Source organism: Bos javanicus, chromosome 26 (assembly GCF_032452875.1).
Source record: "Bos javanicus breed banteng chromosome 26, ARS-OSU_banteng_1.0, whole genome shotgun sequence".
Classification (NCBI taxonomy): domain Eukaryota; kingdom Metazoa; phylum Chordata; class Mammalia; order Artiodactyla; family Bovidae; genus Bos; species Bos javanicus.
The window spans coordinates 9,536,318-9,680,496 of NC_083893.1; the positions used below are offsets into that span (position 1 = coordinate 9,536,318).

At 36.5% G+C, this 144,179-nt stretch overlaps 1 protein-coding gene across 3 annotated transcripts; it reads left to right on the forward strand.

Annotated features, from left to right (window-relative positions):
* The first annotated feature begins 369 nt into the window (after nt 1-369).
* On the forward strand, nt 370-105,286 carry PTEN (phosphatase and tensin homolog). Of its 3 annotated transcripts, XM_061402715.1 has the most exons (8): nt 370-453; nt 29,137-29,221; nt 70,972-71,015; nt 72,799-73,037; nt 87,874-88,015; nt 93,392-93,558; nt 95,917-96,141; nt 98,601-105,286. In XM_061402715.1, exons 1-8 carry the CDS (start codon nt 375-377, stop codon nt 98,784-98,786), a joined length of 1,167 nt encoding a protein of 388 aa, XP_061258699.1. In that variant the 5' UTR covers nt 370-374; the 3' UTR covers nt 98,787-105,286. The 3 variants fall into 3 exon arrangements, 2 of the variants coding, with proteins under 2 accessions (XP_061258699.1, XP_061258700.1); XM_061402716.1 differs by lacking the exons at nt 370-453; nt 29,137-29,221; nt 70,972-71,015; nt 72,799-73,037 and adding an exon at nt 83,660-84,358; XR_009733731.1 differs by lacking the exons at nt 370-453; nt 29,137-29,221; nt 72,799-73,037; ... (2 more) ...; nt 95,917-96,141; nt 98,601-105,286 and adding exons at nt 46,208-50,791; nt 64,441-64,485 and having other exon boundaries at nt 70,972-70,999.
* The last annotated feature ends 38,893 nt before the right edge of the window (nt 105,287-144,179 follow it).

The following is a 144,179-nucleotide window of genomic DNA, read 5'->3' on the forward strand; positions in this document are numbered from 1 at the left end:
GGCGGCGGCACATCCAGGGACCCGGGCCGGTTTTAAACCTCCCGTCCGCCGCCGCCGCACCCCCCCTGGCCCGGGCTCCGGAGGCCGCCGGAGGAGGCAACCGTTCCGAGGATTATTCTTCTCCCCATTCCGCTGCCGCCGCTGCCGCTGCCAGACCCCTGGCTGCTGAGGAGAAGCAGGCCCAGTCGCTGCAACCATCCAGCAGCCGCCGCAGCAGCCATTACCCGGCTGCGGTCCAGAGCCAAGCGGCAGCAGAGCGAGGGGCATCAGCCACCGCCAAGTCCAGAGCCATTTCCATCCTGCAGAAGAAGCCCCGCCACCAGCAGCTTCTGCCATCTCTCTCCTCCTTTTTCTTCAGCCACAGGCTCCCAGACATGACAGCCATCATCAAAGAGATCGTTAGCAGAAACAAAAGGAGATATCAAGAGGATGGATTCGACTTAGACTTGACCTGTATCCATTTCTGTGGCTGCTGTTCCTCTTTGCCTTTCTGTCACTCTCTCTGATAACATGGGAATAGACGGATACGAAAAAATGTCCATAGTGTGGGTGACATTTAACCCCGGTCGGATTTCTAGATGTATATTTTGTGTCTCTTTTGAATGCATTCAGCCTAGGGTGTGTTCGGCTAGACGGAACTCTTGCCTGGTTGCAAGTGTCAAGGCACCGATGGGTCTCTTTCTAAGGGCTATTGTCCGCAGAATCCAGTACACTGTTAGTGGATTAGTGAGCTCGGTAATCCGGTCTACTAAATGAACAGAAAAGTAGATGCTTTGAGCTTGAGCATATTTCGATTAAATCTTGGCTTTAGGCCCTAGATCAAGGGTATAGATCAGATTAAAAGGAAAATTAGTGTTGCACGTACGGCTTATTGCATCAGAATCTTGCAGTGATTGTTTTTAGTTTCCTGGGTTGCATTGATAGATTCTTTTAAAATGTGAGTTGTGAACTGATTTGCATAACTTTAGAGAGAATCATTTTAGCATGTATGGTGCTCATTTGAAGGCAAAAGTAGGTTTATGTGTTAAAACTAAGTTAATTACAACTTTGAATCGTGTTTAGAAGTTTTTGCAGTTTGAAATCAATAGTACCATGACACTTCTCAAAGACGCTCTTACTAGATTTTGTTAAATTTGCTTTTTTTTTTTTTTTTTTGTCTCTTTGAGATGATGAAGGATAGGACATGAAATTTACAGTTCAGTAGCACTGTAGATTCAGTGCTCTTCTGACACGTAATAGAATGGAGATTGAGTGGTTTTTGATCTCAGATGATAATGTTATGTAGGTTCAAGGGTATTGTGTGTAGCAAATGGTGATTGCAGAGATTAAACTTCAGTTTCACTTGAAATTTAAGTATTGATTGTGATACTTGAATTGATGCTCAACTTTAGTTAGGTTTCAGGTCTGTGACACCTTTGGGTATCCGTTAATTTTACTCTGACTTGTGTAGAACATCAAATACAATTTACCAGCTGATAACCAGAAATGCTGGCAAGAGTGGATTACTCCATTTTTGGATTGTAGGTGTGTTCGTTTTTTTCATATGGTGTATTAAATTTACTGAGTCAGCTTGTTGAATAAGACAGAAACCCAAGAATTTCACTGGGGTACAGTTGGCTGTCTGAAAGTTAGGCTTTTGTATTTCAGAAGATAGTGGTTATTGAAAGGCATGAATCTTCACAGTTTCAGGTATAATGAACAAATTTTGATCAAGGATGGGGGATAGAGCCCTCCTTTTTTGCAGAATGGGAAATACGTTAGGAATTGAGAGTCACTGGTAGGCCAGTGTATAATGCATGAAAAATAGGATTAAGTTATTGGTCTGAGGTGACTGAATCATTTTATTAAGGTATCTATTAAGATAAAAAAATTTGGTGATGTGAATTGTAGCAGTGGATAATACTTAGTTAAAACTAAGCAGTTGTGTAGGTGTTAATAGAGTATACTAAAAAAAAAAAAATGGTTTCTTAACAAGTATCATTAAACATTTTGCCTAATAGTAGAGTGACACTGAAGTGCCTGTATCTCTAGCTAAAAACTGTGAGGAAGATATTTTTGAAGAAAAATGTTACGTACATGAAGAAGGTTTTATTCCTTTGGATTATGTATCTGCACATACATAGTATTTGCAGCTGATGTTGCCCAAGTTTTTGATACGAAGTGAAGGTAAAAGTTACTGAAGAAGTAGCTTTACCACGCACATAACTTTTCTGTTAAGTTTAAAAATAGTATTTTAAAAGAATATTTGGACATTTTGGAGTTGCATTAATTGAAAAAGTACTAAAGCTGAACTTGACCTGTTTGCCCAGAAGATAATCATGAAAAATACTTAATTGGTTCTTCTCATTTGTAACCTATTTCAGAAGTAGTCTTTTGGTGTGACTTGACAGTCATCTAGATGTATAGGACCAAATTAATTAAATGTTTAACTTTTTAAAGTAAACCCCCATTCAAAAACTTTTCTAGAATGCTGTTTGTTAGGCAGATTGCTTTTAGTATTCAGAGTATGTTTGTGCTATTTTGGCATAAAAATGGTATTTTTGCTATTTTTGATTTAAAATTATCACAGTTATAAGAATATCATTATTCTACCAGATTTTTATATGTGAGCAGTGCGGTGATTAGCCATTTCTCCTTTAATTTCAGGGTGCGTGCCTCTGTGTGAAATTTATGTGACTTACAACTTTCTCTCAAACTGTCCTTTTAGTTATGGTATGCATAGAAAGCATTATCATATATTGCATCAAATGACTAATAACACTTAATTTCTAGAGTTGTGGTTTTATTGAGCCAAATGTTGATATGAAAAAAAATCATGTTAGGAAAGTTAGTAAAGGGTTTGCCTTTTTGATAGTTGCACTTCCAATAATTTTGATACACCAAGGCACTTTGGTTTGCTTGGTTTCACTTCAGTGTTTTGTGTTTATTGTGGTGGGGGAAAAATTAAAATGGCCATTGAAAGCTTTTTCTCTGACAAGTTGTTGTATCTATTTCAGCAGTTAGCCTTCTCAAAGTTAAATTCTTTAATGAAAGTAGTGATTGGAGTATTCTTATAAAAGTCAGTAATGAAGTGACTTCCTTAAAGGAAAATTGAGGACTATGGGTTTTTTTTTTTGTTTTTTGCAAAATTGAATTATTCTAAAAATAATTTGTTGGTGGGGGTTTATCCTTAATATTAGTCTGGAAAGTAGTACTGAACATGAGACTATAAAAAATTCATTGTTTTTAGATTTCATGGACACTTTAGGCTTCTATTGAATTTTAATTGTTTGATAAGTTTGCATATTTTCAAATAATTAACGTTCATGGGGAAACTTTTTAATTCATAGAGAGTATAGTGACTGTTGAAGTTAGCTGTTATCTTTTAAGATGAGTGATTACTGAAATGACTGCATAGTGAAGATTTTTTTTTAGAAAAGATTCTACTCAAAAGTTTTTATTTTACACTTTTTATATCAGTTAAGTTGTATTTCTTTCCTGTGCAAAATGACTGGGCCACCTAATTGTTACAGGGTAATCTACAAACTTCATTTTCATAAAGCGTATTAAAGAATAAAGCACATCTGAGAAATTTATGGTTTATGCAATTCTTAATATAAGGAAAAAGGAATTTATTGCTGTTCATTGTAAAAGTTTTCACTGTAGTATAGTAGTCATCAGTGCAGATTTAACATTGCTTGTTATACACTAAAGAAATAGTAAATATAAAATATGGTGAGACATAACCACGTTAATTTTAAATATAGTTTTAGAGAGATAGAGAAAGATGCATTTGTATGTATTACCTTTTAGAATTTTAACAACATTGAAGGTAACTGGTGATATTTTAATTCTTGTGTGGTACAGTATAATATCTGCTTTATTCCATAAACCACGAAAAAAAACAATACAGACCTCTTAACATCACAAAATACTTTTTGGAAGTCTGATTTTCAGAGGTCCTCATTTTGAGATTTGCCCCATTTGCTATTTGTTCATGTGGTGATAGCTTAATACTTTGTAATAATTTTTAAGCCACTTAAGTAATCACTTCAGTGACTTTTAATGTAAGAGTATTTATTATGGGAAAATCAGTTCACAAAATTTTGACATTAAATCACTCTCAGACATTCTATTTTAAAATTTTTACCTCAACCTTTCTAGTGAGACAGCAGCGTAGGAAATGTTTTTATATTGTATGTGAAATTGGAGTTTGTAAAAAGAAATTTAGAAGTTTGCACGTTTATGACAGTTTTTCACTTAACTTGAAATGTTAGGCCTTGGCTGTACTATAAGAAGTTAGCTTTCAGAAAAATGTTATTAATGAAAGAAATTTATTTGGTATACTTTTTTTTTCTGTAGACACTCTTTGTTCCGAAGTTCTATTTGTATTTCATAGAACTATCACTCTTTTTTCTCTTTTTCTGTTAGATAAACATGATTTTAAGTAAAGTCAATAGTCTTTTGTGGTTCGATTTCTGTTAGGATTTATTCTAAGGATAGTGACTTAAGATGTATCAGACTGTGAGATTCGGGTCAGAAATTATTTCAGTAAATATTCAGTTTTACTTAAAATACTTTCATTTGTCAGGAAAGGTGAAGTTAGTATATTGGATTTGACTATTCACCTACTATTCCCTACTTTTTGGAATTTTTTCATTGGCTACAAAAAAGCTATTTGCAGTTTGGTACTTTTAAAATAATTTGCATTGGAATTAAAAAGACTGTTGGAAAAATACTGATTTAAAAAGAATAAACATAACTTAGGGGTGAATTAATTTCGTATGGAAAGTTTCAATTTAGTTCAGTATAGTTAAGGCAGATTCACTTCATTTGCAACAGTTTGCATTCAGAGATGAGTAGACATCTTCAGGGTATTAGGTGTGTACTTACTGGTCCTTTTGGCAGATTTGGATACTATGGCAATACCTTCCAGCAGAAAATTATTCTTAGCCTGTATGTAGTGTGGGAAGGAACACTATTTATGTATCATATTTTAAGTTGTTACACAGTTGTTATAGTAGTCATCACTTCAGCTATGGACAGTGAATCTAACTTACTTTTATGTATGTAAATACAAAGTTAGGCAATCATAGTAATATTTCTAAAAGTTGAATTTCTCATTAAAGAAGAGTTCACCTGGTGGGTATGGTTTTATAGGTTTTAAATAAGGTTAAATCTGTTTTAAATTACATTAAAATATTGAGTATGAGTCTTTTCCACACATTGTACATTGTTTCATTTTAGATTTTAAGGTGGCAGTGTAGCCTCTGGAACCAACACTGCCTGTGTTGGAATCCTGACTCTTGACACTTATTAGCTGGATGACTTTGTGTAGGTTGCTTAACTTTTCTCAATCTGTATTATCTGTGAAATGGGGATAATGGTACCCATCCATATAATGTTTATTTTGAAAAATAAATGAGATAAGTAATGGCATAGCACTTGCCACCTTGTAAATATTTAAATGGGCACTGCTGCTGTTAAAAATTATAATTCCAGGTTACCCATGTATGAGAAATTATTTGTCTTTTCATGTATGGGAGGAGCAGTGATTTTAACTGAATTTCCTCAGTTTGGCTATGTTGCCATATTAATTGGTTCATGCTATGAGTGTTTTTTAAAATAGGGATATTCCTTTAGGAGCTCTGAGTATAAAATGTCTGTGATTTTGCTGTTTCATCACAAGTAATTTGACGCTCTGCTCCCTCATACTGTAGAAGCGTTAATCATACTAATCAAAGACTATTTGCTCTAAATACTAAGGTATGATGAAAACTTCCTCAATATGAAGTAGAAAAATAAAATTTTGTTATAACATTAAAAATTTGTTAAAATATTAAATTTTCTTTAGAGTTAAAGACAGGTCAACAAAAATATCATATATTTTATTCACAGAGTAATCTCTGTCCCAAAACATTTATTATGTGATACAGCAGTAACATAAACTATCAGTAAAGGTACTGTAGCATTTCTTTTTAAGTTCAGATTTTTGGAGGAGTCATGCAGCTTTGAATGCCAAGTTACATTTATTACATTATCATTTGCACTTAAAATAATCTGGCAGTGCATTAATATGGGAGTTTTATTTAGGTTAAACCTTTGTAGTATTTCCCATTTTCACTTTTGATCCAGTTTTAGGCCCTAGAAATGGGAAGAAGAACTAAAAGATTTTTTCTTAATTTATTCTTACCAGGTATGGGGAAAGATGGAATAAGCTTGAGATCTGCCTATTAGAGGCCATTTCTTGTGTATGGGGATCAGTCTTTTTTTTTCTTTCCCTGTTCTGGTCTCCTTGCTGTGTCACAGTGCCCTCAGTAGTGAAGCACTTGATTTCCAGGGAGGTTTTTGTTTTTTTCTTATTTGTTTTGTATTACAGAATGAATTGTGCTGTCTAATTATGTATGCAACTATCTGATTACATGATTTCTACATGTTTTGTTATGTGTTGGATAAACTAGCTGTATTTTTGGTGCAAGTCTGGGTTGCAGAATTGAACTGTGCATTTTGACAACTTCTAGGAAAACTTCATTGTCTAAAATTCCCTCACTTTCTCTATTTTATATTACATGCACCTAAATTTTGTTTTATATCACTACCCCAAACTTATAGTTGATTTAGTGTTATTAAAGCCCTTCAGAATAGCTTTCAATTTTATTTCTTTTGCTTTTTGTAGGTTTTTAGGCTGAATATAATAAGGTTCTCTCTTCTTTAGTATTAATTACTAATTAATCGACTAGATTATTAAATCATTAATACTTTAATAACAAAACTAAATATTAACTAGTGTTAATTGCATTCTGCTAATTTTATGTATTTAGTATTTTTGATCTTTTAAGGAAGATGTAATTAAGGTGTTATGAAACGGGTTGTGATTTGAAGCAGGTAGTCCTTACAGCAGATATATATAGTTTTTTTCCTAAATTAAAAAAAAAAATCTTGGCTGTTCTGGGTGTTTGTTGCAGTGATTGGGCTTTCTCTAGTTGTGGTCCATGGGCTTCCCTTGTTGTGGAGCCAAGGCTCTAAAGCACATGGCTTAGTAATTGTGGTGCGTGGGTTCTCTAGTTGTGGCGCACATGCGCTCTCTCGTTGTGGCACGCAGGCTTAGTTGCCCTGTGGCTCGTATGACCTTAATTTCCTGGCCAGGAATTGAGCCTTTGTCTCCTGCATTGGAAGATGAATTCTTAAGTATTGGATCACCAGGGAAGTCCGGAATCAGATATATTCTTAAAGTGATTTATTAGTACAGCATACATGTTGAATTGCAAACAAGTCCTTTTTTTAAATATATAGTTTTTTTTTTTTTTCATTTAAAATTCTTTTGCTGTCATGAATTTAGTGAGATACTTCTGTTTGAGTATTCTATTTATTTGGAACTTACTGGAGATTAAATAAATAGAATGGAAATCTGTATTCTACTTTTAAAATGAAGTTTGGGGAATGTTACCAAGCTTGATATTTTTTAGGTGTTATTTTTTAAAATTGTATTTATCAGTGACTTTGAATCTATCAGAGTTAAAGTGAAATGGGTAGACTTTTTTCTTTTATTATGTGAAAATAGTACTTTGTCAGGCTTAACTGAGCTTTGTTGTAAAATTTACTTAACATTTTCACTTATTCATTTATGAAATATGAAAGATGAAGAAATGATATAAGCCAGAAGGGATTTTTTTTTTTGAAAAATGAAATAGAATTAGGTAGCATATACCCTGTGTCTTATATTTGTTTACCATTTTTCATTAACAAAGCCTTTAATAATTGTTAATGCACTTGATTTTGCAAGAAAAAAGGAGCAGCCTGAAAGATGGCACAAGCATTACTTTCCTCATTTTTTTATACAGGAATTGTAGCTCCAAAAAAAAAAATGAGTAACTTGTAAAGGCTACTAGAAGATTGAGTCCACAGAGGGTGCTGGGTTTTTAGGCACCTGGTGCGGTATTTTTCCCGTTATATACATCAGTGGTTCTCAAACTTTAGATGGGCATGTAAAAACTTGCAAGACTTAAGTCATAGATTACTTGCCCCACCTCCAGAGTTTCAGATTCGTTAACATCTGAGTTGGGGCCTGAGAATTTGTATTTCATTAAGTTCCCAGACGGTACTGATGATGGTAGTCTGGGGATCACACTTTGTGAACCACCATATTACATTATCTCCTGTCAGTTCAGTTCAGTTCAGTTGCTCAGTCGTGTCCGACTCTGCGACCCCATGGACTGCAGCACGCCAGGCCTCCCTGTGCTCCCGGAGTTTACTCAAACTTATGTCCATTGAGGCGGTGATGCCATCCAATCATCTCATCCTCTGTTCCCTTCTCCTCCCGCCTTCAGTCTCTCCCAGCATCAGGGGAATCTCCTGTCAAGCAAATCCTTAATATGTTATCTCCTTTAGTTTAAACTAGTTATCTCCTCTAGTTTAATAGAATTTACACATACATATCATTTTATTTGTAAATACGAAATAGCTCAGATGGCAATTGTTATCCTAATTTTTGCAGACGAAGACAATGTGTTTTACAAAAGCATAGTGGAATGGAAGGAGTATAGATTTGGGAGTTAGCTAGGTTTAAAGTCTAGCTGAAGTCCTTGCTTGGCTGTTTATCAGTTATGTAATAAAAGACAAAATACTTAACCTTGGTGAACCTTTTCACATCTCTAACATGGTGGTAAAAACACTTGTGTGTACTTTTTTAGGTTTGTTGGAAGAATATATTTTCAGAATATTGGTTGCCAACTGGGGGTGATCCCCTCCTGCCTTGTCTGGGTATTTGGCAATGTCAGAGACATTTTTGGTGGTCACAGCTTGGGGAGGAGGGGCAAAGGGCAGAAGCTATTGTCATCTGTCTCGGTGTAGAGGCAAGGAATGCTGCTAAACATCCTACAATGCGCAGAGCAGTCTCATCCACAACAAATAATTGTCTAGCTCAAATTGCCAGCACTGCTGAGGTTAAGAAACTCTTGATTTAGAGGTTTAAGTGTTTGGTATATAGTAAGTATGATACTTTATACAAGTCAGTACCTTTGCCCTTAGGTTGTAGTATTTAAGAAGGTCAAATTGCTAATAAATGATAGAGCTAGGCTTTTAACATCTGTATTTTTTGACTGCTGCTAGGCTAGTATTCTTTATAAGAACTTCTTCCACAAAAGTTCCCTGGTAACAAAAAAAGGTTTATTTGAAGAAGGCTCATGTGTTACTTGGCTGATTGTGAAAGTGTTGCTTTGAACTTCTGTCAGAAAAGGCTGAAGATATTTTCAAGTTAAGTATATTGCACTATATGAGGTATTCAGAAGGATGTTACATAAAACTTCTCTAACAGGATGGATATGCTTTATTAAAGCTTTTTTTTTTTTTTTTCATTTTTATATTGCCAGTAGTTTTAAAAGTAGTCAGTTACGTAATTAGGAGATACTTTACTTACAGGATACTTGCTTTGTGGTGTTTAATGCATTCTTTACTCTTACACTTTTTTAATTCTAAAGCTGCTTTTGTTATAATCAGATGTGGTGAAGTTAAATATACTGATGTAAAATGGCAAATTTCTGACAAGTTATAAAAATGTCTTGTTTCTTTCCAGATGAAGAAAGTAGGGCCAGTTAAGGTTCTCTGATGCATGTGTTACATTCTTTCCGAGACCCTAAATTTGCTGTCAGCCCATTGAATAAGTGCTTTACTTATCTACATTTAAAAACTTGCATTAATGTGTGAAGTTTTTAGAAAAAATTGGGACAGAGTTTTAGTTTAGTCCGGAGACGAGAAGATGCCAAGGGAGTAGCTTAGTGGATTCTGAGTTTTGTTTTGTTTTTAGGACAAACATAATTACGAAAGTGTTCTAGGAATAGATTGTTTGCTATGATATTTTTCTGTTCGCTTGATAATACAATTTGCTTTGCTTCTCAACTTTGCACAGGCAGATGTCAAGGCCTGTTTTAAAAATCCTTATGAAATTTAAGTTTTGACTATTTTGATTCTTTATGATTATAGGAGCTAGTCAGAGATACTGATAAATATTTTAAAACGAGGGCTGCTAATCATGTGATAACTTCACATTTTAAGAAAAATAAATAGCACTTGTTGCTATAATTTAATTGAATAAGTACGGTGTTTATTTCAGTATATGAATAAAAAACCCCATTTTCTTTACTTAAGAAAATTTTATAAAAACTACTTAAAGAATTTTGAAAAAAGTACTTATTTTTCTACTTCTCTGGAACTTCATGTTTCCATGTTAGCTTTTAGTTTTTGTTGATATCAATCTATTTTAAAATATTATTCATCATAGTGAACTTAAAGGTGTGTGTGTGTTTGAACTGCAAGGTGTGTGTGTGTTTGAACTGAAAGGTGTGTGTGTATGTTTGAACTTAAAGGTGTGTGTGCATTTTAGCAATTTCCAAAGCACCTCATAATTTTGTTAATTATTTGAAATGGCAGAGTCATCAGAAATATTTGTTTCTCTAGTTACACGTTAAACATTTTTCTAATATTTGGCAAATTTTTTTTCCTGTTCTTTTCTGATTTTCCTTACTGTGAATTTAAGATGACCTAAATATTCGAAAAGGCTGTCATTATTTTGATTCACAAGATCATAACCTGTTACACAAAAGTAGCTGAAGTTTGACATTTAGCAGCTTTTTTTCCCCTTACTATATGATAGCTATTGCATATTTAAAATTTAAGAATATTTTAATAATATTGAAGTGAGGCAAAATAGAATTTAGCTACTTTTGATCTGTCAAATATTCTTTTGCTATGGTAGGAGTAGTACTTCTGTTGTGTTGAAAGTGGATACAGAAGTCATTTGATTAAACTATCACATCATTTTGTGTTAAAGTTATTATAACCCTGTTGCTTTCCTCTCTCTAATTAGAAAGGGTTTGACTTGTCGAGATGTTACTGTGCTCTAGAGTGGTGGTCCCCAACCTTTTTGGCACCAGGGACTGATTCCATGGAAGACAACTTTTGTATGGACCAGATAGGGGAGATGGTTTTGGGATGATCAAAGCACATTACATGTATTGTGCAGTTTATTTCTGTTATTTATTACATCAGTTCCACCTCAGATCATCAGCCATTGTATCCCTGAACTTAGGGACCCCTGCCCTAGAGCATATTTTGAATGATAGCAATTTATATTTACTTGGTTGCCTTGGTCACAGTAATTGGTGATAGTAATTGATGCAGGTTGTTGTGTATTTGCATTAATAATCTATTAATTTTTGTGATAGTCTATATCAAATTTTATTTGTAAGTATCAGTTACAAAACCATGGAAATGAGTTTAACCTTATTAGGTAAATGATAATTCTCAGTGAATTTATTAATTCCTGTAGTTAGAACAAAAATATTGCAAAAGAAACAGACTTTCTCTTTTTTAAACAAAATTACTTGTTAGTGTAACATTTTCCAAATGAGATATAATTGTTTCAGTTCCTTTTTGGGGGGTGTGTATAGTTGCTGTACAGTGTTGTGTTTCTGCTCTACAGCAAAGTGAATCAGCTACACATATCCGTATGTCCGTTTCCTTGGATTTCCTTCCTGTGTAGGTCACCATGGTGCACTGAGTAGAGTTCTCTGTGCTATGCTCTACAGTCAGTTCTCATTAGTCATCGATGTTATGCATAGTAGTGTATATATGCCAATCCCAGTGTCCCAATCCACCCCACCTCCACTTCCCCTTTGGTATTCTTACGTTTGTCCTCTTTCTCTACCTCTGTGTCTATTTGTGCTTTGCAAATAAGTTCATCTATACCATTTTTCTAAATTCCACATATCTGCATTAATGTATAGTATGTGTTTTTCTGACTTACTTCACTCTGTATGACAGTCTCTGGGTCCATTCACTTATCTGCAAATAGCACAATTTCATTCCTTTTTATGACTGAGTAATATTCCCTTTGGAGAAGGCAATGGCACCCCACTCCAGTACTCTTGCCTGGAGAATCCCATGGATGGAGGAGCCTGGTAGGCTACAGTCCATGTGGTTGAGAAGAGTCGGACATGACTGAAGGACTTCACTTTCACTTTTCACTTTCATGCATTGGAGAAGGAAATGGCAACCCACTCCAGTGTTCTTGCCTGGAGAATCCCAGGGACAGAGGAGCCTGTTGGGCTGCCATCTGTGGGGTCGCACAGAGTCAGACATGACTGATGCGACTTAGCAGCAGCAGCAGCAATATTCCCTTGTTTATATGTATCATGTCTTCTTTATCCATTCATCTGTTGATGGACATATAGGTTGCTTCCATGTCCTGGTTACTGTGAATAGTGCTGCAGTGAACATTGGGGCATGTGTGTCTTTTTGAATTACTATTTTCTCAGGTTATGTGCCCAGTAGTGGGATTGCTGTGTAATATGGTGGTTTTAAGTTTTTGGAGGAACTTCCATACTGTTCTCCATAGTGGCTATACCAATTTACACTCCCACCAACAGTGTAGGAGGATTCCCTTTTCTCCACACCCTCTCCAGCATTTATTGTTTGTAGAATTTTTGATCATGGCTGTTCTGACCAGTGTGAGGTGATACCTCACTGTAGTTTTGATTTGCATTAGCAGTGTTGAGCATCTTTTCATGTGTTTATTGGCCGTCTGTATGTCTTTGGAGAAATTCCTGTTTAGGTCTTCTTCCATTTTTTCTATTGGGTTGTTCATCTTTTTGATACTGAGTTGGCATGAGCTGTTTGTATATTTTGGAGACTAATCTGTTGTCAGTTGCTTTGCTGCAAATATTTTCTCCCATTCTGAGGACTGTCCTTTCATCTTATTTATGATTTCCTGTGCTCTGCAAAAGCTTTTAAGTTTCATTAGGTCCCATTTGTTTATTTTTGTTTTTATTTTCATTATTCTAGGGGTTGGTCAAAAAAGATCTTGCTGTGATTTATGTTAAAGAGTGTTCTGCCTGTTTTCCTTTAAGAGCTCTGTAGTGTCATGCCTTACATTTTGATCTTTAATCCATTTTGAGTTTACTTTTGTATATTATGTTTGAGAGTATTCTAATTTTATTGTTTTGCATGTAGCCATCCAGTTTTCCCAGCATCACCTATTGAGACTGTCTTTTCTTAGTTGTATATTCTTGTCGTTTTTAGTCATAGATTAATTAACCATAGGTGTATGGGTTTATTTCTGGGCTTTCTGTCATGTTCCATTAATCTATATTTCTGTTTTTGTGCCAGTGCCATACTGTCTTGATTTCTGTAGCTTTGTGGTATAGTCTGAAATTAGGGAGCCTGATTTCTCCAGCTCTGTTTTTCTTTCTCAAGATTGCTTTGTCTGTTTGGAGTCTTTTGTGTTTCCATACAAACTGTAAGATTTTCTATTCTAGTTCTGTGGAAAATGCCATTGGTAATTTGATAGGGATTGCATTGAATATGTAGACTGCTTTGAGTTGTATAGTCATCTTCACAATATTGATTCTTCCAGTCCAAGAACATGGTATATCTCTTCATGTGTTTGTGTTGTCTTTGATTTCTTCAATCAGTATCTTACAGTTTTCTACATACAGTCTTTTGTCTCCTTAGGATTGGATTTTATTTCTTTTTTTGTTGCAGTGGTAAATGGAATTGTTTCCTTAATTTCTCTTTCTGATCTTTCATTGTTACTGTATAGGAATGCAAGAGATTTCTCTTTGTTTTGTATCCTGCAACTTTACTAAATTTATTGATTAGCTCTAATAGTTTTCTGATAGAATCTTTAGGATTTTGTAAGTATAGTATCGTGTCATCTGTAAACAGTGACAGTTTTACTTCTTTTCCAATTTGAATTCCTTTAATTTCTTCTTCTCTGATTGCTGTGGCTTGTATACTTCCAAGACTATGTTGAGTAATAGTGATGAGAGTGGGCATCTTTGTCTTGTTCCTGATCTTAAAGGAAACGCTTTCAGTTTTTCACCATTGAAAATGTTTGCTGTGGGTTTGCCATATGTGACCTTTAATATGTTAAGATAGGTTTCATCTATGCCCACTTTCTAGAGAACCTTTTTTTTCTTTTTAAATCATAAATGGGTGTTGAATTTTGTCAAAAGTTTTTCTGCATCACTAGGATGACCATTTTTAAAAAATATTAAAAAAAAATTTTTGCTGTGATGGGTCTTCATTGCTGCACATAAGCTTACTCTAGTTGTAGCAAGTGGGGGCTACTCTTCATTGCTGTGTGTGGGCTTCTCATTGCAGTGCCTTCTCTGGTTGTGGAGCACAGGGTCTAGGTGTGTAGTCTTCAGAATTGCTGTGCATGGGCTTAGTAATTGTAGCTCATGGAGCATGGGCTCAGTAGATGGGTGCACAGGCCTGGATGCTCCACGGCATATGGTATTAAACCGGTGTCCCTTGCATTGCAAGGTGGATTCTTAACCACTGGACTGCCAGCAACTGCCCCGTGTGGTTTTTATTATTTGTTAATGTGGAATGTCACATTGATTGATTTGCATATATTGAAGAATCCTTGCATCCTTGAGATAAATTCCACTTGATCATGGTATATGATCCTTTTAAAGTGGATCTGAATTCAGTTTGCTAGTTTTGGGTTGGCCAAAGTGTTCAGATTATTCTGTATCCTTTTATGGAGAAACACAAAGGAACCCTTTGGCCAATCCAATGTTTTGTTGAGGATTTTTGCATCTATGTTCGTCAGTGATGTTGGGCTGTAATTTTCTTTTCATTATCTTTGTCTGGTTTTAGTATCAGGGTGATGGTGGTCTCATAGAAAGAGTTCCAACAGTGTTTTTCCTCTTCAGTTTTTTGGAAGAGTTTGAGAAGGATAGGTATTATCTCTTCTCTAAATGTTTGATAGAATTCTTTGTGTAGCCATATGGTCCTGGACTTTGGCAGATTTTTAATCACAGTTTCAATTTCATTACTTCTGATTGGTCTGTTAATATTTTCTGTTTTTTCCTGGTTCTTGGAAAGTTGTGCGTTTCTAAGAATTTGTTCATTTCTTCCAGGTTGTTCATTTTATTGGCATATGGGCTTGAAGTAATCTCTTCACATCCATTGTATTTCTGCAGTGTCAGTTGTTACTTCTCCTTTTTTATTTCTAGCTTTATTGATTTGAGTCCTCACCCTCTTTTTTTCTTTTAAATTTTTAAAAGTTGTTATTTTATATTGGAATGTAGCTAGTTAACAATATTGTGATAGTTTCAGGTGGCAGCAGAGGGACTCAATACATATATATGTATCCATTTCCCCCCAAACACCCCTCCCCTTCAGGCTCCACATAACATTGAACAGAGTTCCCTGTGCTATAGAATATGTTCATGTTGATTATCCATTTTAAACATAGCGATGTGTACATGGTGATCTGAAACTCCCTAACTACTATCGCTTTTCCTTGCTTTCCCGCCCCACCTGAGCCATAAGTTTGTTCTCTTTAGTCTGTGAGGCAGATTCTGGCTTGTAAATAGGTTCATCTGTATCATTTCTTTTTAGACTCTGAATATAAGGGATGGCATATGAGATTTCTCTTTCTCTGGCTTTCTTCAGTGTGACAGTTTCTCAGTACGTTCATGTTGCTGCAGATGGCAGTATTTCATTCTTTTTAATGGCTGAGTAATATTCCATTGTGTATATGTGCCACATCTTCTTTATCCAGTCCTGTGTTGATGGACATTTAGGTTCCTCCCATGTCTCAGCTACTGTAAACAGTGCTGCAGTGAACTTTGAGGTGCATGTATCCTTTTCGATCCTGTTTTTCTCCAGATACGTGACCAGGAATGGGATTGAATGATCATATGCTGCTGCTGCTGCTAAGTGGCTTCAGTCATGTCCGACTCTGTGCGACCCCATAGACGGCAGCCCACCAGGCTCCCCCGTCCCTGGGATTCTCCAGGCAAGAACACTGGAGTGGGTTGCCATTCCCTTCTCCAATGCAGGAAAGTGAGAAGTCAAAGTGAAGTCACTCAGTCGTGTCCGACTCTTAGCGACCCCATGGACTGCAGCCTACCAGGCTCCTCCGTCCATGGGATTTTCCAGGCAAGAGTACTGGAGTGGGGTGCCATTGCCTTATCATATGGTAACTCTGTTTTTAGTTTTTAAGGAACCTCCATACTGTTAGTGGTTATTAGGCTATTTGGGTTCCTTTTGGTGCTGAAAAGGTCACGCAGATTGTGATTATTGTATAATGTCCAAGAAGTAAGGCTTGCCATCTGTTACACAAATATAGGAAAAAGTTAAGATAATCTAGTGATGTAAGTGGTTTTGAGACTTCTCCTTTTGGAATCATCTATTAATTATAAATTTTTAAACGAAATATCAAATTTTAAGCTTTTGCAAAAATAAAACAATGGTTATGCCAGTGTTGATACTTTTCTACTAAAATTTGAAAATAGTGGTTGGGAACTAAATATTATGTAATGAAAGTCTGACTTTTATCATTTATTAAGGTTGTTTGGATATATAAGTGGAAAAATAATGTTTTAACTTGAGATATTATGTTAGACAAGATTTTAGTACTGTAGTTGTATAAGGTTTTTAAGCTTTAGGTTTCCTAAGAGTTGATTTATAGAAATTCATTATTCTAGAACTCAACCAGGAATTGGATAGAATAACTCTTCCTTAAAAATTTGCTTAAATATTTTTTAAGTGCTTTGCTTTCTTCTGTAAGCTCAGTTCTTGTCTGTATGCTAGTAAATGAGTTTCCTCTAAAATCTTGGTGTTACATTTTCAACCACAGCAATAGTTGTTAATTTCTTATCATCCCTAAGAATTTAGTTGTTGTTTCTTAGACGTCTTTAAAATTGCATATTGGGCTTAATAGGATCTGATTAATTTTAATCTACTTTGTGGACATTGTTTTTTACTGAGAAGTTTGTTACCATGCCAAGTGTGATTAATATGATCAGATGTAATATTTAGATATGATTTTGAATTTATGTTCTCAAATGCAGCTTTGTGTCTGGGGTTTCTAGTTTGTGTAAGAAATGTCTTGCTAATTTAAAATTAATGTCTGATTAAATTGTTTTACTAGTATCAGTTTATAGAGTTTACATTCTTGAATTGTAGGCCGTGAAAAGAATGATGCCCTTTTTGGGGGGGGGTGGTAGATAGATAGTACATACCTAAATTATAGCTCTTACATGGAGTGTGGTGCATGTGTGGTGAGAGTTTCTGTCTAAATACTCGAGGTTTACAAGTCTTCACCTGTGCTGTTTATAGTATTTAAAGGGTGTGAGGTATTGATAAGAGCTTGTCTTCCTCTTCATTTCTCTCATTTCCATCTAACTGTTGGTATTTTTGTCTTCCTCTGTGTTAAATGTTGTGTTTTTAAAAGTTTATTTACTGGATGCAAAAGTTACTAAGTTTTTTTTTAATGTTTCAGCTTAATTTCCAAGGTTTTTTACTGTGTTCTCCTTTGGATATGAAGATTCCATAACTAATCATGGTCAGTAATTGTGTCTCTTCCCCTAGTTGCAATAATTGGGTTCATACTAAAATGGGACATGTCGTCTAGAGTTAAGAGTGATAACAGTTCAAAGCCAGCTATGTAGACTCATTCTTATAGCTGTTGTTGCTGCTGCTGCTAAGTCGCGTCAGTCGTGTCCGACTCTTAGCGAGCCCATGGACTGTAGCCTACCAGGCTCCTCCGTCCATGGGATTCTCCAGGCAAGAGTACTGGAGTGGGGTGCCATTGCACCCGCTTATAGCTGTTAGTATATTCTAAAACTGTATCTTATTAAATCTTAAGATGAATTTTTTTTAGTATTTTAGCAAATATGTAATTTAAGATCTTTTGGATAATACACTTATTCAATCAGTTTTAAATTGGTATGGTTAAAATACCATCAGTGGGAATATGAATCATACAGTATTAGAACAAGGCACTTATCATAAGATCAGTAACATGATTCTTGGCAGTAGAGGAATGAATGCCAATATATTTGCCTTCATATTTTGAAATCTGTCCGAATTTCTAGTTCATATTGTTCTTACCCAGATTAAAATACTGCACTGAGGCAACACTATTTTTGCTGTTTGAGGGAAAAAGTAAGTACTTTCTAAATGATTTTCTGACTCAAGCTATGAAATAAAGAGATTAGATTTTATAATATTAAAGCCAAATATAAAATGAAGCAGTAAGTACATACTTGTTTGGAGCTTTTTTTCCTTTAATATGGATCAAATTAATGACTTTCTTTAAAAGGTAGATTTGATTGTTAGAAGTTAGTTTAAAAATTTTGCAGTTTTGGCTGAATTAATAGGAGAAGGAAAATGCACTTGTGAAAGACACATTTGTATTAGAACTTTTTTTTTCTTAGCTTGTGTGTGGTAGTTTTGAATGTTAGAAAATTTGTTCATGATTGTATCTGAAAGGTCAATTCAGTTACAACTGTTGTAATCTTTTTTTCTTCCAGAATGCAGTTTGCTAATATTGAGTGAATTGGCGCTGAATGTTACTAGGCTTTTGTTGTCATACTACTGACAAATCCCTTGCCATCTTCTGTACCTTAACTCTTTGGATATCTTGTTTTCTGTAAAAGTTAATGACCTTTTATCTTTTTGCATAGCTATAAAGTAGCCAAAACTAATGTTTTCGGTAGTTACTTCTATTAAATGATAAAAGAATGACTTTTATCATAGAATGATATTACAGAAGTAATGCATAAATCTTAACATTGAGTGTGAATATTAGAGCATAAAAGACACCCTCTTATGTTCTTTAGTGTAATAATGGATTGAAGTAATTTCAATTTTTACAGTCTTTAATATGTTTTATTAAGATTTTGTGGTAGAAAATTAGTATTTGGATTAGTTCAAGTTTATAATGTTGATAAGTGTCTAATGCATGTTGTTGAACTGATAATCTTTTTGAACATTATTTGTCATTAGTAGTCAATCTTAGATGTTTTTTAGTGGGAGCAACACTGAAGGGAGGGGTATGTGTGCGTGTGCGTGTGTGTGTGTGTGTGTGTGTGTGTATTTTAACAGCAGCAGAGTTCTGAAACAGGAAATCAGTCTTATCGTATTCATCCAGAGACCTAGGAAGAAGGTAATTGTTCGATGTACTCGTTAAAACCAGTTAGTTGAGCAACTTAAATTTTTAGAGGTTCACAGACGCAGGCTTGAACAGTTGTTAGATATATTATTTCATAGTTAACAACTACTCTGGAGAAAAACTGATTCAGTTAGTTGAGGGTACTAATACACTAAACACCTCAGCTCAATGCACTAATAAATTATGCTTTGGATTTTAAGAGTATTGCTCATACTATCAGTGACTTGATAAGATATTTTTTTGTGTTATTAGTTCATGGGGTTGCAAAGACTTGGACACGACTGAGTGACTAAGCATACACACATCAGTGACTTGATAACATATTTTTCTGTGGTTCTAATTTGCTTAAATTTAAATAGTTAAAAGTTCACAGTGCCTTGATTATTCCTTTAAAAAGATTTTTTTTTTTAAAGCTCAGTGGAATCTTAATGTATCTGGCTTGAAATATTTTCAGAATTATTCTTAAATTTGAATGGTTTAATAGAAAAAAGTTAACTTCTGTTTTATATCAACTGGAATTTATCTTTCCCTGTTAATGTACATATGAACATAATTAGATCTTATGAATCAGTGTTTCCATACTGTTCTGTGATCTCTTTTATAAACATTTTTTATGTCATTGGGTACTTACTTTAAAAGCTATAATATTTCATCAGGCTAAATATTGTGATTTGCTGAACAGCACTACTGTGCGTATCTTTGCATAGCTTACCTTCCCCTTTGGTTTGTGTTTTAGAGTGTAGTGTTAGAGCAGGATTGCCGGAGTGAAAAGGCACAGCGGCTCCACAGCTCTGTGTTACAGCTTGCGAATTTCTTGCCAAGGGAACCAACTTATAGGGTTGCTTCTAAGTGGAAGAATTACTAGCAGTTCTTAATATTACCTTTGAAGAATGTGGTGTTTTCATTTACAAAGTGAGATATAAATTTATGTAGACTTTTCTGTCAAGAAGAGTTGGTATAGTATAAAAACATCAAAGAAAGTTGAGAGGTTTAAATTGCTTGGAGAAATAGAAAACTTTAGTAGTTCCTCAGTTATTTGGCTTTCTGGTTTGGCAGTACTAGCAGAAAATTTAAAAGTGTTCAATGAAACTTAAAATTTATGCTAAAGTGAATTTAAGTGAATATATTGAACTTCCTTTTATAATTTGTTTTTGAAGACACTATATTGAGTTGCCTTGTAATGAGACATTTAAACTAAAAAAAACAGGATGTTTCTAACTTATGCAACTTCAAATAGTTACAGCCCCTTATTTACAACTGTCGACCCCTTTGCAGTTTTATAATTTAAAGATAATTCTGCATTTCTCATTTGATATTTGAAACAACCAGTGAAGAATTTGCAGCAAGTCTTATTATTTTATAGAAAAACAAAAGTATTTGAGGTTTAGAGATTCAGTAACTTAATTGAAGTCTAGGCTTTTAAGTTGCAAAGCTAAGGATAGAATTCTGGTATTCTATATTAAAAAACAGTATATACATTAAGTGCTTAGAACAAGGCCTTTCACCTAGAAAATATTTCCAGTGTTCCTGTTCATATCTCCTTTATTCTTAAAATTCCCATCTTTTTGAGCAATTCTTTCTCATTATTTCTGTAGTTCATGCTTTTGTACCTTTGTGCCCTTTTCACTTTAGAAAATGAAATTTTAGGCTGCATTAATTTGGTTTGTAGAGGGATGATTATATGACATGTATTAGGGCAGATGTTCTTAAGTAATAAATAATTAACACTTTATCAACTGGGAAATTCAAGCACTTTCTATTTCTGCTTTCCTCCCAATGTGAATCATCAGTTTAGAAACGAGATCCAAACATTTAACACACTTTTTAAGGAAAAAAAAAATCTAGTAAGAAATATAAAATCTTTTATTAAATGAGAAAGTCATAGAAGTCTATGAGCATGGCTGGTATTTAAAGCATAATTGATTATAAAAGTTGATAATGTGGATATAACTGTGACATATTTGGAAAGTATTTGTTAAATTTAAACCTGTTAAAATTTGTTGAAAGGAATGTAAAGCTGATGTAATAACTAATGAATCAGTGGCTGAATTTTTCTTCTCACCTGAGCCTTAAGTGCCTGTGAGTTGAAAGACTCCCAGGTAGTCGAGAAAAGCTCCAGATATTCCTAGAAAATGAAATTAAATGGTGAAGTTCTGGTATTTGCTAACTTGTTTTTGATTGTTGTCTTCTCTTGTCAGTCTGACTTGATTCCTTTACTCCTGCTGCCAGTTTAGCTCAGTGTTCCTTTTGTGATCTGGGCAACTTCAGATTTGCTCTGGATACTTTTTGAGACTCGCTGAATCTTTGTGTCACTTTTATTTGACCTGTCCATGTCCCATATTCTAGCTTCATATGGCACACCTTTCAGTTAACTAGAATTCTAAAAATAACTCTTATGTGACTTATGGAAATAATTTTCCTAGAAATAATTATAGCAGGAAAAATAAGTAGTTAGTGATTTGTAATTTAAGATTGCATTTCAGTTTGTAAGTTGTAAAGGGATAAGCATATCTGTATATATACTATATGGAGTACTACAGAGAAACTTTTCAGAACTGCTTTACTGTTAGTAATTATGCTTCAAATAAGATTCAGCTTTTGTGTCAGGAACACATTGTTAGAAAATAAGGCTCAGGGGGCCTGTTTTTCCCTCCCTTACCATTTTAATAAAATATGCAATAGAATGGAAAGTAGTAAAACAAAGTATCTTAGGGAGCTATATTTGATTGTTATCCTCTGTTTGAAAATTCAAGGTAAATTTATCATTTGAACCGCATTAATTTAGGCTCAAACTTCTGAGGTAAGGTAGACTCATGAGATCTCAACCCACATTTTTTTAAGCCTTTTATAATTTCTCATTTATTTCTTATTTATTTTCGGCAGTGCTGGGTCTCCATTGCCGTGGGAGCCTCTCATGGCGGTGGCTTCCCTTGTTGTGGAGCACGGTCTCCAGGGCGCGCAGACTCAGTAGTGGTGGCACACGGGCTTAGATGCTCTACACCATGTGGGATCTTCCCCGACCCGGGATCGAACCTGTGTCTCCTGCATTGGCAAGTGGATTCTTTACCACTGAGCCACCAGGGAAGCCCCCACAAGTTTTTTCTTTGAAAGAGGTTTTGTTAATTGGGGGTAACCTGGAACATAGTTTTTTCAGTTATGCTTAGATGCTTAGAACAGCCAATAAAAAATTGTTTAGCTTTTATCATAGCCACATTGTAAGAATAATAGGTCAGTTATGGGTTGGATCAACTTCTGTGGACGTATTTTTAAAATTATTATATTTTAAAACTTAATTATTATTAAGTTTTTCTCTTTAGGACAGTATTCTGTGATGTGAGAAGGATTGTGGGAGCACTTGACTCAAATATGATATACTGTGTATAATTATCAGAACTCATAAACCAGCCACTTAAGATCTGTGTATTTAATTGTATTAAGTTATACCTCTATTAAAGCGAAACAAAACAAATTTAGCATGTTTGTTTCAGGGAGGGGGAGTGGAAGTGTATATACACTGGTATATACGCTGATATACCAGTGTATATCAGATCGCCTGTAGCTGTGGTGGTGTTCATCCTGGGCAAGAGAGGACCATGTATGCATTTCTTACCTGTCTCCACTGATGTGGGGAATAAAGGCTTTCTCCACGCCCTCCCCTTTTTGGAGTTACATTTTGCATATGTTCTTAAGTTAAATAAAAAAGCAATATACTAAATATTTTAAAGAGTTAAAGTTTCTGTTAGGCTTTGATGTTCTTTAGAAGGGTTAGGTTATTCAGCAAGTCGGTGTCATTGAAAAACGACTGAACAGTTACAGTGGGCTCTTAAGATCTAGTATTATACCATTTGTTCAATTGATAGACAAACATTATGTTCTAGGCATTGTTCATATGTTAAATCATTTAATCCTTAAAACAACCCTATATGATGGGTACTTTTATTAGCCCCTTCTACTTATTATTCAAAATAATATCCAGTAAGTGTTATTCAAAGTAATATCCAGTTAAGTCTATTCTAATATTTCCTCCCTTGGTTATTCCTGTTTGGTTGAAATTATCTAAAAAAAGTATGTCATAAAAATTTTAACGAGAAGCAAAAATGTTGTATGTAAGAAACATTTTATTTTATACAGTTCTTGGCTTGAGAAATGTTTGCCTCAAAATTGAGTACTCATTAGTTGCTGACATCAGTTTTGGAAATACCAGTAGATTTTTCTGTTGTCTTTTAGAAGTTTTTTAATGTTTGATTAGTAAATTACTTCCATTTGAAGTTACATACATAGAGTATTTGAATTGTAACTTAACTACTGATGGCTTTGGGGCCATTCTTTTTGATCCACAGTTTCATCATCTTTGGACTTTCCTTGTGGCTCAGCTGGTAAAGAATTCTGCAATGTGGTAGATCGGGGTTCGATTCCTGGGTTGGGAAGATCCCCTGGAGAAGGGAAAGTTCTGGCCTGGAGAATTCCATGGACTGTATAGTCCTTGGGCTTGCAAAGAGCAAGACACTTTGATCATCTGTGAAGTGGTAATATTACTTCAAAGGATTGTTAGGATTAAATGAGAATGTATTTGGCATACTGTCTGAAACATGGTCTCTGTTTTTCTAATTTATGATGGATGCCAGAGTATTGGGTAGAATTTCATACTGTATGAATAAAGAAGGTGTAAGTCTGAGGAAAATGAAACTTTAAGAAGGCTAGATTGCTCAATTCTGTTTAAAGGAAGAATTGGATTGTTGCTCAGTAAGACATTGCAGAACCATGGGTTGTTGCTGTGCTAGAAACTCCCTTGTTGATCCTGGCCTTTGACTCCTTATCTGTCTGACTGACTTGAACTTCCTGTCACAGCATCCTTAAACCTAGACCTAATCTTCATCAGTCCTGCCACCTTCTGCATAAAGCTTTGTGTGTGAGCTGTACTGGACTGCTTGCTTCTTCTGAATATTTTATGTGTTGGGTTGGCCAAAAAGTTCTTTGGAGTTTTTCCATGGATGGTATGGAAAAACCTGAATGAACTTTTTGACCAACTCAGTATTTCCATGTATTTGTTCTACCCTCTGTTTAGAATGTTGTAATTGCTTTTGTTTCTTCTTTTTTCTGATGTATGACTTATTTCTTAAGGATTTCTAACATATTACCTATCTACTTTGTGATTTCTAACATATTACCTACTTTATCTCTACCTCTGCAGAATTAATCCTTCTTTCTACCTATCTACTTTGTGATTTCTAACATATTACCTACTTTATCTCTACCTCTGCAGAATTAATCCTTCTTTCTCTTGCTCTTAAAACATCTTGATCTTCTGTATATGTAGTGGGGCCTTTGGCGTAGTTGTGGGTTTGTGTGTCTGTCTTCCTTGATAGAATAGGAACTCCTAGAGTGTGGTAGTCTTTGCTTACTTAGACTTATGTTCTCAGTGTCCTGTGCACAATGTTCAGTATGCGAATGTTCAGTGTGTGTTTGGATAATTGAGTAAAGGAGGGAGCCGATGAGTATCCCCATTCATGTGTAGTTACTGACAAGTATTTTTCTTAAGTTAACCAAGCCCTTTGCAACCTTATTTACTTTATTTGTTAATATTCATAGTACAAGGATAAATCTAAATTTAGTCTTTGTTAAAATGACTGCATTTCAAGGGGCTTTATGTTTCTGTGCTTTTTAAAAAATTTATTGATGTGCAGTTGGTTTACAGTGTTTCAGGAGTACAGCAGAGTAATTCAATTATGTATGTATGTGTGTGTGTGTGTGTGTGTGTATATATATATATATATATATATATATATTCTTTTTCAGGTTCTTTTCCATTATAGGATATTCAAGATGAATATGATTCCCTGTGTTGTACAGTAGGTCCTTGTTGATTTTGTATATAGTAGTGTGTATGTATAAACCCCAAATCCCTAACTTATCCCTTCCCTCACTTATATGCTTTCCTGTAAGGCTGGAAGCTTACTAGCATTCCCACTGAAATTAATGGTTAAGTCAGATAAGTTTGTTAGTAGTAATAAAATTTTTTTACATGAAAAATTTCTGTTGCATTGCTCAGAAAACCTTGGCATAATTTCAGTTTATATTTTTTAGTAAAATGTGTTTATAATTATTTAGTTAGAAATTCCAGATTTGTGTTAGTTGCCACTGCTTGGGGTTCCCTACTGCTGCCTCATTTTTTTTTTTCTGTTAGTTTCCATTTTCTTATGTTTGTATTCTATAAGACAGTTAAAAAGTAAAGATTATTCATATTCAGGAATTGTAGTGCTTCAGGCTTGATTTGAGTCTCTTGTCTCTTTTTTTTTTTTTTTTTTTGGTGAGTGGATACCTAAAGCATTTTGGTAATTAGGAATTACATTTTTTAAGTGGGGCTGCTTTCTTATGTGAGAATAATAGATGATGGCTAATATTTGTGATGTTAAAAATGATGATCCTAATGGAACCTTTTGAAGTTGAGGGTGAATTTATGTATTCTTAAAGTGACAAAAATTATTCCTGGCCTATATACTTTTATTATTATTATTATTTTTTTAAGAAATTCAGCTTTTTAAAAAATTACATACAAAGCTGATTGTAAGTCATACAGGGCAAGACAATATTTTGTTAAGACAAATATCTTAGGAAATAGATTTGGAGATAATTATAAAACAACATTTTAAACCTGTTATAGAAACAGTATAGGTGATCATATTAAAACAAGCAAAAATGAGAAAAAATATATATTCCTACTACCTAGATATTATTACTTTTAGTACTTTAGTTTGTAATCTTTCTGTCTACATATTTTAATTATACTGGTATGCTGTATATGTTTTCTTTTATTAAAATAGTATCACATTGTACCTTCTCTTTTGAAATCTTTTTTTTTTTTTCCCAGTCAGTAATATCTACTTTTCCATTTCTGTAAATTTTCATCTAGCCAATACTTAGATCATATTTAAAATTTCTCTAGTTGGTTCAAAAATATCCTTAATGGCTGGTTGGTCTGAAGCAGTAACCAGAACAGGATTGTACCAGTGAATTTGACTTTTAGAACCCTAAGTCTTTCTAAATCAAGGACAGCTACCCATTTCTCCCTTCTTCAGCTTTGAAATGATACTTGATTTTTTTTTTAAAGATAATTTGAAAGATACTGGGTCATGACCTACAGACGTTTTGAATTGTCCAGTTTATACACATAATGTCATTTAGCTTGTTCTATCTCATACCTGTTAAGTTAAAATTTATATGTAAGTGCTTCATGGATTCTCAGATTGAAGATAATTTGGCTCTCATAGATGATGCTGTGTCCTTCATATTGTATCACATCAAAAGTTATGTGATCTCTACTTAACTTGCTTGGTAATGCTGAGATTGGCCACTGAAATTGGGTGATAACAGTCTTTTCTGTGCATTATTCAATTATGTTTGTCTTCTTACATTAGAAGATCTATTATGTGGTGTTTTCTTACATTAGAAGATACATTGTGTGGTATTACTTTGGCTCTGTTAGAAAGTTCAGTTTGTTATTATCCACTCACCTATTGATTTAGTACCATTTGTTGATCCTTGCCTAAGTCAGTAATTTTATTAGGGCTTTCAAAGTTTGATTTTTCTGATTCTAATTGATTTTTCTAAAATTTTTATTTTTATTAACTGGTGTTTTCTGTTGTGTTTGCTTTATGAAATGGAGCTATTGAGTTGCCCTGAAATAGAGTTCCTACAGGAAAAGTAGGATAAATCCTTTATCTTCCCCTTTACCAATTTCAGAGTAAAGAAAATAACTATTTCAGTAGATACTTATCAAAGCTTAAAAGTGAAAATAATTTTTTGTTGTAACTTTTTCTGTATTGAGTATCTTTATAGACTTGGGGATTTATTTCTATTTTATTCAGGATTCTTTGATTTACTACCATTTACATTTTTTCTCTGATGTTCAGTTTGTCACAAATTTAGCCATGCTTCATGCTAGCTCCTGTGTTTGATATAGGCCACTAATGTATGTATGCTTTCCTTGCTTTCTGGCACAGAAAGACATTACCTGTATCTTCCCTGCCCCAGATCTGACATCAACTGTTTTTTCAAGGAGTTGATACCTTTGGCAACCCACTCCAGTATTCTTGCCTGGCAAATCCCATGGACGGAGGAGCCTGGTAGGCTGCAGTCCATCGGGTCGCTAGGAGTCAGACACGACTTAGCGACTTCTCTTTCACTTTTCACTTTTATGCACTGGAGAAGGAAATGGCAACCCACTCCAGTGTTCTTGCCTGGAGAATCCCAGGGACGGCAGAGCCTGGTGGGCTGCCGTCGATGGGGTCGCACAGAGTTGGACACGACTGAAGCGACTTAGCAGCAGCAGCAGCAGCAGCAGCAGCAGCAGCAATATAGTATGATATTAAGGGTGAAATCAGGGTTCTAGAAGTGTTTACTACTGCTCAGGTGACATACTTTTAGGCTGTTTCTTTGGAAAGACCTAAACAATATAAATGTCTGCAAGGATGAGTTCATGTGAATGTTTTCAGTTATTACTTGATTTCTTGATTTTATAATGTTATCTCTTTTCTCTTACAGTAATCACAAACCTTCAAGTCATTAACATAACTTCATTGATTTTTCCTATAATGTAAAGAAAAAGTTTGAAGATACTAATACTGATGTCATTAGAAATTACTGGAAAAGTTTAAAATTTCTTTGTAGCTCTTTTTTCTTAGAAAACTTCCTGCCCAGAAGTACAGTAAAATTACAGTGCCTAGATAACCCTTGAAATAAATCCTTTCTCCTGGTTACCAATTTGATATTTAATCAGATTTGTTTCAGTGTGTGCTTGCCTCCTCCCCTCTACTTCTCTATGAAGCAACCATTTTTATTAGTCTCTCAGTTATCTGTATGTGTTGGAGCATTCCAATTCAGGCAAATATACATGTAAAAAATTAGTTTATAAAGTATTTCTTTTATACGAAGGTAGCATACTATATACTCTGTTATGCACATTTTTTTCCTTAAAATATTTTGTAGATCTGTCCAAGCAGTACTAATAATTATATAGAACATATAGTCAATAGGTAATCTTTTCTTAAATTACAATGTCAAAATGAAAGGTTTTAGTAATTTAAGTAGTTATTTTGGATTGAAAATAATACTGGAATAAGCTCACTAATGTTAATGCAGCAGAAATTAAAAAGATCTCTAAAAAGGCACTGGATTTGATGAATTTTGTATTGTATTTGGAAGATAAATGGGTCCAATAGATGAGCATAGAGCTTTGGAGATAGTCTTGAGTGGTTTAAAGCAGTTAAGATTGGCTGGTTTGAAACATCTGTGTCAGAAAATCATGAGATTAGAGAGAATTGATGGAGCTCAAGAATGAGAGCCAGTCTGATGGACAAAATCCACAGATATGTGGATTATCTGTGCTGCTTTATAGTTTTATATAAATTTTTCTTGAGTATAGAAGTTTGTTTTATGCAGCTGTTGTATATAAGTTAATAGAATGGGCACGCTAAGTTTTGATACCTCAGTTCAGTATTATCATCATAAATACCAAGGGTTAAGATAGATCATTGTGGTTTTCTCAACCTCCTCACCATGTAGAATAGGAAATTGAAGTCTAAAAAGGTTGAGTTGTCCAATTTATGCATCTGATTAGAGCAATAACCTGTTCTTAAATCTAATTTTCTAACTCTTAACTGTTTCTACTTTTCTCTGAAAAAGGAGAAATTATGCAGCTGTTTCTTGTTTCATTTTTATTTTGATTTTTGGATTTTGTCTGAATATTTTAGTATGTAAATATGAAAGTTACCTTTTACCTTAGATGCATTCTAAACATACTGGGTAGGATTTAATAATCACTGTCGTATGATTGTTTGTGTGTTAGTTGTTCAGTCATTTCAGACTCTTTGGGACCCCATAGACCGTAGCCCACCAGCCTCCTCCATCCATGGGATTTTCCAGGCCAGAATACTGGAGTGGGTTGCCATTGATATTTTTTGGAATCAGTGTATTTACCTGTATTTCTTAATTACACATGATGGCTTATAAATAAATACATTTGACAGCCTTATTATTAACATGGTTTGTAGTGGGGAAAGCTTTTTATAATCAGCTAATGTTTTAAAACATTTACATGTAGTTTGCATTGTATATTTCAGTAAGCTAATGTTTTAAAGTGTGTACATGTGGTTTGCATTGTTGCATATTTCCTTAACTTAAGCACTCAGATATTTATCCAAACATTATTGCTATGGGCTTTCCTGCAGAAAGACTTGAAGGTGTATACAGGAACAATATAGATGATGTAGTAAGGTAAGAACTTTTTAATTTTCTGTTTCAAATATTGATGTATATTCATGTTGTATTTTCATTTAGGAAAATTTCTAAACCACAGAAAAAGATGTACTTTTTGATGTTGTTTATTTTTATTATGTTGATGATCTATAACTGCTTTCTTTATTTTGCTCCATGTACCTACTGAGCATCAGTGGGATAAAACTCATTAGATAAGAACTGACTTTTTACATAATCAGGTATATGTGTTATGATTTCATGGACTCCATAAAATGCCCCTCACCAGTTTAATATCTGGGTTCCATTGCACTATGGTTTTTGTCTTTTATTTCACAATTGGGTATTAGCCTTAAAATCCTTGAGTGGATTTATTCATAAATTTATTTATGCTAAGGTATACATAAATGATGTAATTTTACATAGAACAGTTTATAATGGGGCATAAATGCACAAAGGACCTGGAGAAGTGTTTAGCACAGGGGATCTGGAAAGGAATTTGTTAGACACCAAAGCCTAGGTGTCTGCTTTTCAATTTTGCATCATTTTTAAGAGGAATTATCATTCATATCTTAATAATAGTTCTGAAGGCTCATTTAAATAACCTTAAATACATTATGACCTAAGCTTACATAGTATATTTTATGAGAGAAGGAATTTGTGTCTGCTTTGTAAATAGTCAACATGTTTTCTAATTTCAGAACACAAAATTTGTGTATAAATAAACTGTAAAATGTCAGTAGGAAGTATAATTGGCTTTAAAAGTTTAAATTTTCTATCATTCCTTGTACTCTCTTTCAGAAGTATCCTTTTTGGAGACTTCCAGTTTAAATATGTGGTGGTTATGAGAACTAAATGTTATAATGGGCAGGAAAGCACTTTGTAAAGCATTATGCAGATATAGGATTCTTTTTAAATAGTTATCTTAGTATTTAAAACTATCTATATACTCTTATACGAGCCAACCATAGTTGTTTTTTTCAGTGGTTAATTTTTAGCAATTTGCTTTGAACCAAAGTCTGTTTACATTTTTGCAGTATAGAGTTGTACCCAGTTGGGTTTTTGTAGTACTTATATTGTGTTCAGAATTAAACTTCAGTATTGACAGAAAAACTCCCAGACTGCTTTGTGGTTGGTACATGAGCTGTCAGAGGAATGAGTTAAGAGCTTGCGATTCAGAAATGAGTTTGCCTTCTAGTAGTTGGGCAGGACACAGTGGAAGAATGGAAGCAGCAGCTTGATATGGCTTAGTCAGTGTTAATACCAATCTACAGAAATACAGTGAGTGATAGAAAAAAGATTAAGAGAAGTAAATTTTGATTCTAGAGATGGAGAATCTTGGAAACAAGCAGTGCTGTCATGAAACATGTTTGCTGCTACGGTGAAGGAGTGTTTATCAGGCCTCTTTGTGGCCTAGAAGAAACATTTCTAAAGTCGATCTACTTAACATTACTGTAATTCTGCATTCAACCAACTACTAATTCAAACAAGTCAGATTGATACTCATACATAAAAAGAGTATGAATGCTCTTGAGTAGAGGATACATTTTCCAGTCACTGTAAGAATATCCTTTTGGTAAATTAATTTGATGTGCTAATTTCTACATTTTTCTCTTCTGAATGTGAATTTGTTTCTTCTGACTGTGGATTAATACTGAGGCTGATTGATCATCTTTCCGGTTACTGATAAATCCAGTTGCTGGTTCTGTATATATGATTTACATATGATCCTCAGATCTTTGATGGTGGTGTTGTGTTGTTTTGTCACTACGACATGTTTGACCCATGGACTGCAGCATACCAGGCTTCCCTGTCCACCATCTCGCAGAGTTTGTTCAAATTCATGCCCAGTGAGTCAGTGATACTACTTAACCATATCTCATCCTCTGCCCACTTCTCCTCCTGGCTTCAGTCTTTTGCAGTAACAGGGTCTTTCCCAGTGAGCCAATTCTTCACATCAGGTAGCCAAGTACTGGAGCTTCAGCTTCAGCATCAGTACTTCCAGTGAATATTCAGGGTTGATTTCCTTTAGGATTGACTGGTTTGATCTCCTTGAAGTCCAAGGGAGTCTCAAGAGTCTTCTCCGACACCACAGTTCAAAAGCATCAGTTCTTTGGCACTCAACCTTCTTTATGGTCCAACTCTCACATCCATACATGACTACTGGAAAACCACAGCTTTGACTACACAGACCTTTCTCAGCAAAATGGTGTCTTTGCTTTTGAATATACTGTTTAGGTTTCTCATAGCTTTCCTTCCAAAGAGCAAGCATCTTTTAATTTCATGGCTGCAGACACCATCCGTAGTGATTTTGGAGCCCAAGACAGTAAAATCTGTCACTGCTTCCACATTTTCCCTTTCTATTTGCCATGAAGTGATGGGACTAGATGCCATGATCTTAGTTGTTTTTTTTTCCCCCTCGTTTCTTTATTATTTCTAAAACAAAAAGTTAATAGAGAAGTTACAAATCTTCAAATAATCTTTTAGTTTTTTGAATGTTGAGTTTTAAGCCAGCTCTTTTACTCTCATCAAGAGTCTCTTTAGTTCCTCTTTGTTTTCAGCCATTAGGGTGGTACCATCTGCATATCTGAGGTTGTTAATATTTCTCCCTGCAAACTTGATTTTAGTTTGTGATTGATCCAGTCCAGCGTTTTGCATGATATATACTCTGCATATAAGTTAAATTAACAATATACAGCCTTGTCATACTCCTTTCCCAATTTTGAACCAGCCTGTTGTTCCATATAAGATTCTAATGGTTGTTTCTTGACAACAGATTTACCTTCTTTACAACAGGTAAACCTGTCAGGAGACAGGTAAGGTGTTTTGGTATTCCCATCTTTTTAAGAACTTTCTGCAGTTTGTTGTGATCCACACAAAGGCTTTAATGTAGTCAATGAATCAGAAGTATATGTTTTTCTGGAATTCTCTTGCTTTTTCTATGATCCAGCGAATGTTGGCAATTTGATGTCTGGTTCCTCTGCCTTTTCTAAACCCAGCTTATACATCTGGAACTTCTTGGCTCACATACTACTGAAGCCTAGCTTGAATGATTTTGAGCATAACCTCACTAGCATGTGAAATGAGCAAAATTGTATGATGGTTTGAACATTCTTTGGTATTGCCTTTGATTGCAGTTGGAATGAAAACTGTTCTTTTCCAGTCCTGTGGCCATGCTGAGTTTTCCAAATTTGCTGTCATATTTAGTGCAGCACTTTAACAGCATCATCTTTTAGGATTTGAAATAGTTCTGCTGGAATTTGTTTGTAGTAATGCTTCTTAGGCCCACTTAACTTCACATTCCAGGATATCTGGCTCTGGGTGAGTGTCCATACCATCATGGGTATCCAGATCAGTAAGACATTTTTGGTATAGTTCTGTGTATTCTTTCCACCTCTTCTTAATCTCTTCTGCTTCTGTTGTCCTTGCCATTTCTGTCCTTTATTGTACTCATCTTTGTTTGAAATGTTCCCTTGATCTCTCCATTTTCTTTAAGAAATCTCTAGTCTTTCCTATTCTATTGTTTTTCTCTACTTCTTTGCAGTGTTCATTTAGGAAACCCTCCTTATCTTTCTTTGCTATTCTGTGAAACTCTGTGTTCAGTTGGATATAACTTTCCCTTTGTACCTTGCTTTACACTTCTCCTCTTTCCTTAGCTATTTGTAAGACCTTCTCAGACAACCTTCTTGCATTTCTTTTCATTTGGGATGGTTTTAGTCACTGCCTCCTATACAATGTTAAGTTATAATAACTTCATCAAGAAAATACTGTGCTGGGAAGTATTTTGATCTGTCATCTTCTGACTTCAGAAACCTCTGCCTTTATGCCTCTGAATTAAGATTCATATATTCATATATTCATGCTTGTAATCAGGAACAGCGGTTGAGGTTTATTCTGTCTCCTTTAATGTATCTAGTTTATTTTATCTAGCTTTAAAATTTTTCAGATGTCACTCTTAGAAAAAGGTTAGCCAACTGATAGTTGTTAGTTACTTTAGCCAACTGATCTTGTCACCAACTGGTCTTGTCACCCTAGTGAATAATGGTTATAGCACATGAAAATGAAGAATCATCAACTGAAGATAATAACTATGCTGTACTTTTTTTTTTTTTTCCTTTTTTTTTGTTTGATGGATAAATGGCCAGTAATGCTTTGCTGTTATCAGTTTACCCCTCCCCCTTAGTTTATGAGAAAGGGTGAACAGTGATCATGAAGGAAGATGTATCTTTTCCTATGAGCTAAAATGAAAATGAATAATTCTTAAGTAGTTTGTGTGTTGTGATTAACCTCTCCATGAAAATGACCTTCTCTAGTACCTAGATAATTGATTTCCTTGAATGGCTTGCACGATATTGGAGTTCAGTTCAGTCGCTCGGTCGTGTCCGACTCTTTGCGACCCCATGAACTGCAGCACGCCAGGCCTCCCTGTCCATCACCAACTCCTGGAGTTTGCTCAAGCACATGTCCATTGAGTTGGTGATACCATCCAACCATCTCATCCTCTGTCATCCCCTTCTCCTGCCCTCAATCTTTCCCAGCATCAGGGTCTTTTCCAAGGAGTCAGCTCTTCATATCAGGTGGCCAAAGTATTGGAGTTTCAGCTTCAACATCAGTCCTTCCAATGAACACCCAGGACGGATCTCCTTTAGGATGGACTGGTTAGATCTTCTTGCAGTCCAAGGGACTCTCAAGAGTCTTCTCCAACACCACAGTTTAAAAGCATCAATTCTTTGGTGCTCAGCTTTCTTTATAGTCCAACTCTCACATCCATACATGACTACTGGAAAAACCACAGCTTTGACTGTGTGGAACTTTGTTGGCAAAGTAATGTCTCTACTTTTTAATATGCTGTCTAGGTTGGTCATAACTTTTCTTCCAAGAAGCAAGCATCTTTTAATTTCATGGCTGCAGTCACCATCTGCAGTGATTTTGGAACCCCCCAAAATAGTATGTCACTGTTTCCATTGTTTTCCCATCTGTTTGCCACGAAGTGATGGGACCAGATGCCATGATCTTAGTTTTCTGAAAGTTGAGTTTTAAGCCAACTTTTTCACTCTCCTCTTTCATTTTCATCAAGAGGCTCTTTAGTTCTTCTTTGCTTTCTGCCATAAGGGTGGTGTCATCTGCATATCTGAGGTTATTGATATTTCTCCCAGCAGTCTTGACTCCAGCTTGTGCTTCATCCAGTCCAGCATTTCTCATGATGTTGGAGACACTAGTACTAATTGGTAGTGATTTTTTTTTTTTTTTTGGTTCAAAGATGGTAACACCTCAGTGAAAAAATGTCTTTATTTTCTTATATCTTTTCTTTTAACAGTAAACTTTGGGATTTAGAAACTGGGATATCTAAAGAGTATTTAAAATTACCTTTTCCTCTTTAAGCCCATGTGTTTCCTATGATTCCTATGATTTTTCCCCCCTAAACAAGAAATATTGTGCAGAATTCAGACTTTGTTGTTGTACATTACTGCTTTGAGTAAAACTCATATTCCAGATACCTTCATGCTTAAAGTATTAACTGTTTATGGATATAATTCATTACAGCAATGTAAGATTTTTTACTTGAGGTATTCAAATATTTAACTTCTCCTTTTGAGGTTACCTCCTGGGATCAGGAATTAATGTAAAGAATAAGAGCAGAGGAAAAGTGAACTAAGTTGAATTTTTTTTTTTTACTATCTTTACTGCAGGTGTTTTCTTTAATAAGCAGTTAGAATTGACAGGGCAAGACAGGGTCATTTCATAGAATGGAAATGGAAAAACTAGCTCTTCGCAGATCGTTTTTTCTTCATCTTAATACTGCCTTCTCTCTCCTTTCTTTCTTGCCTCTAAAATTCTTGCTCTAACCAGCTGATAATATGAAGCAGTGTTTTATTTGGGTGATTTATTGTTCTTTGATATGTATATTAATCTTATTTCTCAGGTTAATATTGAAGTTATCTGTTAATAATTTATATGTTACCTGTATAAATCTAGGCAATCTTTAACAAATTGATGATGCTTCATAGGTTTAGCAGACATAGTTTGAGAATTGTTCTGTATGTAATAAATCATAGAAGTGTAAGTTTAATAGAGGTGAACTGGCTTTCTTACTGAAGAACCTTTAATGTGCTATTATGCATTGTAATTCTCCTAGGAATGAAATTCTAATATGTTCCTTTCCTTATTTTTTTTTTCATTTCTTTCCCTTTCTCTTCCCCTCCTTCCTTTCCCCTTTATCTCTTTCTTTTCTTTTGTAGTATAGTAAATAAGATTTCTCTCAACAGTGTTCCATGGAGCACAATTTTGGAAATTTTGAAATGAAAAAGTTGTATATAACAATATTTTCCTCTTGTCTGTCATTAGGAAATACAGTACTTCCTCCTCTTTTATTGGAAAGATCAGCTTTTTCACCCGTGTATAAGCAGCCATATTGCAGATTCAAAAGTCCGTCTTCCCTTTTCGTGTTTTATGCATTTTCTTCCTGAAGAAACTTTTCAAATATTTTTCTCTTAATCATATAATGATCTCTCAATCAACCTTATGTTGATTTTCAATTAAAAAAAAAGGACATGTTTGTTTTCTCAACATTACCATTATTGGTTATTCAGTTTAAAAAGGTTGAAAAGAGATTATTTATAGGAAAGCTTCAAAAATAATTTAGGAGGATATCAATTCCCTTCTCCCTTTCCAACAACTTTTGACTTCTTCCCTTATTGCCTCTGTTTCTTGCTTCCTTTTTTTCTTTATTCAGATGTAAATCATATAACATGAAATTGCCCACTTCAGAGTGTACAGTTCAGGGACATTTAGTGTTTTCCAATATTTTATAACCACCACCTCTGTCAAGTTCCAAAACATTTTTTCACCCCAGAAGAAAACCCTGTCCCCAGAGACTCCTCCTGCTTCTTTCATTAGTCTTTATTCTTTACAAATTGCAGAGCCATGATGGATTTGACAATGATTAAATTATCTGTACCAATCCAATTTTTGATATTTTAGTATGATGTTTACTTGCATTTATATATATGTGTTACTGTTGTATAAGCAGTTTGCATGTGTTCTCTTACTAAATTGCTACAGTAAACCTATCTCCATTTCATAGATGGTTTCAAAGAAGCTAACTTCCCCAAGTGCCACAGCTGGTAAGAACAGGCTGAGGACTGAGTCCAGGTCTGTCAGATTCCAAAGCTGATTTGCTTAATAACCGTAAAATCTCATATATCAGAGGACAAAAACTAGAAACTCCTGCTCATTTAGCCTGTTGATACACAGTGTTGTTCCCCACTCAGTGTGGGAAATCATCTAGGAAAGTCTTTTCTAGTATCATACTAGAACATTTCTCAAGGATTTGAGTATCTAGATTGAAAAGACCTACATAGTGCCAAGCACAGTAAGTGAAAACAGGTCAATACCAGGCAAATTATTAAGAAGTTAAAAAAAATATATTAAGAAGAATGAGAATTTCTCAAAAGCTTTCAGGGTCATTTAGAAAGGATTAGGAATGTGGCTTTTCCAGTGGTCATGTATGGATGTGAGAGTTGGACTATAAAGAAAGCTGAGCACAGAAGAATTGATGCTTTTGAACTGTGGTGTTGGAGAAGAGTCTTGAGAGTCCCTTGGACTGCAAGGAGATCCAACCAGTCCCTCCTAAAGGAGATCAGTCCTGGGTGTTCATTGGAAGGACTGATGTTGAAGCTGAAACTGCAATATTTTGGCCACCTGATATGAAGAGCTGACTCCTTGGAAAAGACCCTGCTGCTGAGAAAGATAGAGGGCAGGAGGAGAAGGGGACGACAGAGGACAAGATGGTTGGATGGCATCACCAACTCAGTGGACATGGGTTTGGGTGGACTCGGGGAGTTGGTGATGGACAGGGAGGCCTGGCGTGCTACAGTTCGTGGGGTCACAAAGAGTCGGACATGACTGAGCGATTGAACTGAACTGAACTGAGGAATGTCAGTAGCATCTAACTTCTCAGTAGTAGAATTAAAGATGGAAGATTGAGGAACAGCACTTCAGATGTTCTGCAGTCAACCTGGAATTCTATATCCAGCCAAACCATCAATGAGGTGCAAGAGTAGGAAAAAAAGACAGTCAATGGACTGAACAAAAAAAAAATTTGTCCTTGTAACATTTCTTGGGCGATTACTAGAAGATGTACCCTAGGAAAACAGGGAGAGAAACTGTGAAAGAAAAGAAAAAGGCTTTGACAAACTGAGAATCCAACTCAGAAACCACAGTCAAGTCCCAGGGTGACAACAGTGCCACAAAGCTAAAGAGCAGCCAGTTCTGATTAGAGCAGTAGGACGGAAGGCTTTCGGGAAGAACGCTATAGCTGGATAATGAAATAAGATTATCTGTGAGAAAATATAAGAAGATTCTTAGGAAATTTGGTGAATTAGAATCAAGAAGCAATTTTAACATCTGTTGATTTAACCCAAAGTTGTGATGTTTAAGGGAAATTAAGTGAAGCGTGTGTTGGGGATACTACTGGTTTTGTTAGTCTTCTCTACCAAGGCATAAAATATGTAGGTAATTGATAAATCTACAAGAAGCATTGTTATTTGTCTTATATAGAAATGCTGACTTAAATACCAGGAAAAAGAATTCTAATACTTGAGGGTAGTTACTTTTGGGGAAAAAACATGAGTTTGAAGATGAAGAGTGATGGGAGATGAGTATTTTTTTTTTTAATGGTATATATATAGGGTAATATCATTTAAACTTTTTTTAACTGTCCAGTTGAGTAGCATGAAGTATATTCACATTCTTGTATACTTATCACCACTGTCCATCTCTAAAACTGTTTTATCCATACTGAAACGTTGTACTGTTTAAATAGTAACTTCCCATCCCCCCCGAATTCCAGCCCCTGAACCACTGTGTTTGACCATTCTGGGTACCTTATATAAGTGGAAACATAATATTTATCTTTTTGTGACTTATTTTACTTCGTTTCACCTATGTTGTGGCATGTGTCCTTCTATTATATGTATATACCACATTCTGTTTATCTATTCCTCTGTCGGTTGACACCTGGGTTACTTCCACATATTGACTATTGTAGATAACGTTAATATGAACATGGGTGTCCCAGTATCTATTTGAGTCTCTACTTCTAACTAACTCAGAAGTGGGATTGCTGGGTCAGATGATCATTCTATGCTTGCTTTTTCTGAGGCGCTATCATAGTGTTTTCTACAGTGTCTGTCTCATTTTACATTCCTACCAGCAATGCACAAGTGTTGCAACTTCTCCAAACCCTCACTGCCAACACTTGATATTTTCCGGGGTTTTTTATTTTGTTTGTTTGGGGTTTTTTGGATAACAGCTGTCCTAATGGTTATAAAGTGATATCCCATTGTGGTTTTGATTTGCATTTCTCTAATGATAAATGATGCTGAGCATCTTTTCATGTGCTTAGTCACCATTTGTTTATCTTCTTTGGCGATATGTCTGTTTGAGCCCTTTGCTAGTTTATGAATTGGATTTTTTGTTTTTGAGTTCTATATATGATGGATGTTAATCATTTACTAGATAATGTGATTTGCAAATATTTTTTTCCATCCTATTGATTGCCTTCTTACTATGTTGATATTGTTCTTTGATACATAAAAGTTTCAAATTTTGATGCAGTTCAGTATTATCTTTTTTTGTTGCCTGTATCTTTGGTGTTGAATCCAAGAAATCATTGCTAAATTCAATGTCATGAATTTTTCCTATCTTTCCGTTTAAGAATTTTATAGTTTTAGGTCTTTGGTGTAGTCTTTGATCCATTTTGAGTTAATTTTTGTATATGATAAAAGATAAAGCTCCAACTTAGTGCTTTGGCAAGTGGATATCCAGCTTTCCTTTCCCATCACCATTTGTTGAAAAGCCTCTCCTTTCCCTATTGAGTGGTTTTAGCACACTAGTCAAAATCATTTGACCATATATGCACAGTTTTATTTTTGTGCTCTCTAGTCTATTCCATTGGTATATGTCTGTCTTTATGCCAGTACCATACATTGTTGCGTGTGTGCTCAGTTGTGTCCGACTCTTTTGCAGCCCCATGGACTGTAGCTCACCAGGCTCCTCTGTCCATGGACTTCTCCAGCCGAGAATACTGGAGTGGATTGCCGATTGTAGCATTGTACAAAGCACATTTTGAAATCAGGAATTGAGTCCTACAACATTGCTCTTCTATTTCAAGGTTAATTTGGCTACTTAGAGTCCTGTGAGAGTCCCTGAGTTTTAGGATGGAAGTTTTTATTCATGTAAAAAGTTGTTGCAATTTTGATAGGAATTGCATAATGTGGTATTGAAACCTTAATAATATAAAGTCTTCTAATCCAGGAATATGGGATATCTTTCTGTTTATTTAGGTCTTTGATTTTCTTCAGCAGTATTTTTTAGCTTTCTATGTATAAGTATTTCACCTCCTTGGTTAAGATAATTCCTAGGTATTTTATCCTTTTTGGTGCTATCATAAATAGCATTGTTTTCTTAATTTCCCTTTTTGGATTGTTTATTATTATATAAAAATGCATCTGATTTTTGCATGTTAATTTTGTATGCTGCTACTTTGCTGAATTTATTCTAACAGGTTTTTTTTGTATGTGTGTGTGTGGCATCTTAAGAATTTTCTTTGTATAAGATCATGTCATCTGGAAACAGGTAATTGTACTTCTTTCCGATTTGAATGCGTTTTTCCTTCTTGCTTAATTACTCTGGGAACATTCAATACTTTGTTTGAATAGAAGTGGCAAAAGTAGGCCTCCTGCTTTGTCATTTACTTCAGAAGAAAAAACTTTGTCTTTTATCTTAGCATATCATTAGCTGTGGAGTGGATTTTTTTTTTTTTAAGAGCCATGTTATGTTCACAGCTGTATTGAGCAGAAAGTACAGAGATTTCTTGTATACCCCCTACTCTATATGCATAGCTTCCTCATTATCAGTGTCCTCAACCAGAGTGGTGCATTTGTTAAGTTGATGAACCAACACTGACTCATCATTATGCAGAGAATATAGTTTATGTTACGGCTCACTCTTGGTATTGTGCAGTCTGTGGATTTGTGCAGATTGTGTAAGTATACATCCACTACTGTAGTAACATACAGAGCAGTTTCCCTGCCCTAAAAGTAGTCTGTGTTTTGCCTGTTCATCCGTCTCTGTCCCCAGCCTCTGGCAACCACTGATGTTTTTATGGTCTCCACAATTTCAGCTTTTCCAGAATGTTACATAGGTAGAATTATCCAGCATGTAGCACACAGAAACTCTGTTCCTATTCAGTATGGCAGTATATGAAAAGGCCACAGCACACGGTATAAGATAGCTACTGTGGGAAGATTGTGGTTTCTTACAAAGCTACACATAATTTCTGTAATCAAGCAGTACACCTCTTTGGCTATTTACCCAAGGAGTTGAAGACTAATGTTCACATTGAAAGACTTAATTCATCCTATGCATGGATGTCATACTTCTTAAATGCCTGGCTCCTGGACAAAGAAAAGGGAAAAGAAAATAGGCTGTGGATCTTTAAATCCCCTGGAAGCCATTTCTGTTGTTGGGGATTGCAGCAATGGCAGCCTGCTTGTGTGTGCACATCCATAATCATAATCAGAAGCAGCCGTCAAGGATCAAGACACAGATCTCTAATATTTGGAGGATGGAGTCCCACAAGCTGCATCAGACTGCTCTAGGAATACATGTGTGGCTGCCTGCTGGGAGGGGACAATGGGTGGCTAACTACTGCCACACCAGGAGTTGAAATTGAAATTAATTGTGATTTACTGTCTAGGCCGTCTCCTGAAAACTGCAAACTTTTGAATAGACTCCAGAGTTCTAAAATAGTTACACCAGACAGATTATGCCAGTAAAATGAAAAATTTTTGCATGTTAGAAGCTTATTTAGGACTATTCCATGGAATGAGGAAAGTAAAGACTTACTTAATAAGACTGTTTATTCTCACAACTAATTCATATTTATGTATATATATATCTGAAATTATTTGAAATAAGGTAAAAAATTAGAAGATTTGAATTCTAGTATTTTTTTTTTCCTTTGGACAAAGCTGCAAGGCTTTATTGAATTTTTTGTTTCAAACTTTTTAAATGTTATACTATTTTTAAGTTTTGAGAGTATTACTCTCTGCTCTCGTTCAAGTTCTCAGTCTCAACTTTCCAAGTATCCACAGTTAAATTTTCCCATTTCCCTTTGGAAAGTGCTGTTTTCTTGCTTTTTTCCGCCTTTCCATTGTATCAAACTTAGAAGGCAGTGAGCCAATTGTGGGCATGAAATCCTTGGGAGGAGAGAGGAGGAAGTGGGAGGGGCAGTCATGCTGAATGTTTCCCTAAGTAATATTCAAGTTCTTTGAGAGAACTTACCCCTGCTCCTTGAAAAAAATGCTGTGATATTTTCTTTTAAATAGATTGTTTATTCTCCTGCCTGTCTCAATGTTGCCCACAGTGCTAGATAAGAAATTACAGTAAAGTTCACATATTAAAGGGAACACACACAAAAAGTATGATTTCACCAACCCTCACTTATAAAAAAAACTATAGGAAAATAAAAGAAGTCAAGGTTCTTGATTGCACATGACAAAAAGTAACTCTTATTAACTTAATTAGAAGAGACTTCTAAAAAAAAAAAAAAATTAGCTCACAGAGAACCAGGCTTTGAAGACTGTCAGAAGCTAAGAGAAGCAGATCATAGTCAAGAGGTTGTAAAGAAGAGCACCCCCAGCTGAGGACATTGCTGCTTAGATATTTGCTGTCCCAGGTACTACCACCATGACTAAATATTGTTGACTGGATTCATAAACTTTAAGCTCCGCTGGAGATCTCTCTGAATAATTCCTTGACTCATCTGTACCTTGTTCTTACTACCTGGGATTCAGTGTCCAGAACATGAGGACCTAATTGATCTTAGACCTTGCACATGTAATATGAGAAAGATGGGGAAGGGAGTATTTGTTTATTTCTTGAAATTCTCTCCAGATTGGAATAGTTTTGGATGCTAAACAGCCTAGAGATGGCAGATATCCCTTATAAATTTCTCCTGTTTTTCACATCACACACATCCTCAGACTCTCTTACCTACAATTAAAAATTTCATATATTCTTTAAAAAATGGTTTTCATGTTATACTCACCCTTTAAAAAATACAAATGAGAACATACTTCATATTATTCTTTTTTCATTTAACATACTTTGGAATTTTCCATATTGGTGTGGAGATGAAATTGATTCTCTTATTGGTTGTCTTTCATTTTATGATCATACCATAATAAACAGCTCACTCAGATACATGTTTTAAGGTGCTTCCAGTTATTGCTACTGAAAACAGTGCTCTAAACAAATATCACACATTTGTCTTGGTGTCCTTTTGCAAGTACTTATATCCTTAAGGTAAATTTCTTTGCAGTGAGTCCATGGTTTAAACTCAAAAATGGTATCATTTTATATTCTCACCAACATGTATGCATCTTCCCCCCAAGATGTCTTCACAATCTTGGTGAAATAAATATTACCAAGCTTAAAACTTTTTGCAGTTTGTTGTAATGTGATTTTTGATTGTATTTCTTTGTGAGTTTAAGCAATTTGGTGATCTTTATTGGTTTACATGTTTTTCCTTGGTTTGTTTGTGTGTGCTGACCTTGCTGTGATTATTAATGATTTTTACAAACTCTTTGGAAATTGGTACTATTTTTTCAGACAATTTTTATAATGCTATGCCACTCGTCCCATTTGAATTTTATAAGATTCAGATAAAGCAGTGATAAGAAGCTTGGTGGTTTATCTCTGTTTTGAATCATTGATTGCTCTCTGCTTTACTAATATGTATAGTCATGGAATATGAAAAGATTTTTGTTTGTAGCCGTTTGTTAAGAAATGTTCTTTAAGAAGTAGCCTTGTTTAAATTGCAAATAAAACTTTTAATCCGGAAAATATCATGCATCTATCACTCTTGAGTTATTCATTCAGAGCAATATTTTCTTGGACAGAGAAAATAGAAGTGAAAAGGAAATTTAGGAGTCCTGCTTTTTTTCTGCCTCTAGCATTATATAGCTAGCTAACTTGTGGGATTCTGTCTTATTTATTGTTCTTTTTGGTTTAAACATTGCTTTGCACTCCAAGCCTTTTCTTTTGTCTTTACCATTTTTATTTTCCTTTATATATGCTACTGTTTTATATTCATCTGTAAATATTTACCCCCTTTTTTCTGGAGAGGTATATATATATATGTATATTTTTTTTTTAAAATCTAATCTGAGTAAATTCTCTGTAGCTGTATTTATTGGTCTTAAATAATTTTTGTTTTTCCTCTTTTGTCTTTTTTAAACTACGGTCATTTGTAATTGTTTATACAGAAGTTTAGTTTTTAAAACCTCTCTGTGGTCTTTCCTTTTAGATATTGAGTTATGAATTCATAGCCTGTTATTTAAATGAAGCTTTTGAAATCCGTTTTACTGATCTGTATCATATCTAACTATGCCAGTATTTCCTTCCTTGTCTGACGTGAATTCTAAAATTATATGAATACTTTCTCCCTGTTTCCTGGCATTTCCACTCAAACTTGTTCCTCATTCTTGGTTAGAAATACATCCAAAATTATAGTTCGTTTCTTTATTAGTTTACTGATAAAAGAAAATCAAGCATATCAAAAATTTGTTAGAAAATTGCATGTACTTGAAAATATTTTTCAGTAGGTATTTTAACAGTTGTGAAGTCCTTAGTTATTAATGTGTCGTTCTTCTGTTTCAATTTTATGCTCTCTCCCAAGAATATACTTTCTAAGAAGCACGTATAGTATGTTCCATTGGATTTTTTTCACCGATACATCTTTTAGACTTGTGCTAACCAACATGGTAGCCACTAGCTACATGTAGCTATTTATTAAGTTTGCAGTAATTAAAAATAAATTTACTTATTCATTTTCATTTGCAACAGTCACATTTCAAGTGTTCGGTAGCCACATGTGGCTAGTGTCTACTGTGTTGGATAGCCCAGATATAGAACATTTCCATCATTGTGGAAAGTTCTGTTGTAGATGGTGCCATTTTGCATTTCATTCTAAAAAGTTCTAATTCCTGAATATGATGTGCTCCTTCTGTTGCTGTTTCTGCTGTTAATCAAAGTAAATTTGAGACTTTTTTGAGGTGAGTTGCATTTTACAAGTTGATAATTATAATCATATACTCTTAAAAACCAACTTTTTAAAGGTATAATTTGCATGCAATAACATTTACCTATTTTAAGTATACAGTTGACTGAGTTTTGACGTATATACATCCATGTAAAAACATTACCACAATCAAGATTTAGAACATTTCTATCATAAAAAGTTTCTTAATGCCCCTTTGCAGTCAGTCCCCAGCCCTGCTTCTGGGGCTGCCCTGCAGGCAGTCTGTAAATTTATCACTCTGTAGATAAGTTTTGCTTGTTCTAGAATTTTACATAAATGCAGTCATGTAATATGTACTCTTTTGGGTCTGGCTTCTTTGTTTTAGCATAGTATTTTTGAAATTCATCCCTGTTGCTTTTATTAGTAATTTGGTTCTTTTTATTGCTGAGTGATATTCCATTTTATAGATATGATATAATTTATCCATTTACCTGTGGTGGATATTTGTTTTCAGTTTGGGTCTATTATGAACAAAGCTGCTGTGAGTATTCACGTACAAGATTTTTGTGGATGTATGTTTTCGTTTCTCTTGGCTATCTGTGAGTGGAATGGCTGGCTCGTGTATTTATAGATCAGTAGAGCAGACTAGAGATTGCAGAAAAACACACATATCGTTTACTGACAAAGGTACAGAGATAATTCACTGGGGAAAGAATACTCTTGTTAACAGAATGATACAGAAGCAACTGTAAGTCAGTATAAAAGTAAAATAAACAAATGGGACCTAATTAACCTTAAAAGCTTCTGCACATCAAAGGAAACTATTAGCAAGGTGAAAAGACAGCCTTCAGAATGGGAGAAAATAATAGCAAATGAAGCAACCGACAAACAACTAATCTCAAAAATATACAAGCAACTCCTACAGCTCAACTCCATAAAAATAAACGACCCAATCAAAAAATGGGCCAAAGAACTAAATAGACATTTCTCCAAAGAAGACATACAGATGGCTAACAAACACATGAAAAGATGCTCAACATCACTCATTATCAGAGAAATGCAAATCAAAACCACTATGAGGTACCATTTCACACCAGTCAGAATGGCTGCGATCCAAAAGTCTACAAATAATAAATGCTGGAGAGGGTGTGGAGAAAAGGGAACCCTCTTACACTGTTGGTGGGAATGCAACCTAGTACAGCCACTATGGAGAACAGTGTGGAGATTCCTTAAAAAACTGGAAATAGAACTGCCTTATGATCCAGCAATCCCACTGCTAGGCATACACACTGAGGAAACCAGAAGGGAAAGAGACACGTGTACCCCAATGTTCATTGCAGCACTGTTTATAATAGCCAGGACATGGAAGCAACCTAGATGCCCATCAGCAGATGAATGGATAAGAAAGCTGTGGTACATATACACAATGGAGTATTACTCAGCCATTAAAAAGAATACATTTGAATCAGTTCTAATGAGGTGGATGAAACTGGAGCCTATTATACAGAGTGAAGTAAGCCAGAAGGAAAAACATAAATACAGTATACTAACGCATATATATGGAATTTAGAAAGATGGTAACAATAACTCTGTATATGAGACAGCAAAAGAGACACTGATGTATAGAACAGTCTTATGGACTCTGTGGGAGAGGGAGAGGGTGGGAAGATTTGGGAGAATGGCATTGAAACATGTAAAATATCATGTAGGAAACGAGTTGCCAGTCCAGGTTCGATGCACGATGCTGGATGCTTGGGGCTGGTGCACTGGACGGCCCAGAGGGATGGTATGGGGAGGGAGGAGGGTTCGGGATGGGGAACACATGTATACCTGTGGCGGATTCATTTTGATATTTGGCAAAACTAATACAATTATGTAAAGTTTAAAAATAAAATAAAATTAGAAAAAAAAAAAAAAGTAAAATGAACCTTTCTTATACCACAACATACCTCATTTTATGGTGCTTCACTTTATTGCACTTCACAGATACTGCTTTTTTTTTTTTTTAACAAATTGAAGGTTTATGGAAGCTACTCATTGTCAAGTGATGGTTAGCATTTTTTGGCAATAAGGTATTTTTAAGTTAAGATGTACATTATTTCTTTAGACATATAATGCCTTTGCACACTTAATAGACTATAGTATAGTGTAAACATAACTTTTATATTCACTGGGAAGCCAGAATGCTATAGCCATTTTATTGCCATATTCTAGTGTGTGTGATAGTTGCTCAGTTGTGTCCAACTCCTTGCGACCCTGTGGACTGTAGCCCACCACCTCCTCTGTACATGGAATTCTCCAGGCAAGAACACTGGAGTGGGTTGCCATTCCCTTCTTCAGGGAATCTTCTTGAGCCAGGGGTCGAACCCAGGTCTCCTGCATTCCAGGCAGATTCTTTACCATCTAAGCCACCAGGGAGCCAAACTCAAAACACCTCTGAGATATGCCTGTGGACAAAAATTAACTTCAAATGGATTATAGATAGAACCCTAAAGTGTTGTCATGTAGTCGTGTACAACTCTTTGTGGTCTGTAGCCTGTCAGGCTTTTCTGTCCATGGAATTCTCTAGACAAGAATACTGGAGTGGGTTGCCATTCCCTTCTCCAGGGGATCTTCCCAACCCAGGGATTGAACCTGGATCTCCTGCATCGCAGGCAGATTCGTTACTGTCTGAACTACCCGGTAAGCCCTAAAAACCTCTTTTCCTTTGAATCTTATACCTCTTTAGATAAAATAGATTTCCTTTAGTTCTGGAGATCACTATTTTTCACCTGAATTTAATATAAAGCTCTTATTTTTGCCTTTCTGTTTAACTTGAGATAATGTACTACTGTTCAGGCAAGAGTTAAAAAGTACATTTTCAACAAGATACTTTTCTTTTATCAGATATATAACTAATTTTGATTGTGACAATCTGAAGATGACTAGGAGAAAATAGTTAAGGACTATTAGATTGGTGTAAAAGCATTTGTGGTTTTACATTGTTGAACTTGGCCATTGATATTAGAAATACATTCTTAAATAAATGTAGTTACATTATACATCATTTTAATGCACATTTCTTGCTTTGTGTTTTTTTGCTAAAGACATATATTGTAGTTTAGTCATTAAGTCTGAAGAAACTGAACAGTTCTATGAAGACCTACAAGATCTTCTAAAACTAACACCCAAAAAAGATGTCCTTTTCATTATAGGGGACTGGAATGCAAAAGTAGGAATTCAAGAAACACCTGGGGTAATAGGCAAATTTGGCCTTGGAGTACAGAATGAAACAGTACAAAGGCTAATAGAGTTCTGCAAAGAGAACGCACTGGTCACAGCAAACACCCTCTTCCAACAGCACAAGAGAGGACTCTACACATGGACATCACTAGGTGGTCAACACCGAAATCAGATTGATTATATTGTTTGCAGCCAAATATGGAGAAGCTCTATACAGTAGCAAAAACAAGACTGGGAGCTGACTGTGGCTCAGATCATAAACTCCTTATTGCCAAATTCAGACTGAAATTGAGGAAAGTGGAGAAAACCACTAAAACATTCAGGTATGACCTTAATCAAATCCCTTATGACTATACAGTGGAAGTGAGAAATAGATTTAAGGGACTAGATCTGATAGATAGAGTGCCTGATGAACTATGGATGGAGGTCTGTGACATTGTACAGGAGATAGGAATCAAGACCATTCCCCAAGAAAAAGAAATGCAAAAAAAACAAAATGGCTGGCTGAGGAGGCCTTACACATAGCTGGGAAAAGAAGGGAAGCAAAAGGCAAAGGAGCAAAGGAAAGATATAAACATCTGAATGCAGAGTTCCAAAGAATAGATAAGAAAGCCTTCCTGAGCGGTCAATGCAAAGAAATAGAGGAAAACAATAGAATGGGAAAGACTAGAGATCTCTTCAAGAAAATTAGAGACACCAAGGGAACATTTCATGCAAAGATGGGCTCGATAAAGGACAGAAATGGTAGGAATCTAATAGAGGAGAATATATTAAAAAAAGGTGGCAAAAATACACAGAAGAACTGTACAAAAAAGATCTTCATGACCCAGATAATCACGATGGTGTGATCACTCACCTAGAGGCAGACATCCTGGAATGTGAATTCAAAGGGGCCTTATGAAGCATCACTACAAACAAAGCTAGTGGAGGTGATAGAATTCCAGTGGAGCTATTTCAAATCCTAAAAGACAATGCTGTGAAAGTGCTGCACTCAATGTGCCAGCAAATTTGGAAAACTTAGCAGTTGCCACAGGACTGGAAAAGGTCAGTTTTCATTCCATTCCCAAGGAAAGGCAATGCCAAAGAATGCTCAAACTACTGCACAATTGCACTCATCTCACACGCTAGTAAAGTAATGCTCAAAATTCTCCAAGCCAGGCTTCAGCAATACCTGAACTGTGAACTTCCTGATGTTCAAGCTGGTTTTAGAAAAGGCAGAGGAACCAGAGATCAAATTGCCAACATCCACTGGATCATCGAAAAAGAGTTCCAGAAAAACATCTATTTCTGCTTTATTGACTATGCCAAAGCCTTTGACTGTGTAGATCACAATAAACTGTGGAAAATTCTGAAAGAGATGGGAATACCAGACCACCTGACCTGCCTCTTGAGAAATCTGTATGCAGGTCAGGGAGCAACAGTTAGAACTGGACATGGAACAACAGACTGGTTCCAAATAGGAAAAGGAGTACGTCAAGGCTGTATATTGTCACCCTACTTATTTAACTTATATGCAGAGTACATCATGAGAAATGCTAGGTTGGAGGAAGCAGAAGCTGGAATCAAGATTGCCAGGAGAAATATTAATAACCTCAGATATGCAGATGACACCACCCTTATGGCAGAAAGTGGAGAAGAACTGAAGAGCCTCTTGATGAAAGTGAAAGAGGAGAGTGAAAAAGTTGGCTTAAAGCTTAACATTCAGAAAACGAAGATCATGGCATCCGGTCCCATCATTTCATGGCAAATAGATGGGGAAACGGTGGCTGACTTTATTTTTCTGGGCTCCAAAATCACTGCAGATGGTGACTGCAGCCATGAAATTACAGGACGCTTACTCCTTGGAAGGAAAGTTATGACCAACCTAGATAGCATATTCAAAAGCAGAGACATTACTTTGCCAACAAAGGTCCGTCTAGTCAAGGCTATGGTTTTTCCAGTGGTCATGTATGGATGTGAGAGTTGGACTATAGAGAAAGCTGAGCTCCGAAGAACTGATGCTTTTGAACTGTGGTTGGAGAAGACTCTTGCAAGTCCCTTGGACTGCAAGGAGATCCAACCAGTCCATCCTAAAGGATATCAGTTCTGGGTGTTCATTGGTGGAACTGATGCTGAAGCTGAAACTCCAGTACTTTGGCCACCTGATATGAAGAGCTGACTCCTTGGAAAAGACCCTGATGCAGGGAAAGATTGAGGGCAGGAGAAAGGGACAACAGAGGACGAGATGGTTGGATGGCGTCACCAACTCAATGGATATGGGTTTGGGTGGACTCCAGGAGTTGGTGATAGGGAGGCCTGGCGTGCTGCAGTTCATGGGGTTGCATGGAGTCGGACATGACTGAGCTATTGAACTGAACTGAGTCATTAAGTCATGTCTGACTCTCTGCAAGCCCATGTACTACAGCATGCCAGCCTTCCCTATTTTTCACTATCTCCGAGAGTTTGCTCAAACTCATGTCCATTGAATCAGTGATACAATCCAAATAGCTCATCCTCTGTTGCCCCCTTCTCCTCCTGCCTTCCATCTTTCCAAGCAATTGGGTCTTTTCCAGTGAATTGGCTCTTTGCACCGGGTGGCCAAAGTATTGGAGCTTCATCTTCAGCATCAGGCCTTCCAATGAATATTCAGGGTTTTCCTTTAGATTTGACTGGTTTGGTGTCCTTGCTGTCTGAGGGACTCTCGAGTCTTCTCCAGCACCACAATTCGAAAGCATCAGTTCTTTGCTGCTCAGCCTTTTCCATGATCCAGCTCGCACATCTGTAAATGACTGCTTGAAAAACCATAGCTTTGACCAGATAGACCTTTGTTAGTAAAGTGATGTCTCTGCTTTTTAATTTGCTGTCTAGGTTTGTTATAGCTTTTCTATAACAAGTGGATTTTATATGACAGGCAACAACAGCTAGCTCAGTGGCTGAACTGAAAAGAAGCTCCAAAGCACTTCCCCAAAGACTGATTTCCACCAAATAAAGGTCATGGTCACTGCTGGTGGTCTGTTGCCAGTCTGATCCACTATCGCTTTCTGAAGCCTGGCAAAACCATTTCATCTAACAAGTATGCTCAGCAAATCAATGAGATGCAGTGAATACTGCATTGCCTGCAGCTGATCTTGGTCAACAGAAAGGGCCCGGTTTTCCTCCACAACAGCACCCAACCACACATCATACAGCCAGCACTTCAAAAGTTGAATGACCTGTACCACAAAGTTTTGCCTCATCTACCATATTCACCTGCCCTCTCACCAGCCAACTACCGTTTCTTCAAGCATCTGAGCTTTTTGCAGGTAAAACACTTCTACAACCAGCAGGAGGCAGAAAATATTCTCCAAGGGTTCATGGAATCCTGAAGCTCGGTTTTTATGCTACAGGAATAAACAAACTTACTTCTTATTGACACAAATGTATTTATTATAATGGTTCCTATTTTGATTAATAAAGATGTGTTTGAGCCTAGTTCTAATGATTTAAAATTCACAGTCTGAAACAGCAATTACATTTCCACCAACCTAATGACGTATTTGAAGTTTACCTTTGTTTAATGGGATTAAGCATGGTATGATTTATGTGTTAAAAAGAAAAACAGCAATCCAATTTCACGTTTCAGTAAAAGCAGTAGCAGCTGTAGGTATGTTAGGGTTGTAAGGGCAAATATTGATTCAACGTGGATACAGCAGATGACTTAAATATGGTTACCAAATAGCTGTAGAAAAATGTAGCATATAAAGTAATTATTTTTCTTTTTAGCCTACGCTGGATTGGTAAGAATTGTCTAGTGTCTGTTTTCTGAATGGGACACCTTTTTAAAAAACGGGTATGCTGGGTTTCTGTCACGCTGCTGGGAGCAGTTGTTATTAATGATTGTGGTTGTTCATACTTGGAGTTTTGTTACCAGTGTATCTACAGTAGTGTTTGTCACTTTGCAAGTTTTCAAGAAATATTTTTTGGATTATATTTATTTTATCAGTTGTCCAGGCACTTGCAAATGATAGAATACTGTAATCTATAAATACTGGCACAGAGCAGAAATATACTAGTTCACCTTTAAGAAACAGAAGGACTCTTAGAACTTTAAGACTTCAGATTAATCCAATGGAATATGTTTACTTCATCTACATAAAGCCTTTCAGTGTAAAGAAAGACCAGTTGGCTATTGAAATATAGGAAAAACACTGCCAAGAGAAAGGAAGCCTTAGCCAATGAACTTCAGATATTTTTGGCAGAACTGTTCCTTTTGTGGAGATGGAAACATCAGAATATTTTAGGCTATTAAAAATTGCTTCATTTAACTAACTTCTCGTGTTTGAGTTCACACTTATTCAGCAACATTCTGATTATACTTCTCAGATCTCCTTACGGTGAGATATGATCTTAAATGAATAATTTAGTTCTTATGGCAGTTGGATTTTTCAATAAATTAACATACTGCCGTTATGGTCGCTATAATAATTATACATCAGTCATACAATACAGGTTCTAATTTCCTGGGGGGAAAAACACTGCTCAATATGTTGACATGATCAAGTTTAATTCTGAAAGATAGAAGATCAGACTCTGGGCCACCAGTAACTTCACCAAAATAATAACTAACTGAATTTCTGATACCTTCTAAGAGTCAGTAAAAGCTTATCTTGCTACCTAGATTCTTTCTCCTCCCTTGGAATGAATTCAGTAGCAAGGTGTTAATGTATAGAGCCTCTAGAGTTAGTTGCATCTAGATTTAGTTTTGCATTTGATTTATGTAATCTGGCTTCTTTCAGTTTTTAACATTGCATAGTGTATTCATTGCTTGTAGAGTGTGCCAACTTATATAGCAAGTATTTGTAATTTTGAACTTGCCTTATAATCACTGGCTTTCTTAATTGGAGTGTTTAGTCCATTTATATTTAATATGATGATTAATATGTTTTCTTTTAGTCTAACACCTTCCTATTTGTGTTTAATTGTTCATTCATTCCTATTTCAGTCTCATTCTCCCTCATTCCTTTTTTTCTGTCCTCTTTGGGGTTAATAGAATATTTTGAAGTATTCCATTTAAATTCTTCTATTTTTTAGCTGTGTGTGTGTGTGTGTGTGTGTGTATCTGTATATATTTAGAGTTTGTTACAGGAATTATAGAACACAGCTTGTTATAGTTCTCCTAGAGTTGTTATTGTAAGCATGAAAATATAAGAGCCCTACAACAGTAAAATTCTGTTTTCCTCCATTTCTTTTGTATTATTTTGTCGTGTATTTTATGTCTACGTATGTAGTAAACCCCAGAATACAATGTTATTTTATTTGCTTTAAGCAGTTATCTTTCAGTGAAATCAAGAAAAAAGATGTCCTTTTATACTCCTGTATTTACTATTTTTGATGCTTTTTGTTTCTTTCTTTAGAGTCAAAGTTTTCATCTGGAATTAGTTCCTTCAGCCTAGGAACAAGTTTGCTGGTGACAGATCCTCTGTATTTGTTGACTGTTTTTGAAAGGCATTTTGCTGGATATAGACTTCTGTGATGGCTTTGTTTTTGTTTTTGAATGCTACATTAGATCTGATGAGAAGTCTGCCATTATTCATGCTTGTATTCTCCTAGATATATAATGTATCTTTTTCCTGACTCCTTTTGTTTTTTCCCTTTGGTTTTCAGTGGTTTTGATTATGATAGGCATAGTTTGGTTCTTTTTATGTTTGTCTTATTTGAAGTTTATTGAGCTTTTAGAGTCTCTAAGTTGTTTTATATACCGTGGGTGGGAAATTTTTAGCCATGATGTCTAAATTTTTGTTTTTCAATTTCTTTCTTCTGTTCTCTAGGTTAAATAATTAACTACTATGTGTTATCAAATTCATATCTTTATTTTCCAGCTGAGTTCTATGCATAACAAACCTCCCTCCAAACATAAATTGCATAGAACATTTATTTATTTTGTACTCACAGATTAAGTGAGTCAGAAATCTGGACAAGGTATGATGGAAATGACTTGTTTCTGCTCCAGAATATTTGGGGCCTTAGTTGGGAAAACTCAGTGACAGGAGATGAGTTTTGGCAGATTGAGGGCTGAATCATCTATTTGTATTTTCACTCATGTGTCTGGTATAGGCTGTTTGTTATCTGGGTCTTTAGTTGGGCTGTTGGCCAGAGCCCCTACACTTGGCCTTTCTGTGTATGCTGTTTTGAGCTTCCTCATAGCATGGCATCTTCTTGAAAGTGAAGATCCAGAGTCCAGGGTAGAAGTATATGGCATTTTTTATGACCTAGTGTTAGAAATCGGAGAAGGCAATTGGCACCCCACTCCAGTACTCTTGCCTGGAAAATCTCATGGACAGAGGAGCCTGGTGGGCTGCAGTCCATGGGGTCACTGAGGGTCGGACACGACTGAGTGACTTCACTTTCACTTTTCACTTTCATGCATTGGAGAAGGAAATGGCAACCCACTCCAGTGTTCTTGCCTGGAGAATCCCAGGGACTGGGGAGCCTGGTGGGCTTCTGTCTATGGGGTCGCACAGAGTCAGACACGACTGAAGTGACTTAGCAGCAGCAGTGTTAGAAATAGCTTTATCTCACTTCTGCCAGTACTCAGTTGGTGGAGGTAATCATAGAAGTGTGCCCAGATTCAAGGGGGATGGACCATAGACTCCACCACTTAAAAGAGACCATTGTTAAGGTTATGTTTATGAGGAGCATGTGGAATGAGGAATATGTCATTCTTAGAAAACTCAATCTCCCACATCTTCTGAAATCCTGAGTATTGCAAGTAGATTTGTCTTTTCAGATACTGTACTTTTGAGACCTAGAATTTCTGTCTCTTATAATCTCTATGCCTTTGCTAAGATTTTTCATCTTGTCACTTAAGCTGTAATCATTTTCTTGTACATTCTTGTATATTTTTATAATAGCTGCTTCAAAGTCCATGTCTGCTAATTCCAACATCTGGTTCATCTTGGAATTGGTTTCTGTTGGCTGCTTTTTTTTCCCTTCTTGGTCATAGATCATATTTCCCTGCTTTGCATGTCTAATAAGTTTTAATTGCATGATGAATGTTTTGGATGATATGTTGTAGGAAGTCTGAATTGTTACTTTAAGTGTGCTGAGTTTCATTTTGGCAGGCATTTAAATTAATGGCTAATCTCCTTATATTATCAGACTTGATTTTCTTTGTTAAGGTAGGCCTGTTTCAGTTTTGTCTTTTGCTTCATGTCATGGTCCTTATTCCTCAGGTGTGGCTTTCTAGGGTCTCAGCTGAATACCTGAGGTCTCTCCATTCTGGCTGGACAGAACTCTTTCTCCCAGTACTGTGCTTTCTCTGATGTTATCTCCATGATGCTTCCAGAACCTGCAGATATGCAGCCTAACCCATGCCAAGGCCCTGAGGTTACTTTCCGCACAAACTTAGAAGTCCCTCCATCTCTTCATCCTCCTTTTTCTGCTATTGTGTTCCACAAACTCTAGCTGCTTTACCATCCAGAACTCCAATTTCTGTCTGTTTACCTCAGTGAAACCTTTGTTCCATTTCCTTCTGCTCTGTCAAAAAAGAGTCTTCAAGCTGAAAACAAGGCAGGCTTGGGGTTGTTATTCAGTCGCTTAGTTGGTCTGACTATTTGCGACCCCATGGACTGCAAGACACCAGGCTTCCCTGTCCTTCACCATCTCCTGGTGCTTGCTCAAACTCATGTCCATTGAGTCGGTGATGCGATCCCGACCATCTCATCCTCTGTCGTCCCCTTTTCCTCCCGCCTTCCATCTTTCCCAGCATCTAGGTCTTTTCCAATGAGTTGGCTCTTTGCATCAGGTAGCCAAAGTATTGGAGCTTCAGTTTCAGCATCAGTCCTTCCAATGAATATTCAGGGTTGATTTCCTTTAGGATTGACTGATATGATCTCCTTGCTCTCCAAGGGACTCTGAAGAGCCTTCTCCAACACTGTAGTTCAAAAGCATCAATTCTTTGGCACTCAACCTTCTTTATGGTCCAACTCTCACATCCATACATGACTGCTGGAAAAACCGTGGCTTTGACTATTCGGACCTTTGTCGGCAAAGTAATGTCTCTGATTTTTAGTATGCTGTCTTGGTTTGTAATAGTTTTTCTTCTAAGGAGCAAGCATCTTTTAATTTCATGGCTGCAGTCACCATCCTCAGTGATTTTGGAGCCCAAGAAAATAGTCTATCAGTGTTTCCATTTTTTCCCCATCTATTTGCTATGAAGTGATGGGACCAGATGCCATGATCTTAGTTTTTTGAATGTTGAGTTTTAAGCCAGCTTTTTCACTCTTCTCTTTGAACTTCATCAAGAGCTCTTTAGTTCCTCTTCACTTTCTGCCATTGGTGGTGTCATCTGCATATCTGAAGTTATTGGTATCTCTCCCGGCAATCTTGATTCCAGCTTGTGCCTGCATCTACCCTGGCGTTTCGCATGATGTACTCTGCATAGAAGTTAAATAAGCAGTGTGACAAAATACAGCTTTGATGTACTCCTTTCCCAGTTTTGAACCAGTCCATTGTTCCAAGTCTGAGTCTAACTGTTGCTTCTTGACTACTTTGTTTATAATGTATATTCAAAGATAATTGTTATCCTTTTTTAATGTTCAAGGATTATTTATTATGGGCACAACCGCTACAAATTTCTGCTTCCTGTTCTTCTATTTTTCTACATTCCATTCAGGAATGACAAAAGCTTACTACATAAATAATCTCATTTGATTCCTTATAACACACACTTAAAAATAAAATCACTTCAGTTCTAAAAAAGAAAAGTATCTATAAGGGTAAACTTATAGAAAAACCTGCGTACAGGTTTTGCACGAGGCAGGTAAGGTTTCTTTTTCCTTGAAGATCATAGGCCTCTGCTGCCTTTTGTTTAGTTCCTTATATGTTTTTCCCCAATTTTGCAGTTATTTACAAAGGAAAAATGCCTATACCAGTACTCTATAATGGTCAAAGTATATACATGCTCCTGTAAGAGAAATTTTAAGAGATGGCCCCTTTATATTGAATGCCAGTGTGAAAAAACATTTTTAGAACAAAGCTTTTAAAGGCTTATTCATAATAGACTTTTATCTGGTTACAGTAACTTTGCCTACTCTATAATAATTTATAATGTTCAAATTTTCTTTTTTTAAATTGATAGTGAAAGACAGGGAAGCCTGGCATGCTGCATTCTGTGAGGTTGCAAAGTTGGACACAACTTAGTGACTGAATAACAACAACCCATAAGTTTGTATTGATGTCCTCTAGAGATGGCAGAGTGAACATTTTTATTTTATTCTCTCTCCCTCACTAATGGCAGACATTGGTAATCAATCATCATATTCTTTCTCAGTCTCCAACCTGGGTATTGTTCTAATAGCCTTAACATTGCACCTCATTAAGCCACCACCAGTTTGGCACCTATTTTCCATCTCAAATCTATTTTCATTTTACTAGCTTAATCATTATTTGTGGAATATATAATTTAATGAAAGTTTCAGAGCAGTTCAGTTCAGTGCTCAGTCGTGTCCGACTCTTTGCGACCCCATGAATCGCAGCACGCCAGGCCTTCCTGTCCATCACCAACTCCTGGAGTTCACTCAGACTCACATCCATCGAGTCGGTGATGCCATCCAGCCATCTCATCCTCTGTCGTCCCCTTTTCCTCTTGCCCCCAATCCCTCCCAGCATCAGAGTCTTTTCCAATGAGTCAACTCTTCACGTGAGGTGGCCAGAGTACTGGAGTTTCGGCTTTAGCATCATTCCTTCCAAAGAACACCCAGGGCTGATCTCTTTCAGAATGGACTGGTTGGATCTCTTTGCAGTCCAAGGGACTCTCAAGAGTCTTCTCCAACACCACAGTTCAAAAAGCATCAATTCTTCGGTGCTCAGCTTTCTTCACAGTCCAACTCTCACATCCATAAATGACCGCTGGAAAAACCATAGCCTTGACTAGACGGACCTTTGTTGGCAAAGTAATGTCTCTGCTTTTCAGTATGCTACCTAGGTTGGTCATAACTTTTCTTCCAAGGAGTAAGCGTTTTTTAATTTCATGGCTGCAGTCACCATCTACCCTTATAGATACTTTTCTTTTTTAGAACTAAAGTGATTTTATTTTTAAGTATGTGTTATGAGGAATCAAATGAGACTATTTAGTAAGACTTTGTCCTTCCTGAAAGGAATGTAGAAAAAAGAATGGAAAGCAGAAATTCTTAGCAATTGTGCCCATAATAAATAATCCTTGAACATTAAAAAAAGATAACAGTTATCTTTGAATATACACTATAAACAAAGTAGTTACTAGCTAAAGTAACATAAAAAGTATGTTGATGAAATTGAAGAAAAAGCTTTTCATGTCTGGAACGTCTAGGAGGGGTTTAAAGGAATAACACATTACCAGCATTTTAATGAATCGTTCATTCTGTTTTGCTGACATCATTTCTCACTGATGTCAGATTTGTGATTTGGCACCAAGTGTGTGCTAGTAAATTTTTTTTTTAATATCCTCAGGACAGGCTCAGTATGAATGAAAATACAATTAAGAAAAACCTCCCGAGTCTTTATAAATAAGGATTGCATGAATCTTATTAAAACTAATTATTTCTCAAAGAGGACTGTTGTCACATAAAAAACCTTTCTTGTCTTTTGTACTTCAAAACAGTATATAAAAATAATAATTTTATGTAAACTCTAAAAAATACTGTTTAAAAAAAGAACCTAGACTTTCATGAAGCCCACTCTTTGGAGGTTAAAACAGTGTGATATAACTTCATCAGTTCTTACTTATTTGGGGAAATACATTAGAACAGAAAACTTTTTTCTTTTGAAAGTAGTATGTGCTTATATTTTAACAACAAAATTGTAGAAGTGTTGAAAGTAAATCATGAAAGGCCCATCTTTCCCTGTAAACCCAGGATAACCACTGTGACCATTTTGGTATGTGTTCTGGCACTCCTTTGGGCTCCAGTTGAAGTGTACAGGACTATCGCATTTGAATAGTATTCCCTGGAGCTGGGCAATGGGATGTGTACATTCCTATTAATATAGTGTAGGTTTATGTATTTGGATTCAAATCATAAAGTTACCAAACTCAGAATGAACTAAAAATGCAATGTTAATCCTCCATAATACCTGCTCTCCCCTCCTCTGCTCACATTTACATTGTAGGCTTTCTGAGAGAATATTGTATTTTGTAGAGTATTTTTTGCTTATTCATTTTCTCTCATAAGCAACCCATGGTGGAAGATACTGCAGGTAGCAATGAGTTGTTGTTTATTAAATTTTATGATCACTGTCCTTGAAATCATTTGTCCGTGTTTTAGATATTCTAATTATCCTTGCTGCTGCTGCTGCTAAGTCGCTTCAGTCGTGTCTGATTCTGTGTGACCCCATAGACGGCAGCCCACCAGGCTCTGCCGTCCCTGGGATTCTCCAGGCAAGAACACTGGAGTGGGTTGCCATTTCCTTCTCCAATGCTAATTATCCTTAGCATTATCTATATTTACAACCAAATTAAAATAGAAACTGAGAAAAGTCTAAAAGTATGTATACAGCTTCTAGAACAAAAGAAAGAGAATATCTTTATGAACTGTTTTTGTGTATGGAAAGATTTCTCAGAGAAACTACAAGGTTCTAAACTAAAGAAAAATATGATATATTGGATTTTATAAAAATTTAAAGTTGTTGATTATCAAAGCACGTTATTAAGGAAATGGAAAGGCAAGTTGTACACAGGGAGGACTTATACCCAGAATATATAGAAGACTCCTTTAGAGTCTTTTATTACTCCTTTAGAGTAATAAAAAAGACAATCCAGTTGGGGGATAAAATGAGCCAGTAACTTAGATATTTCACAAAAGGAAGTAGAAAACTGACTAATAAACAAATGAAGGATTAGAATTTTTTAAAAAAACCAACAGTGCCAAATGTTGATAAGACTGTGGAGCAACTGAAACTCTTGAAATGTGGTAGATCTGTGGAAGAGAACAGCCACTCTGGAAAGGTGTTCAGTAGTTTCTCACAGAGATAAGTATGCACCCACCCCTATCTACTCTGTGACCCAGCAGTTCTGCTCCTAGCTATTATTTACTCAAGGGAGTGAAAGCATATGTCCCCATAAAAGACTTGCTCAAGAATGTTTATGCACTTTGTTCATAATAACCCCAAAACTGTAAAATCCAAGATTTCCATCAAAGAAGAATGGATCAGTGCTGGTATGTTCATACAACAGAATAATAATTGGAATAAAAAGAATGAACTAGTGATACATGTTACACCATGGATAAATTTAAAAAGTAAGTGAAGGAAGTCAGTTAAAAAAGAATGCATACTTCATGAAATAGTAGTAGCTACCTGAGAGCTTGGTGGGGCTTCGCTGCAAATGGGCATGAGGGAATTTTCTGGGATGGAAGAAGTGTCCTATATTTTGATTGGAGTGGTTGTTACAGAATTCATAGAATTGTATACCTGAGATCTATGTATTTCACTATATGTAAATTTTACCTAATTTTAAAGAAAAATCCAAGAGTACAAATTGAGAAATATCCAAGAATATAGAAGATAAAGAGGAAGAGGGTACAGGAGATAGGAGTGGAAGAGTCTGTAACATACCACTTTTTCCTGTAATATTATTTATAGTTCAATAGAAGTCTTCATAGCAAAATCAATGCTTCCTGGGTTGGTTGAAGTAGTGGGTTAAAAAAAAGAAATAGGAAGTTACACATACCTTAAATATTTACATATGAATTACTAGAATCAGATAGATTTATAGGGTTTATTAACAACCACTGCCCCATGGCAAGAGTTCATAATCTTATGCCGTGTATCTTGTAGACAGTCTGTTGAAGCTTATGAACTGTTTCTTAGAATGATTTAAATTGATAAAATTCATAGGATTACAAATACGCCTATTATATTAGTTTTGATTATAGTGGTTATAAAATATTTTAAAATATCTATATAATAATAGTTATAAACACATTTAAATCTATTGGCAGGTCTAATGTTAATTCTGCAGTGTTGATTGTAAATAATATTTTGGTATCTTCAAAAACCGTAATGTGACATCAGTTAGTGATAAAGTTTTAAGTACTGCTTGACTGACTGCGTAACATACTTTTTCACATTCAAGTTTATGGACTTTTTTTTTCCCCCCTTAATCCAGCCACATGTTTTCATTCTCCCATACTTCCAGAAGTTATATTGTAATTTTGATTTTATCAATATTGTTTTTATGTCATAACTAGATAAATGTCGTTTACAGTTAAACCCATTTGCCTGCAGTGTTCCAAAGAATAGGAAGGAGAGATAAGAAAGCCTTCCTCAGTAATCAGTGCAAAGAAATAGAGGAAAACAATAAATTGGAAAGACTAGAGATCTCAAGAAAATTAGAGATACCGAGGGAACATTTCATGCAAAGATGGGCTCAATAAAGGACAGAAATGGTAAGGACCCAACAGAAGCAGAAGATATTAAGAAGAGGTGGCAAGAATACACAGAAGAACTATACAAAAAAGATCTTCATGACCCAGACAACCACGATGGTGTGATCACTGGCCTAGAGCCAGACATCCTGGAATGTGAAGTCAAGTGGGCCTTAGAAAGCATCACTACGAACAAAGCTAGTGGAGGTGATCGAATTCCAGTTGAGCTATTTCAAATCCTAAAAGACGACACTTTGAAAGTGCTGCACTCAATATGCCGGCAGATTTGGGAAACAGTGGCCACAGGACTGGAAAAGGTCAGTTTTCATTCCAATCCCAAAGAAAGGCAATTGCAAAGAATGCTCAGACTACCACACAATTGCTCTCATCTCACACAGTAACAAAGTAATGCTCAAAATTCTCCAAGCCAGGCTCCAACAATATGTGAACTGTAAGCTTCAGATGTTCAAACTGGTTTTAGAAAAGGCAGAGGAACCAGAGACCAAATTACCAACATTCGTTGCATCATCAAAAAAGCAAGAGAGTTTCAGAAAGCATCTACTTCTGCTTTACTGACTATGCCAAAGCCTTTGACTATGTGGATCACAATAAACTGTTGAAAATTCTGAAAGAGATGTAAATATCAGACTACCTGACCTGTCTCTTGAGAAACCTATATGCAGGTCAGGAAGCAACAGTTAGAACTGGACATGGAACAACAGACTGGTTCCAAATAGGAAAAGGAGTACGTCAAGGCTGTATATTGTCACCCTGTTTATTTAACTTATATGCAGAGTACATCATGAGAAACGCTGGGCTGGATGAAGCACAGACTGGAATCAAGATTGCTGGGAGAAGTATCAGTAACCTCAGATATGCAGATGACACCACCCTAATGGCAGAAAGTGAAGAAGAACTAAAGAGCCTCTTGATGAAAGTCAAAGAGGAGAGTGAAAAATTTGGCTTAAAACTCAACATTCAGAAAACTAAGATCATGGCATCCAGTCCCATCATATCATGGCAAATAGATGGGGAAACAGTGCCTGACTTTATTTTTTGGAGCTCCAAAATCACTGCAGATGGTGATTGCAGCCATGAAATTAAAAGATGCTTAACTCCTTGGAAGAAAAGCTGTGACCAACGTAGATAGCATATTAAAAAGCAGAGACATTACGTTGCCGACAAAGGTCCATCTAGTCAAGCCTATGGTTTTTCCAGTGGTCATGTATGGATGTGAGAGTTGGACTATAAAGAAAGCTGAGCATTGAAGAATTGATGCTTTTGAACTGTGGTGTTGGAGAACACTCTTGAGAGTCCCTTGGACTGCAAGGAGATCCAACCAGTCCATCCTAAAGGAGACCAGTCCTGGGTGTTCATTGGAAGGACTGATGTTGAAGCTGAAACTCCAATACTTTGGCCACCTGATGCAAAGAACTGACTCATTGGAAAAGACCTTGATGCTGGGAAAAGTTGAAGGCAGGAGGAGAAGGGATCGACAGAGGATGAGATGGTCCATTGCAATGGACATGAGTTTGGACATGAGTTTGGAGTTTGTTGCCCATCAGCAACTCTGGGAGTTGTTGATGGACAGGGAAGCCCGCCATGCTGCAGTCCATGGGTTCACAAAGAGTCAGAGATGACTGAGCGACTGAACTCAATATAAACTGAGCAACTGAACTCCATATAAACAATATAGTATATTATAGCTGGTTTTTCCTACACATTTTGTTTTCCCTTCTTTCTCCCTTTCTCCTCCTTTCTCGCTCTCTTATTTAGTCTCTGCCTTCTTAACTTTAATTTGTCTCTAAACTTGCCTCTAAGTTTGAGTCTCTGGAAATGTTTAAGCACATTTGGCATTGTATCAATTTCATCTTCTTCAGGAACCTTTTGTTCGTCCCTAAACTGGCTTAGTTTTTCTCTGAGCTTGCTGTATGACTTTCTTCTTGAGGTGTTCCTTCACTATTCATTCAGGGGTTCTCTGTTTTCTGTTTTCTTCTCATGAGTTGAGTTCTTCGGTTTCTGAAACTTGTCATCTTTTTCCATAGGTTTCCCACGCTTGTCTTGGTGGAACACATTTTCTTATAATTTTCTCATAATTTCCTGAGCGAGAGAATATGTGGAAATCAAAATTATTTGGGACTTTGCTTATTTTAAAATGTCTTTATTATAAATTCGCACTTGTTTTATAGTGTATCTTGCTGTGGAATTCTGGAGAAGGAAATGGCAACCCACTCCAGTGTTCTTGCCTGGAGAATCCCAGGGACTGGGGAGCCTGGTGGGCTGCTGTCTGTGTGGTTACACAGAGTCGGACGCAACTGAAGCGACTTAGCAGCAGCAGCAGCAGCTGTGGAATTCTAGACTAGGAATAATGTAAAGTCAGAAGGTTTTGTCTAATTATTTTCTAGCTGCTGGTGTTGCCATTAAAAAGGATGAAGTTATTCTGATTCCAGATTTCTTTTATGAAACCTGATTCAGGCAGTTTCTAAGATCTTAACGTTTATCTCTTCAATATTCTGAAACTTCGCTAAAATATGTATGCCTTTGTTTGGATCTCTCTTTTTTTTTTTTTTTTAATATTCATTATACCCTTTTAGTTTGGAAATTCATGATCTTCAGTTTGGGGTCTTTTTCTTGAATTATATCATGGATTTCTTCTCCTGTATTTTCCATCCTTTTCTCTGGGATACCTATTCATATGTTGCATCTCCTAGATTTTAGGTCTTTTAAACTCGTCTCTTCTGTTTTCCATTTGTTCTTCTATTTATTCTGTTTCCTCAGCCTTACACATTTCTAATCCCTCTGTTACTTACCTCACAGGATTTGGTAAGTTTACATGCATAAACTTACAGTCGTGCCCGGCATAGCCTGGCATGTAAAGTGTTGGCTGTGAGTGTTGTTTAGCTTCTTCACTAGTTGTTGAGAGCGAGGTCTTTGGTGTGGATTTTTGGCATAGCAGCTGTGTGACCTCAGGCAAGCCCTGTAATTTCTTTTACCTACTTCCCTCATCTGTAAAATGCGAATAAGCTCTACCTCTTAGATGTTGGTGAGCATCAAATAAGAATATGTATGTGAAAACGTTTTATACACTGTACAAAACTAGTAGTTATTACTTGCAGCTTTCAAATATCAAATGTTTTTAGTTTGAAAGAAATGATGACTGAGTTACTAGGATTATTTTTAAGATTATTTGATTGCATGTGACTCAGAAAAATGTATAAGCTAGGTAACTTGAGCTAAATGCTAATAATGCTTTTTAAAGAAGTTATTTCTTAATGCTCAACTTCATTATGTTAGGCTGAAGAGAGATTATGAAAATATTCATTTTATGAAAAGCTATGGCTTTACTTCAGATTGTATAAATCTGTGTAATATAATAATTATATAAGAAGGAACTGCTTACTAGTTTAAACCAATGGAGGGAATATTTATTGAAGTTTATTTTTCTTAAATTACATTTGAGATTAGGAAAAATAGAATCTGTCTTTTGGTTTTTCTCAATAGTATTAATGTAATTTCAAATGTTAGCTCATTTTTGTTAATGGTGGCTTTTTGTTTGTTTGTTTTGTTTTAAGGTTTTTGGATTCAAAGCATAAAAACCATTACAAGATATACAATCTGTAAGTATGTTTTCTTGTTTGTATGCTTGCAAATATCTTCTAAAACAACTATTGAGTGAAAGTTGTTTCCTTGTTAGAGTGAAGTAGAGTTAAAGTTAAAATTTAACAGAATTGTATTCCTAAAACAATTAGTTCAAGAATTCTGATTGAGAGCATTGTTAGGTCATTTAGAAAGTGTAGTGATGAGGTAAAACAGTGTCAGCACAGATTCATGTTGCTTGATCTGCTTCAAATGACTTGGCATCTAGCCCATCTTTGCGCCCATAACCATGTGGAAACTGGAAGTGTAATTCACACAGAGCTTCTATTAAAGCATCAATGCCATCTTCTATGGAGGGAAGCTTCTAATATAATTTTATTCTGTGTCTCTAGGTCAATTGATTGAAAAAGTTATTAGTATATTCTCTAACTGTATATAAGATAAATAAATTACCTAAATTGTTAAAATGGGTGGTTCTTCTTGTTTGAGGCAGGGGTGTAAGGATTGCCTCTTGATTCAGCTAGCTGACCTTATCTTTAACTTTTCCTTTTTTCTTTTGACTTTGTGAGTAGAGATGTGGAAAAAAAAGAAAGGCAAGAAAAATGTGAGGAAAATATTAATATCTTACCATTTTGCCCTTGACCATTTTTTCTTCCCCAAATATTGACCATTTTCTAATTCTAAAAAATGATACATAAAATGTGTTATGTTTCTACATGGCTTTTATTTTTTCCTGTGTGATATGTATAAATTGTGCGTTGAAAAAATTTTTAATCCCAAGTTATGTTTACTATCTACTATTTAATTTCTGTAGAGTTTATCAGATATAAGAAGAAGATTCTTTTCTAGAGTGGGCTTTCAAATATTCACCAAAAAATTAAAGCGTCTCTGTGCCTTATTGGGAGAAGGCAGTGGCACCCCACTCCAGTACTCTTGTCTGGAAAATCCCATGGATGGAGGAGCCTGGTAGGCTGCAGCATGGGGTCACAAAGAGTCGGACACGACTGAGCGACTTCACTTTCACTTTTCACTTTCACGCATTGGAGAAGGAAATGCAACCCACTCCAGTGTTCTTGCCTGGAGAATCCCAGGGACTGGGGAGCCTGGTGGGCTGCCGTCTATGGGGTCGCACAGAGTCGGACACGACTGAAGCGACTTAGCAGCAGCAGCAGTGCCTTATTGGTTTATGGGATGTTGCTTTTTTATCTTTAATTTAGTGATCTTTGTGCTCTGTTAAGACTTCAGAAGATCTGAGAGTGACATAGGCGCAGGTGTTGTTTCTTAGTTGTAAAATGATTTCCTCAGATCCACAAAGAAGCAGACATTTACTGAGTGCCTGTTACATGTTGGACATTCTAAAATGTTAGCTAGTGCAGAGGTGAGTAAGATGTCATTCCAGCCCTCAAGTAATTAGTCTAATGTAAAAAGTAGACAAAGTATTATAGAAGAGGTAACTCTTGTATAGAAGAGAGCTACATGGACAACAGTCAAAATAATGATTGCCTGTTATAGGGAAGATTTCATAAAGAACAGAATGCTTGAGCTGAGGTGAAAAGAATCATGAAGGTTGACTTACAGGCTTAGGAGGAGGGAAAATGGTGTTGTAGACCTAGAAAATGGCATGTGAGAAGCTTGGTGGCCAGATTTGGTCCATTATGGTCAGATTATGGTGTGTGGAGGGAGCAGTGGTATAATCAAATGAAGGAGAGTAATAAACAGGTGCTGCAGAAACTTAGTTTAGGTGGCACCTGACTCCAGTACTCTTGCCTGGAAAATCCCATGGACAGAGGAGCCTGGTGGGCTGCAGTCCACGGGGTCACCAAGAGTCGGACATGACTGAGCGACTTCACTTTCACTTTTCACTTTCATGCATTGGAGAAGGAAATGGCAACCTACTCCAGTGTTCTTGCCTGGAGAATCCCAGGGATGGGGGAGCCTGGTGGGCTGCCATCTATGGGGTCGCACAGAGTCGGACACGACTGAAGTGTCTTAGGAGCAGCAGCAGCAGCTGTTTACAAATGATCTGTGCATGTATCTTTCTCTTTTCTGGATTAACCTCTTCTGCAACAACTTTTGTTGCAGGTGCCACAGGTTTATGTGGAGGAAAATAAGTCACAGAGTTTTGTAGTTTTTGAACAAATGGATTCAGAATTTAAGTTTAAAAAAAAAAAAGAGGTCATGAACTAACTGCAAAAGCTGGAGTCCACTAAATGAGTCACTTTAGACTTAGACTCTGAGGATTGAGCATGTAGAGCCCCAGAAGAAAGGCTTTAACATTATATCCAAAGAAAAGAAAGGAAATACTTTTCATTCCTGTATGCAGTGGCTTCCTGCTTCCAGAATTTAAAACTTAGGTTTGTACTGTCAGTATTGTGGGTCACTTGTGTTATTTGGTTAAAATCAGCATTGGGATCTAGCCTGGAAACTTGATTGCCTGTTTGTATATCCAAACATTGGACTCTCAAGTTAATGAATTGTCTCATTATTAGTTGAGAGTAGCTTTTGGTGCACATATTTTAACTCGCTTATTCCCCCATCCATTTAATGGAATCATAGAACTGAAAGTATCTGAAAGAGATCATTTAGTCCAACCTTCTCATTTTACAGATGGGGAATCTGAGGCCTAGAGAAGTTAAGTGAGTTGAACAAGGTCACACAGGTACATATGTTAGCAGACCGTCCACTGTTGATACCAGTATTCCCTTTCTGGTTTTTTTGTTTGTTTTAATCTCCCCAAATTTTACTTACTTCAGAAATTCCTAGAACTACCAAGTTGTAGAATGTTTTGATTTCTGACATCATTTTTCAATCTTCTTTACCTATCCCTGTTTATATTTTTGGCTCTGGGTAAGTGAGTCTGATAACTAGCAGATGTTTCTGTTTTGTTTCTTTTATTTTTAGGATATTAATAACATGTGATATATGTCTTTGAAGCCATATGTAAGTGGAAAGACCTTAAAATACTTGCACTTAACATACCTATATTCAATAGTATATTAAAATTTTTATGGCAACTATGACATATGTGGATGAAGAGTTCTTAACATAGACTTTCTAATTGACTATCTGTTTATATCTCTATATTATTGGGCATTCAGTAAGGTTATTTTAAGAAAGGACAGAATTAGCTTCAAATCATTAACCAAATTCAGATATACTTGGTGAATTAGTACATTAATCAATTTGTTTTGTGCAAGTGTGTGTATTTCATCTTTGTATGTTCCTCTATAATCTTATCTTCTGAGGAGGGTAAGGTGAGGAGGGGGAAGATAGGGTATAAAGATATAATATAGTTCTTGCCTTTGAGGAAGCTAAATGTTCCTTAGATACTAATTTTTAAAAGATTGACTATTTCATCATATATTCTCCTTAACATACAACTCTCCATCCTTTTGTGGTAAACCTTTAGCTGTTATTAATTTTTATCTATTAAGTTTTCTTTTGTAAGATAGGGATAGTTCCATTGAAGAAAGTAAAGAAGAGACCTACATGCCTAGCTGAATCTATGGCAAGTCTCACTTCTCTGGAAGCTTTTTCTATTAATCTTATCCCTTTCTTCATTTTCTGCTGCTTCATAAAAACTCTTTCAGTGTATCTTCATTTTTCTTATCTCTTGAAAGCCAAAGGAGATGATGATTTTTAAAAGATGTCTTTTGAGTTCTCTGTATAAGGAAGCAAAAATGGTTAAATCTTCCTAACACTTGTCTTGGTCAAATCCCATTTCCCATTCATGTCAATTTTGGTTTGTTTTTAAAAACTTGTCCTATCACTAATATACCACAAAAAATTTATAAGGAATAGTGTGTGTGTGTATTTGTGCAGTTATCAGAGAAGGTTTTAATTGAGGATCTTCTTTTTTACCCTAACCTCTCCCCAGATCACTTTTATCCCTTCCAGACCCAGTATATGTTTTCACATACTCCCTATCCATACTTGTAGAGATTTTTGCTATTTTTTGGTCATGTTTTCATTATCACTGTTTGTTGGTTCTGTTATGCCAAATAATGCTCTTGTAGGAATGCTGACTTTGACTAAAATTTGTTATTGTTTTCTAAACCGTTTTATATTCTTTATGTGAAAAGTGTGAAACAGTACTGAAAAAAGTTCAGCTTTTGTAATCGGAAGTGCTGGGCTCTTCCATTTATATATTGTGGTTTGGGGCAAGTTTTGTAATGCTCTTGTAAATCTTAGCATTCTCATATATAATATGGAGATAATATTAACTGATTGTGAGGATGAATTTGAAAACAAGGAATCTTGGTTGTAAGGTATGCACATCTAGTAGACATTTAGTAGCTCATTGTTTTCACTTTCCCTCTGTTTTTTTCCTGTTAACAATATTTCTTGAGAGTCAAAGTATGAAGGTAGTCATAGTGTTTGAGCTGCTAAAAAAGTATGGGAATTTTATAGATAACTGAAGCTGTATAAAATTCAAAATGTTTATTTTTGTTTTGCTGTGATGAGACCAGTTTCTTAGAATTGTTTTCTGGCATATAGTGCTCCCCTTGTCTCCTAAGCTCTATCTTTACATGATTCCTTATAAAATATTCCATTATGGACTCTTTGGCTTTGCTGGTAGCTCAGATGGTAAAGGACTGCCTACAATGTAGGAGACCTGGATTTGATCCCTGGGTCAGGAAGATCCCCTGGAAAAGGAAATGGCAACCCACTCTAGTATTCTTGCCTGGAGGAGTCCATGGACAGAGGAGCCTGGCAGGCTGCAGTCCATGGGTTCACAGAGTCAGACAGAACTGAGCGACTAACACTAACTTTCATTTTTCACGGATTCTTCACTATTGACCATACTCCTCTTTAATCTGTACCAAAGACAGTGTAAAATGATAGTATTTTCATGGTTACTTCTCTTCTTTATGTCATTTTTAAAAAATTTAAGTGAATATGAAATTATTTAGCAAAGATGTGTATATATGCATCTCATTATTAAGTAAATTTTCTTTCTAGCAAACTCAATATACTTAATTATAATATCCTAAAAGGGGAAAACTTGGTTTTCAGTGGTAGTATAAAAGCTGATTTGTTTCAGATCTGACCAGTTAAAAATGAGTGGATTGCAGTTTACTTAGAGTTATTTCAACTTTCATGTGGAATTTTTTTTTTTTTTTTGGCCACAACCACAAGGCTTGTGGGATATTAGTTCCCCAACGAAGGATTGAACCTGGGCCCTCAGCAGTGAGAGCGCCATCCTAACCATTTGACTGCCAGGGGATTCCCTATCTTCATGTGGATTTCAAAAACTGTTTAAAATAAAAGAACTTTACAGATATTCTCAGGATTTTTAAATGTAAAACACTGGTCCATAATTGCTTATTTGAAACTCTTTGAACTAGTTTTGTTTCAGCATTCAGAATTTTTCAGTTTTTTTAGAACGTTAACATGGAAACATATATTCTGTATTACATAACACCCCAGCAGGATTTGGAACAGTACCTAGAATAGATTGTTTCACTCTTCGTTCTAAATGTATTTCTATTAATTAAAGACTACACATTTTTATAAACTCAGATCTAGTTCTCCTGCAGTTGAGTTTACCATACAGTTAAGAGAAAATTTCAGATGTTTAAAAATTTGGGGATTTTGCAGTGATGGATTAAGAGTCTTTATTTGTTTTAAAGTGCTAAATTTTTGAAAATACCTGGTTTGGCTAGTAGTTGGAGTTACCAGGATGCTGCTGACCACAAACTAATGTATGGAATCCCTTTCTGAGCCTATAAATGTGGCCTGTTAATCATGAGTCAGCCAGTGCATGATAGCAAATGTGTGACTACTGGTAAAAAGACAGATTTTAGCATGCTTTAAATATGCTAAGTCAATGTTTTTCTGTATTGATTTTACTTACTACTCTTTCATTACTCTCAGATTTTAATTAAAACCTACGACCTGAGAGATTATTGAAAAAGATGACCTTTGGCTTATCTATGGAGGGAAAGATCAGGTTTAAAATAACTGAGTTAATGTTGTGTTTGAGTAGATTAGCATCATTCACTTTCATTCTTTGCTTTAAATTTTCCCCTACTTTTTTTTTTTAACTGTTTTAACATACATCTTTTATAATAATAGTTTGAGAAAACTATGTATGCTCAATTGTAAGGCAAAGATAAAATTGAAACTAGTTAGTTATTTACACATACTTGTGAAATAACAAGTCCTTTCGCGTGTATAATTTTCATAAAGGGAATGGTGACGGTGTGGATGCAGGTGAATTTGTCCTGTTTTATATTAGTGACATTACAAGTTTTGCAACCAAATGTATAAGCTCTGATTGTGTATACTTAGCATTTTAAACCTAGATTTCTGTAATTGTAAAATGTGGATTGGAGAATGGGACCTACTTCATAGGATTCTTAGGATTAAAAGAAGTAGTTAATGTAAGATATTTAACATAATGCCTGGTATATGATAAAGGTTCAGAAATGTTTGTTACTGTTGCACTTTTTTTCCTCAAGTGCACAAGATAATTTTATATCAAATTAAAATTTTTCTTTTAGATGTGCTGAAAGACATTATGATACCGCCAAATTTAATTGCAGAGGTAAGTATAGGTACACATATTATGTTAGATAACTTGAAGCCAACAGTCTAAATTTTACTGTCATACCAATAATGAATAATCTCAAGTATTAAGTGATATATTTATCTTAAAGATGGTCTGAGAAAATTTGAAATTAATTTTGCTGTTGTGTTTTTGGAAATAAGTATCATGTAAATGAGGAAGACTAAATTGAATTAACTGAAAACTAGGAGAAATTTATAGACTAACAGAATAAATAGAGGGTTATATCTGTGATTTGAGGCATTTGGCATGATAGTAAGAGATTACAGGGAGAAAGGAGAATGGCTTAATTCTGTAATGGAACATGACCTGTACAGTGGAAAAGGGTATAATGAAATATGGATAAAAGGAGCCTGATAGATGAGAGCAAAAATTGCTTTAAGTGAGTTATTCTCCAGGTGTAGCATATTTTATCTCAAAGTCCACAAAAAACTTTCATTTGTGTTTGTGGAACTCTTTGAACCATGAGAGACCTAGAACGTTGAGAAGCTTGGCAAGATGCTGCTGTGATAGTCACAAAGAGAAAGTTGATGCCGTGAGCTACCGATTTGCCATTGTTCCTTCCTAAATATTTATAAGGACAGACTTTCAAACTTGGTTTAAGAATTCAGAAGTGCTGAAATAACTGAGAGCTAGGATAGATTTATTACTAAGAATGTTTCATTTTTAGTGGATTTTTGCTGTTTACTGGTCAAAGAGTGTCTTAATTGAGCTTTATCCACCTTCGAATAGACATTTAACAGGTTTTCCTGGGTATTTTTGTATGCCACTGGGGAAATGAAGATGAAATGATGGTTCAGCTAGGCAGATGACTAAATCAAAGCTGTCCTGATGACTGCCTGTAGTAGTAGTCATTGTCTGAAGAGCTGTTGTGTCAGACCAAAGGCTTAATTGAGTGTATCTTGTGTCACATTATGAATGATTTGGTTGAAGATATAAAAGACACACTTTTCACATATTTAAGTGACACAGAGGATAATTATTTGAATGTTAGTCAGGATTTTTATAGAGTGGAACCTAGGCACAGACCAATAAGATAAAATTTAAGTGACATATTTAAAGTGTTATTTCTAGAAAAAAAATTTTTTAAAACCTCAACCCCAACTATGGGGAACAGAGAAGTTTTGAGTTCTTACAACTTATGTGAAAAGTCCTAAAACTTTGCTTGATAAACTTTGCTGCAGTTGTATACATTATAAACAAAAAATTTTTAAGTGTCTTTTGTAAATGTGTTTAGAGTTGTGTGTATGCAACAGTTACATTTTTGAGACCATCTTTAAAATAATATGCTTGGCCTTTCTGTTATATATAGCATAAAATGCAGTCTTTTGCATTGTTGATTTATTAGTGATCTTTGCTTTCTTTGGAATACATATTTTGCGATAATGCAATATTATAGATATTACAGTTCCTTTTGCTAGAAAATGTATTGAGAGCCCTGATAAGAGGCTCATGTGATGTATCATTTTGAGTTTACCTCTCCCTCTGTTATGTTGTGACCTCTGATATGTTGCTACTCCATTGCCTCCATCATAAAGTGAGGAAAATAATACTTGACGTACCTGTCTAATGGATAAATTTGAGTTAATGAGAGATTATTTTCTGTTCAAAAATTAGAAAATTATCAGACAATAAATTCTTTTTCTCTATAGTTCAGATATTTTTAAACTATTTGTATGCAACATTTCTAAAGTTAACCTACTTGTAATAAGCAATTCAAGTGAGATTATTTTCTTATTCTGAGGTTATTTTTTTATCACAGTTGCACAGTATCCCTTTGAAGACCATAATCCACCACAGTTAGAACTTATCAAACCCTTTTGTGAAGATCTTGACCAATGGCTAAGTGAAGATGACAATCATGTTGCAGCAATTCACTGTAAAGCTGGAAAGGGACGAACTGGTGTAATGATTTGTGCATATTTGTTACATCGGGGCAAATTTTTAAAGGCACAAGAGGCCCTAGATTTCTATGGGGAAGTAAGGACCAGAGACAAAAAGGTAAGTTATGTTTGATTTTTTTTTTTCTGTCTACTTAGATCTGAGAATTTATTGGAAAATAAATTTTTACAAAGATAATTGGTAACCCTTATTTTCCTTCCTCTAAACATTTAAGTCAGTATGCTACCTTAACTTTCATATGAGCAAATGGCAGACTCACTGAAGTTTTTCTCTTCATGCCATGCTGGCAGATCTTACCTATTAACAGGATTGCAAAGTTTGGTCTCATGAAATCTTTACAAAGCATTTTAAAAAGTAACACACACTGATCAAAAGTAAGATTTATATTCCTGAAGCTTACTTGAAAATAAAATGTCTGTGGATAATAACTTGGATGCCATTACTTAGTAAAGTGTGATCTTTACTTTTATAATACATAAAGATTGTTTTTTGATTTGAATATTTGTAAGTGAAATTATAATTAAGATTAGTCAAAGGTTCTTCTCTTATTCAGAAAACTAAAGACTGCTAAAAATCATTGACAAATTTGTGTAATACATGTGAAAGCAAAAAGTGAACTCTTGCGAGAATTTTTACAGTGATTTTCAAGGAATTTATTTCTTTGGATAGTAAGTATGACAAAACATGTTTACATTTCTTGCAAAGGGAGTTTGTTCATTTCTGTCTCCAAGAAAGAAAAAAACAAACAAACAACTGGAGTTAGGGGGAAGAGAGCTCTGCTGAGGAAGACATCTGAACTTTATGTGAAAATTTATTATAGTTTTAATAATTTTTGCAATGAAGAGGGCTTTCTTTGAGTTTAATTTCTTTTTAATTTAACTTCAAAACAGAAACATAGGTGATCGTAACTATCATTTTCAGCTGTATAGTTGCACTGATTTTTGTTCCTTTACTTCCTCCTCACTTGTTTTATTTGTTGTTACTTTTTTGAATTATATCTAAAGATACCAAAGCATGGTTTGTTGATGATAGTTTATAAAATTGAATCTTACTGTTGATGCATGATTTGGTAAATATTGATTATAACAACTTGCTGTACATTTCTGTATGCTATGTGTACCATGGAACTATAGCACTAAAATGAATTCCAGAGCAGAGGACCTGAGATGTTTATTTTGGTTCATTCTTTTCTTCATGTAGAGGGAAACAGCTGCTTTTACTGACTGAAAATATAGAAGGTAAATTTTTCTGTACTTAAGTGAATAAATGTAGGACAGCACAAGGAAAAGTGACTCAATGAGAAGAAAAACTAGAGAGATGGATCAAATTAAAGTACAGTCACCGAAGCAGTGGTAGAAATTTAAAACAGGGTTGATGAGCACCACACAGTTCGGTCATGGAAAAGAAAGAAGGTAAAAAGAATTTAAAATAAAAATAGAAAACTTGTGTAACGTGAAGCCAGAACTAGCTTTCAGTTCAGTCATTCAGCCGTGTCTGACTCTTTGCGACCCCATGGACCACAGCACACGAGGCTTCCCTGTCCATCACCATCTCCCGGAGTTTACCCAAACTCATGTCCATTGAGTCGGTGATGCCATCCAACCATCTCATCCTCTGTCATCCCCTTCTATTCCCGCCTTCAGTCTTCCCCAGCATCAGGGTCTTTTCAAATGAGTCAACTCTTCACATCAGGTGGCCAAAGTGTTGGAGTTTCAGCTTCAACATCAGTCCTTCCAGTGAACACCCAGGACTGATCTCCTTGGAGTCCAAGGGACTCTGAAGAGTCTTCTCCCAACACCACAGTTCAAAAGTGTCCATTCTTCGGTGCTCAGCCTTCTTTATAGTCCAACACTCACATCCATACATGACTATTGGAAAAACCATAGCCTTGACTAGATGGACCTTTGTTGGCAAAGTAATGTCTCTGCTTTTGAATATACTATCTAGGTTGATCATAACTTTGCTTCCAAGGAGTAAGCGTCTTTTAATTTCATGGCTGCAGTCACCATCTGCAGTGATTTTGGAGCCCCAAAAAATAAAGTCTGACACTGTTTCCACTGTTTTCCCATCTATTTGCCATGAAGTGATGGGAGCGGATGCCATGATCTTAGTTTTCTGAATGTTGAGCTTTAAGTCAACTTTTTCACTCTCCACTTTCACTTTCATCAAGAGGCTGTTTAGTTCTTCTTCACTTTCTGCCATAAGGGTGGTGTCATCTGCATATCTGAGGTTACTTATACTTTTCCAGGCAGTCTTGATTCCAGCTTGTGCTTCATAGAACTAGCTTTAAGTTAGGGACTTTTAAACTATTTATGTTATATACCTTTTAAAAAATATGAAAAAACTATAAATATTCCCCAAATTTTGTTTCACTTTTTTATGCCAAAATCAGTGGCCTCTGCTTGAGAGTAATAAATCCAAGTGGTACAGATTAACCAAAATTAAACTTTGGTGTTCTCCTCAGTAGTAAATTTTGTGAAAGAGTCCTACTATTTAGTCTTTAACACATTGAAACTATGCCATTGTCTTTGACTTGGCAATTTTTATGTCATATTTGATATCCAGTCAGCTTTGACTTTGTTCTTGGTGAAAACAACTGCCCAGAACCCTATCATGTAAGAATGAAAGAGCAAACTGGAATCTTTTTTTTTGGCCAGATGAAAGTAGGCTTGTGTTAGCAAATAAGAATTCTCTAAGACTCTTCAGATAAATTCATGTTGCGTCATTTTCTTTGCCTTCTAGTTATTGAGATCATTTTTGGCAAGATCCTGCATGTGTTAGGAAGGAAAGGATTATAACTCCACAGTTTTGTTTCAATATTGAAGAGTTAAACTGTGTTAATGAATTTGTATATTATGCTATAGTATTTGTCTTCCTAAAGCCAGTGAACTTAATGTGTAGCAAAGAATTGCATAGATGGTACCACTCCTTGACAAAAACCTGCTGCTGCTGCTGCTGCTGCTGCTAAGTCGCTTCAGTCGTGTCTGACTCTGTGCGACCCCACAGATGGCAGCCCACCAGGCTCCCCCATCTCTGGGATTCTCCAGGCAAGAACACTGGAGTGGGTTGCCATTTCCTTCTCCAATGCATGAAAGTGAAAAGTGAAAGTGAAGTCGCTCAGTCGTGTCCGACTCTTTGCAACCCCATGGACTGTAGCCCACCAGGCTCCTCCGTCCATGGGATTTTCCAGGCAAGAGTACTGGAGTGGGGTGCCATTGCCTTCTCTGCAAAAACCTGCTAAGAATCCTTTATTTAAAGTCCTGACTTTACTGAATTTGGCACCTCTCTCAACAGTAGATTTTTTTGTGACAGATCCTCTTGCACAGTCTGTGATTCAAAACTTGGCTCTTATGAAGCAGTAGGATACTTTCACAACAATAGATAAGCTTTCTCTTGGAATTAATGATAGAGTCTTATACACTGGTACATTCTGGTGAACACAGGATGGAGTCACAGTGACAGGTAGAACTTCTGATTTTACCAGAGCCATAAAACCAAGTTTTGCTCGTCATTAAGGTGTACTCTCTGTCGACAGAATAATGAGATTGCTTCAGAAGCCTTTTTCTGGGCCAAGAAACGTCACTGTTTTGAAAATGTTAATGTCCTCTGAAGTTTCCAAAAAGGACTCCAAATCAGGAGTTACCGTTTGTGTCACCATGCATGTATTTGATGAAAACTAGTAGCTGGCTAAGCTGAGACGTCATATGCTGAAGAGAAGTGGCACCTCCAGTCCTTTCATGACCTGCTTCATAGTTTTCAGTTTTTTTTGGAATGGAAAAAATTGATTGATAGAGGTACTACAACAGTCTTACTTTTTCTGTTGCAAACTACAAGTATGACTTCATCTAATGGTTAGAAATAATAATATATATAATAATATATTTTTAACTTTTAAAAATAATGTCTTTCTCTTATCATAAGAAAACTTAATGGAAAATAAAAATAAGAAAGCTTAGAAAAATAAACTTTCTCTTATCATAAGAAAACTTAGTGGAGCATATTAAAGCTGATGTTATATAACTGTGGAATTTTTCCAGAGAAATAAGTATCTTATAATAAGTATAATTGATTATCCAAAGTAGTTTTATTTTTGAAACATCTGCTAAGAGATTTATCCTCTTACCAGTATTTTAGGTTGAGTCTATGAATTTGCATTTTTGAAATTGTGAACCACAATTATAGAAGATACATGCATTTTATCAGTTTTGTAGTGTAGGATTAATTTTATTAGAACTGTATTTAATGTTCTTTTGCTTGTATCCTTAACCGTCTGAGCCATCAGGGAAGCCCAACTTTATAGATAAACACTAAGATACTGAAGAAAGTTATGTCCTTGTGACATTTTTATAGGAGCAAAATGTTTCTTCTCCTCCTCTTCCGCCTTCCCCTTCCGCTCCCCTACCCTCTCTACCATCTTGCTCCTCCCCAGTCCTCCCCCTTGATTTGAAGAAAGAGGAGCTAGTTGTCCTGTTTTTGTTTTAAGATTTATAGACTTGGCAGAGGCTCTCCTCAGATTAATCTAGTGCAGTCTTGCCATTTTTCTCGGTATACTTGGTACAAATTAGATGGCAGAGTGGTGGGTGCCTCTTCACCATAAAATGTGCAGTTCAGTTCAGTCACTCAGTCATGTCCGACTCTTTGTGACCCCATGAATTGCAGCATGCCAGGCTTCCCTGTCCATCACCAACTCCTGGAGTTCACTCAAACTCACGTCCATCGAGTCGGTGATGCCATCCAGCCATCTCATTCTCTGTCGTCCCCTTCTCCTCCTGCCCCCAATCCCTCCCAGCATCAGAGTCTTTTCCAGTGAGTCAACTCTTCGCATGAGGTGGCCAAAGTCCTGGAGTTGCAGCTTCAGCATCATTCCTTCCAAAGAACACCCAGGACTGATCTCCTTTAGAATGGACTGGTTGGATCTCCTTGCAGTCCAAGGGACTCTCAAGAGTCTTCTCCAACACCACAGTTCAAAAGCATCATTTCTTTGGCGCTCAGCTTTCTTCACAGTCCAACTCTCACATCCATACATGACCACTTGAAAACAATGTGCAGTTAGTAATACCCAAATAAGACTTCAGGGTTTGATTGTTGCAGAGAAGTCAAAGTACAACTGATAACCTCTTACTCAAAAAAAGTTTTCTGAGAGTAGGATAACTACTTGAGGGAAGACTCTTTTATTCAGTAATTTATAAGAAAGCAATCATGTTATTACTTTTCTAGGAATCATTTCTTTGCATATTTGGTCTTTACCTTATGAGCACATGGCAAAAAGTCTAAAATGAACTGTTGATGGTTCCCACTCAAATAAAGCTTCTAGGGTTGCTTCCCATCTAGTCTATGACTTACCCTATCTGCATTTGTATTTACATTTACATTTCAGAATTAAAATAGATAACCATATTTATTACCAACTATGAATTGAATTAAAATGCCCTACCAATACTGGTATTGGTATATATTGGAAAGATGTATATTGGAATATATTGGAAAGTGTATATTTTGGAAAGATGCCCCACATTTCCGAATTTAGAGAGACAAACTTATATTCCTGACAAACATATGCAAAATCTCTGCTGTTCTCTCTTTTGTCTTCTCCCTTCTAGAATGGTGGCAGATTAAGTATGCATTAATACTTACTTTCTTTAACTTTTAGGAAAAAATTTTGAGATTTTTATTTTCTTTTTGAGAAGGTTTGTTTTCAAAGCAGTTATTAAAGTTCTTGTGTGTTATGATCTCTATACATGAATTCATTAGCTTATCTTTAATGAAGACTTCTGTCTTCTAGAAGTAATAGGCACTTTATTCTGAGTGACCCCAAGAAGAGGAAATTTTCTAGTTTCTTTGAGGAATGAATTTATGTGCTAGTATAATCAGATTATTTTTTTCTGGTCTATTTATTAAGTTTCCCCATATGGTAACCTAATGAAAATTTCTCATCTTTTCATTTCAAGCAAAGTAAGCTATAATTATCCTTTTTTTTGGCTTAATAAAGCTCTGACTATAAGGTTTTTATTTTTTCTAACACAGTAATTCTCCTGGGCTAAACTGTGTTTCGCTAATACATGGTATTTAAACCTGTTATCCAATCTATATATGCATAAAGTTGTTATTATACCTTGAAGAATCTTTTGTTGTTTAGTCACTAAGTCATGTCTGACTCTTTTTGCAACCTCATGGACCAGGGCCCCCTAGGCTCCTCTGTCTATGGGATTTCCCAGGCAAGAATACCGGAGTAGGTTGCCATTTCCTTCTCCAGAGGATCTTACTGACCAGGGATCAAACCCTTGTCTCATGCGTTGGCAGGTGGTTTCTTTACCACTGAGCCGTGAAGAATCTTAGCAGTTATTTAATTCAGAACCCATTTAATATAAATGGTAAAACAGATTTGCAAAGATCATTTTCCCCTGGTCATTTATTCTATGTAATAACTGAAAACCATGTCTCCTAACCTCAAATCCAGTATTTTTTCTACTGTACTATGTTATGTTCTCCTATCCAAATTGGTTTTATTATTTTAATCCCCAAAGCCAAAATAAAAACAGAAAATTTTAAAAAGGAAAAAAGAAGTATATTTTAATGTATTAGAACTCTTTCAGTTTCAAGTCACAGAAGCCCAACTCAAAATAGCTTAAACATAAGGAGACATTTATTGGCTTGTATAAACCTAAAAACTCTGACCTGGATCTACATGTTTAACATATGTCAGAAATCTGTCTCTCAACTCTGTATTTTCATCTTTCTGTACTTTATTTTAGGCAGACTTTTCACAAGTAATGGCAAGGTAGTAGCTCTGGGTTTATGTGCTACTTTAGCAACTCCAATGGGACAAGAGCTACAATTCAAGCAAAAATTTCTAGATTAGGTTCTAGTTTACCTGAATTAGGATATGTTCTGATCCTTAACCAGACATTCTAGCCAGAGGCTTGGGGCATATATCCGAACCTGAAGACTAGGCCCTGCCTCTTTCTCCCTGCAAGTCACAGGGAGAGAGAGAGCATCCCAAAGAGGAAAGGATGCTACATAGCATTGTTGCTCTCTTCCCATTGCAGTTGCCAAAGTAGACAGCATATAAACCTGTAGCTACACAAAGAGAAAAATAGCAGTTTTCTGTTTCATATTATTCTCAAGGATTCTGTGGTTAATGTACCACTATTCAGCACACTGTTTATAATTAGTTTCATAGAACTGAAGCACAGTAATACTCTAAACTTTGGAGGTCTTTTGTCAGTGGGAAAAACAAGAGTTCTGAGAGGTTGTGAAGTCCTTCATTTTACATAGTTAGTATGCATACTGTTAGAAAACCCAGGACATAGGAGTAAAAAAAAAATTAGAGTCTTATTTAGGTTCAGATCTTGTTTTTGAACAAAGTGATTATGTACATTAGGACTGTTTTCTTATCCTTAGAAAAGATCTATCTTGTAAAGTGGTTGTAGTTTTAGGGATATATGTAAAATGTCTGGCATGTAGCTTAATATACAATAACTTGTGTCCATGGGGTTGCACAGAGTCAGACACGACTGAGCATCTGAGCATACACTGTTATATGATGTCATTATAATAATCACCACTCTTAAGAACCATATTTCTTCCTTTGTTGAATTACTTTCTTGTAATAATCTTATTGTGATCACTCTGAAACATGGGTTTCCAAATTTTCAAAAAACGGTGTCATGTTAAAACATTTACATTGTTTCTGAGTTTAGATGTGCCAGTGAGTAGTTTACTGAGGAAGAAAATTACTTTTTAAACTGAGGAATCTAGATTATAAGTTCATCTTGAAGAAGATGATATAAGAGGGTTAATGCACAGCAAAATGTGTAAAGCTGGACCAAGAATACCATTTTATATTAACACAGGGCACACTCCACAATGCAGACTTAGCAATAATAGAGTGTTAAACATAACATCACAATATATTAAGCAAAAACTGGAAGAAATTAGAAAAATTGATAGCAGTGCTAGTAGAAATCTTTTTAACGTACTTTAAGGTACGTACTTTAACATATGTGCATGCTCCTTTGCTCAGTCGTGTCCGAATCTTTGTAACCCCGTGTACTGCAGCCCACCAGGCTTCTCTATCCATGGGATACACCAGGTGAGAATACTGGAGTGCATTGCTGTTTCCTCTTCCAGGGGATCCTCTGGACCCAGGGATCAAACCTGTGTCTCCTGCATTGGCAAGCAGATTCTTTACCACTGAGCAAGCTGGGAAGCCCTCACTTGAAGATCAGAAAGATACAAAATAAGAAGATATGTAGATTCCTTGAATAATATAATAAAATCCCATAAAATATATTTGTTTTCTCATTTTAAAAAGTCATAAATATTAATAATTCATTAGGCCAACCATAAAAATCTCACCTCCAAGTAGAAATATCTAAGCCCCATACCTTTGTTATAATTCAGTAGAATGAGAAAATTTGTTAAAATGTTTAATCAAACCAAATCAACTATTTGGAAACTTAAAAACTCTTTAAATTTTGGGTCATTGAAGAAATAGAAATTCATATTAGGTATTATTAAAATAATATCAAATTGGAGAGAGATGGATTAATAAAGATGAAAATATAAATTTATGAGTTAGCAAACAGTAAGCCATTTGAACTAATAAATCCAAACACTCATTGTATAAAAATGCCATTAAAATCAATACATCTTTCTGGAAGCCAATCAAAGGAAAGAGAGAAAACAGAAAGATGTTAGGTTTGAGAAAGGAGATAGAACTACAGTGTGAAAGTGATATTAAAATTATATTCAAATCTATGCTAATGAATTTGAAAATGTCAATGGAAAATGGACAGTGTTTTAAAAATTATCTTAATTGGAGGCTAATTACTTTACAATCTTGTGGTTTTTGCCATACATTGACATGAATGAGCCATGGGTGTACATGTGTCCCCCATCCCGAAGCCCCCTCCCGTCTCCCTCCTCGTCCCATCCCTCAGGGTTGTCCCAGTGCACCGGCTTTGAGTGCCCTGTTTCATGCGTTGAACTTGCACTGGTCATCTGTTTCACATATGGTAATATACATGCTTCAGTGCTATTCTCTCCAATCATCCCACCCTCGCCTTCTCCCACAGAGTCCAAAAAAGCCTGTTCTTTACATCTGTGTCTCTTTCACTGTCTCACCTATAGGGTCGTCATTACCATCTTTCTAAACTCCATATATATGCGTTAATATACTGTATTGATGTTTTTCTTTCTGACTTCCTCTGTATAATAGGCTCCAGTTTCATCCACGTCATTAGAACTGATTCAAATGTGTTCTTTTTCATAGCTGAGTAATAGTCCATTGTGTATATGTACCATGACTTTCTTAATAAGTATGTTATCATAAATGTTTCAAGGTGAAATACAAAGTCTGAATAGACCATCTAAGAGTGAAAATGTGTAGGAGCCTTCAAGAAGTAAGTAACAGATTTGTATTTCAGCCTGCTATAATACCTTGAAGCATCAAATGATTATGTTATTTAAATTCGTCCAGGTATTGGAAGGGATGTAACTTCCCAGAGGATTGCTCACATTGCCCTCCTACCTCAGTGTGATAAGGATAACATTTTTAAAACCAGAAAGCATAATACAGGGGAGATTAAATAGTTTGGCCAAAAGTAAGAGTACGTGGAAGGGAGTTGTGAGAAATAAGAGTAGAAAATGAAGTTGGACTGTATTTTTATGTTTGTTAAAAAATTACGGGCTTCTCTGGTGTTGCTCAGTGGTTAAGAATCTGCCTGCCAAGCAGGAGACGCAGGTTTGATCCCTGGGTTAGGAAGATTCCCTGGACAAGGAAATGGCAACCCACTCCAGTATCCTTGCCCGGGAAATCCCATGGACAGAGGAGCCTGGGGTTGTGAAAGAGTTGGACAAGACTTAGCAACTAAACAACAAACACGAGGAATTATAGTATTTAATAAACTTGTTCTTATTGGGGTAGACACTGGGAAGCCATTTAACATTTTGTTTATGTGATTAATCTTATATTTTTGTCACATTAAAAGTGTGTTTCCTTTGCTCTATGATAGTGATGGTATTAGAAGAGATTTGGCCCTCAGATGCTGGAGAAAATAGTAAGTGAGTAATTAAAAGAGGTTGGTCCATGCAAAAATATGAAAGCTTCAGCTCTGATATATTGTTTTTTACGCACTTGTAAGATTTCCAGCTCAAAATGTCCAGCCATGTAAATTCTGGACTGGGAGTGAGGAGTGAAGTCATATTGAGAGACACAGTTTTGGGAGTTAATGTGTAAGATTTATAATTAAACTACTGAAGTAGATGGGGAAACAGTGGAAACAGTGGCTGACTTTATTTTTCTGGACTCCAAAATCACTGCAGATGGTGACTGCAGTCATGAAATTAAAAGACCCTTACTCCTTGGAAGGAAAGTTATGACCAACCTAGACAGCATATTAAAAAGCAGAGACATGACTTTGCCAACAAAGGTCCGTCTAGTCAAGGCTATGGTTTTTCCAGTGGTCATGTATGGATGTGAGAGTTGGACTATAAAGAAAGCTGAGCACCAAAGAATTGATGGTTTTGAACTGTGGTGTTGGAGAAGACTCTTCAGAGCCCCTTGGACTGCAAGGAGATCCAACCAGTCTATCCTAAAGGAGATCAGTCCTGAGTGTTCATTGGAAGGACTGATGTTGAAGCTGAAACTCCAATACTTTGGCCACCTGATTTGGAGAGCTGACTCATTTGAAAAGACCCTGATGCTGGGAAAGATTGAGGGCAGGAGGAGAAGGGGACGACAGAGGATGATATTGTTGGATGGCATCACTGACTCAATGGACGTGGGTTTGGGTGAACTCTGGGAGTTGGTGATGGACAGGGAGGCCTGGTGTGCTGCAGTTCATGGCATCGCAAAGAGTCGGACACGACTGAGTGACTGAACTGAGACTGAAGTAGATAGGATTGATATAAAGAGGGGATAGCTGAGATCGATTTTGGGGGGAACAAGAAGAGAAGAATGGCCATAAAGATAAGAGAATATCTTTAGAAAGTGTATCCTGTGAAAGAAGCAGGGAGTTTTCAAAATGGCAGCCAAAAATATGAGCCACAATGATAGTAGGAAAACAGTAGAATGACCACTAATGCCCATTAGAACTAAAGACTTTTAAGAAATCAGCCTTATGCTAACAGACTTCCAGGAGTTAAGGAGACTTCTCTTCAAGAGTTTATAGAGAGAGAGAAGATGGAAGTTTGAGAGGGATATAAAATTTTGGGAGAGAATAGGTTTTTGGTCTTAGAGTTGTTTGCTTGTTTTGGATAAAGAATGAGTTACCTGAGCTTTTTATTAGGATGGACAGGTGGAGAGAATAAAGGCCGATGTCAGAGAGGCGATAATTAATAGAACACTTGCAAAAATGGAACCAGTGTGAACATGAAGAGACACTTCTATAAAATTTCAGCACTAAAAAGATTTTAAGGTGAGAGAAAATAATTCTGAGGGTGCTCACATTGGGTTACCTCAGGGTTCCCAGTAAAATGAGAACTTAGTTCTTAGACGGTGATGTTTGCGACTGGACAGAGAGGTGGATAAACAAAATGCTGAAAACATTGTAGTCAGGTGTTAATAAGTGTATACCAGAGGAAAGAGTTATTGAATGATACAGATTTGGAATTGGTGAGGCTAAGTAAAGACAGTAGAAATGTAAGCTAGAAGGAATAGTGGGAGGAACACTAAACATCCTCCTGGCTGGTGAATTAAAAGGGAATTGAAGAAGCAGTGGCTGCCTTTTGAGATGATGGCCAGAAATGTGATGCTAAGTCAACCTGTAGAATGCTAAGTGTAGCTAAAATTAAAGTGGTTTTAATGTTTTACTTGAGGAAAAAAAGTTAAGAATATAAGTAATTTTCTGGGAGAATATTTAATGGTAGAGAGTAGAACTACATTTTGGGGATGTAGTTAGAGACCAGTTTAGCTTAAAAATTATTAATTCAAGAATAGAATTGATTTTTATTAGTCTGAATTTAATGAAAAATGGAAATTTTTGAACATGTAATTTTTAATCTTCAACAGCTTTTAAAGGTCAGCCCTCTTCATATATGTAGAATTTTTGAAGATCAGTAAGTTCATTTCTTAGATTTTTTAAAAAAAATATATATTTAAATTTAATCTTAATATTCAAGATGCTGTAGGTAAAACATGCACATGAATCATTGTTTTCAGTGAATGCATTCAGGATATATGATGTTTAAAGTGTTATAAATCACATTGTCAACTTAGTGTGGAAGTTTTAGTCATTTTACTTCAAATCCTAGATTACATTGTGATTCATTGTACTGTTACTTAAATTTTAGTTAGGTGCATCACGGCTGTGAGAGACAAGAATAGAGTGAGAACAACATTTCAAGGGCTTATAGTACACATTTGGACCTTCCAACTTTTCTTTTTTTTTTAAACAAAGCTAGAGCTTATTTATTATCAAATATAGAGATCTAACATAAAACTAAAACTGATTTGGTGGTGCTGAACTCTTAGCATTTGCTTGTCTGTATCTGTAAAGCTTCTGATTTCTCCACAAGTTTTAAATTTCTTTTAATTTGGGCACGTTGAATTTGAGATGCTGGTTAGCTAACAGATAAGGATTGCAAAGTTAAGATACAGAAGACTAATTTTACATAATTTGATAGTAAAATAATACATTTAAAGTTACATTTTCCAGCATTTTTCTTTGAACTGTGTCAATAATTTTGATTCTTGTAATTACACATTAATTACTCATTGCTAGCAGCTATTAGATTCATATAGTATTTTTTCTCTATGCATTTGCCTTTTTGTTAAGGATTAACTGGGTTTCTAAAACCTGTACTACAGATAAACTACCAATCACTTGCTACTTGAATAAAATTAAAACTTTGAAAATCTTCTAGTTATTTCATGCACACTTATACCAAGAATGAAGATAAGGACAAAAAAGATCATCTTTCATTCCACTAAACCCCAATAAATAACTTGACAACTTGGTCGGTTTCCATTGATTTAATTTTAAAATTTTAATTTGATTTTAATTTTAGACTAGATTATAAATATACATGGTTCAAAAAGATTCCCCCCCCCCCCCCCGCCATCCATCTTGTGTGTGCTGTTTCCCCCAACCTGCTTTGCAATTCTGTATTTTATCTTGATAAACATGAAGAGGGTTTTTTGGGGGGACAGGGTTAAGTGGCAATAAGTAATGTGATTTAGAGAATAATTTTAAGCTTAACAGTTTTTAAAATTTAATGATAATTTTTACATTGGTATTTGTAGCAGCTCTTAAAATAACACAGCTTTAGTTCTGTTTGTTTAAGAAAATATGTAGAACTAAAAATACTGCAGTTCCAAAAATTATACCTTAAATATTTGGTAGAATTTCTAAAATCACTGATTTGGATTTCTGTAACATTTTGTTGTTTTAGCATGGTTTTGTGTTAACTTCATTTAGTGTTTAATCCCCATGAGAATCTTGTGAAGGTAGTATTATTGTCTTCATTTTCCTGAAGAAACAAAATTTGTGTTTTGACTATCAGCATTCACATCCAAGTCTCCTGATTGAATGATCTTTGTACTATAGCCGTAATCTTAGATTTTGAAGTGACTTTTATCCATTATTTGGCACTTTATATATTTTTTTAATCGTAATAAAATCATACTAACCTTTGTGAAAGTACTGAAATGAATACCTGTATACCTGCCATTCAACATACTTATCTTTAAACTTATATAAATGTACTTTCTACTATTCATTGGGGAAGGAAAGCATAAAAGTCCAGAGATTTTAATACATAGGGCAATTTAGATGCTGCTATAACATCTAAAAGAGAAATACTGCAAATTCTAGGTTGAATGTTTAAATTTTCCTGAAGTAATATTGTGTAACAGGAAAAGAAACCTTCAGTAAGTTCCCTAATACCTCATTTATTCAGCCCATTAGTGAATGCATTGCTGCACACATTAGATTTTTTTTTCTTGAGGTAAGTCAGGGTCTCCATTTAAACACTACATGAATTGTATATATTTTTAGCATTTGTATATTTGAGAGTCCCTTGGACAGCAAGGAGATCAAACCAGTCAATCCTAAAGGAAATCAACCCTGAATATTCATTAGAAGGACAGATGCTAAAGCTGCAGCTCCAATACTTTGGCCACTTGATGGGAAGAGCTAACTCATTGGAAAAGACCCTGATGCTGGGAAAGTTTGAGGGCAAGAGAAGAAGGGGACGACAGAGGATGAGATGGTTGGATGGCCTCACCAACTCAGTGGACATGAGTTTGAACAAGCTCCAGGATATAGTGAAAGACAGAGAAGCGTGGCATGCTGCAGTTTCATGGGATTGCAAAGAGTCAGACATGACTTCGCAATTGAACAACAGCAAGAACATACATAACTTTTCTAAAACATTATGTATTTCCAAGGTAACACAGTAGCTCAGGGACACCTAAGTACCTTTGTTTTCAGGTTATAGCATACAAGCATATGTGTCAGCCACATACTCTTGTTTTTGTTGGGTTCTAAAGCCAACATCTTTTTTGCTGCTGCTATTTCTGTCTCATAAAGGCAATATGCCTTTATTTAGTTTGCTGATTCTTTGCCTAGAAAATAAGTATCCAGGTTAGTGAGGAATTTTGTTCTATAAATCCTTGTGGGGAACCCTATGTGTGAAGGCTTTTGACAGTTATTTTGGATATGCACTGGCCTTTGCTTATTGGGTGCATGGTTCAAAGATTGTTGTGACCATTGAATAGATGGGAGTGTTATGATAATTGTATTTTAAGGGAGAAGAGTTTATTATGATATTTCCTTCATATTGATGTTGCTTTGATTTACTCTATTACCGAGCTAGATTTAAATGTTAGATCATTTAAGGTCAAATTTTTAATGTATATATATTCTTCAGCAGATACAATGAAACTTTTCTTTTGACTTTGCCTTTTTGTCTTTTTTTGTCTGTTCACCAGGGAGTAACTATTCCCAGTCAGAGGCGCTATGTGTATTATTATAGCTACCTGTTAAAGAATCATCTGGATTATAGACCAGTGGCACTGTTGTTTCACAAGATGATGTTTGAAACTATTCCAATGTTCAGTGGTGGAACTTGCAGTAAGTGCTCTAAATTCTCATCCTTTCATTTACTGTAACCCTTTTCTTAACATATGTAGAAGTTTATAAAAAATCTAGAAAGAAATTTACCACACTTAAACTTTATTCAAGTTTGTGTATTTCTGAGGTGTCCAAACTGATTACTTAAACTCAGCTCTTCAGCACACATTGGCCTAAGGAAGGCAAGACCATTGGGTCTGAAAGTCTTGAAGTCATTACATTTATGAAAGAAGTATTCTGTGCCACAACCACCAAATGCAGCCTATATTCTGACTTGGTGACTTAAAGCCTGTCCTGTCAGTGATTCAGTATGAGTGATTGAGCATTGAGATTCACCACTTCAGTGGTGTTAGGGTAGGAACCAATTCCTCAGTATCTTAGGAAGACCAGATATTAATAGAAATGGTGATAAGAACGTTAAAAAGAAAACAGTTACAAGACATGGCAACATGCTGAAGTATATTGATTGAGTGTGGAGTATTAGAGAAAACCTAGAATTAGATCTGAGTTCCAGTGCTAAAGAGGCTTCCCAAATGGCTCAGTAGTAAAGAATCACCTACTAGTACAGGAGACATGGATTTGATCCATGGGTGCCCTCTCGGGTGATTCCTTTGGAGGAGGAAATGGCAACCCTTTCCAGTATTCTTGCCCAGCAAATCCCATAGACAGAAGAGCCTGACGGGCTGCAGTCCATGGGGTCAAAAGAGTTGGACATGACTAAGTGACTGAGACCCCTCTGTCCCCCCGCCCCCACCCCAGTGCTAGAGTCGTCATTAATGTGCTATGTAACCAAGGGCACATCATCTTCCTCATCTCTCTTTGTTTATAATAATATGAGGATATTTTGAAATCTGAAACTTCCTAGAAAAGTGCTAAATGAAGATCATGTCATTGATGTCTGCCTTTAATTTCTCTCTCCCATCCTAACCTCTGTAAGCCTACCTCAGTCCTCCTGGTCCTTTTCTGCTTTTCTCCTATTTTTTGCCAGAGTTCTTAAGCTAGACTGATAGGAACCTTAAAACCTTGACCCTAAGCAGGTGGTCACGAGAGAACACGTGGAAGTGTTAATGCGGACCTATAAAAGAACAGACTGTGCTTCTTTTTTCTGTTAGAGTTTCTTGTATTAGTTTCTGTCTTGGAAGTGGTTAGTTGTGTTTGCTTTTTTTTTTTTTTTTAATTTTATTTTATTTTTAAACTTTACATAATTGTATTAGTTTTGCCAAATATCAAAATGAATCTATCACAGGTATGGTTAGTTGTATTTTCACGTTTGTGTCTGTGTCTGCTCAGTTGTGTCTGACTCTTTGTGACGCCATGGACTGTAGCCCGCCAGGCTCCTCTGTCTATGGGATTTTCCTGGCAAGAATACTGGAGTGGGTTGCCATTTCCTATTCCATTTCATGTTTAAGAACTGTGTTTTGTTTATTTAGAATACAATTTTGTAGTTTCTAGATAAGATGTAACTGTATTATTTTTCTAATACCTCTAACAGTATTTCAGTGATGCTTTGCAATTTGTTGGTGGTTTTATTTTTTAGCTTAAAGTTTTCTTCTTGACAGTATTTATGTAATTTAAAGGCTTTCTGACCCTGAATTAATTTATACCTAGGGAATTAATTTCTTTATGTTGTTTGTCAGGTGTGATCACCTTCATTAGATCTTTCCCGTATTCTTAGGGCAAGTTAACTTTATTTATCCAAGACCTTAACATAGCATGTGGAAGACTTCAAAGAGACCCCATTGATGTTTTTGTCATCTCAGTACAGTTTTAAAAACTGCTGAGTACAAGATACTATGCTGTCAAGAGGTGATTGACATAGGAATTTAGATTTATAGCAGAGAAGGGAAAGGAAAAAAACACGCAAAAAACTCATGCTCTTCCTATAGTGTTAGAGATCAGTGTAAGAGCCAAATGGCAAGATATAAAATATTACAGAAATAAACATTTAGTTCAGTAATTTTATCTACTCTAATTTTTTTTTCCGTATTGGTCTCTAGCAAACATCTGTCAATTCTCCCAGTTGTGCTCTACCTTTAAACCTGTGTGTTGTGTATGTCTGTGTATATTGGACCTCTCAGTATTATGTTTAAACTTAGCAAGTTACTACTGAGATCTGTTTAATCTTTACTAATTTTCTAGTTCTTTGTTTACATACTATGATTCAATACTGTCTAGTGAAGCTGTAATATATAACTAAATGTGTGGTTGTACGTGTAAATTACAAATAGTATATTCAGAAAAATCAAGTTGGGGGGAGTTGTCAAATAGTTTCATGAAGGAAGTCCAGATCTTTATTGAACATTGGAGAAAGCATACAATTTAGATTGGCCTTTAAACCAAAGAAAATTACAGGCAGTAGGAAATAGCTTGAATTGAAGCACAGCAGAAGGAAATGAGCTGGACAAGAAATATAGAGATGGAGAATAGAATAGGAATAAAATGTGTGGCTGACTGTTAGAAGACTCCGGATAGGCATATCAGACTTGATTTGATAAATACTAGTTGTCAGTGATCATAGCTTAAGCTGTAGTTGGGTACAGTTTTGTAGAAAGTAGTGATTGCACGAGGGAAGAAAAAACAGTGAAATTTAAACAATTGAATTAACATGACTTTCTTTAAGCCAGGTATGCTTTGCTAGGGCAGTCAAATGATTAGTTTTTCTTTTGCCATTTATATCTAAATATTTTACTCTGGTCAGGTGAATAAGTCACAGAAAAGGGAAGAAAGAAAAGGGAATCTGAGACTTGGAGACATGAATGTTGATATTTTGGTTTTAAACATATGTTTTAAATCAGGTAAAGGTGAGCTGTTTACATGAACATATTCACTTGGTACTTGAAAGTATGGATTTGAACTTATGTGAAAGATATGTCATATTTTGAGAAGCATCAGGAACAAGACATGGTAGTTAAGCGTTTCATATAAATTTGGAATAGGGCTAGAATATGAAATCAGTCCTGGGTGTTCTTTGGAAGGAATGATGCTAAAGCTGAAACTCCAGTACTTTGGCCACCTCATGGAAGAGTTGACTCATTGGAAAAGACTCTGATGCTGGGAGGATTTGGGGGCAGGAGGAGAAGGGGACGACAGAGGATGAGATGGCTGGATGGCATCACCGACTCGATGGATGTGAGTTTGAGTGAACTCACGGGAGTTGGTGATGAACAGGGAGGCATGGCGTGCTGCGATTCATGGGGTTGCAAAGAGTCGGACACGACTGAGCGACTGAACTGAGAATATGGGAAGGCTCAGACGAAAATAGTGTGAGGACTGAGACAAACAGGATTCATAATGGTTTCGGTTTAGGAGGAGGAAGAGGAATCAGTGAAGAAAACGAAACATGAAAATAAAGTATCTTCTGCAAAGTTGTCAGGGGTTAACGACCTTTTTCTTATTTGATTTTTGTCTTAATATTTCTAAATAAAAAGTTGCTATCTTCTGTATATCTAAAAGGGTTAAAAAAGTTAATAAAAGATGATCACTGTGATTTTTCTCATAGTATATCAATATATGTCCATCCAAAAAAAAAATTCTAAGTTTTATTTCATTTCTGTTCTATTAGAGCACCATTTATCCTATCAAAGACATATATATATATATCAGTTGTGTCTTAGTCAAAAGAACCATACTAATGTTGGACTTCTGTTAAGTTTGGTCTTATCTATCTAAAATGTGAAATTCATATTTTAAAGAAAATTGTCTTCTTTAGGGATTTGAGGGAATATTTTTCACTTATTAAAACTTTAGCTTAGTTTTTTGAGGAAATATCTAAGTAACACTAATTTCTAATAAGATTATTTATTTATATAATTCTAAAAGTCTTGAAGGCGCACATTTTAGATGTAGTTTAATTAAAATCTGTTAATTCAGATTTCACAGTTAATTTGCTTTTTAAACTCCTGAGATTAAGATGATCAGATTCTGAATTAGTGGAGTTTGAATTAATATGATTACAAGGCATTTTCATCCTGATTGGTTTTTATCACAGTTTTAAAATCATACTTTGTTCACTTCTTCAAGCTGGACTTCTCAGTGAAATTTTCAGTGTCAAATTAAGTCTTGTAAAATAGCTCATTGTACTTTGAATCTTTAGTCAAGGAAGTGAAGATTATTGATAGGTTGTTAGTGTAACATTTCTCTTTTTAGAGTTCCTTTTTCTCATCAATGTCTCACAAATCCATATTGCAGTAAACACTCATGCTTTTTATCAAGCTTACTATTTATTTATTATGTGATTGATGATATTGCATTAAGTATTGTATAGATGAGCCAGTAGGTGTTTATTATAGTGGAAAATTTATTTAGCTTGAATAAGCTTTTTGCCTTGTCCAGAGTTGTGGTCACATTGATAAAGAATGTGATACATTTTCCCCCCCATATTTAAGGATGATGTCTTTTGGTGCTGAGAACTTTATGTCTATAGATTTATGTATTTCTCATTTACTTTATGCAAGCTTATGTTTTTATTTCTTAATTATCTTGGTATGTTTTGAAACTTTAAAAACCCACTTCTTCCCTCCTCAGTTTAATTACTTTCTTTCTTAACTGCTAGGATCTTAATGTTCGTAACTTGAAGCCAAATTCTGTCATCAGTGTCATTAGTATAAATGTATTTATGAGCAGATTTAAAAAATAAAACACATAAGCCTTTCTTTTCACACTTAGCTGCCTTTTAATTGCATTGCTAATATAAACAATATATTTTGAGATTATTTTATTTTTATTATTATTTTTTTTTTTACCATTTATTTTAAAACAGACATGGACCAAAGTCAAAATACTTGTTAATGAAACTGGAATGTGCTTTGAAGAGAGGGAGATTGTGCTATAATTTGTACTTGATGTCTGTTGCATTTCTTTGCAGACACTTCAAATCTCTTTCTTCCTGTTTCTTGTGGTGGCTTTATATACCTTTAAAAATAAAATATGAATTATAGGTAAAATGAAATATGGTTAATATTTTTATAATTGTTGAAACTTGTGTTTATGGAAAGTATTATAACTTTGTTATAGGTTATATTTTCTTCTTCTAAATGTGTAAGGATTGGTATTTTGTGGTTTTTATTCTGTGTTACAGACTTTAAAATACTGCAGCAAATACCTGTTTTAAAAGTTCCTTTTAATGTTACCTCATATTGACGGTACAAATTAGGGAAAATCTGGTATTGATTATATTTTGCTGTAGTTTATTTCCACTGATTTATTTCTATCTATCTACCTGTTTGTTATTTTCTATCTATTGATTTGTTTTAGTTGGGGCATTAAAGATGCAAAATTACTACTTTGTGTCTGTTGCTAATACTAATCATCAAAATAGCTTTTGACAGTTAAAGACATTTCCTGTGAAGTGATACTAGTATGTATTTGACCATGCAGATCCTCAGTTTGTGGTCTGCCAGCTAAAGGTGAAGATATATTCCTCCAATTCAGGACCCACACGACGGGAAGACAAGTTCATGTACTTTGAGTTCCCTCAGCCATTGCCTGTGTGTGGTGACATCAAAGTAGAGTTCTTCCACAAACAGAACAAGATGCTAAAAAAGGTTTGCTCTTTACTTTTTTGGGGAAAAATATCCAAAATAACCATACCTTGAATAGTAACCTCAGATCTTTTGCTTAAAGCATTTAGTTGGGCAGAAATCATTCTGAAAGGAGAGACTAAAAGATGTGTTTTCTGTCTGACATCTAATAAATCATGAATAGTTTTCTACTAAATCTGCACAGGCTTTGCTTACTATGGCATCAGTGAGCCATTATAGTGGTACATAGTCCTAGGAGAAGGAAAAGGCCATCTGACATTGTAATTTGAGATGAATTTTTCTTAACTTGGGTTATGCAGATAAATTCTGTAAAAATATTAAAGATTGCATATGTACCCCATTCAATCAGTTACAGTCCTTTTAGAAGAGATGATTGATGAAACCGAGAAGTAAGCATGGGGCACAAGTTTGAAAAAAAATTTTGGTCTGTTTGTAAAAATAAAATCTGTTTCCCCCATTTTGGTTAATGTTTGTTGAGACTGGGTCATTTTATATTTAGCTTCTTCAGATTTACTGAGTATTTCAATTTTTAGCTAGGTGAGGAATAAATATGAAGAGGAAGTAATAAAGAATGAAAAAATGTGGTATTTAAATATACACGTTTAGAAAGTCAGTGAGGTTTGCATCTCACTGAGCTATGTTTAGAGAATATAGGAGCTCATTTTAAAACAGTCTTGGTTTAAAATACTAAGTGTGAACATTTAAGGTGAGCCTAAGGTGCAGAATATTTAGATAGTAACGAGCAGAAACAGTGGTTGTGTGTATTGTTCCTGCCTCCTAAACATACCAGCTAGTAGTGTATCACTAATCTTTAGACAGTCTCCATAGTCAGATTGATTTCCTTTTCCTGAATTTTAGCTTTTTATTGTTGTTGTTGAGAGAAAATAAGGAAGCTTCATTTACTACAAAAATTTTGACTTGTATTTTGCTTATCAGAAGAAATATATTTTTCTTTATCCAGAATCCAAGTAGCTAGAAAATCACAAGATGTAAAACTGATTTTTTTTCACCAGAAACCCATTTCCTATGTGTACTATATAAATAAAAGTTAAGTATATCTCCATAACTTTGAAAATATATTTTTCAATAATCCAAGAGGTATTAATAAATGTTTTGCAGTTAAGGTAAACTTTTTCTTTTATTCATTGTAAGACTAGCACACATAAAAATTTTATATTTTGCTTTTAAAAGTAAGCACCTGTATCACATTTTCAATACTTTTAGGAGTGCACTAATTCTTATTCTTCCAATTTACATTAACACATGTAAAATTGAAGGTTAAGTTAAATATTTATAATAATTTGTGTATCTTGAATTACCTTACATTTATTTCCATTTTATGTGATATTCCTTGCATGTTGTAAGAGTTTGGTGTGTTTTAAACAAAGCAGTTTTTCTATAATTAGTGCTTTAGCACAATCCACAGTTTTTGAAGTTTTAAATTTTACTAGTTTATTTTCTTCTGACTCTTTAAGTGAAGTATGTGTGTAGTTACTAACTCAGTAACTTTGCTAAAATAATTGAAATTAATAAGACATTTTAAAAAGACTTCTACCACATTATAAAATTGCTGTGCTAGGTGCTGTTAAAAGATACAAAAACATTTAAGACATAAGTTCCTTAAGGTTCTTACCATCTTCCCAGGAAAATAAACTTGAAGATAAATTAGAATAAAAGGTTTAAATGGCAGGTTAAGGTACCAGATAAGATGTCACAGGGCTGTACATCATTAATTGTCAAATGATGCATACAGGCCAGTTCCACTAATCAAGAGAGAACAGTTTCTATGTTGATCAGGAAAGGTTTGAAGTAGTGAATTTCTGATGTGATTTTTGTTTTAATTTACAAGACCTCGTTATTAGTAAGAAGTTTTTCTTTTTTAAAGTGGGCATTTTGTAACAATGAAAAGTTGAAGTTCGTAACACCTTTCAGTGCTTCATTGGAAAGTTGTACTGACATTTCAGGAGCTTTTGTTAAAGTAAATTTTGTAATAGCTTGTTGAAACACAGAGGAAATTAAATCCATTTCTGAATTTTTTTAGTATATAATATAAACTCAACACTTTAAAAAACTAACATTAGACTAGAAAAGATATTTTACTTAAGGTATTAAAGTAAGTTTATTTTAGCACTTGTGGAACTACATTTTGGTCTAGATTTGAATTAAAGGAAACTTCCTATGGGAGTTAGATGCTATAGACAGATAACCCATAGATTGCCCAGTATTAGTTTTTGTGTTTACCTTTGTTGGGAATATTAAATAGCACATGGCATGATGTGTTCACTTCCTAGGACAAATGTTGAATAAATTAGCATTGTTTTTAAAAAAAAAAATTCAAATATGCTTTTTTTTTTTTTAAAGGACAAAATGTTTCACTTTTGGGTAAACACATTCTTCATACCAGGACCAGAGGAAACCTCAGAAAAAGTAGAAAATGGAAGTCTATGTGATCAAGAAATTGATAGTATTTGCAGTATAGAGCGTGCAGATAATGACAAGGAATATCTAGTACTCACTTTAACAAAAAATGATCTCGACAAAGCAAATAAAGACAAGGCCAACCGATACTTTTCTCCAAATTTTAAGGTCAGTTAAAAACATATTGACAAGTTGATGAGTGGCTCTGTGTGTTTGTTTTATTCTAGGTATATAGCTGGTGAAAGACTTGGATGGTTAATTTTTAAACTAAGTAAATTCATAAGCATTGTTCACGTAGCAGTAACCTAAAACTTTCTAATGAAATCCAGGATGCACAGAGAGTCAAAAGGCTACCTTTTCCTTACCCTGTTCTTTGCAATTTGGTGAAATACGGGGCATAGGTTGGGGAGGGGATTTAAGTTGAATATGAAGTAAGAATAGGTGAAGAAGGAAGTGGGAAGGAACTCAGCCCTTTAGGAATGATTCATATGGAATGTTTTCACTGCTTCTACCCTTCTCCCTCTCCATTTTGTTCTCAACTCCTTAGAGCGATCTTAAAAATGACTTGATTGTATCAGTCTTGTTTATACTTTTTAAAGATCTGTGGTTTTTTGATGGGACCTGCAGGAAACTGTATAATTTAGCATGGGACTACTTTCTACACCTAGTCTAGCCACATTCTCTTCCTGCAGTTCATTCAGGATGGTCTCTTGTCAGTTCTTCAGTTGCTTCAGGTCTTTGCAATTCGTTTCCTTCTCCCTTCTCTCCAGCCCTTGGCCTTTCCCTGCCCTTCACTTGGCTGTCCTCCTTACATCCTAACCTTCGCTTCAATCTCATGTGCTCCGAAAGGCCTTCTCTGATCATCCTCTCCTCTTCTTCCTTTTTTTTAAACTCTGCCTACCTCCTCTTGTTACGGAATTATTTGATTCATTTTACTTTTATCTATGTCACACGTATTTGTGTACTTTTGTTTATATTTATAGATGAGAATTCAAATCAGGTTAAAAATCTGACTTGTGAACATTCCCTAATGGTTGTTTGCCATTTTTTTCTTCTTCTCATTTCTTCTTCTGTATTGTACCTGATTTTTCTCTCTCCCTTTCGCCACACCCTCTTCCTTTCTTTTTTAAAATTCTCTCTTCATTCCATTTTTATAACATGTAGCAAACTTAATCATATCTTATAAGTTTAAGGATATTGCTAGTAGTAATAAAAATAAAGAGGGGCTACCTGTTTCAAGTGAAAATGGAGCTAATAAGTGCCTTCAGATCTTATATTTAAAGTGTTTTGAAGTGTCTTTTAGAATTTGTAAGTTTGTTTACTTTCTTTTCTCTGTCTACATTTTCCTCAGTTACTAGCTTTTAAAGTGTGACTTACTCTAATTTTATTTTTTTTGTTTTAATGTTACAAGAGGTTTTATATTTGTTATTACAAATAAAGCTATTGCAGTTATCAGTAAACACATATAATATCATATAATGGTAAGTGCTTTGGAAAAATAAAGCAGAGATAGGAGAGAGAGTGGCCTTGGTGTATTTTTTAGTGGGATGATTAGAGAAGGCCTCTCCAAGAAATTGACTTTAATTAGAGGCCTAAGTGAAATGAGGGAGCTATAAAATATCTGGGAAAAGAGGAAAGAGCAGATGTAGAAACCCTGAGACAAGAGTGAGCTTAGTGTATTTGAAGAGCAATAGATAAGAAATCATTTTGACTCACACACATCAGTCCAAGTGTGAATACATTGAGTGTGTTCTCCACAGGAAAGATGTAACCTGATTTTTGTCTTTAAAAGTTTCCTCTGTCCTCTCCTTTAAAATGAAGGCTAGAGGAGGGCAAGAGTGAAGCTAGGACACTAGTTGAAGGTGGAACTAAAAGGCTTTCCTGATGGAGTGGTTATTGAATGTAAGAAAAAGAAGAGTGCATAATGACTCTTGGATCATGTGGGCAGGGCTGTAGATACAATAGACTGATCAAAGAATTGGATGTCAGATCTAATTTAAATCCCACATCCACTGCCTACTAGATACGTGGCCTTTAGCAAGTGTCCTAGCCTTTCTGAACTATAGCTTTCTCTCTTTTAAAAGAGAAAGACCTATCTTGTAGAGTTGTTTTGACAGTTATTCCAGCTCTGCTTGTAAAGGTCGTTGGTTCACTGTTTAGAGCGCTGTATGATATTAACTTTTTTATTACTCCCTTTCAGTGAAGTTTTTAGGGCGAATGGAATCCTAAACATCATTGTTAATGTTATCTGTATTAGAAAATACGTTGAATTTCAGACAGGCTGTAAGTGAAATATTCTTTTGAAACTCAACTCTTTGTGAGTTGAATTTTGTGATTGAAAAAATATTATGTGGACTATTGAAATCAGTACATTTCTTTTGTAGAATTATTTCATTAATGCCTGTAGTTTATGCTTATTTAAAAAAACACGTAGTATATTAACATCCCAGTTTCTTTTCAGTGTATACCAAGAAAGAAAATGTAGGAAATCTTGAGAATGTCATTTAAAAGGCTCTTTAAAGATTATATATGTCATAGTACTTGAAAATGAATCTGATGAAGATATGTATCTTTGAGGGTGGTCAGATTTATTGATTTTTCATTTACACTTTCTCTTCTTTCTCTAGGTGAAGCTGTACTTCACAAAAACAGTAGAGGAGTCATCAAATCCAGAGGCTAGCAGTTCAACTTCTGTAACACCAGATGTTAGTGACAATGAACCTGATCATTATAGATATTCTGACACCACTGACTCTGATCCAGAGAATGAACCTTTTGATGAAGATCAGCATACACAAATTACAAAAGTCTGATTTTTTTTTTTTATCAAGAGGGATAAAACACCATGAAAACAAACTTGAATAAACTGAAAATGGACCTTTTTTTTTTTTTTTAATGGCAATAGGACATTGTGTCAGATTACCAGTTATAGGAACAATTCTCTTTTCCTGACCAATCTTGTTTTACCCTATACATCCACAGGGTTTTGACACTTGTTGTCCAGTTGAAAAAAGATTGTGTAGTGTCATGTATATACCTTTTTGTGTCAAAAGGACATTTAAAATTCAATTAGGATGAATAAAGATGGCACTTTCCCATTTTATTCCAGTTTTATAAAAAGTGGAGACAGACTGATGTGTATACGTAGGAATTTCTCATTTTGTGTTCTGTCACCAACTGAAGTGGCTAAAGAGCTTTGTGATACACAGGTTCACATCCTACCCCTTTGCACTTGTGGCAACAGATAAGTTTGCAGTTGGCTAAGAGGAGTTTCTAAAAGGTTTTGCTACATTCTTATGCATGTATTCGGGTTAGGGGAATGGAGGGAATGCTCAGAAAGGCATTTGTTGTGTGCTGGACTCTGGACCATATACCATCTCCAGCTATTTACACGCACCTTTCTTTAGCATGCTACAGTTATTAATCTGGACGTTTGAGGAATTGGCCGCTGTCACTGCTTGTTATTTGTGCATTTTATTTTTTTTAAGCATATTGGTGCTAGAAAAGGCAGCTAGAGGGAGTGAATCTGTATTGGGGTACAGGAATGAACCTTCCACAACATCTTCAGAATCCACAAATGAAGGGATTTAAAAGTAATGTGGTCATAGATAAGAAACACAGCAACAATGACTTAACCATACAAATGTGGAGGCTATCAACAAAGAATGGGCTTGAAACATTATAAAAATCGACAATGATTTATTAAATATGTTTTCTCAGTTGTAATGACTGCTCCATCTCCTGTGTAATCAAGGCCAGTGCTAAAAGTCAGATGCTATTAGTACCTACATCAGTCAACAACTTACACTTACGTTATTAGTTTTCAATCATGTACCTGCTGTGGATGCTTCATGTGCTGCCTACAAGCTTCTTTTTTCTCATTAAATATACAATATTTTGTAATGCTGCACAGGAAATTTCAATTTGAGATTCTACAGTAAGCGGTTTTTTTTTCTTTAAAAATTTATGATGCACTTATTCAATCCAATAGATGTCAGCCGTTCCACCCTTTTGACCTTACACATTCTATTACAATGAGTTTTGCAGTTTTGCACATTTTTTAAATGTCATTAACTGTTAGGGAATTTTACTTGAATATTGAATACATATAATGTTTATATTTAAAAGGACGTTATTTGTGTTAAAAAGAAATTAGAGTTGCAGTAAATTTTCAACACTGCACAAATAATAAGTCATTTACTTTTTCAGTAGAAATTGTCCCACATAATGCTTTTATCAATTTGCTATTGAAAGAATAGATTTTTTTAAATGTGCAGTGTTGAATCATTTTTCATAGTGCTAGAGTTAGGATTAGGGCTTCAATTTCACTTCTTAAATATCATATATTTGATATGCCCAGACTGCATATGATTTTAAGCAGAGTACAACTACTATTGTAAAGTTAATGTGAAGATATGATTAAAAATCATTTTTTTCCCAGAAATTTGATATCTTTCAAATTATACCTTGACCTTGAAACATTTGACTATCCAGCCAATTTATTTCTTATTGGTGTAAAATCTCATTTTCAATAACTTATTGGTGCTGAAATTGTTCACTAGCTGTGGTCTGACCTAGTTAATTTACAAATACAGATTGCATAGGACCTACTAGAGCAGCATTTATAGAGTTTGATGGTAAATAGATTAGGCAGAACTTCATCTAAAATATTCTTTAGTAAATAATCTTGACATGTTTTCCATACCTCGTCAGTTTCATTCAGAAAATAAGGTTTTAAAATTTTTTAACAAAGCGGTTAGTATTTACACATTTATATTTAAACACTGATATGTAGAGAATTGATTGACTGCTCATAAGTTAAATTGGTAAAGTTAGAGACACCTATTCCTCAGCCCTTATCATTGAAATTTATCTCACCTTGTCTTTCATAAAAGCTGAAAACTGTTGACTAAAATGAAAATCAACTATTTGTGTTTTGAAGATAGTTATTAATACTGTTGTTTGTTACAGTTTTGGGCACAGTATATTAAAGCATAACTTGTATTGTTCCAATATGTAACATGGAGGGCCAGGTCATAAATAATGACATTATAATGGGCTTTTGCACTGTTATTATTTTTCCTTTGGAATGTGAAGGTCTGAATGAGGGTTTTGATTTTGAATGTTTCGATGTTTTTGAGAAGCCTTGCTTACATTTTATGGTGTAGTCATTGGAAATGGAAAAATGGCATTATATATATTATATATATATAAATATATATTATACATACTACTCTCCTTTATTTCAGTTACCATGCCCATAGAATTTGACAAGAATTGCTATGACTGAAAGGTTTCCGAGTCCTAATTAAAACTTTATTTATGACAGTATTCATGATTAGCCTGAAATGCATTCTGTAGGTAAATCTCTTTGAGTTTCTGGAATGTTTTCTTAGACTTTTTGGATGTGCAGCCGCTTACTTGTCTGAAGTTACTTGAAGGCATCACTTTTAAGAAAGCTTACAACTGGGGCCCTGTACCATCCCAAGTCCTCTGTAGCTCCTCTTGAACATTTTTCTGCCATTACTATTAAAGGGTAGTTGAGTAAATAGCATCACCATTTTTCACTGTGGCACAGGTTATAAACTTGAGTGGAGTTTACCGGCAGCATCAAATGTTTCAGCTTTAAAAAATAAAAGTAGGGTACAAGTTAATGTTTAGTTCTAGAAAATTTGTGCAATATGTTCATAACGATGGCTGTGGTTGCCACAAAGTGCCTCGTTTACCTTTAAATACTGTTAATGTGTCATGCATGCAGATGGAAGGGGTGGAACTGTGCACTAAAGTGGGGGCTTTAACTGCAGTGTTTGGCAGAGTTGCCTTCTACCCTGCCAGTTCAAAAGTTCAATCTGTTTTCATATAGAATATATATACTAAAAAATTTCAGTCTGTTCAACAGCCTTACTCTGATTCAGCCTCTTCAGATACTCTTGTGCTGTGCAGCAGTGGCTCTGTGTGTAAATGCTATGCACTGAGGATACACAAAAAATACGATGTGTACAGGATAATGCCTCCTACCAATCAGATGTCCATTTGTTATTGTGTTTGTTAACAGCCCTTTATCTCTTAGTGTTATAAACTCCACTTAAAACTGATTAAAGTCTCATTCTTGTCATTGTGTGGGTGTTTTATTAAATGAGAATATTAATAATTTAAATTGCTTAGGTTCATTGACATTTTAATGATGGGCAGCCAAATGTAATTAATAAGTTTTTTGTAAGGTTTTTTTTTAACCCCCTGCTGTCCTTCAACGCCTGCAGTTACATAAAAACATGGGCCCTTATCAGTTTGGGAGTAGAGTACCAATCTACTCATGTTTGAGAGGCATTTAGCTTTTTTAGGATCTTAGTCTAATACTTAGTAAATTGTTTCAAGCACAATTTAAATTGCACATATTAAATAATACGCTAATCCCAAAATGTTCACGATTTTTGAAAAATCATGCATATATCTATATATATATATATTCTACTAAGTGGGGTGTCTGAAGATAATTGCCCAGAATGGATTTGATATCTCAGATTTCAATTTTGTGGCTTTTCCATTCTTTGATTCTGTAATACGCCATCAACATGGGAAGCTTCATCTGTTCATTGTGACTTATGCTCTTTAAAAATTGATATTCCACAATAGTCTAAAGACTTCATGTTCCTGAACTTAATCTTATTTCTCATTTTTAAGAGCGCAAAAACTAAGTAAGGCATATCCTTTCACAAAGCATAGTAAGGTAATAAGTGAAAGTGTAGCTTATACGAATGTTAAAGCAGATCATTTATGTAACAATTTAATGTTATTTCAAGTTTACATTTTCTCTAACTTTGAAAAAGTGAATAATATATAAAGTATGAAAAGTGTGTGTGTGTGTGAGTACACACATTTTTTTTCTTTTTAGATATCTTAAGTATGGATGAAAACCATCCTGGAGTCTAAGATCATTCTGATTTATAAGATGATCTTGGTGGTGTCTGGAAAATAGGAATTTACTGTTTTTTTTTTTTCTTAATTGTATGTTCTCACTACCCTTAATTTGAGCTAGCTTGGTTAAGTGAATGCCATCACCATTTCCATTGAGAATTTAAAAATCACCGGTGTTTAATATGCAGGCTTCCAAAGGCTCACAACAAATCAAGACCCTTAAATCTAGTTAATTTGCTGCTAATGTGAAACTTTTCTTATTCTTTTATTCTTGCCAGATAATTAGCCACAGATCTAAAACTTAGTCTTAAATGGCTAGAGTGTAAGTTTTGATAAGCAGGAATGTTTGTGAATGGAAATAGTGTAAATATTCAGTCCAAACTGGTATAAATACGTAAAAAACTAGCAAAAAAGATAATAGAGAAAAACATTTAAAAACTTCTAAAGATGAGAGACTGATTTTCCTATGGAATTATGTATCTGTAGGAAACCTAATGATTATCAATGGCTTTTAATTTTAGAGTATATTCTTTTATGATCTTGCTATTTTTCCATCTTTTAAGAGATCTTCCAAGTGTATCAGAATATATGTAGCCACTCTGACAAATACATATGTTGGTAGCTTTAAAAGTTTGTAATGTGAAGTCAGTAAAGGACAGTAGTTTCATTGGTTGAGGATACCCTTTGGTTTTTAAGTTAGCTATGTTGAGAACAGTTTCCCATAAAAAAATCTTCACTCATAATCCCACCACCTGGAAATAGCCATTAATACTTCAGTGACTATACAATCATGTTTTTTTTCTTGTATATTCATGTATATATTTTCTTTAAATAGTGAAATTTGTACTGTGCATACTCTCAAAGCCTTTAAGCTTAGTATTTCTCTCATGGATTTGTAGAATGTAAAATTGCATCAGAAAATGGACATTGATTGGATTCTTTCTAGTGCTGCAGATGCAGATTATGTGTGTACTGGAGAGCCCTTTCCAATTCAGTGGGTCAGTCATAGACGTTTAAATATTGTTGGCATCACAATAATACATGTCTAGGTAAATAAGACAGTTACATTTATTTAGAATAGACAGGCTTAAGATTGTAGATATTTCTCTTCAAAAACTATTTCAAACATTTGCATTTTGGGATTATGTGTTAAACAGAATGTATGAAACACTATTAATTTCATCATCACCTTTCTATTTCCCTTATAAGTTGGAAAAGAAGGATGAGCTTTTCACTCTTTATAATTCCCAAACAGTTGCTCAATTTAGAGTGAATTAAACACCTGCAAAAAAGAAAGTTACTGCTGGTTTATCACTTAGCTGTCTCTATATCTGTGCTCATGAGACTTCTGTCACATCAAAACCTATTTCTTGAATGGTTCGCATTTAGCTCTGGAACTTAACCATGTTTGATAATGGTGGGCTTAGAACATAAGACTTTTCCTGACAGTTAAGAATTTTGGTGGAAAAAATTTAGCTGGAGGGCAATACATAACTTACAAACCAATGTATTGATATTTTACCAACATTTTTACATATATGAGTGAAGTCAACTGCCATTTTTGAGCATTACCACATTTTAAAATAAAGCTGCATATTTTTAAATGAAATGTTTAACAAGGATTTATATTTTTCATTTTTTCAATTAAAAATAATATTTATATCTCCTTTGTTGCATGTGGATTCTCATCTGTTCTTAAAGTGGTTAGAGATTTTGTTTGTTCTGGAGTGGAGCAAAGCTCATAGTCATGGCTCTAGTGTTTCAGTTTGTCAAATCTGTTCACTGTTGTGAAATTCTTAAAATGGTTAAATGTGGCTTTCTGTAGCTTATCATTTATCAGCTTTCATGTACACTTTTAGGATTTTTCTGCCTAGTCTGTTGTCTAAGTGATATCCCATGTTTACAAATGCTCTTTCAGTTTCTATTTTCTTTTTCCATTATAATGCCCTAATGGGCAGTTTTTAAAAGAGAGTGTGAGAGGGTGTGTGTGTGTGTGTGTGTGTGTGTGTGTGTGTGTGTGTGTGTGTGTAGTGAGGTCTGGGTGGCTGGGTGAACTTCGTGTGTGAGAGTGCTAGATTCCAGTTTTAGAGATGAAATAGTTTAATTCAGGCAACCAGTTTTCACTGGAATTTTACAGCTCATCATAATGAAAATAATCTTGACCGTGCTTGACTTTGACACTCAGTAATGAGTCTTGGATATTAATGAATTTGTTGGTAGTATCTTGATACGTGCATTATTGAATTATTTTCTGAGTTGTGCATTTATCCAAAGTTGGTATGTTGGAAATGTTTATATCAAAATTCCATTTGGCTACTGATGGACATGAAAACAGAGATGCTTTCTTATGGACAGTATTTGTTTTCTTTAAAAAATTAAAAAGGTTAATTATTTTTAATACTTGGTTTTAAACTTTTTATTCAACAAGTGTTTGTCAAGTCCGTAGATGTTTGGATTATATTAGAGATCCAACCAACATCCTCTGGCCCTTCAGGAGTTTCCATTCTAATAGAGAAAATAGACTTTATTAAAATAGTTATAATATTGATATGTGACACCATGATGATTACCACACCTTCCATATGCTCCTCTGAATTTCCACCCCCGTTAAGTTAGAAGGGGCTGTTCTGACTATTCCAGTGAGTTAGCAGTGAAAAGTGGTATGACGCTTCCAAGGAAAAGCAGTGAAAATAAAATCCCTTGTACAATCCTGAGGCTTCTCTACTACAGTGACCAAGGACATGATGTGTTCCAGATGGTGCAGCTCTGTCTGCCTGTCTCTTGAGTGACTGTATGGAGCAAAACTTCCTCAAATCCTCCCCCTGTATTGAATGTGTTAGGTATTAACATGAGCAAGCGGTTGAGCTTACCTTACACTGAGATTTGGGGACAATTTGTTACATTGCATCATTAATTGTATTCTAGCTTATGCTTTGGAAGGACAAGACCCTGATGCTGGGAAAGATTGAAGTAAAAAAGAGAAGCGGGCAGCAGAGGATGAGATGGTTAGATAGCATCACCGACTTCATGGACATGAATTTGAGCAAACGGGGAGACAGTGAATGAAGGACGTGAGAGCCTCGCGTGCTGTAGTCCATGGGGTTGCAAAGAGTCGGATAGGACGTAGCGACTGAACAACAACAAAACCGGGAAGGCTTTGTTGAGCAAAGAAGAGGAAGTTAAGAACAAAGCAAACTGGAAAAAAAAAAAAAAAAGCAAAATGGGAAAAAAAAAAAAAAGCAAAATGGCAACAAAACAACATGATGCAATAAAGAAACTAAATTGTAAGTCACTCAGTTGTTATAGAGCACTTGATATATATCAGGTACTGATCTAGATATGTGGGATACAAATGAGTGAACAATAGATCCCTGTCCTCATAGATCTTACATTCTAGTAAGGGATAATATCAGTAGATAAGGAATGAGCACCACACCATTTATAAGTTAATAAATGCTGTGTGGGGGAGGGGTGGGGAATGTGAACAGGGTAAGGAAAAACCAGGTACACAGAAACAGAGATTGCACTGAGAAGTCCAGATAGGCCTCCCCTGAAACAGTGGTTAGAATTTTTCATCCTTTTAATTAGCAAGATGCACTCACCGTGTATAAAATTTTGCTCTCGCCTTTTACAACTATATTGATTTCTGAGTTTTCAGGGTTACTGTTGGTATATCTGAGCCTTGGCCCAAGCAGTAAAGAATTCACTTACAATGCAGGAGACATAGACACGGGTTCCATCCCTGGGTTGGGAAGATCCCCTGGAGAAGCAAATGGCGACCCACTCCAGTATTTTTGCCTGGAAAATCCCATGGACAGAGGGGCGTGATGGGCTACAGTCCATGGGGTCGTGAAGAGCCGGACATACTGAGGATGCAGGTGCTCACATTGGTATATCTAGGGAGAATTTTTAAGACTACTACTCAAAATAGTTACAATGTTCTAAGGTATGTTATTTTCTAAATTGGTTTGGCAAAATCTGTATAAATAATCTGTTTCTCTTCTTTGTCAGAGTTGTGTTCATTTTTAAATTTGCAGTCTTACTAAATGTGTGTGTTTGTATTTTGGCAATATTTGATACCACTTTTCAGTAGTCGTTAAAGTTCTGTTATGGCCTTAAACACTTCTGTAAAGCTGAAAGGAAATGTCAGTTACAATTTATTAATAGGAAACAAGTTGTAAATTTTGAGTTACTCAAGAAAAGTGAAATTTATGGCCTAGTGCTTTATATTCTTAACTCATAAGCAAAAGCCTGAGGAACTGTATAATAGTGAAAGAAACGTCTTCACAAAGAGGGACCCCCCCCCCCCCAACACACACACACTCTTCTCTTACTCCATTCAAGAAACAAGAAGTTTAACTTTGTGATTAAAGGGAAATAGTATATTTAAGTCAATACAATAGAAATTTGCAACTATTTATTATGACATTGTTTAACTGGTATTTGCTAATGACCAGTTTCTTTTCCTAGCAAGGCAGTTATGTATAACTGGACATAAAATTTTGAAAGAAAATGTTATCTATTAGCTTTTTTAAAAATAGGATTTTAAGTGGTTTAAAAGATTTCCTTGACAGTCTTGCTTTTTGTTTTTATTCTGAGTCCACGGCTATTTTTTCCTACTGCATTTTACTTTAGAAAGAATTTAAGGTATCTGAATGGGCTTCCCTAACATGCAAACTGCCAAGTCAGTTTAGAAAACCATATTGCATATATCCATTGGTCTTGGCTGAACGGTTAAACTTACTGGGAATATCTCCTGAACCTCTCATTGGAATATTTTTGTGACTTGCTCCTTTAAGCTTTGATAAATAAGTCTCCAACCTAATTTTCAAGGAAATAAGCTACGCTTTTACCATAGAGTTTATTCTTGAAATAATTGAGACTTGGGAAAAATATAGCTAGTCATATTTTTCTATTTAATATTTTCCAGGTAAACATGATCTATCAGTTCAGTCGCTCTGTTGTGTCCGACTCTTTGTGACTGTAGCACACCAGGCTTCCCAGTCCATCACCAGCTCCTGGAGCTTGCTCTATCTCACGTCCATTGCGTCAGTGATGCCGTCCAACCATCTCATCCTCTGCTGTCCCCTTCTCCTCCTGCCTTCAATCTTTCGCATGAGTTTCGCAATCTTTTCCAATGAGTCAGTTCTTTGCATCAGATGGCCAAAGGTATTAGAGCTTCAGCTTCAGCATCAGTCCTTCCAATGAATATTCAGGACTGATTTCCATTAGGATTGACTGGTTTGATTTCCTTGCAGTCCAATGGACTCTCAAGAGTCTTCTCCAACACCACAATTCAAAAGCATCAATTCCTCGGTGCTCAACTTTATGGTCCAACTCTCACATCCATACAGGACTACGGGAAAAACCATAGTTTTGACTAGGCAAACCTTTGTTGGCATGTCCCTGCTTTTTAATATACTGTCTAGGTTTGTCATGACTTTTCTTCCAAGGAGCAAGTGTCTTTTAATTTCATGGCTGCAGTGATTTTGGAGCCCAAGAAAATAAAGTCTGTCACTGTTTCCCCATCTATTTGCCATGAAGTGATGGGACCAGATGCCATGATCTTAGTTTTTTGAATGTTGAGTTTTAAGCTAAGCCTTTTCACTCTCTTTCACTTTCATCAAGAGGCTCTCTAGTTCCTCTTCGCTTTCTGCCTTAAGGGTGGTGTCATCTGTATATCTGAGGTTATTGATATTTCTTCCAGCAATCTTGATCCCAGCTTGTGCTTCATCCAGCCTGGCATTTCACATGATGTGCTCTGCATATAAGTTAGATAACCAAGGTGACAGTATATAGCCTTGATGTATTCCTGTCGCAATTTGGAATCAGTCTGTTGTTCCATGTCCGATTCTAACTGTTGCTCCATGACCTGCATACAGATTTCTCAAAAGGCAGGTAAGGTGATCTGGTATTTTCATCTCTTGAAGAATTTTCCACAGTTTGTTGTGATCCACACAGTCAAAGGTTTTAGCGTAGTCAGTGAACAGTATGCAAAGGCAAAAATATGACCTATAGATACTGTGAAACTCATGCTTTCCTTTTTTATTATCATATTTTTGAAATTAAAGGTTTCCTAGTTTTCTAATTCTTATTATCTGTAAGGAAGATAAATGTATTTAAATTTTATGGATATGAAAATCATCAAACTTTCCAGTTTTATTCAATATTTCCATGAAAGTATATTTGGTGGGAAAACATTTTGCATGGTTATATTCAACAAGGGAACTGCAAGTGTTCTTTAAGTAATTAGTTGGCTAATTGTTTACTGTGTACAGCTATCACAATTCATATGAATAATGCATGGGTTTGTTATGATTATTAGTACTGTATATTAATGAGTATTTGAAGGAGAAAATAAATCTTAGTCTTTTTATAAAATAGTAGGTGCATATAAGGTAAAATTTCCCTTTTGCCAGACCCAGCAGATACTTAATGTGTTTTAGCTGTCCTTGGAGAAGACTGAAGCCATTGTTTCTATAAAAAATCCAATAAGATTAAAACAAAATTATCACTATGAACACGATTTATTGAGGTAAATTCTTGACTAGGAGGTCCTTGAAAACCTCAAGCAACTTGAATCTTTTTCAGGAAAATCAAACAGTTCTACATCAGAAAACCTGAAGGCACATATTTAAAATTCATGGGAATTCTGTGATGATAGGTCTGGTACCCAGAGACTGAAATAAAAGAAACACAGAGAGAGGAAGCTGAAGTAAGAAAAGAAGGGAAAGCAGGAAGCAGCGCATGGGAGAGCTCAAACTGACTTTTAGTACCGGGGGCTGGTGGAGGGATGGGAAAATAAAAAATGTTCTTTTGAGTCTGCAGTATGTGCCAGACGCTGTGGTAGATATTTCACGTACTTTACCTACCCTTCAGGGTAGATAGTTGTATATCGTTTTCTGCACAAAAACTGAAGTTCAGAGTGCTTACATTTCCCATCTGACAACTAGTAAGTAGATCTAGATTTTAACAGGGTTGTCTCCTACCTGTTAAACAGAATCGAATTTACAAAGCAAACAAAACAGCCTCAACAACTAGTGGATAATGAAGTCACGCCTATATTGTTTATTACTGACGGGAGAAAAGCAAGCTTAAGCTCAGGGTATGTCATGCAAAATGAATTACAAAGAGAAATACTTAATTGTTTGAGCCATAAAAGAGGAAAATATTATCTTGCAAACTTCTTGACAGGTATGATAGTAAGCTGTTGACACTCATTTTCATATCAAGACGCAGAATGAGAGCTCTTTCTATTTACTAGTTTATTGTTAAATTGATCAACTACACTCACATTTTATTTTTGCTTGGACCAGAATACCTGGACTGTTCAAAGTAACTGGTTATCAGTTTAGCAGAACAGCTGGCCATCCAACAAGGACATGTTGCATGCTTTCCATGTCCAGTTGGCATTATGGTAGTGTAGAAGTCAGAAGGCTTCCCTGGTGGCTCAGACAGTAAAGAATCCTCCTGCAGACCTGGGTTTGATCCCTGGGTTGGGAAGATCCCCGGGAGGAGGGCATGGCAATCCACTCCAGTATTCTTGCCTAGAGAATCCCCATGGACAGAGGAACCTGGCAGGGTACAGTCCGTGAGTCGCTAAGAGTTGGGCACAACTTAACAACTAAGCACGCACAGAAGTCAGAAAAGGTCACAGAGTGTTTATTTAAGAGCGGGGAAACAGATTTTAGGTAGAGGGAAGAGCAAGTTCCATGGCTTGTAGGTGCAAACTTGGTCATTTAGGAACCTGTAAGAAGAAAAAGGCTGGTGTAGAGTAAATGACAGTGGAGACTGGTGGAAGAGAGCATTTGGAGAAGTAGGCAGGGAACTCACAGATCCAGTCAAGGTTTACCAAAAGCACTCAATTCTTGCTAATGACAACCTCTGAAGCAAATGTGAAAATCAAGTATAGTACCTAAGAACCCTGAAAAGTAAACAAAAGCAAGCAGACTGTGAAGGAGTGTCAAAACTTGGAAAAGCAACTTGTATGAGGATTTCCCATGATTTCTCTTTTCTCTTACAGCTCGGCCTTAAGGGTGGAGCTGTACATGGTTGGAGACATCCAGCTTTCTGGCCAGAGGAACCAGAAAAAAGAGTTTCATCTGAGTCAGAGAGCATGGGGTTGGGGAGAGTGGGGAAATCTTGAAGATATCCTGAGGAAAATCCAGAGTTGGAAAACCTTCTAATTCTTTGGGTGACATTCCACATGTCCTGGGCTCACTACTGAGCTGGCATGCATAGGACAGACCTGAGGCATCATAGCAGCCTTCACAAATGAAACTGAGGTCGGAGCCCCCCCTCACAAAAAGTGAGACAGAATTTGCAGTCTGAGCCTTATTGGGTTGATTGCTTAACTAAACAATCAAACAAAATGTTTCCCCATCCCCCCGAGTTCCAACAAGATCAGAGGTGGTATAAGCCAATATCCAACTTTACATAACCAGGAAGACCCAAGAATACTTTTTCTAAAGAAAAAAATGTCGAGAAGCCAGCCTCCAGATAACCCAGATGTTAGAATTATCAGATGTAAATGCAACTATTATACTTCAAGAGATAAACACACTTGAACTGAATGGAAAAAGTTCTCAGCAGAGAAATTATGAAGAGAATCACATAGAAATCTTACAACAAAAAGTATACCATCTGATATTAAAAATAAAAACCACTACATGGACAACAGAAAAATGGAAGTGATAGGAGTCAGCAAACTTGAAGGTAAATTAATAAATGTCTGATTTTCATGCTGACTTTAAAGCCTTAAAGGTGGATGAGAGCTTGAAAAGCAAAATATATCTGATTGCAATTAGCTACAAGTACCTTAATAAGATATTAAACCAAGAACATTCATGGGACTCCCTCAGCTATATATAAAGTTCCTGCTGTTTGTCAACAACACTGAGTGAAAAATTAGCATTATCATAGGTCCAAACATGATTATGTCAATTGTATATTACAGTGTTTTATGCAGGTTTAATATGTAAATGGTTCCTCTGGTGGCTCAGACTTTAAAGAATTCACACGCAATGCAAGAGACCGGAGTTCGATCCCTGGGTCAGAAAGATCCCCTGAAGGAGAGAATGGCTATCCATTCCAGTATTCTTGCCAGGAGAACTCCATGGGCAGAGGAGCCTGGTGGGCTAAAGTCCAGGTGGTCTCAAAGAGTCGGATGTGACTGAGTGACTAAGCATGCATGCAATATGTAAAAACCCGTTTCAAATGCTCTGTGACTTACAATATCCAAAGTGGCATTGACAAAAAATAGTATTCTGATTAGGTCTATTGTCTTGTATACGCACAATAAAAGCGGTTTTGAAACATGGGAGAGTCGTCACCAGATACATAATGGTTAAGTTCATTCTCAGAGTCAGTACTGGGTAATCACTTTGTCACCTGCTCATGTTAACTCTTTGATTTAACCTTTGTAATTGGGCCTTTTCCTAGATATGGATGTTATTACAGAGACATCCTCAGAAAACTGACCTATCATGTAGGCATGACACATGCTTTTCAGTTTTCCAACAGAAAAGATTTGATGTTTAAAGTTTCTAGCACCCAGAAATCTTGACAAGTTTCTATGTTGTCCAAACCAACTGAACTGGTATTGCACTCATTTGGGAAAATGACTTCCTGATGAAGGAAGAGAATTTCAAGGCTTTAGAATACCTCCCATTATTACAGTAGCACCATATTACTTTCAACTGTTAGTATAAAACTCTGTGATGACAATGATTATTCTGGATTAAAAAGTGCAACAAGTTTTGCCATTTAATTCTCATAAGGTAGGAAGTACGATTATATCCATCTGATACATGAGAAATTGAGGTACAGAAAGGTTCAACAACTTGTTGAACATAGCAAAATTAGTAAGTAGTAGAACCAGGACTTAAATCCAGGTCAATCTGATTGCTGACCCGAGGCCATTAATTATCATGTTATACATACTACTTCCTGTAACAACTTGAGGAAACCTTTAATTTCGTTAAGAGAACATGGTCTTCAAACTGGACTGGGTAGAACAGTGGTGTAAGGAGCACATTTCAAGTGTTTGGTTTCAGAATTCCTTTATACTCTTAACATTTATGGAGGATCTCAAAGAGCTTTTGTTTATATGCTTTACCTATTGATATTTACCGTATGAGAAACTAAAATTCAGTACTAGTTTTGGCATTACATATATTAAAAGTGGAATCATACAGAGATTAGCATGGCTTCTGCAAATTTGTGAAGCATTCCAGGGTCTGGAATTAACATAGTGCTGTGGGTCAATATTGTTGTTTAGTCACTAAGCATGTCTGACTCTCTTGTGACCCCATGGACTGTGTAGCCTACCAAGCTCTTCTGTCTATGGGATTCTCCAGGCATGAATACTGGAGTGGGTTGCCATTTCCTTCTCCAGGGGATCTTCCCCACCCAGGGATTGAACCCATCTCCTAAACTGTCAGGTAGACTTTACAACTGAGCCACATGCTGCTGCTGCTAAGTCGCTTCAGTCATGTCTGACTCTGTGCGACCCCACAGATGGCAGCCCACCAGGCTCTGCTGTCCCTGGGATTCTCCAGGCAAGAACACTGGAGTGGGTTGCCATTTCCTCCTCCAATGCATGAAAGTGAAAAGTGAAAGTGAAGTCGCTCAGTAAGTGTCCGACTCTTCGGGACCCCATGGACTGCAACCTACAAGGCTCCTCCATCCATGGGATTTTCCAGGCAAGAGTACTGGAGTGAGGTGCCATTGCCTTCTCTGGATGGAGAAAGCTAGTAGACGGTAAAGATAGTAGACGGTAAAGAAGTCACGCCAGTCAGAATGGCTGCGATCTAAAAGTCTACAAGCAATAAATGCTGGAGAAGGGGTGGAGAAAAGGGAACCCTCTTACACTGTTGGTGGGAATGCAAACTAGTACAGCCACTATGGAGAACAGTGTGGAGATTCCTTAAAAAACTGGAAATAGAACTGCCTTATGATCCAGCAATCCCACTGCTGGGCATACACACTGAGGAAACCAGAATTGAAAGAGACACGTGTACCCCAATATTCATCGCAGCACTGTTTATAATAGCCAGGACATGGAAGCAACCTAGATGTCCATCAGCAGATGAATGGATAAAGAAAGCTGTGGCACATATACACAATGGAGTATTACTCAGCCATTAAAAAGAATACATTTGAATCAGTTCTAATGAGGTGGATGAAACTGGAGCCTATTATACAGAGTGAAGTAAGCCAGAAAGAAAAACACCAATACAATATACTAATGCATATATATGGAATTTCGAAAGATGGTAACAATAACCCTGTGTACGAGACAGCAAAAGAGACACTGATGGATAGAACAGTCTTTTGGACTCTGTGGGAGAGGGAGAGGGTGGGATGATTTGGGAGAATGGCATTGAAACATGTATAATATCATGTATGAAACGAGTCGCCAGTCCAGGTTCAATGCACGATACTAGATGCTTGGGGCTGGTGCACTGGGTCGACCCAGAGTGATGGTGCGGGGAGGGAGGAGGGAGGAGGGTTCAGGATGGGGAACACATGTATACCTGTGGCAGATTCATTTTGATATATGGCAAAACCAATACAATATTGTAAAGTTAAATAAAATTAAAATAAAAAAATAAATAAAAAATGATAGTTACAATAAAAAAAAGAGAAAAATATGTGAATAACTTAAAAAGAAAAAAGAAGTAAATGAGGTAATTACAGAACCAAGCCAAATATTCTGACTGAAACAGACAGGAGAGAAGACTGAGTAGAACCAGGGAGGCCTCTTTAGACGAGGTATGAGGGTCAGGTCTACACGTGCACTTCATTGCTGTTTAGTCCCTAAGCGGTGCCTGACACTTCCGTGGTCCCATGGACTGTAGCTCGCCAGGCTCCTTTGTCCATGGACTTTCCCAGCTAAGAATACTCGAGTGGGTTGCCGTTTCCTTCTCCAGGGGCTCTTCCTGACCCTAAGATCAAACCTGCATTTCCTGCAATGGCAGGCAGTAGGTTCTTTACCACTGACCCATCAGGGAAGCCCAAAAAGAAAGATGCTTTATAGCTAAAAAAAAAAAAGGGAATTAAAACTCAAGCCTTATTACCTAATATATGTTTACTAATTTAAAAAGTAACAATAAATAAACTCATTACATATTAAGATAACATTTTTGATGAAGATGATATGCTTTCCAAAACAGAAATTTAGTGATAAGGGTAGCTTTTATTTTTTTGTTTTGTTTTTGCAGATTTAAAAAAATATTTTTTTTTAACTTTACAATATTGTATTGGTTTTGCCATTTATCAACATGAATCCACCACAGATATACATGTGTTCCCCATCCTGAACCCTCCTCCCTCCTCCCTCCCCATACCATCCCTCTGGATCGACCAAGTGCACCAGCCCCAAGCATCCAGTATTGTGCATTGAACCTGGACTGGCGACTCGTTTCATATATGATATTATACATGTTTCAATGCCATTCTCCCAAATCATCCCACCCTCTCCCTCTCCCACAGAGTCCAAAAGACTGTTTGTTCTATCCATCAGTGTCTCTTTTGCTGTCTCGTACACAGGGTTATTGTTACCATCTTTCTAAATTCCATATATATGCATTAGTATATTGTATTGGTGTTTTTCTTTCTGGCTTACTTTACTCTGTATAATAGGCTGCAGTTTTATCAAAGGAAACTATACGCAAGGTGAAAAGACAGCCTTCAGAATGGGAGAAAATAATAGCAAATGAAGCAACTGACAAACAACTAATCTCAAAAATATACAAGGATAGCTTAAAAAAACATTTTTTCATATCTTTTTTTACTTGCCTTAATAGAATGAGTTGGACTTTCATACATGCTTTTGCATTTGATCTATTATGGTATGGTTTTTGGTGGTAGTATGTGAGGAAAATATGGCCTCACATAAGTATGTAGTTAGGAAAAGAAGTATGTTAACAGCCTTTTCAGATAATTGTTAAGTGGAGTTAAGTGAAGTGAAAGTTGCTCGGTCATGTCTGACTCCTTGTGACCCCACAGATTGTAGCCTGTCGAGCTCCTCTATCCATGGAATTCTCCAGGCAAGAATACTGGAGTGGGTTGCCATGCTCTTTTCCAGGGGATCTTCCCAACCCAAGGATTGAACCTGGGTCTCCTGCATTGCAGGTAGATTCTTAACTGTCTGGGCTACCAGGGTAGATGTTTTTATTTGGCACTACCAACCCACCAAGTTGTAATTTCCTTAAAGTTAGGCACAATGTGGAATTGGAAACCTTCAGTGAACTTTTTGTATTGTATATTAATGCAAACACATTGATTCATCCTGTTCCTTGAATGGATCTTTTATCCATGCATGATTTTGTAACATCATACATGGGTTATTTGGGAAATATTGGTTCACTGAGTTGTGTAGATCTTCCAAATGTTGACACATTTCCTTACACAATGTTAAAAAAAAAAAAGTCATGGTTGCTAATATCACTCTGGGCTCATCAGAAAAGTCTTTAAATATTGGAAAGCTGTCAAGTTAATGGTGGCAGATGCAAGTTTTTAAAAATATTAATTGTTATTCAAAAGCTTGAAATTTATTACTGACAGGAAATATATTCATTTGCTTTGCTAAAAGGATCTCAATATTCTGCAAGGGCTGGAGGCCACACTTTGAGGATCACTCACATAAGAGCTTTGATTGGGAATAGGCAAGTAAGAGGACATTCACCTAAAACAAAGCTCCAAACAAATTAATTTTCAGAGTGATGAAGGAACTTGAAAATGAGGTCTCAGAATCATTCGCAGTAATCTGTGCCAAATTAGGGGAAATGGGGGAAAGTTCTGTCACATAGAAATGAGAAAAGATTGCCTTAACTCTCCAGAGGGATACATTCTGGGTAATGAAGACCAGTGTGTTTAACACTGATTCCCAGAAAAAGACTATACCATATTCTGTAGCATGGAATTCAAGAACACTAGAAAATAATCCAGTGATTATCAGATGTCATGAGGGCGAATTAGGTCATCTCAAGTTTCATTTTTCCTTTATGATCATCTGACCCAGTGCTTTTACATGCTGTACATGTGACAATGTTTGAGTAACTACATAATGGCAGTTGAATAATAATTTCTATATGTACTTGTTTAAAACCCATTTTTATAGTGCTTACAATATGCAAAATACCCTATTAGTCAAGGCGCAGGTCTGAGAGGCACATATGGAGGTCAACTACAAGAGTTTTCCTTGAGAACAGAAGTCCAAGGGTATTTCCAAACGTTGTAAAACATTTGAAGTCTGCCATGTGAGAGAAAGTATTAACGGCATGGTGTTTTCCAAAGAGCACAGCCCTGGGAGTTAGAACATCTGAGTGCTCATCCTGGGTTTCCTACCACTCAGTGGATGACCTTGGGCAAGCTGCTTCAATTCTAGATCTATACTCTGTAGCCGTAATACGAAAGAGGCTAAGACCTCTGAAAGGGGTGAGTTGTACTCTCTCACTCCATGGAGTATAACCAGAATTTATGAATGGAATATTCGAAGGCCAAGTTTGCCTCCCAATAAGTAACTTGCAGCTCTTTACTGTTCAATATCATCGCCACTGGCCACATGTGACTGTCGAGCACTTGAAATTCATGACTCGTCCAAATTGAGATTTGCTGGAAGTATAAATTACATACCATATTTTGGAGACTTAGTGTGAGAAATGGAATGTAAAATATCTCTTCAGTAATTTTTATATTGATCAAATGTTAAAATGACTTTCAGGTATACTGGGCTAAATTAATGTATTATTATAAATATTTCACCTATTTTAAAAACACATGGCTACTGGAGAACTAAAAATTACTTGTAAGGTTTGCATTTTATTTCTATCGGACAGTGCCGTTCTAGCTAACAGAATTTCCAACAGAAGAATTATAGTTTGAAGAAGAACTTAGTTTTGCTTTTAGCTGTATGTTTTAAGATACATCAGAGAAGACAATGGCACCCCACTCCAGTACTCTTGCCTGGAAAATCCCATGGACAGAGGAGCCTGGTGGGCTGCAGTCCATGGGGTCACTAACAGTCGGACACGACTGAGCGACTTCACTGTCACTTTTCACTTTCATGCATTGGAGAAGGAAATGGCAACCCACTCCATTGTTCTTGCATGGAGAATCCCAGGGACAGGGGAGCCTGGTGGGCTGCCATCTATGGGGTCACACAGAGTCGGACTCGACTAAAGCGACTTAGCAGTAGCAATTTGAGATACATAAGCAGAGGCTGGGTCACAGTTTTTACAAGGGAGCCTCAAAGAAGACTCCATTTGCTGTGCATTTGGTTTATATTGTGTTATCAGCTTGTTCTCAGATGGATGCTAGGGCTCTACCAGCTCTTTGTCTATGGTGGACTTGACACACTTTCTCTTCTCCCGTCCTCTTTGTCTCCTCCCTTCCTCTCTCCAAGTATACAACTCTTCAATATGTAATAACTGAGTGGATGCTTGAATGTACAAAATATGTGTATATACTTCAGGTGAAACGGTAATAGAGTTCATGATTTGGACCAAGTCACACCACCACATTGATTCTCAATGCCACTGCTTACTAGCTCTTTGACCTTACTCACCCACTCTGTGCCTCAGTTTCTTCATCTGAAAAAAAAATGCACGTTTTTGCATTTACAGCTTTGAATACAGTATAGTAGATTTCCCTGGAAACAGGGCATGTTGCTAAACATATTTGGCAGTGCTTTGCATAAATCATATCTTGCGAGAGAAAATGACACGTAACAACAAAAAACCCTGTAAACAAGTTATTAAACATGTTCTCACTTCCTTGGCTCTGTCACCACCTGTGCAGCATGTTTTTGAAGCAATTCCACAGCACTTGTGATTCAGGCAGCTCGGTACATTGCCTGGACACCCTTAGCAACTTGATCTTAGGGTGGGAGAGTCACTTGTGGGGAAGTGGGAACTTCATATTCAGTAAAGACCTGTTAGGCACAAGGAGATCCAACATGTTCTCTCTCTACTTCTGGCTTTCCCATTCAAAGCTGACCCTGATCATCCTGGCAGCATGGAAAGGGAACTCAAAGTGTTTGGCTTGGACACCTCCTCTCTGACTCTTGTTGTTCAGTCACTAAATCATGTCTCTTTTGTGACCTTATGAACTGCAGCACACCAGGCTCCTCTGTCCTCTGTCCTCTCAGAGTTTGCTCAAACTCATGTCCACTGAATTAGTGACGCTATCTAACCATCTCACCTTCCACTGCCCTCTTCTCATTTTGCCTTCAATCTTTCCTAGCATCAGGGTCTTTTCCAATGAGGCTAACTCTTACAATTCTAAAATACAGAGCAAGATGGTGAGTAGCAATTATTTTTGTAACTCAGCTACTTGGCAATCCTTTTATACTTTGCTATCCAGCTTTATTATACTCTGCTATCCTTCTCAGTGCAAAGAAATAGAAGAAAACAATAGAATGGGAAAGAATGCTGCTGCTGCTAAGTCGCTTAGTCGTGTCTGACTCTGTGCGACCCCATAGACGGCAGCCCAGGCTCCGCCGTCCCTGGGATTCTCCAGGCAAGAACAGTGGAGTGGACTGCGATTTCCTTCTCCGATGCATGAAAGTGAAAAGTGAAAGTGAAGTCGCTCAGTCGTGTCTGACTCTTAGCGACCCCATGGACTGCAGCCTACCAGGCTCCTCTGTCCATGGGATTTTCCAGGCAAGAGTACTGGAGTGGGGTGCCATTGCTTTCTCCATTAGAAAGACTAGAGATCTCTTAAAGAAAATTGGAGATACCAAGGGAACATTTCATGCAAAGATGGGCACAATAAAGGACAGAAATGGTATGGACCTAACAGAAGCAGAAGATATTAAGAAGAGGTGACAAGAATACTTAGAAGAACTATACAAAAAGATCTTAATGACCCAGATAATCATGATGGTGTGATCACTCACCTAGAGTCAGAGATCCTGGAATGTGAAGTCAAGTACGCCTTAGGAAGCATCACTACAAACAAAGCTAGTGGAGGTGATGGAATTCCAGTTGAGCTATTTCAAATCCTAAAAGATGATGCTGTGAAAGTGCTGCACTCAATATGCCAGCAAATTTGGAAAACTCAGCAATGGCCACAGGACTGGAAAAGGTCAGTTTTCATACCAATCCCGAAGAAAGGTAATGGCAAAGAATGTTCAAACTACCGCACAATTGCACTCATTTCATACACTAACAAAATAATGCTCAAAATTCTCCAAGCCAGGCTTCAACAGTACATGAACCGTGCACTTACTTCCAGACGTTCAAACTGGATTTAGAAAAGGCAGAGGAACCAGAGATCAAATTGCCAACATCTGTTGCATCATCAAAAAAGCAAAAGAGTTCCAGAAAAACATCTACTTCTGCTTAACTGACTATGCCAAAGCCTTTGTGTGGATCACAACAAACTGGAAAATTCTGAAAGAGATGGGACTACCAGACCATCTTACCTGCCTCCTGAGAAATCTGTATGCAGGTCAAGAAACAAGTTAGAACTGGACATGGAACAACAGACTGGTTCCAAATCGGGAAAGGAGTACGTCAAGGTTTTCACCCTGCTTATTTAACTTATATGCATAGTACATCATGAGAAATGCTGGACTGGATGAAGCACAAGCTGGAATCAAGATTGCTGGGAGAAATATCAATAACCTCAGATATGCAGATGACACCACCCTTACAGCAGAAAGTGAACAAGAACTAAAGAGCATCTTGCTGAAAGTAAAAGAGGAGAGTGAAAAAGTTGGCTTAAAAGTCAACATTCAGAAAACGAAGATCATGGCATCTGGTCCCATCACTTCATGGCAAATAGATGGGGAAACAATGGAAACAGTGACAGTTTATTTTGGGGGGCTCCCAAATCACTGCATATGGTGACTACTGCTATGAAATTAAAAGACGCTCCTTGGAAGAAAAGCTATGACCAACCTAGAGAGCATATTAAAAAGCAAAGACATTACTTTGCCAACAAAGGTCCATCTAGTCAAAGCTGTGGTTTTTCCAGTAGTCATGTATGGACGTGAGAGTTGGACTATAAAGAAAGCTGAGTGGCAAAGAATTGATGCTTTTGAACTATGGTGTGGGAGAAGACTCTTGAGAGTCCCTTGGACATCAAGGGGATCCAACCAGTCCATCCTAAAGGAAATCAGTCCTGAATATTCATTGGAAGGACTGATGCTGAAGCTGAAACTCCAACACTTTGGCCACCTGATGCGAAGAACTGACTCATTGGAAAAGACCCTAATGCTGGGAAAGATTGAAGGCAGGAGGAGAAGGGGACAACAGAGGATGAGATGGTTGGATGGCATCACCGATTCAATGGGCATGAGTTTGAGTAAGCTGCAGGAGTTGTTGATGGACAGGGAAGCCTGGAGTGCTGCAGTCCATGTGGTCGCAAAGAGTTGGACACGACTGAGTGAGTGAATTGAACTCAACTGATCCAGGTTTCTCCCATCCCTAAACTTCTGCTTCCCTACTCAGTCTATTGCTCCCATCTTCTCTCTTCTCTCTCTCAGAACCCATGCATGCCTCTACTGAAGAGAGAAAATTAAGGTCATTGTGCTGTGTGGACTGCCTCAACATCCTGATCTTCTTATGGCCGTCATCAATGAACCCTCCACCTCCCTCAATCTGCCTTCCTCTAAATTTAGAGGAAAAAATACTTTTCTTCTTGTTTAAGGCTAGCTTTTCAACCATGCCTTTATTCTTCTCTTTCCTAGGGCAAAGATCATGTTTTATTAGATTCTCTTTCTCTTCTTATTTCGTCTCCTTTGAAATCTATGTTGTTGTTGTTTAGTCACTAAGTCATGCCTGACTCTTCTGAGACCTCTTGGACTATGTAGCCTGCCAGGCTCCTCTGTCCATGGGATTTCCTAGGCAAGAATACAGGAGTGACTTGCCATTTCCTTCTGCAGGAGATATTTCTGATCCAGGAATCGAAACCATATCTCCTGCATTGACAGGTGGATTCTTTACCACTGAGCCACCTGGGGAGCCCTTTTGAAATCCACAAATATTATTAAACTCCATATTTTATATTGTGAAGGAATAAAAAAAACTCTCTCTTGCACCCTATTTAGTTATCTCTCTCCTCTTGCATTTTAAAGTGAAGTCGCTCAGTCATGTCCGACTCTTTGCGACCCCATGGACTGTAGCCTACCAGGCTCCTCTGTCCATGGGATTTTCCAGTCAATAGTCCTGGAGTGGATTGCCATTTCCTTCTCCAGGGGATCTTCCCAACCCAGGGATCAAACCTGGGTCTCCCACATTGTAGACAGACGCTTTACTGTCTGAGCCACCAGGGAAGTCCCAAGCTCAAAAAGGACATCTGCCCTTGTCTCTACTTCCTCACATCTCATTTTTCTATTTATAATATCTAATGTATTAATTCTGTTATAAATCCACATTCAAAAATCATGTATGTAAAATAATATATCAAATTCTATACCTCATCAAGTTATCAATCAAGTATATTTGATTGTATACCTTCTACAAAGGTAGAATATACAAATTTTCAGGAGTTTAAGGTTTCAGAAACTATATCTCCCATGCAACTTCTCTTAGGAAGGTATGTGAGAATACGTTCAGCAAAAATGCAGAAGTAAACCAAGAAAGAGGAAGACATGGGATCTGGAAAAGGGGAGGGAAAGCAGCAAAGAGAAGTCCTAAAAATAAGAGCTGTGCAGCACGCCTAGAGAAACACCAGCCAAGAAGCAGAAACATGGAGTCTTCAGGGAGAAAGATCTCCAGGGGAAATAAATGGGACTAATGTGTTTGAGTATATGCAGTGAGTTATTGATGGTAGATGACAGAGATGTTAGAACATTTGGGCAAAAAAATGTTAGAAGTACACTGAAAATCAAACAAATGAAAAGATAGGATATTTATCGATTCTGTGAAAAATGAAGGGTTGAATAATACAGGAAGAACATATGATAGCAAAGGTTCCTCAGAAGCATTAACATGCATTACTAGAATATAAACACTGATCAGTGATTTTATCAAAAATTACTAAGATGTTGGCTGAGGTGTGATGGTGGTGTGTGGAGAAAGAAGATGTTACGGAAGAGTTAAGCCCTCGTCCACCATAATGGAAAGGCAATGGTTAATACCTAAAGTCTAACATTGATGAATCAAGAGATAGAAGCGTAGTGGTTAGTTAAATATATGGAGGCAAATACCAAGCAAAACAGGAATAGTTGACAATGGATTTGAGATATTTCCTCTGGAGAGTAGGGTCAGGGCATGAAGAAAGGTACAGGTAGGAATCTGTCCCTTTTCAGTATAAGCCTTTTAGCTTAAATTATTCAAAGTTTAAGATTATGTACACATGGAACTTCCCTGGAGGTCCAGTGGTTGGGACTCTGCTCTGTATTGCAGTGCAGGGGGCACAGATTCAGTCCTTGGTGGGAGAACTAAGGTCCTGCAAGCTTCACAGCATGGCCAAAAAATTATATATATGTGTATTTTTAATTCAAAATAATTAAAAATTCAGTGTGGGATTTTGATACCCATGTTTCCCAGGGTTCTGACCTTTCCCTCTTCCCTTCTTCTACACCAACAGCTTGCTTGGGTGGTTCTTTTCTATTTCATGATATTAACCGTCATTAGTAATCTATAACTCATGTCTGACCTCCCTCCAAGGCACTGCTTTCCCTGCGACCTCCTCAAGGGGAAGTGGACTTCACTTTTACATTTCAGATAACTCAAGGTTTGGTAGGGATGGAGTGACAGGATAGGCATGGTCCTTGCTCCTCACTGTTACTTCTCTCGTCCTGAAAAACCAAAACCAAAAAACACATCCCCTCTGAAGTCTATAGCATTAGACTTTACAATTTAGTACATCTTGCAATTTCCTGGTCATCTGTTCTTCTTCACTGATGACTAGTACCTTACTTTCTGATTTCCTGTGTGCTCAGTCACTCAGATGTGTCTAATTCTTTGCAGCCCCATGGACTGTAGCCTGCCAGGTTCATCTGTCCATGGAATTTTTCAGGCCTACCCCTTAATCTTAGGATTCCTGGTAGGTTATCATCTGATAGACCCACAGTTCCTTGACATGATCACTTTCATAGATCTTTTCTTTCCCTCCACTTCAACTAGGAAGCTATCATTCTCTTAGACTTGATCCTTCCATTTCCAATTTACAAATGTCTCCCAAATCTCTGGTTTTGAGCATCCCACTCTCTGTTGCTTCATTATTTTTACTCATTTAGTCTTATACTTTTCCTCTGTGTGCTTAGTCGCTCAGTCGTGTCCCACTCTTTGCAACCCCATGGACTGTAGCCCTCCAGGGGGATTCTCCAGGCAAGAATACTATAGTGGGTTGCCATGCCTTCCTCCAGGGGATCTTCCCAACCCAGGGATGGAACCCAGGTCTCCCACATTGCAGATGGATTCTTTACCATCTGAGCCACCAGGGAAGCCCTAATACCTTTCCTATTCAACCTCATAAGATTTCTAGGCTTATCTCTACACAAAAACCTGCATGCAGATGTTTACAGCAGCTTTATTCACTATTGCCAAACCTCGGAAGCAACCAAGATGTCCTTCAGTAGGTGAATAGGTAAATAAACTGTGAAATGTTCAGACAACAGAATATTATTCAGCACTAAAGAGAATGAGCTATCAAGTCTTGAAACAACATGGAAGAAACTTAAATGTGTATTCCTAAGTGAAAGAAGCCAGTCTGAAAAGGTTATATATTGTGATTCCAATTATATGACATTCTGGAAAAGGCAAAATTATGGAGACAGTTAAAAAAAACCAGTGGTTGCCAAAGGTTGAAGGGAGAAAGGGATGAATGGGTGGAACAAAGAATTTTAGGGCAGTGAAACCATTTTGTATGAACTTATAATAGCAATTAAACATTTGTTAAAATCCATAGAATATACAACACAAAAAGTGAACCCTGATTTAAACTATGGACTTTGGGTGATAATGATGTGTCAAGGTTTATTAAATGTAACAGATTTTCCACTCTGGTGTGGAATGTTAATAATGGGAAGACTATGCATTTGTTAGGGCAGGATGTATATGGGAACTTTCCCTTCAATTTTGCTGTGAACCTAAAATTGCTTTTTTAAAAAGTCTATTACCAAAATAATTGACCGATAAAACAGACCTGGAAATAACAATGATGAAATTAGTAGAAAATAATCTTAAAATAGTTATTGAAAATATTATAATCTATTAAAAGATAGAAAAGAAAGCATGATTGTCAAGTTAGATAACTCATTTTTTATATAAAGACAGGTTTAAAGTGAAAGGATAGGGAAAAATATACTATACAAATACTAATAAAAAGAAACCTGGCTATACTGATATCAGACGATATAAACTTATAAACAAGAAATATTTCAAAATATAGCAGGATGTTTCTTTTTTTAATTTTTTTTTAAATTGAAGGATAATTGCTTTACAGAATTTTGTTTTCTGTCAAACCTCAACATGAATCAGCCATAGATATACATATGTTCTCTCCCTCTTAAACCTCCCTACCGCCCCCCCTGCCATCCCACCCCTCTGAGTTGTCACAGAGCACCGGTTTGAGCTCCCACATCATACAGCAACTTCCCACTGGCAATCTGTTTTACAAATGGTAATGTATATGTTTCCATGCTGCTCTCTCCATTTGTCTCACCCTCTCCTGCCCTGGTGGCTCAGACGGTAAAGAATCCGCCTGCAATGCAGGAGACTAAGGTTTGATCCCTGGGTCAGGAAGATCCCCTAGAGAAGGAAATGGCAACCCACTCTAGTATTCTTGCCTGGAGAATTCATGGGCAGAGGAGCCTGATGGGCCACAGTTCATAGGGTTGCAAAAAGTTGAACACCATGGAACAACTAACACTTTCACTTCTGCTCCTTCCCCCACTGTTTGTTCTCTATGTCTGCGAGAGAGGGACATTTCTTAGTATAAAATAGGTCAACTCATTAAGAAGCCGTAATTGCTTTAATTGTGTGTACATCTGACGTCAGAATTTCAACTATATGAAAGCAAAGCTAATACAACTGAAAGGAGAAATAGACAAATCCACAATTCTAGTTGGAGACTGCATTTGTAATATGAAGTATAATTAGGCAAGAATAACTTTGATTTATTTTGAATGATTATTCCATTCACATGGTTTGCCCAGTTGTGACCGATGCTTTGTGACCCCATGGACTGCAGCAGCCTAGGCCTCTCTGTCCCTCACCGTCTCCTGAAGTTTGAATACTGTAGTATAAAGTATATAGCGAAAAGTCTCACCACCTTGTTATACTCTCCTTAGCCAGTTCTTTTTGGAGGTAACCACTGTAACCAACTTTTATGTTTTGCCTAAAGATATTTTATGTATATATAAAATCATTTATATAGCCTCTATTTTCCTTTTTTTATACAAATGATAGCATGTAATATGCATTTCAGAAATTCCATTTTGTTTTAACATTTAATAATATTTTTGATTCTATTATTGGTACATAAAACTCTACCTTAGGTAATTTAAGGCTTGGGATTCTCTCCATAGTACTGTGTTTTTTTTTGTTTTTTGTTTTGCATTCAATTGTGTATGCTATCACTTGAAATTTTTCAACAGGTCTCAAGCCCCCAGGGAGATTGCAATAGATATTTTTTATTGAGTTGTAATTCACATACCATAAAATTCACACTTTTAAAGTATATACTTCAGTAGTTTCAGTGTATTCAGAAAGTTGTGCAAACATCACCACTTTTTAATTCCAAAACATTTTCATCACTCGTATCTGTTAGCAGTCACTCCCCATTTTCCTTCCCCACATCTCCTGGGAAACACTAACGTACTTTATGTCTCTACAGATTTGTCTAGTTTGGACATTTCGTGTAAATGAAAGCATACGGCATATGGCCGCTTGTAACTGGCTTCTTTCACACTTTATTCATGATGTGCTTCATTCGTTTTTGTGGTCAAATAATATTCCATTGTGTGGGTATACCACCTCTTGTTTGCATTAGAATTTTAAACATCCTTGCTAACAATGTATAATTGAATCAATACAGGACTAAGTGGTGTGAAGTAATATACGTTGAAGCATACGTCCTTTTTAGGTTATGCATTTGAAAAGGTCTATTTTTAATACATTTTGTAAAAATATTTAGATATGTGTTAAACACATTTAGGAGAATCAGGAAACCTTGCCAGTTGCCACAGATTTCTGGGAAAGATGGTAGCTTAAGTACAAAATTCTGAAGCTTTCTCAGAATTAGAAATGGATAAGACATTGAAGAAACAAAACCAAAATATCCCCAACTAATTTGTTTTGAAACCAGGGAATGGTGCCAACTACATTCCACAAAATTCAAAGACTTTATATTAGCTATAGTGCAATGGAACCAGACTGAAGTGACAGAGAAGAAGGTAAATCCTGGAAACTATTGACACACCTTAATTTAAAATGATTAAGGTTATGAGCGAGGATGGGAGGTGTGGCTATAATAATAATATGAAGTGAAAGTGTTAGTCGTTCAGTCGTGTCTGACTCTTTGCTACACCATGGACTATAGCCCATCAGTCCTCTGTCCACAGAATTCTCCAGGCAATAATACTGGCTGCTGCTGCTGCTGCTAAGTTGCTTCAGTCGTGTCCGACTCTGTGCGACCCCATAGACGGCAGCCCGTCAGGCTCCACCGTCCCTGGGATTCTCCAGGCAAGAACACTGGAGCGGGTTGCCATTTCCTTCTCCAATGCATGAAAGTGAAAAGTCAAAGTGAAGTCGCTCAGTCGTGTCTGACTCTTAGCAACCCCATGGACTGCAGCCTACCAGGCTCCTCCGTCCATGGGATTTTCCAGGCAAGAGTACTGGAGTAGGGTGCCATTGGAGTGGGTAGCTATTCCCTTCTCGAGGGGATCTCTCAAGGGCAAATTGGGAATTTTCTTTGATCCTTCTTCTCAGTAGTCTTCCCTGGTGGCTCAGGTGGTAAAGAATCTGCCTGCAATGGAGGAGACCTGGATTCGATTCCTGGATTGGGAAGATCCTTCTGGAGGAGGGCATGGCAATCCACTCCAGTATTCTTGCCTGGAGAAACCCCCATGGACAGAGGAGTCTGGTAAGCTACAGTCCATGGGGTCGCAAGGAGTAGGACATGACTGAGCGACTAAGCACACGGAAAATTGCTTTCCTGTGACAAGAGAATGAAATATGCAAGTCCAACAACAGAGAAAAATTCCCCCATCCCAATCTGACCCTGGGGCGGGCTCTGGTCTCTGCTCTCTCCAGCCTTCTGTAAACTTCTTTTGGAGTGGTTATGAGAACACCCATCGTCAGCCTTCCAGTTGGATCTAAAAGGTGGTGTTGGGGGTGCTCAAGGTTAGCAAGAAGAATCTATACACACTATTTGGAGGAGAATACCCAATCTGATAATTACTTCCATGTGTCTAAATGATGTGTCAATATGCACTCTCTTTATTTTTTAATTTTGAAGTTTATATTGATTTACTATTTGGAAGATGCCATTTAGCACACATATTCCCATATTTTTACCCCTTGTCAATCCTCTTGGTGTTGATATATCACATTTTTCTGTTAAATCACTATTAAATATTTGTATCACTGGACTAAATAAAGATTGCTCTCTTTGCCAAGCACTGTCCTGATTGTTTCTTAAATAACTTTTGGTTTTTCTGTAGTTAGTAATTGCCTGATCTGCTTCCATTTGCCCATTTCCTTGTGCCTTTTACCCTTTGCTATTTTTCCTCCTTTCTTTCAAGTAGTGTTCCACATGGGCAAATCCAACTGTAACATATTCATTCCATTTATTTTCCTGGAGCCATCTCTTGGATTGTCAGTGGTTGCCCTCGTGGCCTGATATGATCCTGGGACTTCCCTTTTCTCTTGTGTTACATTCCTCCCCCCCACCCCAACCTTTATCTTCCAGTCCTTTCCTGACTGCTGTATCTTTCTCTTTCTTGGTTTAATTCTTGTTTTAGTGATGCTTATAATTCTGGAACATCCTAAGGAAAGGTACAGAGGAAGTAAATCCTTTTCTTTGCTATCTTGCACATCTGTAAAGACTTTTTTCTATTTTCATATTTGTTTAAGAGTTTTAGTTATGACTTTTTGGTAGCAACTCATCCTTAGAATTTAAATAAAAAATTTACTTATTTATTTGACTGTGTGTGGTCTTGGCTGTGGCACACTGGCTTAGCTGCCCCATGGCATGTAAGATCTCAGTTCCCTGACCAGGCATTGAACCCTTGTCCCACGCATTATAAGGTGAATTCTTAACCACTGGACCACCATGGAAGTCCCTAGCCATAGAATTTTGAAGTCCTGTTCAATTTGTCTTCTTTAAATTTATGTAGGAGATACTTAAATTGGGAATATTGGGTTCCAGACAATATTCTGAGCACTTTACAAATATTAACTCATCTAGTCCTCATAATGGGCTTCCCCAGTGGCTCAGAACCCACCTGCCAATGCAGGAGATGCAGGAGATGCCGGTATGATCTCTGGGTCAGGAAAATCCCGTGGAGAAGGAAATGGCAAACCCCTTCAGTATTCTTGCCTGGGAAATCCCATGGACAGAGGAGCCTGGTGGGCTGTAGACCACCAGGTTGCGGAAGAGTCAGACACGACTTATCAACTAAAAAACAACAAAGTCCTTATAACAACCCTATGCTGCTGCTGCTAAGTTGCTTCAGTCGTGTCAGACTCCATGCGACCCCAGAGACGGCAGCCCACCAGGCTCCCCGTCCCTGGGATTCTCCAGGCAAGAACACTGGAGTGGCTTGCCATTTCCTTCTCCAATGTGTGAAAGTGAAAGTGAAGTCTCCCAGTTGTGTCCGACTCTATGAGGTAATGCTATCGTTAGTGCCATTTTTCAGATGCGGAAACTGAGGCATAAATAGTAATTAACTGTGCAATATTACATCATTAATTAGTAGGATGTACGTCAAAGTCAGGATTCTAACCCAGGCAGCCAGGTTCCCAACTTTTACATGATGGTGCCACCTCTGATGTAAAGTTCAATAGCATTTGGATTTCTGTTTCTTTTATGAAACCCACCCCCCCCCCCCTTTTTTTTTCTATCTCTCTTTGGAAGCTTTCAGAATCTTTTTATTTTTGGTGCTCTAAAATTTTATAATCATGTGCCCTAGGGATTTTTTTAAAAATTCATTTTCTGTGATAGTAGATCTTTTAAATTTATAGTTTCATGTCCTTAAACTTCTGGAAATTGTTGTGTGTGTGTCTTTGATAATTTTCCTCCCACCGCTTTCTCTGTTCTCTCTTTCTGGAACTCCTCTTAGTCATATGTGAATTTTGGGATTTTTAAACATCTTTTCTCTCCTTGTTCTACTTTCTGATGAATTTTCTTGACTTTATCTTCCAGTCCTATTGATTTTTAAAAAAGAATTTAAGTCACATTTTCATTTCCAGTATCTCTTTCTTGTTCTCTGAATTTCTCTTCTGTGTGGCTTCCTGTTGCTGATTTATAGACACACATATTCTCATTATTCTGAGGGAAGTACTTACAGTTTTTAAAATTTCAAGTTTTCACCTGCTCTTTACATTGTCTTTTTCTTCTTCAACTTTTTAAAATTTGTTTGCTTATTTTTGTTCACATTAATGGAAATGTCTTTCCAGATATTGCTTGGAAATATTTCTTGGCTCTCCATTCATAATGAGAAGCAAGAGATCCAAATCTCAAAGCTCTGTTTTCAGTTTTAGCCCTCTGTCTATAATGCTCTGCTTTCTGCACCCCTTTTTTTGGGGTTTGGCAGAATAAATTGACTTTCTTCTCATCAGTATCTTTCATGGCAGGCATTTAAGTTTTACTTTCTACTGTTTTCTGATAGGTTGTTACTATTCATCCGTATCTTTTCCATTCTTCATATTTTTATGATTTGCAGATGTCTCCAGGATTCATTAAAGTTGAATTTGTGTTTCTGTTCCCATTGTTCTTGTGGTTTGGAGGAAAGTCCTGAGAGAAAAAGTGTGAAGAATTATCTTTACTTTGCAATTTTAAATGAAAGTCAACCACTTTTTCTTCTTAAAATATTTTCCTTTCCTTGCTTCTGTGGCTCCGCAGTCCTTGGATTCTGTTCTTACTTTTTTCTTCTTTACCAGGTGTTGGAGAAGACTCTTGAGAATCCCTTAGACTGCAAGGAGGTCCAACCAGTCCATCCTAAAGGAGATCAGTCCTGGTGTTCATTGGAAGGACTGATGTTGAAGCTGAAACTCCAATACTTTGGCCACCTGATGCAAGTAGAGCTGACTCATTGGAAAAGACCCTGATGCTGGGAAAGATTGACGGCAGGAGGAGAAGGGGATGACAGAGGATGAGATGATTGGATGGCATCACCGACTCAATAGACATGGGTTTGGGTGGACTCCGGGAGTTGGTAATGGACAGGGAGGCCTGGCATGCTGTGGTTCATGGGGTCGCAAAGAGTCAGACACCACTGAGCAACTGAACTGAACTGATACATCTAGACTGTGGCGGCCCCACACTATGGTACATGACCGTCTCTCTCTGTACTTTACCTGAGATGCTCTAATGCATTTATGAGATATTAAATCCCGCTGGATCCCAACTCCCAAATTTATATTTCTCTCCCAGATCTCTCCTTAGAATCTCAATTTTATCTATTTTTCAAGTGAATCACAAATGTAACATGTCCCAAACTCTTGCCTTTCAGCCTTAAACCTGTTCCTCCACTAGCCTCTCACATCTCAGTAAACAGCAGCACTGTCAAGCCAGTTGCTCAAGCCTCAAGCCGTGTTATTTCTCTCTCTCGTTGAATAAGCCCTTCCTTGCCACATTTAACCCAGTCCATTTACTCCAAAGTTCTAATTCCAAAATATAGTTGTAATTCCAAAATGAATCCCTCTGCCATGATCCAAACGACTATAATTTCTCATCCGGATTCCCAACCCAGCCTCCTAACTGGTCCCCAGCTTCTACTTTGGTCTTTCTACTCCATGCTTCAGACAGCAGCCTTAGTGCATTCACAATGTCAATCGGATCATACACTCCTTTTCCTTACAGATCCTAGTAATTCATTTTAACATTTCCAAGAAAAGCCAAGCTTGTATAAGGCTGGGCATGACCTGGTTTTTACCGACCTCTTGAACTTTGTCTCCTACAGAGTGCTGAGGGTAGAGGAGTGGCAATGACTCTGGCCTCAGGGCTTTCACATGTGCTGGGTTTTTTAAACTTTGTTCACTCTTACACTCTTTCTTCATATAGATTGCTCATTTCCATTCTCCACATCTCATCTTAAATGTCACTTCTCAGTGTGTGTATCAGCAAAACTGTATATTATGCAGTGTTTCACATAGGAACATTTTAGTAAAATCTGTATTCTTTACAAAAAAAGAGGTCTCTTGGATCACCCAATCTAAGGTAGGTTCTCCCAGGTTTTCTCTCATAAGACTCCTTTCTTTTTCTTTGATAATTTGTCCCAATTCATTTTGGATATTTCTTTTCTTTTTTCAAAAACAACAACTTTATTTACAGTTGAAAGCTTAAATGTGAAATCTTGGGTTCTGAATCTGTGAGGCTTCCAAGGTCTCTTGAGCAAATGGGGCGGCAGTCAGCAGTGTAGCCAACAAGGGGCCAGTCCAGCTTATCCTACTGAAGAGCATCACCCCGAGCAAGGGAAGGCCTATAGTGGCGGAGGTGGAGGGTCTGATGCAGTCTCCCTCTGGTCTACATCTCCCTTCATTGTGAGATCATCACAGGCAGCTTGGGTTTACTCTTGGGGCCTTGGAGAACATTCTCAATCTTTCTCATCGCCAGAAGTCTCTCAGTGATTTTTCCAAATACCACGTGCTTCCCATCTAGCTAATCATACTTAAAGCTGGTGATGAAAAACTGGCAGCCAATTGTACTGGGACCACTGTTTACCATGGAAAGCAGGCCTGGAGCTATGTCTAAACTGAAAATTTTCATCTGCAAATTGCCCTTGGAAAATACAGGCAACTCCAGTACCATCTCCATTAACAAAATCTCCATCCTGAAATCTTTTACGACTTTGTGGAAGATGCTCCCTTTGTATCTTATTGGAACCCCATCTTTTCTGAATTCTCCATTTCAGAACTGCCTAAAATTCTCAGTTATCTTAGGTACAACATCTGCAAAGAGGTCCATCTTCATGTGGCCAACTTCCTATAACCAGTTAGAAGGCCCAGTCCAAGCCCATGAAGGCTTCCGCAGTGGCTCAGATGATAAAGAATCTGCCTGCAGTGCAGGAGACCTGGGTTTGATCCCTGGGTTGGGAAGATCCCCTGGAGAAGGGAATGGCAACCCACTCCAGTATTCTTACCTGGGAAATCCCATGGACAGAGGAGCCTGGAGGGCTACAGTCAGTAGGGTTGCAAAGAGCCAGACAGGACTGAGCCAGATAGGCTTTTCATTGCAAGCCAATGAAAGCCTCACCCCAGACAGGGAACCCTCCCTCCCCCATGTTGCTTGGTCCCTCCCACCTCTGCCTCTCATTTTGGATATTTACTTTCTCACCTACTTAAAGTCTGTCTTTCACACTAGAGGATGAAACTGTAAGCTAGTGCTAGTAAGTTAGGATTTTTTTTTTTCTTTTCACCATTTTTCTTCCAGGGCCAAGCCTGTGGAGATCTTCCACTAATGTATATATAATACATTATATATATTCAACTAACATGTATATTTTCAGTTAAATGAATAGTTTCAAAAATGACTAAAGAGCAATGAAACAAAATTGAGATATGTGAAAAAATTCTGCCACATAAATTAGAGGATTACCATAGTATTTCCAAACATAGAATGAGCATACTTTAAGAAAGGCAATTAAATTTTAGGGAATATTTGCTCAGTGTTTTCAGGGTACTTAAGGAAATTGTGAATTCTTTGAATAAGCTATAAAAGATGTTATGGTGAGACAACAAGATGAAAAGAAGATGGAAATGTGAGACTGATATGTGAGGAAACAAGGAAGAGTATAAGAGAAATTATGGTGGCATTAGACACAATAAAGAGCAGAATCAATACTGCAGAGAATTGATTCAATGAAAGACAAGTAAGAAGCTCTTTAAGAACACAGGAAAAGGGCAAAGTGATTAGAGAACTAGAAAGAATATAATAGATTAAGGAGATAAATAACAATAACGTATCTCGCTACCCCAAAAGGGGTTAAATGGCAGCTGGAAGGGAGGAGGGTAAATATATATATTTTGTTGTTTTACTTGCTAAGTTGTGTCTGACTCTTTGCAACCCCCTGGACTGTAGCCTGCCAGGCTCCTCTATCCATGGAATTTCCCAGGCAAAAACACTAGAGTAGATTGCCATTTCCTTCTCCAGGGGATCTTCCCCACCCAGAGATTGAACCCACATCTCCTTCATGAAGGCGGATTCTTTACCACTGAGCCACCAATATATATATATACACATGCTGATTTCCATAACTTTTATAGGAGACACCAATGGATACCGTTCATTTGTGACCAGAGACATTTGAGAATATAGAAGAGAAGCATGGATTTAAGTAGTTTTTTAAAAAAGATAACCACTGGCAGAACTAAAATACTTCAAATTCCTAACTGGAGGAAAAATTATTAGAGCATCAGCTGAAAGTTAGAAAATGGTAATGAAATATTTAAAAATATACAAGATAACAGAAGTAGATCCAAATGTATATAACCTAAAAATAAATACGAGTGGGATAAAATCACCAATAAAGGTAAAAATTATTCAGTTCAGTTCAGTCTCTCAGTCATGTCTGACTCTTTGCGACCCCATGGACTGCAGCACCCAAGGCCTCCCTGTCCATCACCAACTCCGGGAGTTCACTCAAACTCATGTGCATTGAGTCGGTGTTGCCATCCAATCATCTCATCCTCTGTTGTCCCCTTCTCCTTCTGCCTTCAATCTTTCCCAGCATCAGGTTTTTTTCCAATGAATCAGTTCTTCCCATCAGGTGGCCAAAGTACTGGAGTTTCAGCTTCAACATCAGTCCTTCCAGTGAACATTCAGGACTGATTTCCTTTAAGATGGACTGGTTGGACCTCCTTGCAGTCCAAGGGACTCAAGAGTCTTCTCCAACAGCACAGTTCAAAAGCATCAGTTCTTTGGCACTCAGCTTCCTTTATAGTCCAACTCTCACGTCCATACATGACCACTGGAAAAACCATAGCCTCAACTAGACGGACCTTTTTTGGCAAAATAATGTCTCTGCTTTTTAATACGCTGTCTAGGTGGGTCATAACTTTCCTTCCAAGGGGTAAGCGTCTTTTAATTTAATGGCTGCAGTCAGTCAAAAAACAAAATCATATAAGATTCTGTTTACAACAGACATCTAAGATGAGGTAACAAAGGTTAATTACCATTTATTGATTCAGTCAATCCTTGGATCAAATTACTGAATTCCTACCACATGCCAGGAGCTGTTATAAATGTTGGATTAAAAATGCAAAAACTGGCAAAAATATGCCATTCAAGAGCTTCCCAGGTGACAGTAGTGTTAAAGAACCTGCCTGCCACTTCAGAAGGTTCAGGTTTGATCTGTGGCTGGGGAAGATCCCACTCCAATATTCTTGCCTGGAGAATCCCATGGACAGGGGAGCCTGGCCGGCTACAGTCCACAGAGTCTCAAGGAGTTGGACACGACTGAAGCAACTTTCCATGCATACCATACAAATACAAGCAAAACTAAAGCAGGACTCCCAATCTACATAGAAAGTTTTTGTATTCCTATAAAAATCAACAGATAGGACAAAGAGATTGTTTTATTGTTGACGGTTTCAAACCTCAGTAAATACTTAAGTGCAATCAAATGATATGCGTTGAAGAACACAATGACAAAATACATATTACTAAATCTATTTGTTATGTGTGAAAAAAAAGTTCAAAGCAATAGTGCAGGGAAACATTAGCATATTCCTCTGAGTCTTTACCTAACCAAATAAACAGAAATATATATGATTATTAAAAAACTGATAATGTAAATTGATAATATATATTTAAATATGTAACAAATCTTATTTCTTAGAAAACAAAACTCTTATATTTTTAATGTCCATAGAACACTAAAAGAAACTTTTTAAATTAAAACTGACTCAGGTGTATAACACAATTTTATTTTTAAAAATCTGTATATGAATATGTATATACATATATTTAAATAGATAAAACTAAAGCAAGATGAAGACTGCTGCAGTAATAGGGTTTTTCCCTAGGTAGTGGAATTTCTACTTATTAATATTTTCCTTTTATTTATATGTATTTTGTAGCATTTCTACAATGAGGATGTATTGCTTATTAAATGAAGTGGAGAGTGAGCTAATTAATGATAAAATGAAATACATATTATTCGAAAAGAGTTGGACCATAATAAGAAAGAGGTCATCAATGGGAAGGAGGAAGTGTGACCAGAGGGGGAAAACTTTAGTGTGTTTTGGGAAGCTTTATTAAACTACAAGAATTGAGAGAAGTCCAAGAAAAAGACATTATTATTTCACTTCATATACAGAAAAGGGAGCCAAGACAGCATAGCACTAGAATGAAGGCTCTTATCATTGGAGAACACTTTCCCAAGCAGAGTGTACCACAAAGTAAAGAACAGAGAGAGAAATAGATCCCAAAGGAGTGTAGATATTAAAATTAATGCTAATCCTGGAAGGATTGTATTACTATGCTGTTGATTTTGGAAAGTGAAGAAAATTGTAAGTCTCATGAAATGATAAGAGACACTGTGGTGCAGCATAAAGAACCGTACGGAATTAGACCTATTCAAATTGGAATTCAAGGTCTGCCACTCAGTTTGTTGCCTGATTATTTAAAGATCTCTAACTCTGAGTTTTCTCATTAATAAAAAGGGAATAATAATGTTTTCTTTGGATGATTGTTATATTGGATTGCTTAAAGAAAGGATATATACATACATACATGTATGTATGTATGTATACAAATATACATGTGTCTGTATATATGAATGTATCTATGTATGCATGATACCACTCTAATGGCAGAAAGTGAAGAGGAATCAAATAGCCTCTTGATGAAGATGAAAGAAGGGAGTGAAAAAAAACTAAGATCATGGTTTCTAGTCCCATCACTTCATGGCAAATAGAAGGGGAAAAAGTGGAAGCAATGACAGGTTTTATTTTCTTGGGCTCCAAAATCATTGCAGACGGTGACTGCAGCCATCAAATTAAAAGAGATTTGCTCCTGAGGGAAAATTATGACAAACATAGATAGCGTATTAAAAAGCAGAGGCATCACTTGGCCAACAAAGTTCTGTATAGTCAAAGCTATGGTTTTTCCAGTAGTCATGTACGGATGTAAGAGCTGTACCATAAAGGACACAGGAAGAGGGGAGGAGAGGGTGAGATGTATGGAGAGAGTAACATGGAAACTTACATTCCTATATGTAAAATAGATAGCCAATGGGAATTTTCTGTATGTCTCAGGGAATGCAAACATGGGCTCTGTATCAACCTAGATGGGTGGGATGGGGAAAGAGATGAGAGGGAGGTTCAAAAGGGAGGGGATAAATGTACCCCTATGGCTGATTCATGTTGATGTTTGACAACAAACAACAAAATTCTGTAAAGCAATTATCCTTCAATTTAAAAATAAATAAATAAAAAGGCTGAGCACCGAAGAACTGATGCTTTCAAACTCTGGTGTTAGAGAAGATTCTTGAGAGTCCCTCAGACAGCAAGGAGATCAAGCCAGTCAATCCTAAAGGAAATCAACCCTGAATATTCATTGGAAGGACTGGTGCTGAAGCTGAAGCTCCAATACTTTGGCCACCTGATGCGAAGAGTTGACTCATTGGAAAAGACCCTGATGCTGGGAAAGATTGAGGGCAGGAGGAGAAGGGGACAACAGAGGATGAGATGATTAGATAGCATCACCGGCTCCGTGGACATGAATTTGCGCAAACTCCAGGAGATAATGAAGGACAGAGAAGCCTGGTGTGCTCATGTCTATGGGATTGTGAAGAGTCGGACATGATTTAGTGACTGAAGAACAACAACATATACACACATACATGTAGCATCAGGCATAAATGAAACCGGAGTTGGCTAGAAAAGCTTTTGAAAGAAATCGAGCTGAATCTAGAAGGATAAATTTGGTGTTTTTGTGTTGAGTACTGACTACATACCAGGCACACAGAGGGAAACAATAGCAACATCCTTTCTCTCCTCAAGAAGCTTATATACCAGCCACAACTAAGAGTCTTCTAAGCAAAGACGGTGAATCTTTAGAATAGTGGAACTTGGGTCACAAGTATGTATCAAATACTGTACAAATAATTATAAAACCTTCTTCCAAATCTGTCTGAATTACTCACTAAAACTTTTTACAGTGACAATTTTAACTAGGACAACCATTTATATCCAGGGAAAATGTATTCCTTCAACAAATGCTTAATGAAAATCTATAAACCCAATACTCTTGATAGACCCTGTAAAGATAACATAGTAAGAGCATGTGTATTCTTTTCTTAAGGATCTTGCAGTGAAGTAGGGGAGTTAAGACTATAAATAATGTCTATAAATGCAGTACTAGATGTTAGAACAGGGACTGCATTGGGGACAGTAAGATTATGCTGGGCAGGATAGCATCATGGAAATTTCATAGAGGAGATGTTGGCATTTGGGAATGTTACATCAAAGCTAAAATCTGGATATACTAACCTATGGGTAGGAGGAAGTATGATAAAACATACTCCTGGGGTACAAAAAAAGGATGAAAAAAGGCCAGAGAGAAAAGATAACAACAGTGAGTATTTTGATGTGATTAGATCAACAATGATTGCAGCATGATATATTTTTTTTTAATCTGGACAGTTTCAAAGATTATTGTTTGGGACAACAATGCAGGCATATAGAACCGAATAGGTGATGATGGGAAGAATTCTCAAGTATTTACTTCTACCTGCTTGCCTCTGATGAGTATTTCTCAAAATGAGTGAAGCATTAGTACCCACATGCTGAGTAAGATGTTCAAGAGAATGTCAGAGAGCTTGTTTGTCGACCTTAATTGGCAACTGATGTTCAGAAGACAATAACGTAATTTTCATGATTTACTGGGAATATGTTGCTATTTAATGCCAGAGGAGGAGGAATTAATACATGCAAAAGCCCATAGAAATGAGAAATGTGGACAAAATAATCCCCTTTTTGTTTCAGGAAAATGTAAAGCAGTGTGCCCCAGGGACTGTTGGCAAATATTATCATCTCTGACAGCCACTACTTAACATAAATTCTGGGAAACCAGAGGCTTCTGGGTAGTACGAGTCAGAAGGAAAGAATGCCCCATGATGTGGTTGAAACTTTTTAATGGAATACTGGTTGACCTTAGTGAAAAAGGCCAGGGGTCAGTGTCAGTTTGGAAGAATTTTTGTCCGTTCCTGTGTAGTGTGTGGTTGTGTGGTTTAGTTGCTAAGTCGTTTCCGACTCTTTGTGACTCCATGGGCTGCAGCCCACCAGGCTCCTCTGTCCATGGGATTTCCCAGGCAAGAATACTGGAGTGGGTTGCCACTTCCTCCTCCAGGGGTTCTTCCCGACCCAGGCATTGAACCCGAATCTCCTGTATCACCTTCACTGGCTGGTGGATTCTTTAAAGCCGAGCTGGGAAGTCCAGGGACTGGTGAGAGTGTCATGGAAAGTTCCAGACCTGCACTAGCATGAAAACTTGGTGTAGAATGAAGGGGAGTTCCTTTAGGAGAAGGGAAGAGTAGGGAGAAGGGCTGAACTTGCCAAGGTGGAACTCACAGAGAGGAAGGGAACTCCGTGATATTAAGAATGTAGAATGTATAAGATTTGAGGATTTAAATGTAAATGATGAGGGAAGATAAGGCAATCCCCATCAGATTGTATATACAGACATACGTACATGGACTGGGTAATTGTGGGTGATGGTGATGGTGCCATTTACCCAACAGGAGAAGGAAAATTTGTATTTACCTATCTAATGTATTTGTCTATTTAATGTGTGTGTGTGTGTGTGTGTGTGTGTGTGTGTGTGTGTGTTTGGCTGTACTTCTACAAGCTGGTGGAATTTGAAAAGGAGAAAGTTAAAACTGCCTCAGTGGTTGCCACCCTATCACTGATAGGAAGAGAACAGGTAGCACACCCATGGCTTCCCATTGGCTAGCTCACTAACCTAGAGGAGAGACAGGTCCAATAAGCACAGAATAGGGGTCACTACAAGGTGCTGAAGTGCTGAAGGCGAAGCCAGCCTCTTATTTCGCCTGGCGTGGAAGTGGAGATGGGGTGCTGTTGAAGGCTTCCAAGAGGAAATGGCTCTTGAATTGAGGGTTGAGGGATGAGAGGGAGTTTCGCGGATGGAAAAGGGAGAAGAAACGTGTACGTAACATATGTGAGAATGTGGCTAATTTGGGCAATGGCAAATGGTCCAATCTGGCTGAATACAAGCATGAGAAGGGGTGAATGATGTGAAATGAGGCTGGAAGGATATCAGAAGCAGAGAAGTATGGGCCTTGATGCAGTGGTAAGTGACAGTTTTTACCCTGCGATGGATGGAGAGCTGTTGGAGAATTTTGAGGAGAATCTTTATAGCTTCTTAATAGCTTCTTGCTTACTCACAGCCTCATTCACCCACTCAACAAATATTACCTAGCTTTCATGTTGGAACACTCTGGTGGCAATGTGAAGGATGAATAAGTAAAAGGTATTCTGCAAAGAAGATCAGCTGTTTTCCCAAATGGGCTTCTTTGGCCTAGATACACAGCTGGACCACATTTCTCAGTCTCTGTGTGGCTGTGTGTCCTTATTCTGTGAAATGTGTGTGGAAGTGAATTGTGCGACGTTTTGGTCAGGTCCACTAAAGGCCGACTTATCTTGGGTTTTATGGTTTTCTTCTTCCTGACTGACTGGGTTGAGACTTTGGAAACCAAGTCATGAAGATTTTGGTGCTGCCATCGTTACAGGCCTCCCTATGATCCTAAAATACACTCTTGGGCTGTCCTGTGAGCCAGAAATAAGCTTTTATGATGCTGAGTCATTGTGTCTTTGGCTCTATTACCATAACTTGGTCTATGCTAATAATACAGAGTGAGATAAAAAAAAACTTGGCGTGAGAAGATGAAATTCTCAACTAAGAACACAGCATAGAAGAGGGCAAGGGGAGATATTATATAGAGATTTAGGACATGGAGCAACCTGGACTTGCCAAGTGATGGACTCAGTGGACGAGAGTAGAGACAAGGTCCAGCAGAAGTCCTGGGTTTGTGACGATGGTGACATTCGTGAAGATAAAACATGCTATAAGAGGAGCAAAGTTTGGTAGAAGATATATTTGGCTTTCAAAAAAGAGATGTTTGAATTTAATCTAAAAAAAAAATGGTAGCGATGAACCTATTTACAGGGAAAGAATAGAGGTGCAGACGCAGAAAACAGACTTGTGAACACGGAGGGGCGAGGAGAGGAAGGGACAGATCGAGAGAGTGCCATTGGCGTATACACTACCACGTATAAAATAGACAGCTAGCGGGAAGCTGCTACACAGCACAGTGAGCTCAGCTGGGTGCTCTGTGATGCCCTAGAGGGATGGAATAGGGGCTGGTCATGCTATCGTACAGCAGAAACTAACACAACACTGTAAAGCAATTATATTCCAATAAAAAAAAGATATTTGACTTGTCATGAGCATTAGGAATATGAAACTGGCTTATTGTAGCAGTATGAGATTTAGATAAATATTTGGGAGACTAAGGTTATAAAGCTATGAAATGATTCATTTACATGTAAAAATACAGTGTAGAGAAGAGGGTAGATAATTGATTTCTATGAAACACTTGCAAGTCCTGTTTGCTCCATTTCCTTAATCTCTATTATCACCCCTTTCTCCCTCTCACTAGGTCACTCAGCAAACTTGTCGGTTCATAAATCCTCTTTCTCTTATGAATCCTTAAATGTTGATGTCTCTATGAGAAATACAGAGAGGAAAAAGACATGTAAATAACACTGCAGTGATCAAAAAGCAGCCCATGAAACAAAACATAACCTATTTTCCTCAACAATTAAATGCAATCCTTAATTTAAAAAAAATTGAAACAGAAGAGTGAACCCACACATTGAGACTTAATTGTTATATCAACTAATTGTAAAATATATATCTTAGTAGGATCATGACTCAAATAAACAAATTATAAAATAAATAAACATATATGTATATATATGAACATTTGAGTATACAAAACAGGCAAGAGAATCTGTATGCTGATTAAATCCTGAACTCTATTAAGAAGATATTGTTAACGTTTTAGATGTGAAAATATTGAGTCCTTATTATTATTATTTTTAGAGAGCTTATTTAACTTAATGCAGAGAACATCATGAGAAACGCTGGGCTGGAGGAAGCACAAACTGGAATCAAGACTGTTGGGAGAAATATCAATAACCTCAGATATGCAGATGACACCACCCTTATGGCAGAAAGTGAAGAACTAAAAAGCCTCTTGATGAAAGTGAAAGAGGAGAGTGAAAAAGTTGGCTTAAAGCTCAACATTCAGAAAATGAAGATCATGGCATTTGGTCCCATCACTTCATGGCAAATAGATGGGGAAACAGTGGAAACAATGGCTGACTTTGTTTTTCTGGGCTCCAAAATCACTGCAGATGGTGATTGCAGCCATGAAATTAAAAGATGCTTACTCCTTGGAAGAAAAGTTATGACCAATCTAGACAGCATATTAAAAAACAGAGACATTACTTTGCCAACAAAGGCCCATCTAGTCAAGGCTATGGTTTTTCCAGTGGTCATGTATGGATGTGAGAGTTCGACTATAAAGAAAGCTGAGCACCAATGAATTGATGGTTTTGAACTGTGGTGTTGGATAAGACTCATCAGAGTCGCCTGGACTGCAAGGAGATCCAACTAGTCCATCTTAAAGGAGATCAGTCCTGGGTGTTCATCGAAAGGGCTGATGTTGAAGCTGAAACTCCAATACTTTAGCCACCTAATGGCGAAGAGCTGACTCATTTGAAAAGACCCTGATGTCGGGAAAGATTGAGGGCAGGAGGAGAAGGGGATGACAGAGGATGAGATGGTTGGATGGCATCACCGACTCAATGGACATGGTTGGGTGAACTCCAGAAGTTGGTGATGGACAGGGAGGCCTGGCATGCTGCAGTTCATAGGGTCGCAAAGATTTGGGCACAACTGAGTGACTGAACTGAACTGAACTGATTGATATATTTCTTAATAAAATGATAAAATGTTAAAGATTTGTTTCAAAACACTCCAGGCAGAGGGAAATGGGATTAGGGTATCAGAGAAAGACGGTTTATAAATAGACAATTTTCCTGAGTCATCTAGTGTTAAGATCAGTATTTGACCAAAGCTAACGTGCTATCACCGGAGAAGGCAATGGCACCCTACTCCAGTACTCTTGCCTGGAAAATCCCATGGATGGAGGAGCCTGATGGGCTGCAGTACATGGGGTCGCTAAGAGTCGGACACGACTGAACGACTTCACTTTCACTTTTCACTTTCATGCATTGGAGAAGGAAATGGCAACCCACTCCAGTGTTCTTGCCTGGAGAATCCCAGGGACTGGTGAGCCTGGTGGGCTGCCGTCTATGGGGTCGCACAGAGTCAGACACGACTGAAGCAAGTTAGCAGCAGCAGCAGCAGCAACGCACTATCACAGAATAGAATTCTGGCATATAAGAATAAATTTGGATTCTTATTTTTAAGGGTAACTGTTATTACTATTTTTTTATTTAAAAATTGAGTAGTCAAATTTGAAAACTTTGACATCCTGGGATAGAAACCATCATTCCTTAGTGCTGTCTCTACGTGGACTTCTTTGGTCAAACATCTGTACATTCCCAATAGTGAATCATTGTTTTCTTTCAGTTGAGGTCAGTGGAGGAGCAAGATATTTGGGGTACCCCATTGTTCTGTAACATGTTTTTCTTTTAATTATATCCTTTATATCCTTTCTTATGTTTGCTCCAAATGTAGTTACTGTTGTGTCCAGATTTTGGAGACCATCCTACTCATGAAACTTGTAGATGACAAAGGTGATATTTTTCTTTTTATTTAGCGTCTCAAGGTATGAAAGGTTTTCCAAATAGGACTTTTCCTTGAAAGACTCATGGCCTAATTCGATTAAATATTTGAATGTTAAATAAAGTTCTTGAAAGTGATTTTATTTTATTAATTTTCATGAATGTTACAAACCAAGAAATTCAACAAAGACTAAAAATTATGATATCTTATCTTTATTAGTTTACTTGTATTATTATCAGATCAGACCAGATCAGTCGCTCAGTCGTCTCCAACTCTTTGCGACCCCATGAATCACAGCACGCCAGGCCTCCCTGTCCAACACCAAC

Coding starts and splice junctions, on each gene's coding strand:
- PTEN (XM_061402715.1), top strand. CDS start 375: ATGACAGCCATCATCAAAGAGATCGTTAGCAGAAACAAAAGGAGATAT. Junction 454..29,136: donor ATTCGACTTAGACTTGACCT/GTATCCATTTCT, acceptor TTAAGCACTCAG/ATATTTATCCAAACATTATT. Junction 88,016..93,391: donor GTTCAGTGGTGGAACTTGCA/GTAAGTGCTCTA, acceptor TTGACCATGCAG/ATCCTCAGTTTGTGGTCTGC.